The sequence below is a fragment of the Nycticebus coucang genome, chromosome 12, assembly GCF_027406575.1.
Source record: "Nycticebus coucang isolate mNycCou1 chromosome 12, mNycCou1.pri, whole genome shotgun sequence".
Lineage (NCBI taxonomy): Eukaryota > Metazoa > Chordata > Mammalia > Primates > Lorisidae > Nycticebus > Nycticebus coucang.
Window position 1 is genome coordinate 89,081,260 of NC_069791.1, and position 103,088 is coordinate 89,184,347.

General features: G+C 42.8%; 1 protein-coding gene across 1 annotated transcript; it reads right to left on the bottom strand.

Annotated features, from left to right (window-relative positions):
* Positions 1 to 8,654: 8,654 nt before the first annotated feature.
* Positions 8,655 to 87,596, bottom strand: OTOA (otoancorin). The gene is made up of 28 exons (XM_053555835.1): positions 87,502 to 87,596; positions 87,144 to 87,172; positions 87,021 to 87,051; positions 86,881 to 86,908; positions 85,566 to 85,653; positions 83,272 to 83,403; positions 78,640 to 78,875; positions 73,885 to 73,988; positions 69,636 to 69,736; positions 66,140 to 66,279; positions 63,135 to 63,258; positions 60,510 to 60,725; positions 57,494 to 57,661; positions 56,701 to 56,841; positions 55,127 to 55,185; positions 54,819 to 54,936; positions 52,739 to 52,812; positions 49,883 to 50,018; positions 48,748 to 48,938; positions 46,219 to 46,312; positions 43,609 to 43,738; positions 32,444 to 32,631; positions 22,364 to 22,519; positions 16,693 to 16,835; positions 16,355 to 16,491; positions 15,730 to 15,827; positions 12,562 to 12,757; positions 8,655 to 9,829 (listed from the first exon to the last, which is right to left on the bottom strand). Exons 1-28 carry the CDS (start codon positions 87,590 to 87,592, stop codon positions 9,756 to 9,758), a joined length of 3,423 nt encoding a protein of 1,140 aa, XP_053411810.1. The 5' UTR covers positions 87,593 to 87,596; the 3' UTR covers positions 8,655 to 9,755.
* Between the last annotated feature and the right edge of the window lie 15,492 nt (positions 87,597 to 103,088).

A 103,088-nucleotide genomic window follows, 5' to 3' on the forward strand; every position in this document is an offset into this window, starting at 1 on the left:
GCGTGAGCAAACTCAGACAATGCAAGAGAAGTAAAGCCCCCTCCCTTACAGCCCAGAATTCTTGCCCTGACTTAGGCTAAATTAGGAGGAATAAAAGCAGAAGATAATATTGGCTGCCCTCAGGGGACAGGAAGCATCGCCCAGTTGAACAAGCAGACCTGCTTCCAAACTTGGGCACCTCCAGTCAGTGGGGTATGACTCAGCCCCCTGAGGCCAAATTCCCAATAAGGAAATACCCAGGGGAATGGGAGGAGCAAATTTCCCTCCTCAGATTAGAGTCATCTCCAGAACAAGCTCAGGGCTGAAGGCAAAAGTCTCACACACTGTTTTGCTATGTTGTCATCCATGTAAAGAAAGTTTTCAAAAACAGAGTCTCTGTAACCCACCAGGCACTCAGTTGCATTGGGGCCAAATTCAGGGTGAAGATTGGTGCTGTTAAGGATCTTGAAGCTCAGATGCCCATGCCCTGTCTGTTCTGGTTATAGAGAACATGGGCACTTCGTGATCAACTGCACCTGCAATCAAAAACAATTTGTGGGCATTCCATAATTAAGGAAAATAAACAAGAAAAAAAGCCAACTCAATCAGAATTCCATCCTAAATTTGTTCATGTAACTGAACAAGGGAAGACCTGCAGGTTGGGTTTGAGCCAAGCTCCAAAAACTTGTACCAGGACCCAGTTTTTCTCACTCCATTTCTTAACTCCGTTCTTCTCACTCCATTTCTTAATTCTGTTCTTTCATACAACTTTGCTCTCTATTTCAAGACAGCCAGCCAGTTCCTGTTCAGCAGGAAAAGAAAAGGTCTCTCCTTTTACTGTAGTAGTTGAATACAAATCCAAGGCCTGACTATCATTGGCTCATCCCTGGATCAATCACTGTGACCTGTGGAATGGGATGTGTTGATTGGCTTAAGTGAACCAAGGCTCACCCCTGGAATGAAAGTGGGGTTAATTCCACTTCATCCACTGGAGGGAGAGTCCCAGAAGGGAAGGAGTAATTGAAGCTAAGTCATTGAAAAATGACAGATGCAAAAGATAAACACAAACAGACTCCCATTCCTTGCAAGAAGCAAAAGATCTTAGCAGGAAGGGCTGAAATAGAGCAGGATGTCTCCCCAAGGAAACTTCTTCCCAGGTCGGAGTTAAGAGACAGTCATACTTTTCAGGCCAAGGTTACATTTCACAGCTAGTATATTTCAGGCAAATATTGCTGCCTGTCTCTCCACTCCCCAGATATATCAGATACCTTTGCCTATCCATTGTTCGTTTCCCCCATCATTCTGTGTATTCGTAACAAATTAAGAAGTGCAGCAGTTAAAACAACACAGTTCCGGGCGGCGCCTGTAGCTCAGTCGGTAAGGCGCCGGCCCCATATACCAAGGGTGGCGGGTTCAAACCCGGCCCCGGCCAAACTGCAACCAAAAAATAGCCGGGCGTTGTGGCGGGCGCCTGTAGTCTCAGCTACTCGGGAGGCTGAGGCAAGAGAATCGCTTAAGCCCAGGAGTTGGAGGTTGCTGTGAGCTGTGTGAGGCCACGGCACTCTACCGAGGGCAATAAAGTGAGACTCTGTCTCTACAAAAAAAAAAAAAAACACAGTTCTATAGGTCAGAAGTCCAAGCATAGCTCACTCAGATTTTTTGCTGAGGGTTTCACTGGGCTGAAATCAAGGTGTCAGGTGAGGCTGCAGTCTCATCTAAAGCTCTTCCAAGATCACTGAGGCTTTCAGCCTCGGTTTCTTCTTGCTGGCTATCAGCAGGGCTCTCTTACCTCCTAAATATTTCCCTAGGTCCTTGTCCCATAAATCCTCCATGGCTCTCACACTGAATATGTCTGACTTCAGGAAGGGCCTAGTCTCTCTTAAAGATGCACCTGACTAGGTCAGGCTCACTCAGATGCTCTCCCTTTAGATTAAGTCAAAGTCAACTACCCTGTTTCCCCGAAAATAAGACATCCTCCTAAAATAAGACCTACTTACAGGAAAGATAAGATGTCCCCTGAAAATAAGACCTAGCGCATCTTTGGGTGCACACCTGAAAATAAGACACTGTCTTATTTTTGGGGAAACAGGGTAGTTAGTAACCTGGCCATGGGAGGAATATTGCATCACATCCCCCAGTTCCACCAACACTGAGAAGAGATTAGCAGAGCGTACACACCAGCGAGCAGGGATCACGGGGCCATCTCATAATTCCACCTACTACGTTTCTGCAACTTAACGCTTCTGAAATCATTCCTTTCCTGTTTAGTCAATGTTATTTGGGGTACAATTTGGGGTCATCTGATCCAGCCTTGGTCAGTTGGTGTATCCATCGTCTGGGCCTCAGGGGTCAGATCAGAAATGGGTACCTGCATTCAATAAGCCAAATCAGCTCTGATCCAGGGACTTTTGCTGAAGTGACTAGGAGAGATCGACCTCACTCTTTCTTTCTTGATATTGCTGACGAGTTAGGCGATAAGCCTAAAGTGATAATGGACACCATGTGCTAAGGTTTCAGTGTCTCCTCCCAAACTTGTATTGAAACTTTACCCCTAATGTGGCAGTATTGAGAGGTGAGGCTTGTAAGAGGTGATTGGATCCCTCTTGAGGCTGGAGCCCTCATGAATGGATTAACGCATTCTCAGATTAATGAGCTAAAGGGCTAATGAATTAATGGGCTACCGTGGGAGTGTACCCGAAAGATTTAAGAGGAAGACAGACCAGAGGGCAGCACATTAGCCTGCTCAGCCCTGTCACCAAGTGATGCCCTGTTTTACCTCAGAAGTCTGTAGAGAGTCCCCACCAGCAACAAGGCTCTCACCAGATGCCCTCAACCTAAGACTCCCCAGCCTCCAGAACTACAAGACATAAGCTTCATTTCTTATAAGTTACTCAGAACACGTTCTGTTTTCTAATATGAGCAAGAGAAAACAGACGGAAACACCATGAATGGAGATAAAAAGCCAGTGCTGAAGAACGCAGAAGTCAAGAGACAGTGGGAAGGAGACGGAATCCTGGTGACACTGTGAGAGACCCTGGATCCAGCCGGGTCTGAATCTCAGATCGAAGCCCACTCTTGCCAATTATATGCCAAGAAAGCTCTGGATACACCTACTTTGGGATCTGTTGCCAGCAATTAGCAGCATATTGGTAAGGACAAAGTCTCTCCTCATATCTAGGATACAGGGAAGAACCAGGAAATACATGCCAGATCTAATCTGCAAAGACAACTTTTGTCAACCAAAGGACCCCTTTTCAAGAAGGATGGAAACCACAGGAAAGCAGGCAATACGCAGAGAACATAAGACAGAACCAAGCCACAGGTGTTTTCCTAAATTGCCTCAGTGACACGGGAAGAGAGCTGCAAAGGGTTCCGCTTCCTCCCACTTTCATTTCATTCAGAGTCACAAAACAAAGCCCAGCGTTGTCCACAGGCCCAGCAGCTCTGGCCCCTGTCACCTCTGCAACCTCACCTCCACCTTGTCCACACTCCCACTCCTTAGTTTCAGCCACGTGGGCCACTGGCTGGTTCTGCAACACCCCACTCTTCAGTCCTGCCACTGGGACTTTGCACATGCTCTGCCTGGATTCTTCTGCCTCCTTCAAGTCTCTGCTTCATCCTCATCTTTTCAACGAGGCCTTTGTTGACCACCTGATTTGTAGTTAAAGCTTGTTCTCCACCACCCTTACCCTCCACCCCCCAGAGATCTCAATTCTTCCTTCCGTTTTTCTCCAGCTTCTTAGTATTTATCACCATCTGATACATGCAGATATGCATTTGGGGTCTGCCTTCCCCAGGCCCCAGCAGAGCATAAGCCCCATGAGAGCAGGGCTTCATGTGCTGCTGTTTCTGTAGCACCCAGCACAGGGCCTTTATAAACGTAGATTCTCCATACATTTTTGTTAAATCCTATGCTCCCCTCTCCTGGAGTAGAGCTAAAGTTTCCCAATCCTTGCCTGATTGAAGGCCCTTCTGAGTTCAGTTTTGGGTGAAGAGGGAAGTGGGTTCATTCATACATTCCCCAAATATGTAATGAACACCGATTGTGACACCTATAGGGGCTGTCAGGCAGGGGGGACATGGCAGTGAACACAACAGGTAAGGGTCCCACCCACAGAAGGTTACACTCAGGTGGCACTCATGCTCCCATGGGCCTCGTGCTGGGAGCTGTCACATCCATCTCTCTATCCCCAGACCCTGCCCATTGTAACAGGTCCTGGAGCTGGACAAGGTGCCAGTGAGCATCCGCCAGGTTGCCCACCAGCATCTCAGGTTCCCTGTCTCAAGATGCCAGAGAGGGTCATAGAACGAGAATGAGGAGTGGGGTCTTGGTGGGACTGGCATGGCAGGGTGTAGATGAAGATGGGCAGGGCCCCAGAGGGAGGGTAGCTCAAGACTGGACTTGTTGGTCTAAGGCACTTCAAAGGGTCTTCCAGCTTCCAGCATGAGCAGAGCAGATGACCACACCCCTGGGGAAGACCCAGACAGCTTCTCCAACTGCAATGTTCTTCCCTAAAGATGAGCCAATGCATCCAGTCCAGATGCTATTACTTGACCTGAAAATCCTTCTGGAAGACTCCAGGTAAAGTGTCCTTGATTGCACCAAAGAGTGCGGCTAAGCTGTGGAGTTAAAGGGAATAATTTTTGGAGCAGGGAATGCTCCAGGTGAAATAGTTCAGTAAGTCACGAGATCTAAAGTCTGCATGCAAAGTAGGTTGGGGTTGTTACCACATTATGAGCATAAACTCTAAACCAAAATTTCCTCTAGCACCTGTTTTTTTTTAGGCAGAGTCTCACCATGTTGCCCTCGGTAGAGTGCCATGGCATCACAGCTCACCGCAACCTCCAACTCTTAGGCTCAAGCAATTCTCTTGCCTCAGGGTCCCAAGTAGTACAGGCACCCGCCACAATGCCCAGCTATTTTTGGTTGCAGATGTCATTGCTGTTTAGCTGGCCCAGGAGGGGTTCAAACCCGCCATCCTCAGTGTGTGTGGCTGGTGCTGTAACCACTGTGCTACAGGCGCCCAGCAGACACCTTGTCTTTGATATTACAAATTAGTGGGTGCAGGATAGAAGTTAGAGGTCATTATTAGGGATCAAGTAACATAGCACTTTTTAGAGGCAGAAGAGTTTGACAAATAGGCATAGTGTGCAGAATAAATAACGGAATGGGCGAAACAAGAGGAAAATGTAGTGGCTCCTGCCTGTAATCCTAGCACTCCAGGGAGGCGGAGATGGGAGGACTACTTGAGCTTAAGAGTTCAAGACCAGCCTGAGCAGCATCTGCCAAAAATAGAAAAATTAGCTGGGCATGTTGGTTCACAACTGCAGTCCCAGCTACTTGGGAGGCTGAGGCAGGAGAATTGCTTGAGCTCAGGAGTTTGAGGCTGCAGTGAAGTATGATGATGCCACTGCGAGACAGCTATGACAACACAGCAAGAATCTGTCTCAAAGAAACTCACACATATATAAAAATAAAATTTTTAATATTAAAAATAAAAGAAAGGGTATCATCTTGCTATCAAGGGAATGGGACCAGGCTTGAGCAAGGAGGAAACATGGAAGCAGGATAACAACCCCCAGATCTCAATAGCTCCCCATAACAAATATTTATTTCTTGATTCCGAGTCTTCAGGTGGCTCCTGTGGGGTGTGGCTGAGCTCATCAAAGTTCTACTGAGCTCGACTTAGCTCCAAGCTGTGGGTTGAGTTCAGCCCTGCTCCACGTGACACTTTACATGGGGAAGAAATTACTAAGAGGTCAAGCCAAGTCATGTGAGCACAGTTAAAACTTCTGCTGGTGGAATGCATTGTGTCTGCTCACATTGTGATGACCAAAATCCCCAGGGAGCAGGGTGGGAGAGTACACATTCAGATGCATTGCAAAGGCATAAGGCAAAAGGCTTGGGGGTATAACCCTAATAAAGGGAGTAAGGCACAGTGGTTGGAAAAGCCATCTTGTCCACCACACCTAGGTATGTGCCACAGGGTCTCAGAGACAGCAAGGCATCCCCCAGGGCCAGAGTTCTTCTGAAAAAAGGACAGCCCCCACCACAGCGACTCTCCAGATTTCATTAGCACCTAACTAGTCTGGCTCATAAAAGGCCAGGATGGAGCTGAACAAGTGCCAGGGAGAATTCGCCAGGTTGCGGCTGCGGAATGCAAATACTTTACCTACTGTGGGCTGCAGACATCCCCGTGGATCAGACAAGCCCACGGCCTTTCTATTTCATATTAATAAAATAGTCAGAGATAGTGAAGGCAAAGAAGCATAAAATGGACAGCCTGCAGTAGCTGAGGAATCCCAAGAATTGCTGGACATCCTGGACGGATTTGTCGAGAGGATGCACGATTCAAAACACACACTTTGTAGATGTCCCAACGAGACAGTTTTTTGGCCTAGAAATTCCATAATCCTTAAGTATTGTTCATGGGGGTGGGAAGGCAATATAGATGTTTTAAAGGCCCCTCAAGAGGCAAGGGTGGGCAAAGAACTTTTAAGGACAAAGAAATGCCTAACACAGTGGAACCTGTGTAAGTTGACCACCGAAGGGACTGTAACAAACTGGTCAACATACAGAGGTGGTCAACATAAGGAACGAGGTCAACTGTAGTGATACATACATGCGATGTAGGTCTGGTCTGTGAAAATTGGGTCAACTTAAGGGAACAAAAGGAGTATAGGGCAGTATAGGGAAGTGGTCAACTATGGAGGTTCTACTGTACTTAATATTAAGTTGTTTGCTGTGTTGCAACTCTCTTCCATGACAGAATTTCTCCAGTAAAGCCAAATAAACATACACACACAACATACACATGCACACACACACCTCTCTTGGCAGCACAGCCCATCACCAGAAGCTATGGCTGAACCCCTGGGTAGCAGAACTAGAGAGAATAACTTCATTCAAAGTCCCATTGGCCAGTAGGCCAAAGTCGCAGGATGAATTCCAATTGCCTTCAAGCCAAGCTTGGTGTCCAGAGTGGGCCTGAATGTCTGCAAAAGAGCTAACTGGGGTGATGTTGCACAAGTACAGACCAATCAGACCCAAGGCCAGCACCCTGTAACCTGCCTGCAAGTGATGGTGGTCACTGCCTCCAGCTGGCAAAAGCTGTGGAACATGGAAACTGGGAGTCCATGGGTAGGGATGACATTGAAAGGTGAACGGGAGCCAGCACCTGCCCACGTGACCTGCTGCTTTCCTGAGTCCAAAGGACCATGCATTTCAACCTGGGACCTTAGGGGGTCCTTCAGGGCATAAGCCAGATTTGTCTTCCTGCCTGAGGCGCTTACCAATTATACGTGCTGTGAGGCAAGCTGGCTTCCCGCCAGAGCAGGAGGTGAAAGGATTTACAGAATCTCTTTCTGATCTAACTTATTAGAGAAGAGAAGTTAAAGGATACCCATCCAGGAGACAGCCAGTGCAGAGATAAAGAAGTCAAGATTCAAATCCTTACTATCTGGGAGGCTTAGACAAGAGTTCCTTAAGCTCATCTGGAAATATGAGAACCCTTAGCAGTACTTACCTGCCAGGGTCAGGATCAAGATGAAATGCACTAACAACAAAATTAAAGTCCTTACTGGAGTCTGACCCAGAGTTGGCCCTTCATCCTGGGAACCATTATTATTCGTAGTGAGCAGAATGATCCAGAAAAGAGATGGGAAACAAATGATCAAAAGGGAAGGTGAGATGCGAGAACTTCATGGGGTTGGTGGTGTGAAATCTGACTCAGAGGAAAGTTGTTTTTGTTAGTGTTTGCCTTTAGTTGTCCAGGATAATCCAACTTGGGAAAACTGAGTGGGATCCGGGCCTTTCTGATGGGAATCTGCAGAGACACATTCTCACCCAGCATCCCTCTCCAAGGAGCTGGCCCACCTAAACTGGAGGCTGGTGTCGTTTGTAACAAGATAAGGGGTGACATTCGCTGCCACTTCCTGACAGAATGAAAGAAAACCAAATCAGACCCTAAATTACCCCTGTAGGGCCACACCTTTCACACTGAAGTCTCTGAAGGTTCTGTAATAACCACGTGACATCTGAAAATGCTCGCCAGTCTCTACAATGCCTACTGAGGCTGCTTGTGAAATCCACCCTCCTCTTAGGGAACAGCATAGATTTCTGGAAACTCACACAGGCTTTTCTCCTCATCTCCAGATGAGGTGTCTGCTGCAGGGATGGGGAACTATGAGGCACCCAGGAAACCTAACTTACCACCCAAGGAATGCGGCGCCAAGCAGTTTGGACTGCATCTCTGAGAGGGTGGTTTAACACCTGGCAGGTGACACACACACACACCTAGTGTCCTCTTTTTTAATCCCTGACTTCCTGAGCCTAAGTCCAAGGGTATCCTGGCAGAAGTAACTTCAACTTGCAGAGGTAACTTCACCCCCGAAGGATCTAGCTAGTGGGTGGAGTTTGCTCGGAGGTGCCAGTATCACCTCCTGACTTACCTAAGGTATTTTTATTTTTTTGTATAAAACCATCTTCCAAAGCCCAGAGCAACTTAAACCCTCAAGGCCCCCACCTCCACCAGAAAAAAAAAGAGGAGGGGATATTTTGAAAGCTTAACTGATAACTCCACAGCCATTCATTCAGCTGACTCCCAAGGAAATGGAAAGCATCTGGAAAATGTATTTTAAAATTGATTTAACGTTGAACCATGTTAAATGTTTTAATTTCCAAGCAATGCAGTGCCCACCAAAACATCAATTAGCCCCAGCAATCAGGCAGGAATATTGGCTTCTGTTGAGGGATTCATTTATTTCAGCTCTGCTAAATATTGAAGAAGGAAAAGTCCAATGCAACCTGTGGCCACCAGTAAATGAAACTAAGCCAGAGTAAAAACCAGATCAGGCTGTGGCTAAAATGATGCCTTTTCCTGCACCCGCCTTTCTTGGAAGGGAAGGCGATAACTTGTAGGTAAGTGTTAGGTCTAGGCTGAAGTAGAAAAATACCAGTTAACACCTGACAAATTCCTGGGCTGCAAACCCTCAATGAAATGGAGTGAGTCTGGTTCACTCCCAAGATAGATGGGAAAGTGCTCACTAACTTCTTGCTTGACTAACTCCTGGGAAATGAACTGACTATCCCTAGACTGACTTTTAAACAATGCCAGGTGGAGAGAATACTGAGACAAAGGAGGAAAAGTACTGGAACTAAAACGTATGGGAAAATATTAAAACAAAGAATGTATGACGTATGGCTAACTAACTGCAAAATTCTGCTTCTGTACAATGCTTACTTGCTGCCCCACCCCCACCCCCATGCACCTGGACAGCCTGCGTGCCAACCAGGGTGCAGACCAAGCCTTAAAAACCTGACTCCTTAAGCACTCGGGGTTGCTCTCAGAAACCCATGTTGGGATACTGAGGCAGTCGCCAGCTGGCTCTTCAATAAAAGGACTCTGCTGTCAATTTGGCTTGTTTGGCAGTATGGTCTTCGTGGAACTCCTGGGCACAAAATAAGGTCCTCACGTGGTTAACAGAAATCATCCTTCCTTCCCTGCAAGTTTTCTGTCTCTAAGCTGGGAAACAAAAACTGAAATGGAACAAAGAAGGGCTCCTTGCTAAGGAGACTGGCTGGCTTAAAGATTTGCAAGATCATTTTTTAATAATTGTTTTTCCTTTAGGGCCTTTTAAATGTCAGGGCCCCAGGGTTCCCTGCCCCGGTTGATGCTCTTGGTCCAGGCAAGTGTCTTCCACAGTCTGAAATGCCCTCTGTCTCCACATGCCTTGGCCAGTTGCTTGGAGGACCAGAGGGCAATGCACTCAGCCCCTCAGCACATTAGAGGCTTGGTCATTAGAACCAGCAGGAGGCATCCAAGTCCAAGGCCCCATGAGATGGGAGCTCCTGAAAGCAAACACAAGGCAAGAGCATAGAGGAGGTCTCAGTACCTGCAGAGGGTGGACGCATCACACCCAACTCCCTGAGTCTTTCTCTCTAGGACCACTCAACTGCAAACCTTGATTCGTTCTTCTTTTAAATGGCAATAATGACTCCAAAGGAGAAGGGAGGTGGGGGAATGATAATTAAACAAAATTGTGTGAATCAGCATGTATGAGATCTGTCTTAATCGTAATCATCCAAGCAGCTTGTTAAAAATGCAAATTCCAGGATCTTCCCCCTGGAGATTCTGATTCAGCAGGGGAGTCTGCAAGGAGGCCCAGGAATTTGTATTTTAAGCATCACTCCCAGGTAATTCTGATAAGTAAGCAAGACTAGGAAACATGAGATTAAGGGTCTAACCCATAGGAAGGGTTAGCCCAATGGCAACCCTCACTCAGGCTTACGGAGTGAGTAGACAAAGGGTATTTAGGATCTTACCTGACTCGGGACATGCAGGGAACATCTTTTTAAGGGGCCCTCATCACTTTCTGACACTGCTGTTTCAAGGGAAAACCAGACCTGCCTTTCTGCAAGGGATTTGACAACATTCATCAAAGTTACAAATGCACATACCTATGACCCAGCAACCCACTTGGAAGAGTTTACCCTACAGACAGGCTCTAACAAGTGCAAATTATATGTGTACAAGGTCTTTGGCTGCAGCATTGTTTGTAACAGCAAAAAGTTAGAAATAACTGGCGTGTTGATCTATAGAGATCTGGCTACATATAGTTATGGCATAGCCATAAGACCAACAATTACACAGCTTCTGTGTTCAGATATGGAACTGTCTCCAAGGTATATTGTTAGATGAAAAATGCAAGGTGTATAACAAGGTGTATAATAAATAAGCTGTTGTAAAAGTGTGGAAATAATCTATATTTGACTTGCTGTGTATGAACAGAATAGATCTGGGCAAATACACAGGAGCTGGTAACATTGGTTGCCTTTGGGAAAGGAAACTAGGGGACGGGGGACAAAAGTTTTCACTCATAACTTTTCAGACTTTATATGTTTTGAACCCAGCATATTATCTATTGTGTATATTATCTATTCATATAAAATACACTTAAAAATAATTTTAGGCTGGGTGCAGTGGCTCACACTTATAATCTGAACACTTTGGGAGACTGAGGCAGGAGGATCACATGAGCCCAGGAGTTCAAGGCTGCAAAGAGCTATGATTGCACTACTGCACTCCAGCCTGGAAAGAGTGAGAACTTGTTTCTAAAAAAAAATAATAATAATAATTTTAAGTGTATTTATATTTCAATGAAAAGATTTGTTAAAAAAAAATAATAATACATCAAAGGGCATGGCTTCTGTTTGCAAGTTCTACCTCAGGCCACTTCTGGCTACAGAAATGGGGAATATTCCAATTCACCCTCATCAAGGAAAAGCTGAAGAAGATGGAGGGAGACCTTCAAGCCAGGGAAAAGTGGAGTGGAGGTTTTAGTTAAGCACCAAATTCTCTTTCTTCTCTGGGTACTTGCACATGCTATTCCCTCTACATGGCTAAGCCCTTCTAATCCTATCCAGATGCCTCAGCCAAGACGTCACTGACTTGGGGAGGTTTCCATGACCTCTCTCCCCTCCGCCCCAAGCCTTCTGTGCATCCCCTATCTTGGCATCCAGCACACCACCTGAAGGTCACCTGTGTGTGTATGTATGTCTTCCCTCAGGCCCAGGCTAAACTGAGAGTTCAGTAAGGCCAGGGGCCCAATCTGGCTGATTGGAAGCTATCTCCCCAGAGCGTGTCCAAAGGTGGTGCTGAGGACAGGAGTCACAAAGAGGGAGGGTGAGGGGGGAAGGGGAGAGGCAGGGAGGAGACAGGGGGCTCTGCACCTGTAGCTCAGTGGCTAGGGCGCCAGCCACATACACCGGAAGCTGGCTGGTTCAAATCCAGCCTGGGCCTGCTAAACAACAACAATGACAACTATAACCAAAAAACTAGCCAGGTGTTCTGGCAAGTGCCTGTAGTCCCAACTACTTGGGAGGCTGAGGCAAGAGAATCACTTAAGCCCAAGAGTTTGAGGTTGCTGTGAGTTGTGATGCCATGGCACTCTACCCAGGGTGACAGCTTGAGACTCTGTCTCAAGAAAAAAATAAAAAAAGAAGAAGAAAAAGAAAGGGAAAGGGAGTCCACACCCTCAGAGTCAAATGCCACTCCCTGGGGACAGTGCCCTACTCCCCTATCTTAACTCAGCCCTTAGCCCCCACCACCTCCACCTGCGTATTTCCAGCCCTGGCCTTACCAGATTTGAAATCATCTTCTTCATTTATAAGAGGGCCTTACATGTCTTTCTCACCTTGGTACTCCCAGGCTCTACTGTACATTTGAAACAAATAGGTGCCCAAATACATCGGTTGGATTAATTAATACTGGATAGTGAGGAGAGAGGATGCAAAGGAGCTATGAAATGGATTTAATCCTGAGACATCCTGATTCAATTAATTTGGGGTGATACTCAAGAAACTAGAAGTTTTTTAAAGCTCCCCAGGTGACTTTAAAGTGCAGTCAAGAGTTGAGAATCATTTATGTGAAGCTTGGTAGGGACTTTGGGTTTTAGTGCAGAATCCCCAAGGACTGTCAGAGATCGCGCCCTGAATCTTAGGAAACTTCCTGCCCCACGCCTATGCAGGGGGGCCAGGGAAGGGTGTAGGGGTCAGGACACCTGGAGGACGGCTCAGCTCACCTGGGGAAGAGCGCGAGGCGGGGGTCCTAGTGGGGTCTGCACCGATGGGCGCGTCCTGCCAGAACTGAGCCTTGGCGCCATCTAGCGCCCGCTGGAGGCTCTGCAGCTGTGCTGGGCTGAGCCGCTGGCGCTGAGCGTGGGTCACCGCTGCGGCGTTCTCCGGACCCAGGCAGGCGATCTGCTCCTCGGACAGCTCCTGCGGGGAGGAAGAGAGTACAGAGCCCTCAGGGAGGCATCTGCCCGTATTGCCCGAACTCAGTTATCCTCCCAGGGTCCACACAACGTTGCCATCCCCATATGCCGTGCGTGCTCCTCTTTAAGATGTTTCCTTAAAATTAGATCATCATTCTTTCGCTACTAAAATAAATGCATTTAAAAATAGACAACTTTAAATGGAGATTTCCAAAAATGGAAAACCAGCGGGATTTGTCATAAGCAAGCATTAAATAGAAGCCAGAAGAAATAAAACAACATTGTTGAACACTAGCTAGATTTGTTGGCCAACAACATGTGAACCCCTGGCCCCTTGAGAAAGCGAAGGGGGAGGAGGGAGAGGGAGAGAGACAAAGAGAAAGATAAAAAGTGTTACAGAGGTGTTATTGCTCTAAACTAAGCCTTTCTCCTTGAAGTAATCAGAAGTATTCAAGTTGACAGGGTAGTCGTGATTTTCTCAGTGTAACTTAAAGTTGTTTGATGCAATACCAGGTACCTTCCAAACACCTCAAGTCCTCCACCTCAAGAAACACTGGTTTCAGGCCTAAAGCCCAAAACCCCAAAACTGAAAATCTGAGCCCCACCTCTGCTACATGCCAGCTGTGTCACCCCCAGCAAGTTTCATAACTTCTCTGGACTTTTGGACTAGATGTTGAGTTGACACAGAATTCTCATCTCCTGTGTGGACAGACTGCATTGCACCACTGCCTGAACACCACCTGGTGAATCCTGTCAGAGCTCAGTAGAGTTAGTGTGGCAATCTACTGATGATGTCTGCCATGGGCGACAGTAGTGGGAAATTGGGCCCTGTGTGCTATGTCTTTAAGGACGTGAATAAGATATTTTCTGAAGTCACTTCCAGCTCAAAGGACTTGGTGACTAGTTCCAGCGGGACTGCAATAAGATAAGATGGCAAGATTTTGCTTTTGTAGAGTGGTCTTTAAAGTCATCCTTCTTATTTTCTAATGGCCCCAAAGACCCTGAGAAAGTGTTTGTACTCCCTTATCCCTTTCTCTTCTCTCCTGTCCAGGTAGAAGCTTCCCTGGAATCATATTTGTCTGTTTAGAGCCCTCCCCTGTACCCCACTCCAAGACACAGTTCACATGCCTGAACATGATCAAGGCTCTGGGTCCCGCTGGCCTGTCCAGCCTCAGTGGCACTCCCCTCCAGGAGAATGAGCATCAATATTGACAGTTCTTAGGAGGCAGCACTTTTCTGGTATTTCCTTCTGCCTCTTCCTTCCTCTCCACCCAGCTGACCTGTCCTCCAAAGTGCAGCATTACCTCCTACCTTCTTACCTCCCCACACACACACAGCATAGGACTCTTCTGCTTTGTATCTACCATTAACGCAGAGTCTGTATTGAAGGAATTATCTATTATTCCAGTGTTGATGACTTGTAACCCACAGGCCAGCCAGATTGAATCTCAAAGCTTACTGCACTGTTTTCCAAAAATTAATTCAGATCAGCTGCCAACATTTAATTATCAAGAGATTCCACATAAAAATGAAGGTTGCAAAAAAAAAAAAAATGAAGGTTGCTGGCTTCTTCTACAAAATAAATAAATAAATAGGAAGATTCAGTAATACTGGGCCCACATGGTCACACTGCATTAAAGTGCTAGAGATGAGAAGCAGTTCCCCTTTAGACAGGGTGCTCTGGAGCTCACCTTGGTCCCTGCTCAGCCCATCTCACTTCTTTGTTACCATCCAGACCCCTGAAGGCAGTGTGTTATAACCCCTTGGTGTGTACCCTTGGTGTGCCTAGCCAAGAGCCTATCACAGAGTAGGTGGTCAAGCAAAGACAACTGCACTTCCAGACAAGACCAGAAGAAAGTGTTTAGCAAAATGCTGCCATGCAAGACCAAGCTGCCTGTCCCTCCCAGAGTGCCTCAAGGGGGAAGCAGGTCAATGACCTTGAGGACTGCCATTCTAGGGCTACTGCACCTGCTCTGTCTGGGAGCTGTTCAGAGTACTGAAGTGGTTCAAGGTTGGCTGTCTTGATGTAAGGGATATGGCCTCTTGGGAGCTTTCTAGGCTGGTTTGTGTGCCTTATCCACAAGTAGTGGGCAGGATATGTTCCCATATTGCCCACCAAGCAAAAACACCAGGGTAACTCGTTTCTCATCAGCACAAACTGCCCCCAACAACATGCTCCTCAGCTTGTACACAAACAGAAAGCAAGAATCTCTCACTGACTGCCCTTCTTTTCTTACTTCACTTCATCCAATTCCACCCTTTCCATTTTTTTCATAGCAGTTTATCACCTGCCCTATTGTGTTTTTTAATACTTTTCAATCAACTAAAATATTTTTGCTTGAATTTATAATAAAAGGAAATGTTATACACATTCACAACCCCTCATCTGCAATTCTGAAGTCCAAAAGAAGACTGAAAAATGGAAGATTTTCCTCAAAGTTTAAGACAAACTTATTTATCACCAAAACTTGACCTGAATTTCTGTGAGGCTATTTATTTATAGTGTCTATTTATTCTAATTAGTGTGACTTGTCAGAAATTTCTTTGCAGAAATGTTAATGTATTTGGTTCCATGGTGGGGGGTGTTAAGTTGCATACAGTATGAGCACAGGGTGATCTTTTTAAAATCTGAATTATTCTGTCTGCAATATATATCTGAAATATATCTGTCTGCAAAGGTTTTGCATAGAGTTTATAAACCTGTCACACCACCAAAAGTAGAATATCAGCAGCAACTTGCTACGATGATGACCATTAAAATAAATACAATTAAAATGATTTTTTTTAATTTAAGGAAAAAAATTTTTAGAAAAACTAAAATTATCTTGTTACCATCCATTCATTGTTGACACATAGGTCTTCTCTGGCCCTGTCAGCAGAGACTGTGTTGCAATCCCTTAAATTCCAAGGCCTGTCCCTGTGTGATTTGAAATAGGGTCAAGCCTCCCATTTCTCCTTGAAGAACTGAGCACCTACTTTGAATATCTCATCAGGAAGGCATTTTATTGCTGATGGCTGGAAATATGGCATCAAATCCTTGTCAAGCATCCGGAGCTCTGCCTTAGTTAATCCAGCTGGGGAGAAAAAGGAATCATGAGGGTTTAATTCAAGCCATTGGAACTGTGCTTGTTTTATTAATGGTGCTGCATAATGTACAGATCTGCATGTTCTGGGCAAGGATCATTCCTTAAAAAAGTCTCTGAAAATTACACTGGGGAATCAAGTTCCTTAATCAACTCAGAAAAAAAAAAAAAGTGGGTCACATTAGCCTTGATTGGCCACCTACAGTGAAATGTATGCCCAGAAGGAGCTTCGATTTACACACTTTCAAATTCTGTATAAACTTATTTAGGGGCCAATTAAATCACATTCTAAACTAGTATTTTTCAACCTTTAGTGTACACAAGAATTACCATGAATGCTTGTTTAAAAACAGATTCAGAGCCCCACCTTCTGCAACTTTAAATCATAAAATCGAGGTTTTACTTAACTCCATCGATGTTTGCTACACGTGGCCAAGAATTACCTTATTTTATTTTATTTTTATCCCCAGATGTAAGTTTGGAAAGAGAGAGAAAGAGATACTCAAGGTACCACTTACCTGCAATGGTCCCAAGCTCCTGCAAGACGGAGCTGGTCCACTCGGTGGGATCCCCAAACACGACTTCTGCCTTCCTCTTAAACTCAGCCAAGATATGGGTGCTACAGAGCAGGGTCCCAATTCTAGCCACTACCACCCTGGTTAAAGAGGGACAGGTGAGCTTGGAGAACTCTCCAGCAAAAAAAAAAAAAAAAAAAATGCAGATTCAGCAGTAAGAGAGGATCCAACTAATCCCACTCTCTGTTTTAGCCCAGAAATGTTCAAAGCATCAAGAAGTGGAGAACATCTGGATGGATGGATGGATAACTTGTCATTTTGCACATTAGTATTTTGATTACCTGAATTCTGAGATCTTTATAAGTGGGACTTCGGTGGTGTTCATAGTACACAGGGTTGCACCAAGGCCTACTAAATGGAAGCCCTTCAGATCCTGGATACGATAGCCTGAGTCATCCAGGAACCCTTGCAGAATGGATTTAGCCTATGAACAGTGAGAAAGGATAAAGGATGAGCTATCCGAGGATGATCAAGACCCCAAAGCCTGAGCGGGTGACATAGACTGCTGACTAATCCCCCACTCCATTCATCCTGGCCACTACATCTAGATTAATAATGTGTTTAAGATGCTTCAACTGAGTATACTACCTGATCTATGCAGGTGTCTTTAGGCAATTAATCTCTTATACGCTTCACCAATATTTAAAGCACTTGTGTCCTGTTTCTGGGTCCACTGCTTATTTCTGAAGGTCACTCTTAAGACCTTCGGACAATTTGAACATTCAATTTCTTCTGCATCAGGATCTGAAATTTTCTAGCTTCTGTTCTCAGAGCTTTCCAACAAAACCTTATATCCTGCCTCCCTGCCTTTGCACAAGCCAGTCCTTCTAAAACGACTTTCTGCATTTCCAACTGTTAGAATCTAGCCATCCTTTTATTTGTGGGGGTCGATTTAAATGTCACCTTCTTCAGGACATTTCAGCCAGAATGAATTTCCTTTGTTCTATGGTCTACAGAAATATATTTGCCCCTTGCTCTTTAATTACAGAGAAAGAGTAGCACATAAAATGCCTGGGTGCTAAAGCATTTCAAAATGAGGTTTTATTTAAGGGTACTGATGTGTAGGGTCTCTGCAATTCTGTCATAGTGGCTATTCGTTGTTCATTACTTCCTCTGCAGAACCACCCCTCCCACACTCTTACTTCATGTAGTTCAGGCAAAGCTAACTGCTCCCTGAGTTCTGGGAGTGATGATATAGCCCAGTCCTGGCCACTGGGTCATCTCTTTAGCCTGGATGCTGTGATTGGTTCTGGATTGAGCATGTGATCCAGCCAGAGCCAATCAGAACCTCAGCTGGAGCAATTAGAAGTAGTGCTTTCTTTAAGCGGGACTTGAACTTAGGAGGATATATGTGAGGATCTTCCAGAACTCACCACGTGGAGGAGAGACCCTGCTTCTTGATGAATCCAATCCAAAGAAAAGCAGAGTCCTAAAAACTAGTGAAAGACAGTCCCAGGAACAGTTTTGAAGCTCCTGGATGTTTCACTCTACCACTGAACTTTTTAGTTATGCGAGTCAATAAATTCTTTTCTTGGTCAAGCCAGTTTGTGTTGGGTTTTCTTCCACTCGTAACTAAACAAGCTCTGATTCATTTGATCTACCTGTATTGGACCTGAGGAAGCATCCAGGCCAATCTCTTGGAGATGAGCTATACAAAGCTTACAAGAGTTTACAAAGCAAATATAAGGAGGAGACATCCTAGGACAAACATCTCCTGAATGAGAGTGAAAGTCACTGAGACAGAGTCAATCTTCCCATCTCTGTTTAACATTAGTCATTCCCATCACATGATATGGATCATTATAGTGTTGAGAGAAAGTGTGGGGACAGATTGTGAAATGTTGCAATAGATTCCATTTTTCTTTTTTTGTAGAGACAGAGTCTCACTTTATGGCCCTCGGTAGAGTGCCGTGGCCTCACACAGCTCACAGCAACCTTCAACTCCTGGGCTTAAGCGATTCTCTTGCCTCAGCCTCCCGAGTAGCTGGGACTACAGGCGCCCGCCACGACGCCCAGATATTTTTTGGTTGCAGTTTGGCCGGGGCCGGGTTTGAACCCGCCACCCTCGGCACATGGGGCCCGCGCCCTACCGACTGAGCCACAGGCGCCACCCAGATTCCATTTTTCATGTGGCTGTTGCTTCCTGTCCCTCAGGTCTGTTTAAATGCTACCTCCTCAGGGAAGATCGCCCTTTGGATTCCCTTGTCTCAAACAGCCCTCCTCCCACTATCCCTATGAGCCTCTTGTCCATATTCTCCAACAATTATCACAACCTTTTTAAAAATTGTTTTCTTTGCTCAGTTTTTGTCTGTATCACCAAGTAAACTCCCCAAAGACAGGGACCATATCCAAGTAGTTCACCATTGTGCCTCCCAGCACCTAACATAAGGCCTGCCACACAGTAGGAGTTCAATAAGTGCCTTTGGGTAAATGAATGAATGAATGAACAACTAACTGAGTGAGTGACCTCTAGAAGTCATAGGCGATATACACCTTTGAAATGCTGCCTTCATGTGATTGCCTGGCTTCAGGGAGATTTCCCATGTTTCTGCAAATCAGACTGGTCAGTGTCTTCCAGAAGTTGCCGTCTGTGATTACAAAGCTCATAGGTACTACTGGGTGGGGGGATATTTCAGTAATAAATGTACCATGCTTAGACTTAAACGTCTTTGACTGAATTGTCATGTGCACCCAAAGTAATAATAGCTAACATTTATCAAATGCTTACTGTATGCTGGCTCTATTTTGACCACTTTATACATACTATCTAATCCTCCCAACAGCCCTATAGTAAGTATTAATATTATCCCTATTTCACAGATGAGCAAACTGAGGCAAGAGAGGTTAAGTAATGAGGCCAAGGTCATGCAGCTAAAAAATAATGGTTCTAGGCTCAAGACCCAGGCAGGCTGACTCCACAGCCTATTCTCGTAACTAGTGAAGATGTTTGGCCATGGAGAAAAGATGGACATTCAAGTTAGCCTTTAACTTTTTTCTTATGAATTTTTTACATTCAGGTTTCACTAGGTGACTCATAGCAATTTGTGCTCCCCAACAATCAAGCATGCTCATTTTAAAATGAAAGTGCAAAAACACAATTCAAATAAAATCACTTTGAAGATGTGGTAGTAAATTGTCCTTGCCAATGAAACCCCAAAAAATGCAAGCTCAGCCTACAAGGTGATAAGTCAAAATATAGTTCTTTGAATGACTAGACCAGAGTATATGTAATGATTCCAAGACAATTAATACCAACACTTTCAGGCAATAATAACTGCTGAAAAACGAATTTCAATCTTTTCCGTTCATCCCTCTGGCTTCTATAATAGTTTTTTCCCTCACATTGGTTTTTAAGCTGAACTATCTGTTAATGTAGTTCCATCAGGTCTGACTATTAATCTAGAAACATGCATTTAAGGGTTTGATTGGGAGCTAAAGTTGAGGAACTGACTGCAAATGATATATGCAAATGTTAGGTTTTCATATCTTCTTCAAACATATTGATAAATCTCACTGCCATCCATGGGAATTAAAATTGGTGCAAAGGAAAGAGATACCCTAGTTTCTAAGTTAGATATATTTTTCTGTTTCTCCCAGGCTGCAAATAGAATGATTTTAACAGCAGAAGTGTGATATGGCACTTTTCAAACTAGTCAAAACCAGTTTTAGAGTCACAGAACCATAGGATTATAAAATATCAGAGTGGAAGGAACCTCAAATTGTTGGGTCTAACCTTCTCATCTTGCAAATAAGGAAACTGGCCTAGAGAGAGGGAGTGTTTTGTTGATGAAGATGATGATGACCATGATGAAGATGACAATAATGACAACAGTGAAAACAGCTGATTTTTATTGACTACTATGTACCAGACGTTGTTGAAAATGTTTTCTGTGTATTAACTTATCGAATCCTCCTGTCCAGGACCGCCATGTTGCCCAACCCTGGGGGCACCATTCACTCTGTACTCTGTTTGAATGGCACTATTGACAGTTACAGGACGTGGCCACCTTGCTTACAAAAAGCTCATGAGAGTAGAGGATGTGTGTTGGTTTTGCAGGATTGGCATTCATTTTTCCTGCATTTACTAGTAACACCACACTTTGTCTATGGAGAATTATCCTATACTAGTTTCTTTCTGATGCTGTAACAAATTAACACAAAAATTAGTGGCTTAAAACATACAAATTTATTCTCTTACGCTTCTGGAGATTATACATTCTAAAATAGAGCAGCAGGGTGTGTGCCCTCTGGGAGTTCATTTCTTTGCTTTTTTATCCTAAGTCTTCAAAACCTGCAGCAAAACACCTTCCAATTTTGTTTTGCATCCCTTTGCTTCCATTATCACAGCATCATCTAGGTCTGTGGCTCTCCTGTCTCCTCTCTTAGGGCACTGGTGATTACATTGGGCCCACTCTAGTAATCCAGAATAATCGCCCCATCTCAAGATCCTTAAATTAATCACATCTGCAAAGTCCCTTTTGCCATATAAGGTAACATATTCACAGGTTCCAGGGATTGAGGCATGGACCTCTTTGGGTGTCCTTAATCAGCCTACCACGTAACCTTGCCCATTCTGAGCTCACATGATCATGGTGAGATGGACTCCACCCCCTGGATTGTTCAGGAGTAGGCAACTGCGTGACTGGAGTTAATGCTGGGACTTTTTCAAAAATTTTTAATAATAAATAAGGACATTTTCATCAGGTAGCTAATTAGGTAGTATACAAGCCTAGTGCTGAAAATGACCACCGAAAGAGAGCTGCCTGGGAAAGAAGATAACAGGGAGGAGCAAAGACTTTCCTTTCCAGCAGTTGAGTAGATTAGACACCCTGAAATTCTCTCCCAATTGAAAAAATTAAAATTCTGGGGAGACCTTCCTTATCCCATTGAAGGATTAACTGATGTAGGAATTGTCCCACCATCAACAGCTAGAAAACTGAACAAAATATATGAAACAACTGCATCCAGATATCATACCATAATCCAAAAAGAAGGAAAACAAACAAGGTGAGCCCTAAAATTGCCCTCGTTTACTGCCCAAAGGCAGTGTCCAGGCCATGGATCAGGAAGCAAACCCAATGACCCACTTGAGTTGAGGACATAGAGATCTGAGTTCAGAGGCCAGGGCACCTCTGCCATTCATGGGGCAAAGTACTAGAGAGGAGGAAATGGTGCAGAGTTCCAGAAATCTGAAAAGATGTCCTCTTGAGTAGTGAGAGCTGATTTTCACATGCAAAGAGTGAAATTCCACATAGGCAAGAAAAGAGTCATCAGGAAAGAGTAGGCTAAGCAATCCCCAAAGCTCATTCAAGATGCAAACAGTTTACATTCCCACCAGCCAGAATAGAGAGGTCTTTTAATACATGGAGTATTAGGCAGAGTCCTCAAACGAGGATGGGGCCACAAGTTAAGCAATGCAGATAGCCTCTCAAAGCTAGAAAAAGCAAAGAAATAAATTCTCCCTAGAACACCCCTCCCCAAGGGAATACACCCTGCTGCTCCATTTTAGGATGTATGATCTCCAGAAGCATAAGAGGGCAAATTAACCACAGAATAAAATCCACCCTGGAATTGCTCTAATGACACTCAAAAGGAAGCATAAAAAGGATCAAACTAACTTGAAAGTAACTTAAATGTATCCTAGAACAAAGCCCAATACTCTTTGGAGGAATACAACTAAATCAAATGATCAATAACGTAAAATTCACAATGCCCATCACTTCCAAAAACTTCCTAGGTTTACATACAAATAAGCAAGACCATATGACTCATAACTAACAAAAAAATTAGTCAATAAAAACAGACTCAGAAATGACAGTGACAATGAAATTAGCAGCAAGGATATGAAAGTAGCTAATATAAATACTATATGTTCAAAGATAAAAAGAAAAAACACTAAGCAAAATTATGAGAGAAATGGAATGTTTTAAAAATGCAACAACATCTACCAACCTGACCTGGCGTCCATTCTGTCAGCTCACTTAGGAAAGCCACAGTGTCTATGGAGCTGAGGTCCAGCTGCTCCAGCTCACTCTCATTAAGAGCCAGGGCAATGTGTCCCAGAGAGACAATATGGTGTTCTTTCCAGTAAGAAGGCATGTCCCAAACCTTGGTGAAAGAGAAAATAGATTAGACTGGAGATTAGTGGTGATATTTACTGTGCTCTGAGTGTTCATGTCTCTCCCAAATTGATACATTGAAACCTAATCCCCAATGTGATAGGGGAGATGATTAGATTGTGGGGGTGGAGCCATCATGAATGGGATTAGTGCCCTTATAAAAGAGACCCCAGTGAGCTAGCTAGCCCCCTTTCACCATGTGAGGACAGTGAGAATCCTCCGTCTATGAGAATCAAATCTCCACCAGACACTGACCCTGTCAGCACCTTGGTCTTAGAACTCCCAGTGCTTAGAAATATAAGAAATTTCTGTTTATAAGTTTCCCAGTCTAAGATCTTTGGTTAAAGCAGCCTGAATGGACAGAGAAATCTTTTAAAACAGACATAGGGAGATCTACTGCACAGCATAGTGACTATCGTTAATAATAGTATATTATGTACTTTATAATTACTAAGGGAATCAGTTTGGCACCTGTAGCTCAGCAGCTAGGACTCCAGCCACGTACACCAGAGCTGGAGGGTTCAAACCCAGCTCAGGCCTGCCAAACAATGACAACTACAACCAAAAAATAGCCGGGCATTGTGGCAGGCACCTGTAGTCCCAGCTACTTGGGAGGCTGAGGCAACAGAATTGCTTAAACCCAAGAGTTGAAGGTTTCTGTGAGCTGTGACACCACAGCACTCTACCAAGGGTGACATAGTGAGACTCTGTCTCAAAAAAATGAAAACAAAAATTACTAAGGGAATAGATCTTAAATAGTCTCACAACAAAAAATGATAAGTATGTGATGGATATGTTATTTAGCTTGATATAACCATTCCACAATGTATGCGTATAGCAAAACATCATGTCCAACACCATAATAGAGACGACTTTTATTTGTCAACTAGACCTTAATAAAAAATAAACAAAAAGGGGGGAAAAAGTCTTAGAATGAATCTCCTTAATGTGAAAAGTCCTCTTACAAATCAAAAAAGAATTACATTTTTTAAAAAAAGAGAGAAAAGACATCAACAGGTAATTCACAAAAGAAGTAAATGAGGAAAATTTATTCTCAGTCATAATCAAAGAAATGTATCCACCTCAAACAGGTTGAAGAAAAAATGTCTAATTAAAACTTCAAAATAGGCTCGGCACCTGTAACCCAGTGGTTATGGCACCAACCACATACACCCAGGCTGGCAGGTTTGAACCCAGCCCGGGCCAGCTAAACAACAACAACTGCAACCAAAAAATAGCTGCTTGGTTAATAAATAAATAAACAGCTACTTGGGAGGCTGAAGGAAGAGAATCACTTATACCCAAGAGTTTGAGGTTGCTGTGAGCTGTGACACCATGGCACTCTGCCAAGGGTGACAAAGTAAGACTCTGTCTCAAAAAAATAAATAAATATGGAGGAGAGCAAGATGGTGGCCGAGTAACAGCTTCCTTGCATCTGGACACTGTGAGTCTGGGGAGATAGGACTCCAGGCATCTCTGGCTGGTGGGATCTGCCTATCATCACCCCTGTGAGGATACAGAGAGTCAGTGAGAGACTTCTGGACCTCAAGAGGAGGACTAAACCAGTGGAAAACCGGCAAGTGGTTGCGTGTGTTCAATAGGTCTAAACCCGCCCACAACTGTAAGTGCAGTAGCAGCGAGACTGCAAACCGGAAAGGCCTTACCTGTGAACTGTTTTGGTGTCTTTGGATTTGCCACTCAGTTGAGCTGCCTTGGGGAGAGCCTGAGTGGGAATGCGGAGAACTTTGGCCGTTGTCTAGGGCCCCAGTCTGAGCCGCTGAGCCAGACAGAGCTAATAGTGTTTGGCTATGGGCCACAGGGAGCCATTGTGAGAGATCTGCCCCGGCAAGCTCCGCCCTCAGGGTCGCAGAGCTAGAATCGGGTGGGAGCTGGTAACCCAGCACCGAGTAGCCTAAGGGTGGGGTCTGAGTCGCCTTGCAGCCCTAACCCTCAGGGGCAGAGTGAGACAGGTTTTGGCACACTGGGTAAGTGGATAGCCACTTCAGCAGTGATTCCAGCGACAAGCACTTTCCTAGGAAGTCTTCTGCTCAGCAAGTTTACAAGTTCAAAGTGCCTTTTAAGTGGGCTGAAGAGAGATTTAGGGTGTCTACCTGCTGAGGTTTGAGAAATCAGCAGCTTCCAGTTGTATCAGAACTGTGATTAACATCTCATACCCCAGCAGACCACGTGTTGCCCAGACAATATTCAACAACATATACATACTGCTTTGTTTTGGGTTGTGTTTCGTTTTTTGTTTTTTTGTGTTTTTTTGTTGTTGTTTTTTTGTTTATTTTGATGTTGCTGATGTTGTTTTGTTTTTTAATTTCAACCTTTTCCATACAGATCTTTTTTCTTTCTCAATTTTTCTAGTTTAATTATAATTTCCCATTGCTGCCTTTTTTAATAACTAGAACTTCATTTTTGCTACTGTTTCTACCGGTATTATTTGGTTTTTCACCCAATTTTATCCCATAAAGTTTTCTGTTTGCTTGTTTTGGTTTGATTTATAGCATTTTTGTCTTTCCTCTCTACTTGGTGGAGGTGGACTACTGTGTCTGATCAGGTTAACAAAGAGCTGCTGGCCTCAAGGGAACCACCGAACTGGGCACACCCAGAAGGTGTTTTTTTTTTTTTAAGGTTGTGTCAAAGTACCCTACTGTACACCTATATTGCTCTGTCTCCCTATTTCTGTGCCTTTCCTCTTTTTGTCAATATTCCTTTTACCCATCCCCTCTCCTTTCTCTATTTTTTTTTTCTTTTCACTCGGTCCTCCTTTCTTTCATCTCTTCAACCTTCTCACCCTTCTGGTCCTGTACCAAAAGGACTCATCGAACCCTTAGTCCACAGGCACGATAACTTAAAGAGCAAGAGGAAGTGAAAGGAAAATTAGGGCAAGGAAACAGATAAAAGAAATCACTCATGAGGAAGAATCAGCAGAAAACTCCAGGCAACATGAAGAACCAGTCCAGAACAACCCCACCAAGGGACCATGAGGTAGCTACTGCAGAGGATTCCACCTGTACAGAAATGTTAGGAATGACAGAAAGGGAATTTAGAATACACATGATGAAAACAATGAAAGATATGATGGAAACAATGAAGGACACTACTAATAAAGTGGAAAATAACCAAAAGGAAATCCAAAAACAGAATCAAATCAGAGATGAACGATATGAAGAATATAAAAAGGATATAGCAGAGCTGAAGGAACTGAAACAGTCAATTAGGGAACTTAAAGATGCAATGGAAAGTATCAGCAACAGGTTAGACCATGCAGAAGAAAGAATTTCAGAGGTAGAAAACAAAGTTTTTGAGATAACTCAGATAGTAAAAGAGGCAGAAAAGAAGAGAGAGAAAGCAGAACGTTCACTGTCAGAATTATGGGACTTTATGAAGCGTTCCAACATACGAGTTATAGGAATTCCAGAAGGGGAAGAAGAATGCCCCAGAGGAATGGAAGCCATACTAGAGAATATTACAAAAGAAAATTTCCCAAATATCACCAAAGATTCTGACACACTGCTTTCAGAGGGATATCGGACCCCAGGTCGCCTCAACTCTAACCGAGCTTCTCCAAGACACATTGTGATGAACCTGTCCAAAGTCAAAACAAAAGAAAAGATTCTGCAAGCTGCCAGGAGTAAGCGCCAGTTGACCTACAGGGGCAAATCCATCAGAGTGACCGCAGACTTCACTAATGAAACTTTCCAAGCAAGAAGACAATGGTCATCTACCTTTAATCTACTTAAACAGAACAATTTCCAGCCCAGAATTCTGTACCCTTCTAAGCTAAGCTTAAAAATTGATGGAGAAATCAAATCATTTATGGATATACAAACATTGAGGAAATTCGCCACAACAAGACCAGCTCTACAGGAAATACTTCAACCTGTTCTGCACACTGACCACCACAATGGATCAGCAGCAAAGTAAGAACTCAGAAATTAAAGGACAGAACCTAACCTCCACACTGATGCAAAAGATAAAACTAAGCAATGGACTCTCATAAAATAAGATGAATAGAATACTACCACACTTATCAATTATCTCAATAAATGTTAATGGCTTGAATTCCCCACTGAAGTGACATAGATTGGCTGACTGGATTAAAAAACACAAGCCATCCATTTGCTGTCTGCAAGAAACACACCTGGCTTCAAAAGACAAATTAAAGCTCCAAGTCAAGGGTTGGAAGACAATTTTTCAGGCAAATGGCATTCAGAAGAAAAGAGGAGTTGCAATCTTATTTTCAGATACATGTGGATTTAGAGCAACTAAAGTCAAAAAAGACAAATATGGTCACTTTATATTGGTCAAGGGAAAACTACAACAAGAAGACATTTCAATTCTAAATATTTATGCACCCAATTTAAATGCTCCCAGATTCTTGAAACAGACCTTACTCAGTCTAAGCAATATGATATCTGATAATACCAAAATAACAGGGGACCTTAACACTCCTCTTACAGAGCTGGACAGATCCTCTAAACGCAAATTAAACAAGGATATAAGATATTTAAATGAGACCCTAGAACAACTGTGCTTGATAGACGCATATAGAACACTCCATCCCAAAGATGAAGAATATACATTCTTCTCATCACCCCATGGAACATTCTCCAAAATTGATCATATCCTAGGACACAAAACAAATATCAACAGAATCAAAAGAATTGAAATTTTACCTTGTATCTTCTCAGACCATAAGGCACTAAAGGTGGAACTCAACTCTAACAAAAACGCTCCACTCCACACAAAGGCATGGAAATTAAACAATCTCCTGTTGAATGGGTGCAGTAAGAAATAAAACAGGAAATAATTAACTTCCTTGAGCATAACAACAATAAAGACACAAGCTACCAAAACCTGTGGGATACTGCAAAAGCAGTTTTGAGAGTAAAATTCATCACTTTAGATGCCTACATTCGAAAAACAGAAAGAGAGTGCATCAACAATCTCACAAGCCATCTTCTGGATTTGGAAAAAGAAGAACAATCTAAGCCTAAACTCAGTAGAAGAAAAGAAATCTCCAAAATCAAATTAGAGATCAATGAAATTGAAAACAAAAGAATCATTCAGAAAATTAATGAAACCAGAAGTTGGTTTTTGAAAAAATAAATAAAATAGATAAACCATTGGCCAGACTAACGAGAAATAGAAAAGTAAAATCTCTAGTAACCTCAATCAGAAATGATAAAGGGGAAATAACAACTGATCCCACACAGATACAAGAGATCATCTCTGAATACTACCAGAAACTCTATGCCCAGAAATTTGACAATGTGAAGGAAATGGATCAATATTTGGAATCACACCCTCTCCCTAGATTTGGCCAGGAAGAAATAGAGTCCTGAACAGACCAATTTCAAGCACTGAGATCAAAGAAACAATAAAAAAATCTTCCAACCAAAAAATGCCCTGGTCCAGATGGCTTCACTCCAGAATTCTATCAAACCTTCAAGGAAGAGCTTATTCCTGTACTGCAGAAATTATTCCAAAAAATTGAGGAAGAAGGAATCTTCCCCAACACATTCTATGAAGCAAACATCACCCTGATACCAAAACCAGGAAAAGACCCAACCAAAAAGTAGAATTTCAGTCCAATCTCACTCATGAATATAGATGCAAAAATTCTCAACAAAATCCTAGCCAACAGATTACAGCTTATCATCAAAAAAGTCATTCATCATGATCAAGTAGACTTCATCCCAGGGATGCAAGGCTGGTTTAACATACGCAAGCCCATAAACGTTATCCACCATATTAACAGAGGCAAAAATAAAGATCATATGATCCTCTCAATAGATGCAGAAAAAGCATTTGATAAAATCCAGCATCCTTTTCTAATTAGAACACTGAAGAGTATAGGCATAGGTGGCACATTTCTAAAACTGATTGAAGCTATCTATGACAAACCCACAGCCAATATTTTACTGAATGGAGTAAAACTGAAAGCTTTTCCTCTTAGAACTGGAACCAGACAAGGTTGTCCTCTGTCACCTTTACTATTCAACATAGTGCTGGAAGTTCTAGCCAATACAATTAGGCAAGACAAGGAAATAAAGGGAATCCAAATGGGAGCAGAGGAGGTTAAACTCTACCTCTTTACTGACGACACGATCTTATACTTAGAGAATCCCAAAGACTCAACCACAAGACTCCAAGAAGTCATCAAAAAAATACAGTAATGTCTCAGGATATAAAATCAATGTCCACAAGTCAGTAGCCTTTGTATACGCCAATAACAGTCAAGATGAGAAGCTAATTAAGGACACAACTCCCTTCACCATAGTTTCGAAGAAAATGAAATACCTAGGCATATACCTAACGAAGGAGGTGAAGGACCTCTATAAAGAAAATTATGAAATCCTCAGAAAGGAAATAGCAGAGGATTTTAACAAATGGAAGAACACACCATGCTCATGGATGGGAAGAATCAACATTGTTAAAATGTCTATACTTCCCAAAGCAATCTACCTATTCAATGCCATTCCTATCAAAATACCAACATCGTACTTTCCAGATTTGGAAAAAATGATTCTGCATTTTGTATGGAACCAGAAAAAAACCTGTATAGCTAAGGCAGTTCTTAGATAAAAATAAAGCTGGGGGCATCAGCATACCAGATTTTAGTCTGTACTACAAAGCCATAGTGGTCAAGACAGCATGGTACTGGCACAAAAATAGAGACATAGACACTTGGAATCGAATAGAAAACCAAGAAATGAAACTAACATCTTATAACCACCTAATCTTCGATAAACCAAACAAGAACATACCTTGGGGGAAAGACTCCCTAGTCAATAAATGGTGTTGGGAGAACTGGATATCCACATGTAAAAGACTGAAACTGGACCCATACCTTTCCCCACTCACAAAAATTGATTCAAGATGGATAAAGGACTTAAATTTAAGGCATGAAACAATAAAAATCCTCAAAGAAAGCATAGGAAAAACACTGGAAGATATTGGCCTGGGGAAAGACTTCATGAAGAAGACTGCCAGGGCAATTGCAACAACAACAAAAATAAACAAATGGGACTTCATTAAACTGAAAAGCTTCTGTACAGCTAAGGAGACAATAACCAAAGCAAACAGACAACCTACACAATGGGAAAGGACATTTGCATATTTTCAATCAGACAAAAGCTTGATAACTAGGATCTATAGAGAATTCAAATTAATACACATGAAAAAAGGTAACAATCCCATATATCAATGGGCAAGAGACATGAATAGAACCTTCTCTAAAGACGACAGACGAATGGCTAACAAACACATGAAAAAATGTTCATCATCTCTATATAGTAGAGAAATGCAAATCAAAACAACCCTGAGATATCATCTAACCCCAGTGAGAATAGCCCCCATTACAAAATCTCAAAACTGCAGATGCTGGCATGGATGTGCAGAGAAGGGAACACTTTTACACTGCTAGTGGGACTGCAAACTAGTATAACCTTTCTGGAAGGAAGTATGGAGAAACCTCAAAGCACTCAAGCTAGACCTCCCATTTGATCCTGCAATCCCATTATTGGGCATCTACCCAGAAGGAAAAAGAATCCTTTTATCATAAGGACACTTGTTTATTGCAGCTCAATTTACAATCGCCAAAATGTGGAAACAGCCTAAATGCCCACCAACCCAGGAATGGATTAACAAGCTGTGGTATATGTATACCATGGAATACTATTCAGCTATTAAAAAAAATGGAGACTTTACATCCTTCGTATTAACCACTGTGATAAAAATGTGTCAAATGGCTTATGAAGCGAGTGTATGATGCCCCATGATCATATCAATGTATACAGTTATGATTTAATAAAAAAAAATTAAAAAAAAAAGACATTATTCTTAGTAAAGCATCACAAGAATGGAGAAGCATGAATCCTATGTACTCAATTTTGATATGAGGACAATTAATGACAATTAAGGTTATGGGGGGAGGAAAAGCAGAAAGAGGGTTCGAGGGAGGGGGGTGGGGCTTTTTTGTGTGTCACACTTTATGGGGGCAAGACATGATTGCAAGAGGGACTTTGCCTAACAATTGCAATCAATGTAACCTGGCTTATTGCACCCTCAATGAATCCCCAACAATAAAAAATAAATAAATAAATATATAAAAATTCAAAATAAAAAATAAATGTACATTGAAAATAATAAAAGACCAAGTTGGTTCATTAGAGTAAAATGATCATCATTTATGATGCTAGAAAGATATGAGGCAAAGGAAAGCCTCATTTGCTGTGGTTAAGAATATAAATTGGGGGCGGCGCCTGTGGCTCAAGGGGTAGGGCGCCGGTCCCATATGCCGGAGGTGGCGGGTTCAAACCCAGCCCCGGCCAAAAAAAACAAAAAAAAACAAAAAAAAAAAAAGAATATAAATTGGTACATGTTTTTGAGGGGGCAATTTATCTAACAGTATCAAAAGATTTTTTTTTTTTTTTTTTTTTGTAGAGACAGAGTCTCACTGTACCGCCCTTGGTAGAGTGCCATGGCATCGCACGGCTCACAGCAACCTCTAACTCCTGGGCTTACACGATTCTCTTCCTTCAGCCTCCCGAGCAGCTGGGACTACAGGCGCCTGCCACAACGCCCGGCTATTTTTTTTTTTTTAAAGAGAATTGCTTGAGCCCAGGAGTTGGAGGTTTCTGTGAGCTGTGATGCCACAGCACTCTACCCAGGGTGACATCTTGAGGCTCTGTCTCAAAATAAAATAAAAGTCTAGATTTTAAGTGAGAGCGCTGGGCATGGTGGTTCACACCAGTAATACTAGCACTCTGGGAGGCCAAGGCAGGTGGATTGCTTGAGCTCAGGAGTTCAAGACTAGCCTGGGGCAAGCACCAAGACCACATCTGTAAAAATAGCCAGGCACTGTCGTAGGCGCCTGGAGTCCCAGCTACTCGGGAGGCTGAAGCAAGAGAATCACTCCAGCCCAAGAGTTTGCGGTTTCTGTGAGCTGTGATGCCATGGCACTCTACTGAGGGTGACAAAGTGAGACTCTGTCTCAAAAAAAATAGTGGAAGTTTTTTTTATAAGAAAAACTGAAAAAGAATATCTGCTATAACCTAACAAAGCATATGATGACTGTTTTTCTTTATAACTTTCTAACTTCTATAATAAAATTGAATTATTTATATAAAAAAAGCTATAAATATAATATTAAAAAATTTAATTTTTTAACCCCATGAAGGTAACTAGATACGCCACAACTATCTGAACAGTTAAAATAAGCCACTCAAAGGGACCTTTTTAATGATGGCAAAGCACTTCTCTTTACCCCTTTCTGCTATGTTTTCAGATGAATTTGCAACAAATCTAAGAAAAGCTACTGCAAGCAGCCTTTGGAGCTCTCCAAGTGAAGGAAGAAAAGCTCAAACCATCTTGGTCAGAGCCATCAGAACATCCACAGAACCTGATTTACTGAGCTCTCACTAGATGCCAAGACACACCTCGTTCTGTTCTCTGCCACAGCTCTGAGAGAGAGGGACTAGTAATCTCCTTGTTTCTCAGAGGAGAAATCACTACAACACTGAGCTGATGCAGTAAAATTTCAACAGGATAAAGTATGTAGGCTCGGCACCTGTAGCCCAGCGGCTAGGGCGCCAGCCACATACACTGGAGCTGGCAGGTTCGAATCTAGCCCAGGCCTGCCAAACAACAATGACAACTACAACCAAAAAATAGCCGGGCGTTGTGGCGGGCGCCTGTGGTTCCAGCTACTCGGGAGGCTGAGGCAAGAGAATTGCTTAAGTCCAAGAGTTTGAGATGCCATGGCACTCTACCCAGGGCGACAGCTTAAGACTCTGTCTCAAAAAAAAAGATAAAGTGAGGAATTGCTGCTCTGCTTTTTGGTGGTGGGGGAGGGCTTTCCTCTCTCTATGTAATGCTTCCTCCCTGAGGTGGGCCATACCTGTATTGCCTTCTCCTTCAGGGCCATCCGCTGGTGCTGGCTGAAACCCTGGACAGCCCCCAGCAGCTCCACGTTCCTGATGAAAGTGTCTTCCTCCATGCAGAGCAGGTCCTCGGGGGCCCACCAGACGTTGGCTTCAGACAACTTAAAGATGTCATCTGAAGAAGGAGCCGGGACTCCATGGCAACCTAAAGAAAGGGGAGGTGCAGGGAAGGAACAGAAGAAAGAATTTCAGGAAATGTTCATCTGTTTCTTTATTGAAATGAATGATGGTCTTTGCCAGTCAGATTTGTTCACAAGAGGCAGTGTAGCACAGAAGTTAAAAGCAGACACCAGGGACCAGGGTAAATCCAACTTCTGCCATTCCTTGCTAATTACCTGGTAACAAAATCATGGAAATACCAGCTTTTTGCACATACGCATACACAATGTAGGAGCCTTGCAATATTACAAATGGACTACAAATGCCTTGAGGCCAGTATGACCTGGTGGTAAACAGCCCTGGCTTGAGATTCAAATTCAGAACTACAGAGAGTGCCAAAAAGACGTATACACATTTTAAGAAGGAAAAAATGTATTAAAATTGTAATACTCCAGTCATGTTTGACTTCTGCAGTTACAAGAGATACAAGATAACACATGCTGATGGTATATACCGAGTATCATATTTTTAATACAGTTTTTCCTTTCTTAAAATATGTATATATTTTTGGCATCCTATGTATTTAGCCCCTCTGTACTCAGTTTCTTTGCCTATAAAATGAGGATAAAATCACCCCCTAGGATGGTTGTGAAGGCTAAATGTGTTATATATAAAGCACTTAGAACGGTGCCAGGCATACGGTAAGTACTCAATACATATTAGTCATTGTCACTGTTTCTGTTACCTGCTTACCCCCCATGCATTTGAATTTGTGATCCAGTATGGGGGTTCAAAATTATGAAGAAGGAGCCCTCCCATCAAAATAAGATCACAGCTGTAATCTTAGCACTTTGGAAGGCCCAGGTAATAGAATTGCTTGAGGTCAGGAGTTCAAGACCAGTCTGAGCAAGTATAAGATCCCCATCATCCCCCTAAAATAAAATAGAAAAATTAGCAGGTATGGTGGTGCACACCTATAGTCCCAGCTACTTGGGAGGTTGAAGCAGGAGGGTTGTTTGATCCCTGGATTTGAGCTTGCAATGAGCTATGATCATGCCACTGTTCTCTAGCCCAGGCAACAGAGTGAAAATTTGCCTGAAAAAAGTAAACTAATGTAAAAATAATTTCCTGTCCATAAAAATCACAGCAGAATAGTGGGGGTTGTGGCCTTCCCACTACAGGAGAGAAATAAACCTGTTGCATTTTTCTTGGCAATAGGAGAAACCCATCCATTTTGGCCTATGAGTAAATTGAACCTTATCTGGTCAAACCAGTTATCCACCAACATGACATTTGGTGGCCCCCAATGTGCCCAATATGGGAGAAAACCCAAAGGTTCATTAAGAGCAATCCTGGAGGGTGGCGCCTGTGGCTCAGTGAGTAGGGCGCCAGCCCCATATGCCAAGGGTGGTGGGTTCAAACCCAGACCCGGCCAAACTGCAACAACAAAAAAATAGCCAGGCGTTGTGGCGGGCACCTGCAGTCCCAGCTGCTGGGGAGGCTGAGGCAAGAGAATCACATAAGCCCAAGAGCTGGAGGTTGCTGTGAGCCGTGTGACGCCACGGCACTCTACCGAGGGCAGTAAAGTGAGACTCTGTCTCTACAAAAAAAAAAGCAATCCTGGAATTCTTGTCTTAGCAGATGACCATCATTAACACTGACACACTTCCTGGCACCACCCAGGACCAGCTCATTTCCCAAGCCCTGTGGCCAATCCCTTCTCACTGCGTCATCTTCGATGGAAATTCACTAAACACCAATCAGTAGAGAAAACTGGACCAGATCAAGGGTACTAACTAGTTCTCAAACATCTTAACCACAACCCACTTGGAGGGAACTAAAACTTCATCCCTACTAGACCCACCCTCCTCATCCCACTTTACAATGAAAACAGGCTCAGTGAGGAACAAAACGTTCAAATAGTTCAGCAGTGACTTAGTCTTATCACTGCTGAATGTTCAGGGCTTAGCCTGGAACCTGGCACATAGTAAATGTTCAGCAAGTATCTGTAGAATGAATAAATATACACACAAAGTTAACCAAAGTAAAACCAAGTAGTACTTCTGCTAACTCCTTAATCATTAAAAGCACACTGACAATGAATACCCAAAACCAGCCAAAGAAAACTCTGGCTCTGCACTGGGAACACAGCTCCTGATCATGGCAAGTCTTCCATTGCATACAACACGCACACAGCAGAAGGGTCACAATGTGACAACTGGACCACTAGACCTACAGGGCTGTGGGAGCGAGTAGTGAATCCCACAAGCTTTGGGTACAAATCCATTCACTAGTTCTGTGACTTTGGCCAAGTCCTTTAATCTCTCTAATCCAGTTTCTTCATTTAAGAAAAATGGGAAAAATCATAGTGCCCACCTCAGAGGACAGAGGTGAGGATGGGACACTGTGTGGAGATGGTCACCCAAGGTAGACACAACTCTGATCATGATGCTTCTTTGCTCAATGCTTCACGATGTCTCTGCCCAGAGCAAAACCCAAAATCCTCAAGGTTTCCTTTCTCAGGCCCCACATGACTGGCCTTGTCTGTCTCCAGCCTCACCAGCCTCTTCTTACTTCTCTCTCAGCTCGGAAGACTCTAATTCCAAGTATTCACCTAGCCCACTCCACACTCCCTGGGGTCTTCATTCAAACGTCACTTTCTCCATGACACCCTTCTTTTTTTTTTTTTTTTATTGTTGGGGATTCATTGAGGGTACAATAACCTAGGTTACACTGATTGCATTTGTTAGGTAAAGTCCCTCTTGCCATCGTGTCTTGCCCCCAAAAGGTGTGGCACACACTAAGACCCCACCCCATCCCTCCCTCCCTCTCTCTGCTCTTCCTTTCCCCACCCCTCTCCCTCCTTCTTTCTCTCTCTGCTCTCCCCTTCCCCCACCCCCACTGTGACATTAATTGTCATTAATTGTCTTCATATCAAAATTGAGTACATAGGATTCATCCTTCTTCATTCTTGTGATGCTTTACTAAGAATAACGTCTTCTACTTCCATCCAGGTTAATACGAAGGATGTAAAGTCTCCATTTTTTTAAATAGCTGAATAGTATTCCATGGTATACATATACCACAGCTTGTTAATCCATTCCTGGATTGGTGGGCATTTAGGCTGTTTCCACATTTTGGCGATTGTAAATTGAGCTGCAATAAACAGTCTAGTACAAGTGTCCTTATGATAAAATGATTTTTTTTCCTTCTGGGTAGATGCCCAGTAATGGGATTGCAGGATCAAATGGGAGGTCTAGCTTGAGTGCTTTGAGGTTTCTCCATATTTCCTTCCAGACAGGTTGTACTAGTTTGCAGTTCAACCAGCAGTGTAAAAGTGTTCCCTTCTCTCCACATCCACGCCAGCATCTGCAGTTTTGAGATTTTGTGATGTGGGCCATTCTCGCTGGGGTTAGATGGTATCTCAGGGTGGTTTTGATTTGCGTTTCTCTAATAGATAGGGATGATGAACATTTTTTCGTATGTTTGTTAGCCATTCATCTGTCATCTTTAGAGAAGGCTCTATTCATGTCTCTTGCCCATTGATATATGGGATTGTTGCCTTTTTTCATGTGTATTAATTTGAGTTCTCTATAGATCCTAGTTATCAAGCTTTTGTCTGATTCAAAATATGAAAATATAGAGAGGCGTTGTGGTGGGCCCCTGTAGTCCCAGCTGCTCGGGAGGCTGAGGCAAGAGAATCGCATAAGCCCAAGAGATAGAGGTTGCTGTGAGCTGTGTGACGTCATGGCACTCTACTTGAGGGTGGTACAGTGAGACTCTGTCTCTACAAAAAATATATATATATATGAAAATATCCTTTCCCATTGTGTAGGTTGTCTCTTTGCTTTGGTTGTTGTCTCCTTAGCTGTACAGAAGCTTTTCCAGTTTAATGAAGTCCCATTTGTTTATTTTTGTTGTTGCGATTGCCATGGCAGTCTTCTTCATAAAGTCTTTCCCCAGGCCAATATCTTTCAGTGTTTTTCCTATGTTTTCTTTGAGGACTTTTATTGTTTCATGCCTTAAATTTAAGTCCTTTATCCATCTTGAATCAATTTTTGTGAGTGGAGAAAGGTGTGGGTCCAGTTTCAGTCTTTTACATGTGGATATCCAGTTCTCCCAACACCATTTATTGACTAGGGAGTCTTTCCCCCAAGGTATGTTCTTATTTGGTTTATCGAAGATTAGGTGGTTGTAAGATGTTAGTTTCATTTCCTGGTTTTCTATTCGATTCCAAGTGTCTATGCTCTATTTTTGTGCCAGAAGTATAGCCTAAAATCTGGTATGGTGATGCCCCCAGCTTTATTTTTATTACTAAGAACTGCCTTAGCTATACGGGCTTTTTTCAGGTTCCATACAAAACGCAGAATCATTTTTTCCAAATCTGGAAAGTACGATGTTGGTATTTTAATAGAAATGGCATTGAATAGGTAGATTGCTTTGGGAAGTATAGACATGTTAACAATGTTGATTCTTCCCATCCATGAGCATGGTATGTTCTTCCATTTGTTAATATCCTCTGCTATTTCCTTTCTGAGGATTTCATAATTTTCTTTATAGAGGTCCTTCACCTCCTTCGTTAGGTATATTCCTAGGTATTTCATTTTCTTTGAAACTATGGTGAAGGGAATTGTGTCCTTAATTAGCTTCTCATCTTGACTATTATTGACATATACAAAGGCTACTGACTTGTGGATATTGATTTTATACCCTGAAACATTACTGTATTGATGACTTCTAGGAGTCTTGTGGTTGAGTCTTTGGGATTCTCTAAGCATAAGATCGTGTCGTCAGCAAAGACGGAGAGTTTGACCTCCTCTGCTCCCATTTGGATTCCCTTTATTTCCTTGTCTTGCCTAATTGTATTGGCTAGAACTTCCAGCACTATGTTGAATAGTAAAGGTGACAGAGGATAACCTTGTCTTGTTCCAGTTCTAAGGGGAAAAGCTTTCGGTTTTATTCCATTTAGTAAAATATTAGCTGTGGGTTTGTCATAGATAGCTTCAATCAGTTTTAGAAATGTGCCACCTATGCCTGTACTCTTCAGTGTTCTAATTAGAAAAGGATGCTGGATTTTATCGAATGCTTTTTCTGCATCTCTTGAGAGGATCATATGATCTTTATTTTTGCCTCTGTTAATATGGTGAATAACGTTTATGGACTTGCGTATATTAAACCAGCCTTGCATCCCTAGAATGAAGCCTACTTGATCATGATGAATGACTTTTTTGATGATAAGCTGTAATCTGTTGGCTAGGATTTTGTTGAGAATTTTTGTATCTATATTCATGAGTGAGATTGGTCTGAAATTCTCCTTTTTGGTTGGATCTTTTCCTAGTTTTGGTATCAGGGTGATGTTTGCTTCATAGAATGTGTTGGGGAAGATTCCTTCCTCCTCAATTTTTTGAAATAATTTCTGCAATACAGAAATAAGCTCTTCCTTGAAAGTTTGATAGAATTCTGGTATGAAGCCATCTGGACCAGGGCATTTTTTGGTTGGAAGGTTTTTTATTGTTTCCTTAATCTCAGTGCTTGAAATTGGTCTGTTCAGAAGCTCTATTTCTTCCTGGCTAAGTCTAGGAAGAGGGTGTGAATCCAAATATTGATCCATTTCCTTCACATTGTCAAATTTCTGGGCATACAGTTTCTGGTAGTATTCAGAGATGATCTCTTATATCTCTGTAGGATCAGTTGTTATTTCCCCTTTATCATTTCTGATTGATGTTACTAGAGATTTTACTAGTCTATTTCTCGTTAGTCTGACCAATGGTTTACCTAATTTATTTTTTCAAAAAACCAACTCCTTGTTTCATTAATTTTCTGAATGATTCTTTTGTTTTCAATTTCATTGATCTCTGATTTGATTTTGGATATTTCTTTTCTTCTACTGGGTTTAGGCTTAGATTGTTCTTCTTTTACCAGTTCCATAAGGTGGCTTGTGAGTTTGTTGATGCACTGTCTTTCTGTTTTTCGAATGTAGGCATCTAAAGCAATAAATTTTACTCTCAAAACTGCTTTTGCAGTATCCCACAGGTTTTGGTAGCTTGTGTCTTTATTGTTGTTATGCTCAAGGAAGTTAATGACTTCCTGTTTTATTTCTTCCTGCACCCATCTGTTATTCAACAGAAGGTTGTTTAATTTCCATGCCTTTGTGTGGGGTCGAACGTTTTTGTTAGAGTTGAGTTCCACCCTTAGTGACTTATGGTCTGAGAAGATACAAGGTAAAATTTCAATTCTTTTGATTCTGTTGATATTTGTTTTGTGTCCCAGGATATGATCAGTTTTGGAGAATGTTCCATGGGGTGATGAGAAGAATGTATATTCTTTATCTTTGAGATGGAGTATTTTATATGCATCTATCAAGCACAGTTGTTCTAGGGTCTCATTTAAATCTCTTATATCCTTGTTTAATTTCTGTTTAGAGGATCTGTCCAGCTCTGTAAGAGGAGTGTTAAAGTCCCCTGTTATTATGGTATTATCGGATATCATATTGCTCAGACTGAGTAAGGTCTGTTTCAAGAATCTGGGAGCATTTATGTTGGGTGCATAAATATTTAGAATTGAAACGTCTTCTTGTTGTATTTTTCCCTTGACCAATATAAAGTGACCATCTTTGTCTTTTTTGACTTTAGTTGCTTTAAATCCACATGTATCTGAAAATAACATTGCAACTCTTCTTTTCTTCTGAATTCCATTTGCCTGAAAAATTGTCTTCCAATCCTTGACTCGGAGTTTTAATTTGTCTTTTGAAGCCAGGTGTGTTTCTTGCAGGCTTGTGGGTTTGTGTTTTTTGTTGTTGTGGTTTTTTTTTTTTTTTTTTTAGTCAGCCAAACTATGTCTCTTCAATGGGGAATTCAAGCCATTAACATTTATTGAGATAATTGATAAGTGTGGTAGTATTCTATTCATCTTATTTTGTGAGAGTCCATTGCTTAGTTTTATCTTTTGCATCAGTGTGGAAGTTAGGTTCTGCCCTTTAATTGCTGAGTTCTTACTTTGCTGCTGATCCATTGTGATGGTCAGTGTGTAGAACAGGTTGAAGTATTTCCTGTAGAGCTGGTCTTGTTGTGGCGAGTTTCCTCAATGTTTGTATGTCCGTAAATGATTTGATTTCTCCATCAATTTTAAAGCTTAGCTTAGCAGAGTATAGAATTCTGGGCTGGAAATTGTTCTGATTAAGTAGATTAAAGGTAGATAACCACTGTCTTCTTGCTTGGAAAGTTTCATTAGAGAAGGCTGCAGTCACTCTGATGGATTTGCCCCTGTAGGTCAACTGGTATTTATTCCTGGCAGCTTGCAGAATCTTTTCTTTGGTCTTGACTTTGGACCCGTTCATCACAATGTGTCTTGGAGAATCTCGGTTAGAATTGAGGCGACCTGGCGTCCAATATCCCTCTGAAAGCAGTGTGTCAGAATCTTTGGTGATATTTGGGAAATTTTCCTTTATAATATTCTCTAGTATGGCTTCCATTCCTCTGGGGCATTCTTCTTCCCCTTCTGGGATTCCTTTAACTCATATGTTGGAACTCTTCATAAAATCCCATAATTCTGACAGTAACATTCTGCTTTCTCTCTCTTCTTTTCTGCCTCTTTAACTATCTGAGTTATCTCAAGAACTTTGTCCTCTACCTCTGAAATTCTTTCTTCTGCATGGTCTAACCTGTTGCTGATACTTTCCATTGCATCTTTAAGTTCCCTAATTGAGTGCTTCAGTTCCTTCAGCTCCCCTATATCCTTTCTATATTCTTCATATCATTCATCTCTTATTTGATTCTGTTTTTGGATTTCCTTTTGGTTATTTTTCACTTTATTAGCAGTTTCTTTCATTGTTTTCATCATGTGTGTATTCTAAATTCCCTTTCTGTCATTCCTAACATTTCTTTATAGGTGGAATCCTCTGCAGTAGCTACCTCATGGTCCCTTGGAGGGGTTGCTCTGGACTGGTTCTTCATATTGCCTGGAGTTTTCTGCTGATTCTTCCTCATGAGTGATTTCTTTTATCTGTATCCTTGCCATAATTTTCTTTTCACTTCCTCTTGTTCTTTAAGTTCCCATGCCTATGGACTAAGGTTTCGATGAGTCCTTTTGGTACAGGACCAGAAGGATGAGAAGGTTGAAGAGCAAAAAGGGATAAAAGAAAGAAAAAGAAAGAAAGAAAGAAAAAGGAAAGAAAAGAGAGAAAGGAGAGGGGGTGGGTAAAAGGGAATATTGACAAAAAGAAGAAAGGCACAGAAAGAGGGAGACAAAGCAATATAGGTGTACAGTAGGGTACTTTGACACAACCTTAAAAAAAAAACAACCTCTGCGGGTGCCCAGTTGGGTGCTTCCCTTGAGGTCAGCAGCTCTTTGCTAACCTGATCGGACCCAGTACCCAACCTCCACCAAGTAGAGAGGAAAGACAAAAATGCTATAAATCAAACCAAAACAAGCAAACAGAAAACTTTACGGGATAAAATAGGGTTAAAAACCAAAAAATAGGGGTAGAAACACTAGCAAAAATGAAATTCTAATTATTGAAAAAGGCAGCAATGGGAAATTGTATTTAAACTAGAAAAATGGAGAAATAAAGGAAAGAAAAAAAAAGAAAAGAAAAAATCTGTACAGAAAAGGTTGAAATTAAAAAACAAAACAAAACAACGACAAAATAAAAAACAATCAAACTAACAGCAACAAAACAACCAAAAACAAAGCAGTATATATATCTTGTTGAATATTGTCTGGGCAACAGGTGGTCTTCTGGGGTGTGAGATGTTAATCACAATGCTGATACGACTAGAGGCCTCTGTTGATTTCTCAAACCCCACAGGGTGGAGACCCTAAATCTCTCTTCAGCCCTCTTAAAAGGCACTTTAAACTTTTTTTTTTTTTTTTTTTTTTATTGCTGGGGATTCATTGAGGGTACAATAAGCCAGGTTACACTGATTGCAATTGTTAGGTAAAGTCCCTCTTGCAATCATGTCTTGCCCCCATAAAGTGTGACACACACCAAGGCCCCACCCACCTCCCTCCTTCCCTCTTTCTGTTTCCCCCCCCCATAACCATAATTGTCATTAATTGTCCTCATATCAAAATTGAGTACATAGGATTCATGCTTCTCCATTCTTGTGATGCTTTACTAAGAATAATGTCTTCCACGTCCATCCAGGTTAATACGAAGGATGTAAAGTCTCCATTTTTTTTAATGGCTGAATAGTATTCCATGGTATACATATACCACAGCTTGTTAATCCATTCCTGGGTTGGTGGGCATTTAGGCTGTTTCCACATTTTGGCGATTGTAAATTGAGCTGCAATAAACAGTCTAGTACAAGTGTCCTTATGATAAAAGGATTTCTTTCCTTCTGGGTAGATGCCCAGTAATGGGATTGCAGGATCAAATGGGAGGTCTAGCTTGAGTGCTTTGAGGTTTCTCCATACTTCCTTCCAGACAGGTTGTACTAGTTTGCAGTCCCACCAGCAGTGTAAAAGCGTTCCCTTCTCTCCACATAAAAGGCACTTTAAACTTTTAAACGTGGCTAAGCAGAAGCGTTCCCAGGAAAGTGCTTGTCACTGGGATCACTGCTGAAGTGGCTATTCACTTACCCAGTATGCCAAAACTGGTCTCACTCTGCCCCTGAGGGTTAAGGCTGTAAGGCGGCTCAGTCCCCCCCTTTAGGCTGCTCAGTCACTAGTTACTAGCTCCCTCCTGATCCCTGCTCTGCGACCCTGAGGGCAGAGCTTCCAGGGCAGTTCTCTCACAATGGCTCCCTGAGGCCCAGAGCCGAACACTATTAGCTCCGTCGGGATCAGCGGCTCAGTCTGGGACCCTAGACAACACCCAAAGTTCTCTGCACTCCTGCTCAAGCTCTCCCCAAGGCAATTCAACTGAGTGCCAAGTCCAAAAACACCAAAACAGTTCACAGGTAAGGCCTTTCTGGTTTGCAGTCTCGCCGCTACTGTACTTACAGCTGACCGCGGGATTAGACCGACCGAATGCACATAACCATTTGCCAGTTTTACACTGTTTTTGTCCTCCTCTTGGAGCCCAGAAGTCTCTCGCTGACTCCCTGTATCCTCAAAGGGATGATTATAGGCAGATACCACCAGCCAGAGATGCCTGGAGTCTCATCTCCTTGGACTCACGGTGCCCAGTTGCATGAAAGCTGTCACTCAGCCGCCATCTTGCTCTCCATTTATGACACCCTTCTTAATGGTTCTCTTTTCACATGACAATCTCCCTCCCAATACTCCCAACATTCCCTACCTCCTTCCTTAGCTTTATTTTCCTTCTTGGCTTTTATCATACAACATACTATTCGCATATATTTTACTTGTGTGTGGAATTTATTGTCTGGATACTCCCCATTTGAAAGTAAGCTTTGTGAGGGCAGGGTTTTCTGTCTGTTTTGTTCACATAGTCAGTGCTCAATAAATATTCGTTGGATGAATGAAAAAGCAAGCACTGTCAACTATTATTATATTGATTAATTTTGTCTTCTCATGCCTGCCACAAGTGCACACTTAGGGCTTACACAGTAATGATAATAAAAAATACCTGCCACTTACTGAGGCTTTCTCGTGTGCAAGGCACTGTTGTCAACACATTTGCAGGTTTAAACCCATTATTCCTCATAATAATCCACTGAGGATTATTACCATTTTGCAGAGGATGAAAACTGAGGCAAAGAGAGGTTAAAGAGCTTACCCAAAGTCATGCAGCCACTAAGTGACAGGCTTAGGAGTTGAATCTCTGCATTGTGTAGCACTAATCCATGCTGGTCCTTTAAGCCAATCCTATTGAAATTTTTGTTACAAATATTCACTCATTACACCTAGTAGGCTGGGTAAGGCATGTGGGACATGATTCTAACTCACTTTACAAAGATGTAATTCTTTTGCCTGTGGATTTTTGCCATTCTATCGCTTTGCAAACATTTCATCCAGTCCACTGGACAAGGAGGTCTCTTAATTTCAGAGACTCAGCCTAAAATACGATCACCCTGGCGCTCAGGTTTCTGGTTTAGATACCCCCAGAAACACTCACCAGGAATGGAATCAGCACTGGGACTCTCATGGCTGCTGTTCCGAACAGATTCAAAGACAGCCCAGAGGAATTCTTTAGGAGGCAGGGTCCCAGCCAACTTGGAAGCTGTTTGTTGAAGGATATCAGGAAACTGTGTGGGTTAGAAAAGATGAAAGAAGAGAAAAAGAATGGGAAAAGATATTTGCATGTTATGAATCTGACAAGGAGTTGAAAACTAGAATCTACAGAAAACTCAAATTAATCAACAACAACAATAAAAAGAGCAAACAATCCCATCTATCGGTGGGCAAGAGACATGAATAGAGCCTTCTCTGAAGAACAAACATACATGAAAAAGTGCTCATCATCCCTAATCATCAGAGAAATGCAAATCAAAACCACCCTGAGATACTACCTAACCCCAGTGAGAATGGCCCACATCATAAAATCCCAAAGCTGAAGATGCTGGCACGGATGTAGGGAGAAATCAACACTTTTACACTGTTGGTGGGACCATGAACTAATACAGCCTCTTAGGAAAAAAGTATGGAAAATCCTCAAAGAACTCAAAATAGACCTTCCATTTGATCCCTCAATCCCATTACTAGGCATCTACCCAGAAGAAAAAAAATTATTTTATCATAAGGACATTTGCACTAGATTGTTTACTGCACCTCAATAAACACTTTACAATCACCAAGATGTGGAAGCAACCTAAATGCCCATCAACCCAGGAATGGATTAATAAAGTGTGGTATATGTGTACCATGGAATACTATTCAGCCATAAAAATAAATGGAGACTTTACATCTTTTGTATTAACCTGGATGGAGTTGAAACACATTCTTCTTAGTAAAGTATCACAAGACTGGAAACGCAAGGATCCAATGTACTCAATACTAATATGAAGCCAGGAGACAATCTAATACATGCCCACACAAGAGAAAAACTCAATTCAATTCAAGATGAGGGGAAGGGGAAGACGGAAGGTGGAAAGCGGATAGGTGTGCTCCCACTTAATGGGCACAATGTAAAGGTCTATGACACTCCTCCTGGGAGTGGGACACAACTACAACAGGGACTCTACCTAACAAATGCAAACATTATAACCTAATTGTACCCTCACATTAGTCTGAAAAAAAAAGAAAAGAATAGAATAGAAACAAATAATAATTAAAGCACATTAAATACGGATCTAGATCAGAGTTTAAACTATAACACTCCTTACTGCCTTAATTTTTTAAAGCAGCTTCTTATATAAATTTAATCCTTAGTCCAATAAATATGATCTCTATAAAACATCCCATAAAAGGATTTCAAACTCAATAATAATGCAATAAATGCTAAATAACATGAATATATATCACTTTTCACCCATCATATTGTCAAAAATAAATTAAAAGTGGTAATATTTCATACTGGCCAAGATGTTAGAGAAGTGCACTCATCTGTCCATGGGACTGTTAAAAAGGGCATCATTAACCAGGGCAATCTGATAACAGTCACAAAAAACGTCAAGTGCACCTACCCCGTTTTTGGTTTGGTGCCATTTTAAAAATGTTTAGATTTACATTTATCACAAAAAGGAGGTAAAGAAGGGTTACCTCTGGATTCTGGGTAGAGACCAGCAATGGGGCAGGGGGGGTGGAGGGGTTCCCCGTGAGAAGGTGCCATTTCTCAATTTCTCATCTAGAACTTACACACTTTGTCAAGACTTGGGATATTATTCGGAGACCTGCCCATGAGCCCAGGGAATTCATCAAACTCTGAATACCGCTATGAGCACTTGGCCAAAGAGTAAGCACCTCCGTTTATGTAGTTCTTTGTTCTATGCTCATCTTCAGAATGAGAGTCAAGCCGACATTACTGGCCTACTTCCTTGCATACTACTTCCCTTCCCTGTGAGGCTTCATTCTGTGACTTGCTTTGGCCATTGGAGTGTGGCAAAAGTGATAGCCTGACATTTTCCTGCCTTGCCCATAAGGAAAATTGTACTTATCCACTCCCTTTTTCTGGAATTTCAGGCCTTCACAGTGAGAAGCAGCGCCAGGTAACCTAGCACCAGAGATGGCCTTATGGAGCAGGGCTGCCTCAGGGACCCACAGATCAGTTAGCAAGAAATAGATCCTTATTGTTATATGCCAGCGAGATTGGGTGGTTTTCTTATGCTGCAAAAAAATGACTTGTGCTTGTCCTGCATGTCTCGCTTAGAGGACTGTCTAAATCTTAGAGAGTTACTTCAAATAGAGTTCTGTGCCCAAAGGAGACGTACAAGAAAGACTAGCTTTTGTGTGAAGCATGTTTGCGCTTGTACACAGGGCACCGGTGGGTGTAAGAGTGGCCACATGTGTGAGATGTACACAAATAGCAGAGTGGAAGCTAAAGGACAGCTCCCAGGCTGCACCCCTCTTCCCAGAACACCATGCAAAAGGCCCAGGGTTCATTTAGCGCTGCCTCAAATTCCCTCTAAAACATGCACATCCTGGAATGGAGCTGGAAACATCTGAACACTTTGTGGTGAAGAAGGTGGTTCTAGAATCACAGTCTGGCTGAAAATTGAATGGTGTGTAACTGACCATGCTTCCTCTCCCCTTTTAACTCCAGCCTTCTTAACATGGGACACAGAAGTACCTTTGTGGCAACAGAGCTTAATTCATCTCCTGAGAAAAGCACTAGAAAGGGTCCCACATCCTTCATAGTCTCAGCTGTCCAGTTCTGAGGGAATCTAAAAAGAGAAAATAAACAGAAAAATGAAAAACCACGCTATGGTGGATATCTGTTGCCCTTTCCCCCTTCACCTTTCTTTCAGAAACAGACCATCTTCGTACTTGAGGAGGCTGTCAATAACATGGTCCCACTTCCCTGACCAAGAATATTATGTGACATAGGCTGACCAATCAGACTTATCCCTGGGAATTTTGATGGAAGCTGTCATTTTTTCTAGTATTTTTCACAGTAAAGAGAATGTTTGAAGACATTCTTGTCACCAAGTGGAGAAAATAAAGCCACACAAAGGAACACAAAGCTTAGGGATAGGAGAAACATATTCCTAATGACATCATTTGAGACCCTGGATCCAGCAATGCCTGAAATCCACCCTGCAGTTGTCCATTACATTCCATTTCTTATTGAATTTCTGTCATTTACAACACATTTTTTTCTTCCTTCCTCAATAGAAGAATGATTATACATTTGTTTCTTTTAAATAATCACAAGTCTTATCTTACACAAAGAAAAATAAAATTCTCTTGAACTTGGCAGGATAACAGCACTGACCCAGAATCCACTGTTACTTTTATACATACTATAAATATCTTCCGCCACACTATCTTTGGTGACATCCCTATGAAAGGTGTTCCCAATTACTAGTGAGAGCCCCTCTCTAAGACCAAGGCAAACCCCCCTAGTCAAACAGCCCCCACTCTTATTTCTTTGAAAAAAAAATCCCATAGACTAAAAGTTCCATGAGGGCAGGAACCATGTGCCTGCCTTAATAACCACTGTACCTTCAGTCTTAGTAGTGAAACCATTGTCACATACTCAGCACTATGTGCCAGACCCTCTTGTCAGGCTTCTACCTGCATTAACTCATTTACCTGCCTTTTCTTTTTTCTTTTTTTTTTTTTCTGGGGCTGGGTTTGAACCAGCCACCTCCAGCATATGGGGCTGGCACCCTATCCACTTGACCACAGGTGCCACCCTGCATTAACTCATTTAATCATTACAATTGCCCAGTAGGGACGGTTACTATCCCTATTCTACAGATGTGAAAATTAAACTTCAAAAAGATTAAGTCATTTTCCCATGCCACACAGACAGTAAATGATAGAAGAAAATTTTTAGCCCAAGGAGTCTGGCTCCTGAGTCCAGTTCTGTGCCTGGGACACAAATGTTACTCAGAAACTGTTGTCTAAATATTGACTCATATATCTGATCTAACCTCAGAGAACTCCACACGGGAAAGAACAGTTGGTTCTTTTTTCCCTCCCAGGAGCTCTCAATCCCTCATAAGTTACAGTACCTTTATTATTTACATTTTTGTTATTCCATAACCAAAATAATGATATTGTGGAGCAAGAGGAACTCCCATTCGTTGCTGGTGGAACCACAAAATCATATAGCCACTTTGGAAGACATTTTGACAGTTTCTTACAAAAGTAAACACACTTTCATCATACAATCCAGTGATCACATGCTTCGGTATTTACCCAAAGTAATTGAAAATATATGTCTACACAAAAACCTGCATATGAATGTTTATAGCAGCTTTATCCATAATTATCAAAACTTAGCAGCAACAAAAATATCCTTCAGAAGGTGAATAGACAAACTGTGGTACACACAGAAAATGGAATACTATTCAGCACTAAAAATAAATGGACCATTGAGGCAAGAAAAGACACGGAGAACACTTAAACGCAAGTTACTAAGTGAAAGGCTATCTGAAAAGGCTACACTCTGTATGATTCCAGCTATCTGATACTCTGGAAAAGGCAAAACGATCTGTGGTTGCCAGGGGTTAGAGGTGAAGAAGGGATGAAGAGGCAGAGCGCGGGGGATTTTTAGGGCAGTGAAACTCCTCTCTGTGATATCACCATCTGGGTGTATGTGTCTGAACCCATAGAACATACAATGCCAAACTGAACCCTAATGAAAACTATGGACTTTGGGTAATAAAGACAAGGTAATGACAATCATGCCAAAGTAGATTCTTCAATTGTAATAAATGTACAGTTCTGGTGTCAGATGTTGACAATGAAGAAGAAAGGCATATATGGGACAAGGGAACATGGGAAATCTCTGCACTATTCTCTCAATTTTGCTGTGAAGCTACAACTATTCTAAAAAAAAAAAAAAAGTCTTTAAAATAATAATAATGCCACCACCTTGGATGTGCAAAGTGCCATCTTTTCAAAACTCTTTTCCTCCATATGCCAAGTTATAATGGTGACAACCCTGTGAGACTTGCAGGGCGGCTACTGGTGACCCCACTTCACAGGGAATCTGATGCCAAAAGAAGGAAGGTCACATTTCTAGAATAAGCATGTTTAATCACATCCTAAGCTAGATAACCCTGTTTGGAGGGAAGGAGGCCCAAGGTCGGGTGCCCCTTCATCCAGCATATCCCCCCCACCATGGTCACGCCCAGCCCCTCCTCACCCATACTGTTCCAAGAGCTTGCGTTTCACCACAGCCTTTTGGTCAGGGCTGAGGTCTGGGCAGTCTCTGAGGCCATGTAGGGCAGTGGGCCAGGCCTTGGGGGAGATGCTGTTGTCAAAGACGGTCCCTGGTAAGTGACACAGCAGGTTTCCCATGATGTCCACGGTGTATTCATCAGCAGTGGAGACATCCTGAAACCAACAAGTAGAGCTGATGGGCAGATCCTGCAGAGCTCAAGGTCATGATTGGTTAAAAACACTGCCCAACCTCAAACTTCTTAAAAGTTCTAGGATCTGACTCACCTACCCTGTCCAGACTACTAGAGATAGAGCAGGACCTGATCATTCCCCAGGGATGCAGGCCTCAGAGGTCAGGGAAACCCCAACTTGGCACATCATGACCCTCAGTAAATGAGGGCTGCTGTGGTTCTTATCATTGTTCTGAGGATACTCTGCAGTCCAAGAACCATTATAATGTTAATGTTAGTAAAATAGCAATAAAAGCACCACTTCAAAGTTTGCATGTCACTGGAAGGCCTTCAAAGCTCTTTCCCAAAATGACAAAAATAACTGACATGTACTATGTGCTTACTATGTGCCAGCCACTGTCCTGAATGTCTACGGGTCTCAGTCCATTCATCTTCAAAGTAGCTGTAAGAAGTAAACACTATTATTCACTTTTTAAAGATAAAGAAACTGCCAACTAGTGGCAAGGCTGGAATTTACATGGGCTTTTGAATTAAATAGTATATTCCTCATTCCATGCCCTCAATAACTCTACAAGGGTTGTGCTACTGTACCCACCTTGCAGATGAGGATACTGAGGTTCAGGGTGGGGAAGTGACTTGATCAAAGCCACATAACCGGGCATTGGCAGAGGCATGTCTAGAACCAGACTATGCTCTCTCCAGTCCTCTAGAGTGACCTCCCCTCCTTCAGGCCCTAGAATGAGAGTCTCCAGTATCAATAGCCAAGAGTGTTCCAACCAGTAGTTTCAGATCCAGCTCTGAGACCCACAAGTCAGACTTCCAGCCGTTATGGCATGCTCAAGATCCCAGCCAGATCCCCAGGATGTGTGTCCCCAGGATGGCCACAGGCACCCAGAGGGAAAGGTACATCAGGAGGGGTTTCCTTACCAGACACTGGTGCACTTTTCTGAGGACTAATGTCTTTTTGTGGGAATCTAAAACCAAGTAGTCCAGCTGTCTCTTCCCCAGGCTTATCAGAAAGGGCACACACTGTGAGGCCGGGAAGGAAGCCAGGTAGTGGGCCCTGGAGAGAGATGGGGAGAACAATAGGGAGAAAATAGTGGCTGCTCTGTATTTGTCCCTGAAATCATGGTCCACATACCCAAGAGCTCATCACAGGGATGCTCTTTAAATATGGGGGCAAGACGTGATTGCAAGAGGGACTTTACCTAACAATTGAAATCAGTGTAACCTGGCTTATTGTACCCTCAATGAATCCCCAACAATAAAAAAAAAAAATTTGTTCTCCCAGGGACATTGGTTGCAAGCCTCCCACCCATCATGCTCCTCTTCTATAGGCAGAAAACAAACTTCCCATCATGCTCCTCTTCTATGAGTAAGAAACAAGCTTCCCATCATGCTCCTCTTCTATGGATAGAAAAAAAATTTCCTCTCATGCTCCTTTTCTATGGGCCAGAAACAAGCTTCCCAACATGCTCCTCTTCTGTGCCCCAGCATTACTGATCAGAAAATGGGGTCTCCATAAACATGTTGACTGATCGATTGGTTGAATGGAGATGAAGAAAAAGAAAAGAAAAAAGAGAATAAAATAGAAAGTAAGGAAGAAAGACAAGGAAAAGAGAGCAGAAAGAGAAATGGCACTCCCCAACTCTGTTATCCCCAAGCTCTTGATCATGTATTCTCAACAAGAATAATGTCACCCTCAGGAGGGGAAACAGGTTTGAGTCGGGGTGGAAAATCTCAGTTATGCCAATGACTTCTGACTCACCAAAATTCGACTCTACTCAACAAAATATTTTTCCTTAATATGTAATTTTTCTCATTAGGAAGAAATTAAGATTTTTCTCCTTAGGAAGGCAATAATGAAATAAAAGTTGAGAAAAATGGCATGGGATCCATGTGGCCAATTCATCCTCATAGACTTGACTATTCCAAAGCGAGATTAAACATCTTCCCTCAGACATGTTCTTCCTCCTGTATGCTATCTCAGAATCCTTTTTTCCTTGATTCCAAAATCTTTCATTACTATCTCCTTAGTATTCCTCAAATCTGCTCTTGTCTCTCCAATTTCTGTGCCTTTGTCTTGTTTATTTCTTCATTCACTCCTCTAGCAAATATCTACATAGCATCTACTATATGTCAGGCAAAGTCATAGGCACCAAATACAGGAATGAATCAGTAGTCCCCGGCCTCATAGTGCTTGATTCTAATAGGAAGAATAAACACAGAGACCAATGAATAAAACAGGTCATTTCAGCTAATAAGAAATGTAAGAAAGAAAACAAAATGCCTCTATAATAGAGCATGATATGGCCTCTTGAAAAGAAGCACAATTTGGGCTGAGACTTAGCCGAGAGGATGTAGCTGGCCGTGCCAAGATCTGGGCTACTAAAATAATCTTCCACTGCCTCTCTCCTTCCAGCCAGGCCTCTGTATCCCATCCTCTACATGGGCAGTGGTGATGATCTTTCTGAAACATAAATCTAAAGGATGTACCCAGAATATAAGTGAAACATCTCAGGGAGTCACAAAATGCCCTCTATTATCTGGAGTCCTTGACTTCTCAGGCCTTCTCTCTCCCACCCACTCTGTAGATCCACACCCCATGTTCTCAGGGTGCTTGGCTTCCCTTCCACCTGCTGCTGGACAACCTTGTGCTTCTGCCTGGGGTATCCATCTGAAACTTTCTATCCCCAATTCATTCTCTAAGTGTTGGTTCCATCTCCTCTGACTCTCTAGTCTGAAGGTGATTCCCCCTCCTCTCTGCCCTGTGGCCATTATTCTTTTTGACACATGATTTCTTAGAAAAACCCTCTCACTCTAAGTGTTTGTGATTTTGAGTGGAACCAATTTCTCTCCCAGCACCAGAGGTACAATACAGACCTAAGCCAAAGTTACCCATCATCCCAACTTCACTGCTTAGTTCAAGGAGAGCAAATTTGCCCAAGTAAAGTCCATAAGAGTCAAACACAAGATTTTTATTGAGAACAATGAGAAGTTTGGTTTGTTTTTTTCTTTACCCTGAATATAAAGCTGGGAAAATGTAACCTTGGACTTGCCAAGGGTGCCACAAAGAAAGAAACTGCCTAACATTGAAGCTTGAAGAAGAAATAGACGACATCATTTGAGCCATGCCTGAAATGCCTCCCTGTACTTTTCATGCCTCAACCAAAAATTTCCTTTTATTGCCTAAGCCAAGTTGAGTTTAGGTTCCATCACTTTCAACCAAATATCAACTTGATTTTATAATTGGTTTGTCTATTCCTAACCCCCGATTGTGAGAAATTTTAACTATCTCTGATAACTAGCACACAGCAAGTATTCAAAAAACATCTTTTTGAATGAGTGAAGACAGAAATAGCAAAAGAAGGTAGATGGAAATTAAGAACATGAAAAGGACAGAAACAGTGTCCAGATCAAGTTTGAGAAGCAGGGATGCCCCACAGGCCTAAACGGCTGCACATAACAAAAGATATCACCTGGCATAGTTGTGGGGATAGCCTAGATGGGAGCTGCTTCACTGACACTGACTCAGCCTTGGGTTGCTTTGGCTTTAGTTGGTTTGCAAATAACAAAAAAGCAAGAAAATCTGTTTGAAATATCTACGTGAGGCTCAGAACTTAAGGGCTTAACTGTCTAAGACACACTCACTCTGCTTCTGGCTCCTCAAGAAAACTCAGGAGGAGAGAATCACCTTGACTTGGGTGATTCCCACCAATATGATGGCTGAGCCAGAAAGTGGGGTGGGGGGTAAGGGGAGCAGGGGGGCTGATGTTCACTTACGGGAGCACAGCCAAGAGGAAAGGCGGCATAGACGATCTGGAAACTTCCCAGTATTTCCATGCCAAACAATTAACCTGAAAGATTAAGCAGTCCTAGTTCTGGAAATTGAATCCAACAATAAGAACAAATGCAGATAGTGCTTTCCACATGCCAGGTACTTGTCTTTTTTTTTTTTTTTTTTTAATTTCAGATTATTATGGGGGTACATACAATTTGGTTACATAGTTTGCTTTTAAAAGGTTAAAACCCAAGTTGCAGTTGTGTCCTTACCTAACCTCACTTACACAATAGAGTACCCTATCATGTAGGTATCACTATTGTGCCCAGCTTATAGATAAGAAAACTGAGACAATAACAACATGAAAACAAAAATTAATGTATGAGTATGCTCATCACAATTTTTCCTACAACTGCAAGAAAGTGAGATACAACTTTAATGTCCCTCAGTAGGGGATTGGTTAAGTATGTTATGGTATATCCATACAATGGAATACTACGCAACTACTTTGTTCTATTAAGGTAGATTTATATATATATATATATAACATTAAGGTAGGAACACCTACTTTGTTCTATTAAGGTAGATTTATATATCTTAACATTAAATGATATCTATGCCATTATATATATATATAAATATGTTATATTGTATATATAAGTTAAACAGAACAGTGTGTATTGTATGAGCTCATATGTCTTTTTTATATCATATGTAAATATGTGTGTGTATATATATATATATATATAGGTATATATTTATATGTATACCAAAAAAAAATTCAAACTTCAATAGCAAATGTTTCCCTGTAGTTACGTCTGGAACAGGGCTGCTCAGTCTCTGCAGTATGAACATTTTAGACCATATAACTCTTTGGCATGGGGGCTGTCTTGTGCATTGTAGGATGTTAAGCAGAATCTCTGGCTTCTACCCACTAGATGCCCACACTGCCCCCCCAGTATGACAACCAAAAGCATCTCTAGACATGGCCAAAATTCCCCAAGAAAGCAAAATAGTACCCTGCTGAGAACAATTATTCTAGGGGAAAAAATACTGGGAAAATTTTACTTTCTCTGTATTTTTTATAACAATAATGTATTTTCATTAAAAATGTAAACAATAAAGGCAAATTGTCTAACAGGTATTTGAAGGTTCTGAGAACTGGAAGCTCCTATGTTCCTGTGTTGGGGCAACTCTCACTGCTCCAACATGTACCTCAGCTATTGGTGTCCCCTCCTGGGCAGGACTTTCAATACAGTTCAAAGGTTCTCTCTGCGAGCTGCAATCTTCAGCAAATGAAAATCCTCAGGCCTCACCCCTCACCTACTATGTGGGAAACTCTGGGACTGGAGCCCCCATTTGCGTTTCAGCAGCCTTCCAGGCAAGGCTGATGCAAGCTCAAGTTTGAGAGCCACTGCTAGAATAAACAATCCAAGTGAATGAAAATGCTTTCTAAAACTTTGCATATTCCTCCATCAAGCATCATGTTCCCTGGTGTTCAGGGGGAGAATCCACTCTTTGGAAACTTTTCATTCACGTCTCAGACACAACAAGGCCAGAGCTGAGATGCCTCGTACATCCATTTGCTCACCCACTCAGGACTCTATACGCCAACAGTTCACACTCAAAGTTCAAATGCTTCAAGGCCTGTCTTTACCAGCTCAGATCTGTGCAAAATCAGTTATTGCTTCTAGCTTCCTCAAAGGGCTAAAGAGACTCCAGAACCTTTTGGAAAATGAGGTTTCAAATGAAAAAGAAAATGAAAAGGGTAGGAATGTTCGAGGAGGGATTACCTTCAGTCTCAGGAGAACATAATTATGAACACGCAAAACAGTCCACCTTATGAATAAATTTTAAGGTTCAAATTTGAGTAGGGGAGAACCAATCTGTTGAAACTTTGACTGTAAAGAGATGGGTATTTGGATCTTTATGAAAAGAAACGGAAGAAAACCTGGCTCAGTGTTTGGCACCAAGGCATCCTTACATCTCAATAATTCTGGTGTAAATATCTTTAGATGCTATAGCCAACGCAGGCCCAGTAGGGGAGAGAGAATTAGGAGCAGGAAAACGCTCGAATGGTACCTGATATGGTGAAAGCAGGAAGAGGTTGTTCTCAAAATACCGGAAATGGGCCAGAAAAGAGTCGGCACTCATGGCATCAATGTGTGAGCACGTCACACCTTTGACCAGCTGCCCAGCACTAGAAAACAAAACAAAGCACTCAGGAGAAGACAGGGCCAAGAAGGAAAGAAGAAAGAGCAAGCGAAGGCAGATTTGATCTGCCGCAGGCTACAGACATGACTGTCCACCCTCCCTCCTGGGAAATTAGGTTCCTCTGACAGAAGGCGCCGAAGGGCCTCCTCTTTGGCTCCCCGTCCACATTCTCCTACCTCAGGAGCTCCTCCGGCCTCGTGGTGGTCTTTAACAGAAGCTCGTACAGGAACAAGGCCTGAGGGAAGAGAATAATTGGCAGCGCTGATGGACGCTCCCTGTGTGGGGAGGCCCTGTAGGGAAGGCACCCTGTGACCCCATTTTATAGATAGAGACATGGAGGCTCAACAGGCTAAGTTACTTACCTGGGACCACACAATAGCTAAGTGGCAGAGCTGGGATTTGAACCAGTGTCAGAGTAATTCCAGAGCCTTGGCTCTCACACTCCAGGTGACTATCTATACTCCAAGAGGAGAATGAGGAGCCAAGCGTTGGCAGGAGGAATAGAATTTACTTCCTGCCTGGTTAAGGACTCTCTGTGACCCCTATTTAAACACCCACCTGCCAGTTCCTGAACACTGGGCATCCCAGAAAGGGAAGCAGAAGGGAGGGATGAATGGGCCAGGAGGGCCTGGAAAACACCATCCGTAAAGTATGTGGGCTGGCAGCATGCACTCCCCTCCAGCCCTCCCAGATGAGCACTCCAGAAGAACAATGCATCGTAGGCTAGGGAGTCGTTTGTTTCAAGGAACGTAACTTCACAGAATCCCTAACTTGCAGATGCAATCAAGTACTGCATTTGTCTATTTTATAGACTCTGAAACTTTGAACATAATTCCCCAAACAGAATAAATTATGAGCTAGCGTTAGACATAGCAGCTGAGGCCCTGGAAGCAGCAGAAAAGCCCAGGTGAAAGGAGAAGCAGTGGAGGGAAGTTCTGGACATGGTGTGTGGCCTCAGAGATTTTCCTGGGCACAGGGTCAAGTTCTGGGACGCTCTAGTGTCTTCCCCATCTCAAAAAATGGCAATTTCATCAGCTCGGTTGATGGGGCAAAAAGTATCTTGAAGTCATCAGTAGCAAGATGTCTTTTCCAAAATAAAATGATTGCCACCGTCACTAAGCCCAGATCTTGGCACGGCCAGCTACATCCTCTCTGCTAAGTCTCAGCCCAATTGTGCTTCACAGCAAGTGATCCCTGGAACATCCTCCAACCTCAGGAGACACCTTGAGCAAGAGCCCCAGAGCAGACAGGGACCGTTGCTTGTTATGCTCACTTCTGCATTCTCAGCACTGGGATAAGCACCTGGCACGTGGTTGCTAAGATGCTCGGGAAACATTTGCTGAGTGAATATAATGAAGGCTGACTGAACGAGAAGGAAGCCAAGGACAGTTCTAACTAAGGCAGAGCATCCATCAACAACACCATTCTCAATGCTGGCAGCTTTTAATAATACACATAATAACAGCTAATATTTCTAGCACACTGTCCAGATGGCAGATATCCTCATGAGAAGTTATGCCCATTTTGCACATGAGAAAAATGAGGCCAGATAAAGAGAAATGCCTTCTCCAAAGTTAATTAAAAATGGGAGCCAGAATTCACTCTCCAGTCTTCTTAACACTATGCTGCTCTGCCTTCTAGGTTTAATTCCACAGAAATAAATTTCTTTTACCAAATTAACCTTAGAACAGACCATTTCCCACAAGACAGACAGAAATACAGGACCAATCTGTGAGCCTTCTGGGCACACCTGGCTCCTCCGAAGCTCCTTGTCCTTCAGGACTGCAGGATTGAATCCGGGTTCCCTCCGTAAGTCAAAGAGAGACACTTCTTTAAAGAAAGCCCCTGGTATCTCCACAATGCCCGAGGCAGCATCTCCTGCTTCAATCATCTGCCAAAAGTGAGAAGAAATAGAACAACAACCTTGTAAAAGGTGCATCAAGCTTTGTGTAAGAGCCGGACACTGATTCTTGGGCAATAAAATCCATCAGATCCACTCCACAGCCCTAGGAAGTAGAGACAATCATTCTCCCATTTTGTAGGTGAGAAAAGTGAGACCTGAAGGGCAATTGGTTGAAAGCCAGTGAGTGAGATTCAAGCCCAAAGAATGTCTTATGCAAAAACCCACATTCTCTACTTTAGCCTATAGGCTACTGCTTCCGACAAGGTGATGGTGCTTTAGGCCAAACTCCTTAGGTTTGATTTCTTAACAGATGTTTGCAATCAGACAGAGCAGGCCTGATAGAGCACGATGCCCAAAGACTCCCTGCTGAGGGAGAAAGGAATACAGGCACGACTTTGGATCATGGAAAGGGCTTTCAGGAGCATGCTAAGAGCTTCAGGGTTCACTGAAAAACTTTTAAAATCTTATTAGATTAAGAAACCTAATTTAAGAAGTCTTCCAGATTAGACTGGCAGGGCAGAACAAACCCAGACACCCATAGCTGAGATAACCCGGCCCTGAATCCATGGCCCAAAGTCACAGCCCGCCCACCACATCCCCTGGGAGCCATGTGCCTGAGATCAAGACGTCTTCCTCTCACCTTGCTCAGGATGCCTTGCTGCTGGGCAGGTGACAAATCAGACACATGCTGAGAGATGGTGCTTCTCAGGGCCTGGGGGAGGTCTTTGCAGTCCATGCTGCAGAAGGCCTGGGTGCTGACCCCAGCCAGCAGAGCACCCATCTGGCTGACGTTGTAGAAAGACAGCACCTGGGAGAGGGACAGCCACACTGTGAGGCTCTGCTCTGGCCTTTCACCTCTCAGACAGACAGCGAGCCTGCTACAGGTGACACTGAGGGACACCACAGTGAGCGAGACAGGTGTTGTCTCCTAGACCTCCCTTCCTTCCATCAGGAAGGAGTCAAATATCAAAATACAGGAAGCATTCGGGGGATGACTCCACCATCCAAGGCCACAGTACAAATATCAAAAACAGGCACCCCAAGACATGGCTAGCCTGGCAATGGGCTTTATGTGTTTAAGACTAATGGACAACATTTAAAATTTTTTTCTTTTCCTTTTTTTTTTTTTCTTTTTTTGAGACAGAGTCTCATGTCACCCTTGGTAGAGTGCTGTGGCATCACAGCTCACAGCAACCTCAAACACTTGGGCTTAAGCAATTTTCCTGGCTCAGCCTCCCAAGTAGCTGGGACTACAGGTACCCACCACAACACCCAGCCATTTTTTGTTGCAGTTGTCATTGTTGTTTAGGTGGCCTGGCCTGGGCTCGAACCCACCAGCCTCCATGTATGTGGCTGGCCCACAACCACTGTGCTACGGGCACCAAGCCTTTTCTCTTTTTCTTTTAAGAGACCAGATCTGTCTTTGTCACCCACGCAACAAAGTGCAAGGGCATGGTCATTGTTACCTATAACCTCCAACGGCTGGGCTAGCAATCCTCCCACCTCTGACTCTCAAGTAGTTGGCATGTGCCACCACACCTGACTAATCCTTATTTTTTCTTTTTTTTAGAGACAGGGTCTCACTATGTTGCCCAGGTTGGTCTTGAATTCTGGACTCAAGCAATCCTTCCGCCACCTCCCAAAGTGTTAGAATTACAAGCATGAGCCACCACACCTGGCCTATTTTTAATTTTTAAGTTAAATTATTTTGTGGGGAAAAACTCTCATAAAAATCCAGATTTAAGTTTTGGGAGTTTTGTTGTTGCTGTTTTAATCTGAACATCAGGCAATCCCGGGCCCAAATTTCCGCCTGGTAAAATGTGGCAGGAACAGAACAGCGACCACCTTTCTAGGTGGGCCATAGGCTTTTCCTCCCTTTTTCACCCCTCAGGAGGAAGATTTGGATATTAGAGAAGAGACAAACCACTTTGTCCAGGGCTGGAAGGGAATAAAACACTCTCCCTCAGCTCCCTGAAATCAAATTCACTGAGAACTGTCAAGTAGACCCATGGGGCCCCAGTTGAGATCTAGAAACAGGGACAGCCTCCAAAGGCTTCAAAAAAGTCACCATGAGGCTAGATGGGAAGAGAAGAATGGACTAGCCTTGCACTTGAGTCAGAAAGTGAGAATGGGGCGGCGCCTGTAGCTCAGTGAGTAGGGCGCCGGCCCCATATGCCGAGGGTGGCGGGTTCAGACCCAGCCCCGGCCAAACTGCAACAGAAAAATAGCCGGGCGTTGTGGCGGGTGCCTGTAGTCCCAGCTGCTCGGGAGGCTGAGGCAAGAGAATCGCGTAAGCCCAAGAGTTAGAGGTTGCTGTGAGCCGTGTGATGCCACGGCACTCTACCCGGGGGCGGTACAGTGAGACTCTGTCTCTACAAAAAAAAAAAAAAAAAAGAAAGTGAGAATGAGTGGGCAGCCCTCTAACAGCCATTCTGGAGACAGTGAGTCTGGCTTCAGCAAGCTCTGAAGCCAGACACCCTGCGCTCAATCCCAGTTGCATCCCCTTCATGTGGCCTTAGCAATTCCCTTATGTGTTCTGTACCTCACATTAGAACAGAGTATGGCAAGTGCTTAATAAATGCTTGTTATTGTTGTTTTATTGGAATTAGTCCCTATCTGATCCTAGTGAGCCAGTTTGCATCCTAGGAAGCGTCCATGAATCTGAATTGAAAAAGCAGGGCACCAAATGTTTAGGACTCAAGTCCTTTGAATGGAACCCAGCACAGGGGGACTAATTCCCCAAGAAAGAAGGTCCATTTTCCACTCCAGGACTAAGGATCCCCTCCAAATAGGACTTTCTTCCCTGACAGTTTCCTCTCTGCAGCCCAGGACTGGAATAAAATAGCATCACCCCTAATCCCAGGGGAGGGATATGCTTGCAGCTCAACAATAAGCAAGAAAAACCTGGGATGGGCCCCACACATTGATCAACAACTCGGTGACAGCTCACACTCCTAGAGCTCATCCTCTGTTATGTCACGTAACACCCCAGCTTCTCTATGTGCACCCACTCACATAATCTTTGCAGCAACACTATGGGGTAATCACTGTCATTAACCTCATTTTGCAAATAGGGAAACTGAATCAAAGTGAAGTCAATCAAATTGCTCAGTGTTACACAGTTAGTAAATGGCAGAGCGAGGATTAGAAGCCAGCTAGTGTCTCCCCCAGCACCGTCTTCTTACTAATTGGTTGTCCCTACAGGGTATGTACAACAGGCTGTCAAGAACTGAATGTTTGCATTCCCCAAAATTCATATGTTAAAGGCCCAGGCCCAAGTGTGATGGCATTGGGAGGTGAGGCCTTGCAGAGGTAACTAGGATTAGATGAGGTCATGAGGTAATTAGGGTTAGGTAGGGCCCTGATCTTGTGGGATTAGTGCCCTTGTAGGAAGAGACACCAGAGAGCTTGGTGTCACAGAGGTCACATGCACACAGCAAGGCAGTAGCTGCCTGCAAGCCCAGAGAAGAGGCCCCAGAATGAAACCTACCTTGCCAGCACCTTGACCTTGGACTGCCCAGCCTCCAGAACTGTGAGAAACAAATGTCTGTTGTTGGAGGCATCCCATCCACTGCATTTTGTAGTGGCAGCCTGGGGAGACTAATACACCCTTGGGGCATGAGGCTACTAAATAAAAATTAAAAGCCCCAACTGACCTTCTCATGGGCCAAGTATTTCGCAGACAAGATGATGACCTGGCTCTTGGCCCAACCTGAGACCTGGTTGAGGGTGGAGATGGCACCATGCACAGCCTCAGGGGAGAGGGATTCCAGCTGACTGTAGGTCAAACCCACAACCGCATCCGACAAGGAGCCCAGGGTCTCATTGAGGGTCTGGTTCTCTGTGGCAATGTCCAGGAGGTCTGCTTTGAGCTGGAGGAAGAGAAAACTGGAATGGACATTGACAGAAAGCAGAGTGGTGGCTCTGACTGCATCCTCTGGTATCAGGAATGGGCATCACCCCGACCCTGACCCACCAAATCCTCCAGGCCCAGAGATGAGGAAGGTGAGGGACTCCTGCTATGCCCAGAAAGTGAGTCACCCCATGGAGGGCACTTCCTCAGCCTTGGTCTTCGTATGCCACAAATTCACCTGTGTTTCATTTAAATATTAATTTCTTATTAAATCAACCTTAAAGCATGGCAGAAGGAAATCTTGTTCTCTTACAACTCCACCATGCTCCTTCCTGTAGCAGCTATATTCCTTTGGTGACTTTGAACTCTATATCTGTACATACGGCTGTTTTTACTTCATGGAATATCCAGGAGATTTTTCATGATAACTTAGAATCTGTGTAAAAATAATTTTCAACTGTACAGGAAAGTAAAATTCTCCTGAAAATCCTATCTCATAAAAATAACCGTAATTAGCAATCGGGTGTGTATGCTTCCAAGATTTCTTAGGTCTTTTTAAATATAGAGGCAGTATATAGTTTGCAGAAAGTTGTAATATGATTAGGAGCACGCTTTTCCTTCCTATATTTTTTCACTTAAAATCTTTTCTTGCATGTTGGCACTTTTCTATGATTATTGTAATAACCATTTTATCACAGTATGTCTTCCTCATTATAGTCAGATGTGTTGCCCAATTGATTCTGGTGAGGAAGACGATAAAATTACCTACTGGAAAACGACTTCTGTACCAAAAAATGAGAATGGCTCGTATTTTAACACCTGAATTTGTACAAACAATATATTCATTTCATAGGTGCACAAAACGACTCCAGGCGATATGGAAATGGCCACTAGGGGGCAGCAGGGTGAAGCAGAGGAAACCACTGTTACAGCACCTGGGTTCTCTAAATTCAGCAAGTCCCCTTTCTGAGGGCTGTTTCCACAGCTGTAAAAGGAAGGGGTGGACTAGAGTGATGGTTCCTTAACCACCAGCAGCAACATCAGCTGAGAACTTTTAGAAATGCTAATCATTTCTAACCTCCTGAATCACTTTGCATGGGGCCTGGCAATCTGTATTTTAACAGCAATTCTGATGCACCCTCCAGCCGGGGATGTGCTGAGCTAGATGACCGCAAAGGATTCACTCATATCTAATTGTACCTGACTTTCTTCTTGGCTCTCACAGCTATCGCTGTGGCCTTAAAATACATTTATTTTCCTATTTTTGCTTGCTTGCTTAGAAGAGATTCTTTTTTTTTTTTTTTTTTTTGCAATTTGGCTGGGGCTGGGTTTGAACCCGCCACCCTCGGCATATGGGGCCGGCGTCCTACTCACTGAGCCACAGGCGCCGCCTAGAAGAGATTCTTTTCCTTGAAAACAATATGCATTGACCAAGACAGATGACCATGATGTCAAATGTCATTGGGGACCTTATGGTTATGCATGGGAAACTTCTGTGCAATTATTGATGGCTTCATGAAATGTTCTTTTCAAATAAAAACATTTGAAAAGAATCACAAGAAGTGAAGAGAAGGGAGACAGAATGGACACTTGAATGGAAGAGAGAGACAGAGAGGGGGGAATACGAGAAACAGTCTGTGTTTGCTGACTTGTCAAGACCTGGTCTAAGAACTCACAACTACCCGCTGATCCAGTGTTCTTAATCCTGGCTGCATTGGAATCACCTGAGAAGCTTTAAAATCATGCCACAGCCCCAGGGGTAGGGAACCTGCAGGCTTGGGGCAACGTGTGGCTGGCCCTCTGGGTCCATGAGTGCAGACTTTTGACTAAATCCAAATTTTATAAGACAAATCCTTTTAAGAAGAAGACTTGTTCTGTGAAGCCTGGATTCAGTTGAGGGGCTGCACTTGAGGATCTGAGGGAGGGTCCATGTGGCCCAAGGCCGTAGGTTCTCCACACGGCCCTGACCAGTAACTTCTGAATCTCTGGGGGTGGTGCCTGGCAGGGCTGTCACTAATGTGGAGCCAGGTTTGAGAACCACAGGGTATGCCCAGCATGCTCTCCAGAGCAGTCCCTTTAGCACCACCTGGCAGCCTGTGACAAGTGTAGCTTCCAGGGTCCCACTCTGTACCTCCTGAAGTAGAATCTGCATTTTAGATCCCCAGGTGACCCATAGATATGTGTAAGTTTGAGACAGCTGCTCTGATTGAATTTTTATCTATCCAAGGTTTTTTTTTTCTGTGTTATTTTTGTCTTTTCTTCCCATGTTACGTTCATCCCAGCTTTTGAGACACCATCTTCTGTGTCTGAAGTTAGATCTTAATTAACGCAATGTATTTTCTCTCAAAGGCTGGGCAAGGGTGTTATCCCCATTTCTCTGGCTAGTGAAACTGAGGCCGAGGCCTCTGGCCTTGCTCCCCTGCTGCACCTTCTGCACACCAGACTGGAAGCCCCTCAGCTGACTGCACTTGATCATCTGGTGAAGCAAGACTTGAGCCACTGCGGCATCCAGCAGCTCCAGGTCATCGTAGAAACAAACAAGCAGCCCCAGCCTGTGTGAAAAGAGAAGGCATTGTGGTGGAGGGCTCAGAGCTGGGAAGCACACTGCATTCCCCACTAGTCCAAACCAACAGAGTCGTGTTCACATCACCTACCATATATCAGGTCTTGTCCTGAATTTACTTGGATTGTCACATCGCAACAACCCTATAAGGCCAATGCTCTCATTAGCCCCATTTCACAGATGGGCAAACTGAGGCTCAAAGAGATCAAGTGACTTGCCCAAGACAAGTAGTAGGCAAGTCTACTTAAATCTACATCTATTCACCTAGGCCATCTTTCTTCCTGAGACAGATAAAGGGCATAAGGAAAGAATGATGTTCTTAGCCACAGAAAAATCTGCATTTTCTACATGGAGATAAGGGGTTTCTCTACCTTTGGGGGAACTTTCTCTGGGGCAGAAGTCTATTTCCAGGATGCCTTCCAACCTACCCACCCAGATGACACAAAGATTTCAAAAGAGAAAAAAAGAACAATGTAGAAGCAAAGGTGAAATATGAACCCTGTTAATTAGACCAAGAGAGATACATCTAGTGGCTAATGGGATAGAGTTTGAAGCCCAATTGTAAGTTTGACCTCCAGCAAGTTACATACCTTCTCTGCAAGGTTGCTGCACACAATTGTGCAGTGCACACTCTGCACTACTGTACAGTGGCCCTACCTCTCTGAGCCTCTAATAAAAACAAGGTTTACTTTGTTCATGATAGCACATCACATGAAGGAATGAGGATGACTGTGGAAGTTAAATGAGAAAAAGCATACTCTTAGTTAGTATGAAGAGTATTCAACTTAGTATGGCTGGACCACCTGGTTGACCACAACTGGCCTGACTCCACCTTCTCAGAAAGATATTGATATATTCAGACACACCCATAGGAGGGAAGCCAGGTCCAGGAAAAGGATTTGAAAATGTGTCTAAGAGCAAGAGAGCTGCTTAACTGAGAAAGGAAGACTTGGGGAAAGTGACAGCCAAGATACAGAATCGAACTAAACATCCATCCACAAGTGATTTTTCAAAATATGGTATAGATGCACAATGAAATACTCTTCAGCCTTGAAAAAGAAGGAAATCCTATTCTATGTGACAACATGGATGAACTTGGAGGATAAGTGAAATAAACCAGGCAAAGGAGGACATGCTGCGTGATCTCACTTATATTAGGAATCTGAAAAAGTTCAACTCACAGAAGCAGGTAATAGAATGGAGCTTAAGAGGGGCTGGGGGCAGAAAGGGAGTTGGAGAGATGTTGGTCAAAGGATACAAAGTTTCAGTTAAAGAGGAGCAAGTTCTGAAAATCTATTATACTCCATGGTGACTATAGTTAATGACAATGTTTGTTATTCTTGAAAATTGCTAAGAGAGTGGATTTAAGTGCTCTCACCACACACACAAAAAAAGTACATTAGATATGTTAACTTGCTAATGGATAATTAACTTGTTAATTTAGCCATTCCACGATGTATACGTATGTCAACACATGCTGTTGCAGGCCATAAATATATGTCATTTTATTTGCCAATTTAAAAAATCAATTATAGAAGAAAAAGGAATAATATTCCTTTTTTTTTTTTTTTTTTGCAGTTTTTGGCTGGGGCTGGGTTTGAACCCATCACCTCCGGCATATGGGGCCAGCACCCTACTCTTGAGCCACAGGCACCGCCCACAATAATATTTCTTGAGCATTCACTATGTGTCCACTGTGCTTAATCTTCACAAAGACCTTAATGAGGCAGACAGATTTTTATCTCTCATTTTTTCAGGTGAGGAAACAGAAGCACAGAAAGATGATGTAAAAATGGGAGACCACATACCTTGTAAGCAGCAGAGCCAAGACTAAACCCAAGAAGTGCAGCTCCAGACCCCATGTTCTTAACCAGGAGTCTATTTATTTTATTCTAACCATAGAAAACTGGGACCTATGCTAATGAGTGAAAATTATTAGAGATGAGGGAAGGTGTAATACTTTTAGATGAGTGAGTACATTCTCTAAGAGTGACTCAATTTTAAAAACTTTAAGGGATGGCTCAGCGCCTGTGGCTCAAGCGGCTAAGGCGCCAGCCACATACAGCTGAGCTGGCAGGTTCGAATCCAGCCGGGGCCTGCCAAACAACAATGACGGCTGCAACCAAAAAATAGCCGGGCGTTGTGGCAGGCGCCTGTAGTCCCAGCTACTTGGAAGGCGGAGGCAGGAGAATCACTTGAGCCCAGGAGTTGGAGGTTGCTGTGATCTGTGATGCCATGGCACTCTAACCAGGGCGACAGCTTGAGGCTCTGTCTCAAAAAAGAAAAACTTTAAGGGACTATGACGATGAGAGAAGTGCGGCCATAAGACACTGAGAGATGGAGAGAAGAGGATTGAACAGTGCTCACCACCTTCTTCCTGACCTTCAACCCTGCCTGACACCCCTGGAGTTCAGGAGTGGGTGGTCATGTTACAATCATTAAATTCTAAAGCTTATCTATCTCATTCAGAGGTTCCCCAGCTAAGAGTCTGGTAACAAGGAGTTCTCAAACATGGAGAACCCCTCAACTTATTTCCAACACTTGGCTCAACCTAATAGAAATTATCCATTCCGCTGGGAATAGGACCAAGCCCAGTGTATTTAAAATGTTCCATTTCCACTATCAGAGCCAGGATTAGCTCTTTATAGGGTTGTATAAAATGCCTGGCACACAGGAGCTGTCAGACAGCTCCTTACCCCCTTCACGACCTCTTTAAGAGAGGGAAATGGTCTCCTTGGGGAACACGTCCCCTCACGATGCACAGAGACAGGAGGCCATATTCTCAGAAGGATCAGCCACGTCCCTTCCCCCATGCTGCTCATGGAAATCTGATGCTTATACTCGTAGCCTTGTGGGAAAGAGTCACTTGCCTGTGGATGGTAGAGGTGTTCCTCTTACTGAAGTTGGAGGAGCTGATCCTCTCCAGAAACGCCTGGGCCAGTTCAGGTGTGATGTCATACACTGTATCCAACTGCTTGGTGGCGTTGTCATAGCTGATAAATAGCCTTATCTAGGGGACAAGGGTGGGAAGATCAATGAGGGTAGAAGTGGCCTGCAGTGGCCCTACCCTGGTGGCCTATACTCCATCCTAGTCACTGGGATATACCACCTGGTTCTCATCACTGATTTCTTACTGGTCTGTGACTGCTGCTTTGGTTTCTCCTCTTCAATCCAACTGTTATTTAGGAAACATTATTTTTTAGGATCCAAGCAGTTGGACTTTTGTTTCTAGATTTGTTATACTGTGGTCAGAGAATGTGGTCCACAAATTCTCTACTTGGAATAATCAGAATTTTATTTTATTTTATTTTATTATTTTTTTTTTCCAGTTTTTGGCCGGGGCTGGGTTTGAACCCACCACCTCCGTTATATGGGGCCAGCGCCCTACTCATTTGAGCCACAGGTGCCGCCCAATAATCCGAATTTTTTTTTTATTAAATCATAGCTGTGTACATTGATATAATCATGGGGCATCATTCACTAGCTTCACAGACCGTTTACCAAGTTTCACATATACCCTTGTAAGATGCACCGGTGGTGTAATCCCACCAATCCCCTTCCCTCTACCCAACTCCCCCCACCCTCCCCTCCCTTTCCCCCTTCCCCCTATTCTTAGGTTGTAACTGGGTTATAGCTTTCATGTGAAAACCCTAAATTAGTTTCATAGTAGTGCTGAGTACATTGGGTACTTTTTCTTCCATTCTTGAGATACTTTACTAAGAAGAATATGTTCCAGCTCCATCCATGTAAACATGAAAGAGGTAAAGTCTCCATCTTTCTTTAAGGCTGCATAACATTCCATGGTGTACATATACCACAATTTATTAATCCATTCGTGGGTCGATGGGCACTTGGGCTTCTTCCATGACTTAGCAATTACGAATTGAGCTGCAATAAACATTCTGGTACAAATATCTTTGTTATGATGTGATTTTTGGTCTTCTGGGTATATGCCCAATAGAGGGATTACAGGATTGAATGGGAGATCTATTTTTAGATCTCTAAGTGTTCTCCATATCTCTTTCCAAAAGGAATGTATTAATTTGCATTCCCACCAGCAGTGCAAAAGTGTTCCCTTTTCTCCACATCCGCGCCAACATCTCTGGTCTTGGGATTTTGTGATATAGGCTAGACTCACTGGAGTTAGATGGTATCTCAAAGTAGTTTTGATTTTCATTTCTCTGATGATTAAAGATGATGAGCATTTTTTCATATGTCTGAAGGCCGTGCGCCTGTCTTCTTCAGAGAAGTTTCTCTTCAAATCCCTTGCCCAGCCTGCGATGGGATCCCTTGTTCTATTCTTGCTAATGCGTTTGAGTTCTCCGCGGATTCTGGTTATTAAACCTTTGTCGGAGACATAACCTGCAAATATCTTCTCCCATTCTGCGGGCTGTTTGCTTGCTTTATTTACTGTGTTCTTGGCTGTGCAGAAATCTGAATATTTTTAATGGATGAGTGAGTTTATAAATGGCCTTTGGGTGATGGAAAAGAGTATGTATTCTCTTTTTAAGATACAAAGTTTAGCATAGATATATTCAATTTTATGTTTTTTTATTTTTTGAGACAGAGTCTCACTTTATCACCCTTGGTAGAATGATATGACATCACAGCTCACAGCAACCTCCAACTCCTGGGTATAGGTGACTCTCTTGCCTCAGCCTCCTGAGTAGCTGGGACTACAGGTGCCTGCCACAACGCCTGGCTATTTTTTTTGTTGCAGTTTGGCCAGGGCTGGGTATGAACCCACCACCCTTGGTATATGGGGCCGGCGCCCCGCTCACTGAGCCACAGGCGCCACCCTATATTCAATGTTATTAAATATACTATTTGGAGTCTCTATATTCCTTGAGACAGAGTTTTACTCTGTCACCTTCAGTAGAGTGCCGTGGCCTCAGCCTAGCTCACAGTAACCTCAAATTCTTGAACTCAAGTGATCTTCCTGCCTCAGCCTCCTGGTAGCTGAGACTATAGGTGCCCACCACATCATCTGGCTAATTTTTCTATTTTTAGTAGAGACGGGGTCTTGAAGTCCTGAGCTTAAGGGACCCATCCTCCCACTTGAGCCTCTCAGAGTGCTAGGACTATAGGCATGAGTCACTGCACCTGACACAGATTCTCTGTATTATCATTTCCTTTTTTGCTTACATGTCCATTGGTAGCATGTTGAAGTCTCCTACTATAGGCTTCATATCCATTTTTCCTTGTATTTCTAACAGATTTTGCATTCCATATTTTGATCACTGTCATTCTGTATTTAAAGGGTTCATAAGGTTGTTGCTCCCTTGTGGACTGGACTCTTTATCTATATAAAACTCCCTCTTAGGCATCACTCTTAGCTTCCCCTCTTAATCTTAGCTTCTCCTCCCTTCTCTACATTTTTCAATTATGAAAAGTTGCAAATGGGTAATTGGTCTTAAAAATCTCCCCTCAGTCCCACCTTTCTAATAATTTAACCTGTATCTACTTCCTAAAAATCACTCAACATTGGAAAAATAAGGGGTTGTGGGGTTATTCCTAAGAAAGAGTTATAAAAATTGGAAGACATTTGAAATACTCCCAGCCTTTTAGGTAAAAGCAGTGACTCTCATTCCGCCTCTGGTTTTATACAGACATTGTTGGGTCGACTGGTCCTTGAACAAGCCAGTTATTTGATGCAAATGCTTCTCTCACTGACCAGGAGAAAGTCAGGAGGCATACAATTTTTTAAAAAATGGAAGCAAGCCCCAAACTCTCTATGAATGCCTCTGTGCTTGCAGCATTTTTTGGAGACTTCAGTCCAGACTCATGATGCCTAAGAGAATTTAGTGTCATTGGATCAACATCATTAGAAAGAGAGAAACCGGTGGACTGCGAGTTATGTAACCTTAGAACCTAAACATTTCTTCACTGTAAACTCTAGAGTTAAAATCCCACCATTGCTCAAGCTAAGGTAGCTATCAATAGAAGTAGCTATAAATAGAAGTAGCCATTTGCTAACCCAAGCTTTGGGTTCAGCTTCCAAGGACAGAAAACATTGTAACTATTGTCCTTGGCCTTTCTTGAGTACGAAAAAGTAAATGATTTTTGGTTCACAACCAACGTTCTCTTTATATTATGCTTGTTCACCTCAGAGCTATCCTAGTTGCCCACAACTCATTTCCTTTTCTTAACTCTTCAAAACACATTCCTATGACTGACCTTCTTCCTATGACTGACTTGTGACCTTGTTCCAAGAGTTTTCTTTAGAGGTTCAAGATATACTGGGCTGAGGCAGGTGGACAATTTCCAGGGCACCTTGACTGGCTGGCTGAATATTAGAGATTTAGAAGACATCTTACCCCAGGTATATTAATAATGGGGACATATAAATGCACTTTTCCAACTTACTTCTACAGGACTAATTTTTGTAATTTCTTCGAATGACAGGTGAACCATGTATCTGCCCAAAATCCATAAGTTTTCTGCACTGACCCATGAAACAGAGTCATCTACAAAAAAAAAAAAAAAAAGAGTAAGTAAAGGCCTTCACACTCGTGATGTGACCACCAACAGTATCTTTTATGTCAAGACCTCCTTTTGCAGTCATTAATTCATTCAACAACCATTTATTGAGCGCCTACCTGTGAGGCACCACGCTACACACAGGATGTAATCAGCAATGCCCACCACCTTCGAGACTTTGTTATCAATAGAGTGGTACCTAGAATCAGCAGCGTCAGCACCATCCTGGGAACTTGCTAGAAATGCAGATTATTTAACACTTAAATCCACAGTTTCATTGGTTACTAAATAATCCAGCAACTTGAAATGTGTTTGACTCTCTTTTTTTTTTTTTGCAGTTTTTGGCCGGAGCTAGGTTTGAACCTGCCACCTCCGGTATATGGGGCCAGCACTCCACTCCTTTGAGCCACAGGCGCTGCCCATCTGACTCTATTTTATTGCCACCACTAATAATGATTATCACCCTTATGAACTATCACCATGGTACTGTATTTGAAGTAAACCAAATTGCTTGTACTTCCCCACTCAAATGTTCTCCAATCTTGGCATATGTTGGGCTTTCTGAGCACCTAGAAAGCCTTTCCTCGACCCTCCTATGTCCAAATCCTACCTCCAAAATTGACCTCAAATTTTCCTCTCCCGTAAAATCTCATTTCCTTAGCCAGAAGTGCTTTCTCCCATCTCTAAATTCCCCAAAGGATGCCTATCCCGGCTTTTGAAATTCCCCATCATTGAGATGTCAGTGAAACTTTCAATAACAGTCATATCCAGGATTCATCTTCAAGTTTCACTGGGCTGGAGCCAGCCGCCATTTTCACTGGGCTGGAGCCAGCCGCCATTTCCTCCCGATTCTTTAGTGAGAGGCATGTATACACGATCCCATTGCATTGGTGGCATTTGAGGAAATAAGAGAGGGGGGTAACAGGTGCAGTGATGCTGTTGCAGAAGAGGTAAGCAATGACAGACACCCAAAAGAGATAGAGAAGTCAGCTGGTGCATGGTCTGATTCTCAAGAAAATGCAGGGTGCCGTGCCACCCCCATTCCAGGAATCAGAAATGTTGGGATGATCACAGGCAGACTCCCTATGATGTCTTAACTGGGGACTCCAGACAGTTGCCTTAACTCCTGGAGGAAAGGCTGACCCCAGAGGGCTAGAAGATTTTAAGGTAGAACCACAAAATCCACTGAGAACCAAGCAGAGTTGTTCATGTCTTAATTGTTAAGCATGAACTGTATTTCTAAAGAATCCTGATCCCTAAGCCTGGGATATTTTTAACAGCCAAAGCATTTCCAGTTACTTCAAGGACCTTCATGAAAAAAAAAAATTAAGGTCTAGATAGAATTAATTTTAATTCACTGTAGTTTGATAATGAAACATACCATGTAGGAATTTTAGAAGGAAAGTCTGTGCCTAATTAAACTCTGGTAATAAAGACTCAAGGAAGTCTAGAGGTTGAGTGACTTTCTTATGGTTACACAGTGTGAGACTCATATTCCTAGAGGCCATAATTATGCACCAGGCAGAGGGAATTCTGCTACGCATCAAAGACATCGATTATGATGTTGTTTAATGTTCGTTATACCCAAATCTCAGAGCTTAATTCCAGGAAAAGGATTGATTGGCATTCCCTATACTCCAACCCCACGAGGTTTTTTTTTTTTTTTGAGACAGAGTCTCACTATGTCGCCCTCAGTAAAGTGCTGTGGCATCACAGCTCACAGCAACCTCAAACTCTTGAGCTTAAGCAATTCTCTTGCCTCAGCCTCCCAAGAAGCTGGGACTACAGGCACCAGCCACAACACCTGGCTATCTTTTTGTTGCTGTTGCAGTTGTCATTGCTGTTTTCCCTCACCCGGTCTGGGTTCTAACCTGCCAGCCTCGATGTATGTGGCCAGCGCCCTAACCACTGAGGGCACCACCCCCCACTAGCTTTCTTTGTCTTCCTCGCACCAAGCTCATCCACCTCAGGGCCTTTGTATTTGCTGGTCCCTCTCACTGAAATGCCCTTCCTCCAGCACCTCACAATCAGATGACTGATTTCATCTTCTCATTCTGGTCTTAATTCAAATGTCAACTGCTCAAGAATCTTCCCTGCTTCCTCACTCCAGCCCACGGGCCAAACCCAGCCTACCACCTGTTTTTATACAACTGTGAGCCAAAAATGGTTTTACATTTTTAAACAGTTGAAATGAATTTCAAAAGAACAATAATATTTGATGACACGTGAAAATTATATGAATTTCAAATTTCAGTGTCCATCGATAAAGTTTTATTGGGACACAGCCACTCCCATTCATCTATTGTCTATGGCCTTTTTCAAGCTGCAAGATCAAAACTGAATAGCTGAGACAAAGACAGTTAAGTTCACAGAAAATTTGGTAGGTCCCTACCAAAGGTCCCTTCTGGTAGAAAGTACCTGCAGTAACTCTTTCCATGGCATTTAGCCTTTTTATTTTCTTCATAGTAGCTACCAGTATGTAAATTCTCTCTCTCTCTTTCTTTCTTTTTAATTAACTTATGTGTTTAAAAGTTTTCTCCACAGGGCGGCGCCTGTGGCTCAGTGAGTAGGGCGCCGGCCCCATATGCCGAGGGTGGCGGGTTCAAACCCAGCCCCAGCCAAACTGCCACAAAAAAATAGCTGGGTGTTGTGGCGGGCGCCTGTAGTCCCAGCTGCTCGGGAGGCTGAGGCAAGAGAATCGCTTAAGCCCAGGAGCTGGAGGTTACTGTGAGCTGTATGATGCCACGGCACTCTACCAAGGGCCATAAAGTGAGACTCTGTCTCTACAAAAAAAAAAAAAAAAGTTTTTTCCACCTAACCCTCCACAAGAAAATAATAAAGGACAGTGCCTATGGCTCAAGGAGTAGGGCACTGGCCCCATATACCAGAGGTAGCGGGTTCAAGCCCAGCCCCAGCCAAAAACTGCAACAACAACAACAAAAAAAGGAAAGAAAAAAAAAGAAAACAATAGAGCCATGAGAGCAGAAATTTTGTCTTATTTTATTTCCATCCTCAGCTACTGACACATAGTGGCTTTCAAAAGAAATGCTTAAAAGTTTATAGTATTTACATTACTGGCATTAAATATTTGACAAGTTGAAGCTATCTGAGAAATTGTCTGCATTATTAATCTATATAGTTATTCTTTTCTTTCTCTCTTTTTAAAATTATAGTAATGTACATATAACATAAAATTTACCATATTAACTTTTTTTTTTTTTTTTTTTGAGACAGAGTGTCACTCTTTTGCCCTGGGTAGAGTGCTGTGGTGTCATAATAGCTCCCTGGAACCTCAAACTCCTGGGCCCAAGACATCCTCCTGCCTCAGCCTCCCAAGTAGCTAGAACTACAGGTACCCACCACAATGCCTGGCTAATTTTTCTATTTTTAGAAAATAGACGGGGTCTCACTCTTGCTCAGGCTGGCCTTGAACTTTTGAGCTCAGAGGATCCACCCACCTCAGCCTTCCAGAGTTCTAGGATTACAGGCATGAGCCACCGGACATCTTAACCATTTTTAAGTGTGTACCTGAGGGGTAATAAGAACATCCACACTGCAACCACCACCACCATCCATAACCGAAACTTATTACATCTTGCAAAATCAAAACTCTACCACCATTCTAATCCCTGTCTCTATAAATACGACTACTCTAGGACATAAGTAGGCTTTATGGCAAATAAACAAAGCCTGACCTATTTCTGACTTTGTTGCCAGGAAGTTCAGAGTTAAATTTCTGTGCTTTATTGCCTAGACTTTCTAATAAAATTATCTTGTGCTATTTTAATACAGATTTTTGTACACAGATGTTGGACTCATAACTGCCTATTCTAAAGGTTCTCATCTAATCTAAGATGCCATCATTATTTACACTCCACTAAAAAACTAGGACACACCATTGATTGTCAGATGCAGAGACATCATTATTTCAGATACTTCAACATGGGAAGAGCGTGTTGATGAAGTGGGGTTTGTGTCTTATTCCATAAGGCACATCAAATTCTTTTTGGAGGTGGGGAGGGCAGTGAAAATCATAAGAGACAATGAAATCAAACCCATGTTTGCAGAGACAAGGCATCTCTTTGAGAATGTATTTCTCCCCCAGAAGTGACCCCACCTCAAAGCACAGGCTCACCAGTGGCATTGGAGGATGTCCTCAAAATTCCAGTCATCCAGGAGTAGAGAGCTCTCTGGGAATGAGCTGAGGTTTGGTCGTAGAGATCTTTGAACACCGCAGATCTAAATGCCACAAACACAGCATCAATTAATAGCAAACAATGAGAGTCAAAATAGCAAACGTGCCCAAAGCTGTCCTGTGTTAAAAAAGAAAACCTCTTGCCGGGTCAGCGCCTGTAGTACAGTGGTTACAGCGCCAGCCACATACACCTGGCAGGTTCGAACCCAGCCCAGGCCAGCTAAACAACAATGACAACCGCAACAAAAAATAGCCATGTGTTGTGGCGGGCACCTGTAGTCCCAGCTACTTGGGAGGCTGAGGCAAGAGACTCACTGAGCCCAAGAGTTTGAGGTTGCTGTGACACTCTGCTGAGGGCAACATAGTGAAACTCTGTCTCAAAAAAAAAACTTTCCATTCCTTTTCCATATGTAGCTATTTTTCCCATTTTTCTTCTTTCCCCTCTCAGCTAAATACCTTTCATACCGTGTTCTACACATACTATCTCCATTTCCTCACTCTTGGTCCTTTTAGTGGCAGGGAAGGGAGGAAAGCTTTATGCATATGCCAATTTGCCATTAAAAGTGCACAATTCAAAAAAGTAAACACAAAAAATAAAAAAGTGTACAATTCAATAGTTTTCATTGTAGTCTCAGAGTTGTGCAACCATTATTGCGACTAATTTAGAACATTTTAAGCACCTCAAAAAGAAACCTCATACCCTTATTGTCACCTCTCAACATCCAGTTTCCCCAGCTCTAGAAACCACTAATTTATTTCCGGTCTGTATAGATTTGTTCTGGACATTTCGTGTAAATGACATCAGATGATATGCAGGCCTTGCGCCTGGCCTCTCTCACTTGGCATGGTGTCCCCGGGTTCATTACTTCATTCCTAATAGTGGCCAAATAAGACCCTGTTATACGAATATAACATACAGTAGACCCTCCAGACTTGATCCCTCCCTACATTGACCACCTCCTAAAGTTGACCTGCTTTACATAGACCAGACATGCGCCACGTGTATTCAGTGAAAGCTCCTTATGTTGGCCAGCTCTGTATGTTGACCAATTTGTTATTGTCCCTGGGGTGGTCAACTTACAGAGGTTCTACTGTATTTTGTTTAGCCACTCATCAGTTGATAGATATTTTGGTATAATATCTATAGATAATGCTCCTATAAACATTCATGTGCATGTTTGTGTGGACACGTATTAGGTGTTCTTGCCTCTTGGGTATATACCCAGGGCAGAACTGCTGGATTAAATGACAACTCTGCTGAACTTCTTGAGGAACAGCCAGACTATTTCCAAAGCGGCTACTCCGTGTACATTCCCACAGCAGGGTAGGAGGCTTCTGATTTCTCCTATCCCCTTCAAAGCCTGTTATTCTCTGGCTTTTGGTTTATAGACCTCCTGCTGGAGATGAAATGCCTGGGTCATTTTTTAAGCCACTCCAATCTGATTTGCCTGCCCCCATGTCACTCCCTGTGGTCCAAGTTACCGCCTCTAGCCCTACTCAGAGGTCCTATTTGGTCCAAATAGGACTCACCTTTTCACAGTGTTTGCACTGATCACCCCTCCTGCTCAACCAGCAAATCAGCTGAATGTGACTCTCCTGGAAACTTTCCCTCACCCTCCACCCCCCACTACTGAACATCACCAAACAGCCCATTCGCGGACCTTTTCTAAGCTTAGATTTTATCCCTGTCACTCCCCCAGGCATTTTTAATGTGAATGAGCAAATTTCCCTTAAGCCAAATTTAATGTCTTCTCTATTTTTCTTTTTCTTTTCTTTAATTTTCATTTTACTTTAAGAGCAAGAGTTGGTGGAAAAGCAAGGGTAGGAGAAAGATATGATTCTTTTTAAAAAAAATAAAAATAAAAAACGGTAAACATCATTAAAGGGAAAGCTTGCCTATCTGCAAACATGCTAGCTCTCTCATTCCCTAACAGACTGACCTAGGACAAGTTATTTAGTCTCTCTGTACCTCGATGTCCTCATGTGAAAAATGAGGATGGGGTTAATGGCATCATTCTCACAGGGAGAAGAGGGATGGCAGGGTAGAAATGGAACAGGACGAAATCAGGATTCAAGAGACCTGGGTAAAGATTAATGCAAATCCCATGGGGTCACCACAGGGACACCATCTCCTCTCTAGTTCTCAGGGTTTTTCTTTTTTTGTTTGTTTGTTTTTTTATCTAGGACAGAAGAGGCTGAATCAGATGATGCCCATAAGCATACGGTCAGTGGAAGCAGGGGCATGTTCTAGACTCTGCTCCAGAACTGGGCATCTGGACTCAGGCCACCTTATGTCTGTATTGTTCTGTTGTCTTTCTGTCTACAAGGTGTGTAAACTTCCCTCCAGCTCTTATTTAGAGCCTATATAAAGTTGGGTTTCTCAGTGAACATCTGCAGGTTCTGAGTGACCAGCAGCCATCCCCCCTTTTCTTATAACAGTACCTTAATTCTTCCCGAGAATACCACATTTCTCCCACTCTTGGTCTAAGTTGTTTGGGTTGGGATCTGCCCACATCTAAACCATTCAGCATATTAAATGCCTTTGGTCACATGATTGGTTTAGGATGTGCACCTAACCCAAGTCTGAACCAGTGGGAATCAGGTCCAGTGCTTTGCTCAGAACTGTTAGAAAGAGAGACTAAATTAAGTTTCCTCTGTCCACGGTACTCTGAGGAAGTAGGCAGGATCTGCCAGGGCCACCTGCAGAGAGAGCCTGACTGACAGTGAGGCCAACCACAGGAGCGCAAAGCAGAGAGAGAAAAAAAACACGGATGTTCCTGGTGGCATAATTTGAGCCTTTGGATCCAGCTGTGCCTGAAGCCAGACCTACATTATTCAAGAACATGATCCAATAATTTCCTTTTTGGCTCGAGACCGTTTGAGTGGACTTTCTATCACTTGCAATCAGATAAGCGATAATCAACAAACTCCCTCTCCCAGCTGGGCTCACACCTGTAATCCTAATGCTCTGGGAGGCCAAGGCAGGAGGATCCCTTGAGGAGTTTCAGACCAGCCTGAGCAAGAGCGAGAGCCCATCTCTACTAAAAATAGAAAAATTAGCCAGACATTGTGGCAGGCACCTATAGTCCCAGCTACGCAGGAGGCTGAAGCAGGAAGATTGCTTGAGCCCAGAGGTTTGAGGTTGCTATGAGCTGGGCTGCGGCCATGGCACTCAAAAAAAACAAATGAACAAACAACAAATTCCCTCTCTTGGTGATGTTTTCTCCACCTCCACGCCCACCTACATACAACTGGAGTGAGTGGAGGAGAGGGGAGATGCTGAATTTGAAAGGGATTGTGTATGGCATGCAGAGCAAAAGGGATTCATGTGACAGGTGTCTTAGCCAAAAAAGCAGACATCCTGGAGATAAAAAGGTCAGTATAATGTCCGTTTTCCCTATATTCCTTTGGCTGCAAAAAAATAAAAAAGAATAGAGCATGTGGTCATCATTTTGGGTTTTTTCCATCTTCTTATTCATCTTTAGATTTAGAAAAAGCTTTGTGGGGCCATATAGAGCTCTGTAATTAGTAAAAGAAGTAGATTGGTGGTAGTAAGAACACCTATGGCCTTCAAGTCCCAGATATCGTTCTCTGATTTGGTGTCCCTCTAAGCATTTTTTCATACAGGGCTGGGTGATAACAAGCATGAGCTGGCAGAGCATTCAAATGGGAGAAAAGTCTTCTTTTTGCAGTTCTCTGCCACTCCTGCTGCTGTCCCTCAAGGAGAAAATCTCAGTTTACTGCCAGTGAGTCTTTAACATACACTCAGCTCCTTTTTTAATTAGGAGAACAGGCCCAAGATGCAGAGCCTTCATACTCTGGACTGAATGTGACTCCCCAAATTCACATGTTGAAATCCTACCCCCCAAGGTGATGGTGTTAAGAAGTGGGTTGTGAGAGGTGATTAGGTCATGAGGGTTAAGCCCTCATGAATAGAATTAGAGCCCTTATAAAAGAGAACCCAGAGAATGTCCTCACCCCTTCCACTATGTGAGGGCACTTTCTTTCTTTTTTTTTTTTTTTTTTTTTGGCCGGGGCCGGGTTTGAACCCACCACTTCCAGTATATGGGACTGGCGCCCTGCTCCTTGAGCCACAGGTGCCACCCTGCGAGAGCACTTTCTATAACCAAAAAGCAGGCTTTCATCCAACACCAAACCTGTCAGCATCTTGGTCTTGAACTTCCCAGCCTCCAGAACTGTGAGAAGCAAATGTTTGTTGTTTAAGCCACCCAGTCTGTGGTAATTTTGTTATGGAAATTCAAACTAAGACACTTAGGTAAGCAACATATCTAGGATTCAGTGACATTTTTTCATTAAATTTATTTTTACTTAAGACAAAGGATACTAGTTTCCCATTTATAGTCATGATATCAAATTTACTTTCAAAATAAATACTATTAGGTAAAAAGAATGAATCCTGACAGAGAAAAACACAAAGAAAATAATATAGAGTGGGTACAGGTGGCACATAGGTGTGGCAAAAATTGTCAGGATGGCACCAGAGCTGCTGAAATTTGGGAGACACTATTTCAATCAAACCATCTCTCAACTTTACAGACTTTAAGCACTGGCTCCAGAATTTGCACATAGCAACCTGTCTCCACCTGTCTTCTTCCTACTAACAGCTATCCTCAAACTCTCACATAGCCCCTGATGGACAGTGTGTGAGGTTGGTGGGTGAGAGGATGCACTTACAGGTTCTTAAAGGCATCCTCACGCAGGTCCCGGGGGAGCCGCTCTGTGATGTCTGGCTGGAGAAAGCTGCCCGAGGACCCCCTGAGCAACCTGCCCAGAATCTCCACACACTCCAGGGAGTTCAACACCTGGAAACACCTCTCCAGTGTGATGAGAAACAGGCTGCGGTTCACGCCAGGGCTCTGCAAGGCTTGTTCCCGAATCTCTCCCAAGTCAATGACAGTGTCCTGCAGGTCCTGAAGCAATGAGAGAAGCAAAGGTCACCTTCAGAGCTCCCTCTCCATTTGGAAGTCCTGAGATTGAGCACACAATGCAGCAGTGAAGAAAATCAGGATCACTGATTAATACCATACTGCTAGGTCAAAACTTCTAGAACTTTCCATCACCTACCCAAAAAAGTCAAGGCTTTTCACCCACTGCACTCACTCTGGAGCCTTCCCACTCTCCAGATACATCATGCCTGTCACACCTGCCCTGCTCCTTCTCCTGGCAATATCCAGCTTACCCTTTAAGGCTGAGTTCACTGGCCACCTCCCAGGGGAAGTCCTCTCTGATCCTCTTCAACTTCCTACTTCAGGTCAGATCTCCCTCCACTATGTGCTCTCAGAGGATCCTGAGCCAAACTCTATGATGCAGCAAAAATGCTCAGGTACCGGGGCGGCGCCTGTGGCTCAGTGAGTAGGGCGCCGGCCCCATGTGCCGAGAGTGGCGGGTTCAAACCCAGCCCCGGGCAAACTGCAACAAAAAAATAGCCGGGCGTTGTGGCGGGCGCCTGTAGTCCCAGCTCCTCGGGAGGCTGAGGCAAGAGAATCGCGTAAGCCCAAGAGTAGAGGTTGCTGTGAGCCGTGTGACGCCACGGCACTCTACCCTCGGGCGGTACAGTGAGACTCTGTCTCTACAAAAAAAAAAAAAAAAATGCTCAGGTACCTGACTGCCACGCTCATGGTTCTCAACGCTGGCCACTCATCAGAATCACATGGGGAACTCTGAAAAATTACAGATCTCTGGCTTTACTACCTAGAGTTTGATTAAATTGGTCTAGGATGGAGCCCAGGCATTGATTCCAGTGCTTATCTAGGGGTGAGCTAGAAAAGTCCTTGGGGCCTAAACCATGTGCACAGTGGAAGTGCCTGGGGCCCAGAAGACCTAAAAATAGCCTATTAGAATAAATGAAGGAAGGAAAGAAGGAAGTAATCCTTTGATCCACAGAACCCAGGAATGCTAACCTGGTTTAGTCACCACCTGACTGATGTCTCTGTCCTTCACCCCACACACCCTTCAAAAACAGCAGCACTTTACTGAACGCTGACTACACATCAGGCAACAGCGCCAAGCATGGAGGAAACCAGCATCCTCTCACGTAATTCTCATGGACAGTCCTATAGGTTAAGCCCCATGGGTCCCAGGGTTAGGTCAAATCCCAGGGCCTCCCTTATTACCTGTGTGTCCTTGAGCAAAGGATTTATCTTTTCCAAGCTACAGCTTTCTCCTCTATAAGATGGAGATAAAATCAGTACCCACTTCTTTTGCTTGCATAAGAATTCAATGAGATGATTGTAAAATGCCTGGTGCCTGGTCAACACTCAACAAAACGTTACATGCTTCTTTAAAGCTCAACGTCATAGGTGACGGAAACAAAACAGAATATGTAACTAGCCCAAACATACAAGGGGTTGGGGTCTGAAACAAGTGTATCTGGGCACAAACCCACACTTTAACCATTATCAAGTGTTTCCTAACTTCAGCCATTCACTGTAAGTGGCTAAACAGTGTAGTGGTTGACAGTATGCACTTAGGTGTTCTTAAGCAAAAGACTGGGGAAAATTAGGGCATCTATAAACATTGGGGGGAAATTGCATCCTCATTTTTACTAGCATAGAGCTGACATATATTTAACATTTCCTTCAGGGATGGATGTGTGCAATGAGGTTTGGCAGTGGTATAGGATCTTTGGTAGCAACTTTTTTTTTTTTTTTTTTTGCAGTTTTTGGCCAGGGCTGAGTTTGAACCTGCCACCTCCAGCATATGGGGCCGGCGCCCTACCCCTTTGAGCCACAGGTGCCACCCGGTATAGGATCTTTGACTTTGTCATTGCTTGAAATCACGGACACATTCTTTTTTTTGAGACAGAGCCTCAAGCTGTCGTCCTGGGTAGAGTGCTGTGGCATCACAGCTCACAGCAACCTCCAACTCCTGGGCTTAAGTGATTCTCCTGCCTCCGCCTCCCAAGTAGCTGGGATTACAGGCACCCACCACAATGCTCAGCTATTTTTTGGTTGCAATCGTCATTGTTGTTTGGCGGGCCCTGGCTGGATTCGAACCCGCCAGCTCAGTTGTATGTGGCTGGTGCCTTAGCTGCTTGAGCCACAGGTGCCGAGCCAAAATCATGGATACTTTCATGACATATCCCGGTTGTTGCAGATATCTTGACCTTTTATTTGCACTCGACGACTTCCTCAAAATTACGGAAGTTCTTAGGCCTGCTGCTAAATCTTGTGATTGTGTTAAAGAAGCACATCAATTACTGTACCCCAAATGTGTCTGATTACAGAATTGGCTTCCTTTGTAATCCTTGGTATTTTGTTTTATAGGTTTTAAAACATTATTCTGAGATGGAGCCTATGAATTTCACCAGATGCCAAAAAGGCTCAGAGTTGGACTCAGAAGCCCAGGTTTTAACTTCAGATTTGCCACTTCTGAGCTGTGTAACCAGCGGTTACCTACTAAACCTCTCCAAGCCCCAGTTTCCTCATATGAATACTAGAATGATAAGTTGTTTGTTTTTGAGACAGAACTCACTCTGTCACCCTGGGTAGAATGTCATGGCATCATAGCTCACAGCAACCTCAAACTCTTGGGCTTAAGCAATCCTCTTTCCTCAGCCTCCCAAGCAGCTGGGACTCCAGACACCTGCCACAATGCCCGGCTAATTTTTCTATTTTTAGCAGGGATGGGGTCTCGCTCTTCCTCAGTCTTGAACTCTCCGAGCTCAGGTGATCAGCCTGAGCCTCAGCCTCCCAGAGTGCTAAGATTAAAAGTGCGAGCCACCACACCCAGCCAGAATGGTAAGATCCTTATTAATTTCATTTCCAAAGGTCCTGGAGCATGTTCAACGAGTCCATGAATGTTAAACCCTTAGAACAGTGGTCATCAGGCTAAATATGGCCTATCACCTGTGTTATAAATAAAATTTTCTTGGGACACATCTGTACCCATTCATTAACTACATAGGCCTCTACAAAAGTTTTGAGACAGACTATGTTATGGTCCATTATTTCACTTACAAGAAACCCAGTTACCAGTATCCTTTCTGATTCACCCATGCAAGTTTCAACTCACCTTGCTGTTACCACCTCCTAGGTACTGCTGATAAGGCTTCATTTGTGTCTGTCCAGGAGGATTTCACTTTTCTTAGTTTTTGTGTATCTTGACCCATGTAATAACCTGTGGCTGCCTTCCCACAGATGGCAGAGCTGAATAATTGAGACACAGAATGTATGCCCTTCAAAGCCTAAAATACTATCTGGCCCTTTGCAGAAACAGTTTGCTGAATGTAACCTTAAGATAATAACTCACACACAGTAATCCTCAGTAAACATTAAGCAGTATCATTTTCCTAAACCACAGCCCCTTTTTGGCCATATTTTTGTACCGCCTTTCCTATTATTTACTTCATATTGTTCTTTGAACTGAGCCTTTTTTAAAAATTTATTTCAAAAGGAAACTTTATATACCTACCAAACTGGTTTGATATGCGTTATCATATTTTAATGACAGACATTAAAATAAGTATATGATTAAAATGTTTAAATAGTTCAACTCCTTTGGGGAGAAACTGTTCCATACTAAACTGTCTCTAAAAAGAAAACTCTAGACTGGGTACAGTGGCTCATGCCTATAATCCCAGCACTGTGGGAGGCCAAGGTGGGAAGATTGCTTTAGGCCAAGAGTTTGAGATCACCTTGGGCAATATACTGAGACTTCCATCTCTGCAAAAAGTTAAAAAAAAAAAAAATTAGCTGGGCATGGTGGCACGTGCCTATAGTCCCAGCTACTTGGGAGGCTGAGATAGGAGGGTGGCTTGAGCCCAGGAGTTCAAGGCTGCAGTGATTAGCCACTTCACTCCAGTCTGGGTAACAGAGTAAGACCCTACCTAAGAGAGGGAGAGAGAGAGACAGAGAGCGCTGTACACCTCGCCCTTCTGGATCCCAAGGGCTTTTCAGGGCTCAGAGGTCTAGCTTTCTGATGCTCCTGTATCATAGTCTCATTTGGTGAAAATTATCTGTTTCTGTTATTTTTTTCCCCTACAGACTATAAGCTCTTTGAAGGCAAGGGGAATCATTCATCTGTATCCTCCGGTGCATAGTAACCATTCATGAATGTTTATCGAGCCAAACTATTAGAAGATCCTCAGTACCCCTCATTTCTAAGTACCCACAAGACTATGAATTATAAGGCTCTTCATTTGAACTCTGGAGAAAGTGAGAAAGCCTAGATCCTAAAGCTCTAGGGGGTTGGGGAGTAAGAGATGGGGAGGAAGCCTGAGTCAGACTCCATTTGAATGCCTTTAACCAATCCCAATTGGCCCTGGACTTCCTCTACCCTACTCCAGGATGCCAAAAAACGCCTCACCAAGCGGCCTTTCTTTTCTTCTAAGAGGCATTTCATGGCAGTGTGGAATCGCTGAGCATCTGTTTCCCTCAGGTCCTCCAGCAGCTTCTGGGGCTGGTGCAAACGCTCCTGCAGGTGATTTTCCATGGCTGCCTGGGTGTGGGGTGTTAGGAGAGTCAGTGAGGACAGAAGGACAGGAGCATGTGGCCAGCACCACGGCAAGCAGCCTGGCCAGGCTACCTAATTCACTGTAGAAATCACAACTAGCAGCCTGGAAACGTGTTTGGCTTGGCCAGCTCCAAATTTTCTCATTAGCTGCCAATATTTAAAAGTCAAGGCATTCCTCACAAAATTCAGATTCCCAGCTTCTCTTGGAAAATTCAAAGACTTGGTAACACCAGGCACACACCCCCTTTATGCCAACCACAGGGCATGTGCTTTCTGAAATAACTCCACAGGCCCAGCCAACTTGATTTCCCCATCCCGTGGCCTGCCGGGTCCCGGAAACTGACCGCTGCTTCAGTTCTGGAGCAGCTGGCCTTTGCCCAGAAAGCTTAGCACCCCTAGATGGCGCTGCTGCTCAAACTTAAGCTATCAGACAGGAGCAAATTCAGGACAAATGAACAAACTCTGGAGCAAAAGCCACCAACCAGCCTCTTCTGAAACAGATTTCCTCTGCTATCTGGGAAATATTTTCTAAACCTCCCTTAAACAGAGGAGCTTTGAAAAACAAGACAACTCCAAAGCAAATCATCACCTTACTAGCTCTGTGGCTTTGGACAAGTTACAAATAATATTAATTAATATAACTATGTCCCAAGTGTTGCATGGGACACACTTATAGTAAAAAATTATTTCTTGTTTATCTGAAATTCAAACTTAACTGAGCATCTGTATTTTTATCCGCTAAATCAGCAACACTACTTCCGGGCCTCAGTCTTCCCATCTGAAAAATGGGATGAGAGTAGGGCTTACCATGTAGGATTGTGAACAGGGATTAAGTGAGTGGGTAAAGTGTTTTCAATAGTGCCTAGCATACAATAAGTGCTCAGTGGTACCATCTATTACTCTTTATCCTGAATGAGTGGAATAATGATTTACTTAATGTCTGTCCCCCAAGAATAAAAGGTCCCTGTGAGTAGTAACATGACTGTCTTGTTCTCCACTAAGTCCTCACTGTTTAGAACTATGGCAGAAAGTAGATTTGAATTCATATGGTGTGCACTAGGAAAAGAAGTCATATATCTGCTAATCAGGCTAAAATAGATACATCCCAGGGGACGCCTTACTACTGGACAGAAAAGAGGCAGGCGTTACTTTTCTTGAGGTTGTCACAACTGATGAACAGGAGAAGGAAAGCAGATGCCATGTGGGGCCAACAGTAGACAATCAGCTCTCTGAGTGTAGTCATGATGTGAATGTTGGTTGGCATTTTCATGTTTTGTTAAAATGTAAGTAAAAATTGAAACACAATCTGTCAGAACTGTATTCCTCAGTTAGTGATGTTGAGTGGCTTCTTTGCTAAGCCTGGTAATAGTTTTTGAATACTGAAAGAGTATTTCCTCAATGTGCTGTGCTATTCGCAATCTGGACGCAATGTGCCCCGCTAGGCTGATGGTCCTGCTGAAGAAGCATGTGCCGTCCAGTTTACCACAGTCCACACCCTGCCCCAGTACCCCGTAAGGCAAATAGTCTTTGTCACCTATCAACATGCTTGTGCAGTTCTTTTCTCTGTAGTAGAGTTAAAAGGAAGAAAAATATTTCTTGGACCCATGATTAAGAGACCGATAATTATACCCAAATATCCACTGTCTCTCTGTTCGTTTTATCAACAGAACTCCTCAAAGTTAGCTGTGTACACAGCTCTTTTGCAATACGAGGTGACTAAGGCATGTGAGCCAATGGAATTCGAGCAGACAAAATTGTGTGACTTGCCAGTCACATTATCAGAAAACGAGACGCCTACCCTTCACTTCCTCTCCTCACTCCCCTGGATTGGAGAACAAATATGGTTCATTTGAGATCTCTGATCTCCCACCAATACAATAAATTGCTTTGGTTTCTGTAATGTGGGGTCTCTTTGTTACAGTATCTCAGCCTATGCCCTAACACTCCTTGTCTCCATCAAAAGTTGGAAAGTAAAAGAAAGTCCAAAGAGTTTGTATTGTGTTTCTAGAAAAACTGGGCAAAACACTTTCCTTTGCAGAAGTAAAGAATTTCTCTACACTCAGCCAACTTCTCCAAGTGACCCAGCCCTTAAGTTTGCAATCCCTGAACATGAGAGGGGAACATATGGATAAGTCTCAGGTACACACCTGAAGGCTGGAGATGGTGAAGGGAACATTCCGTGAATTCAGGTAGGCCAGGACTTTATGGGGCAGATCTGCGGTCCACACATGGGAGCTTCAATCAAAGACAGAGGGGAGGAGGTCACAATGACAGGTTCCCCTACAAGTGGTTCTGTGCAGAGTGCCCAGGGGACAGGAGTTTAGAAAGGGGGTGCTAGGAATGAGTGCATAGAAGTGGAAGACTTCTTAACCAGGCACAGGGTTTCCAACTGTAGGAATCTGTCTGGATTCCATTCTCTCAAAGACAATTCTCGATTTCTGAGCTATACGCCACATTCTAATTCCCATAATAATCCCCTTAGGTTGACTACAATCCAAACTACTTGCTTTGGAAAGATGTCCTGACTATATTTAAGTTTCAAAAGCCGGCACCGTGTATGCCACAAGAGGCTGGAATAGCAAGGTTAAGAGTGTGGGCTCTGGCTCTAACACTTACTTGTGTGGCCTGAGGCAATTTGATAAATTTTCTTGCGCTCCAATTTCCCTTTCTATGAAATATGGCCAAAAATGGTGAAAATTAAATTTAGCCACACATAAATTGCTTAAGACAGTCTCCAACACATAGTAGATCCTCACTATAACAGCCTTTTATAATCCCCCATTTGTTATAAATAGAGGGATGGATGGATGGAAATTAATGAATAAGTAAAATATTTAGCCTAAAAGAATATATCCAAAACTATCAATCAGCATTATCTTTGAGAGAGAAGTAGTTACTGGGAATCTTTAACATAATTCACTGTCCCTGACAGGGGGGGTCCCAAGTTCCCACATCTCTTCTCCTTCATAGAATTCATCATGTTAGAATTATTTGTTAATAGCAGCCTTTCCACAATACTATCTGGCTCACAGGCGTGTGCAGCACATGGCCCGACAGTGAAGGGAGCGGGCGCTGGATCCAAGCTGCTGGTCCCCATTCCAGCTCTGGTCTTTTCATCCTGCTGTGTGGACCACAGCTGCCATGATGCTCCTTCCCTGGGCCTCAGTTTCACTATTCTGTCCAATGGGATAACAAGAAGACCTACCCTTCTACTTGTCAGGATCAAATGTGTTTCTATAAACCAGCCCTTAGCATAGTACTGACACTCAATAGCTTTTGGCTCTTATGCTGGAGCAGAGAAGGAATAAAGGTTTGTGGAACAAGGGCGTTGACTTTTTTAAAACTTCTGCATTGGTTGGCATTTGTAATGAGCATGTATGATTCTATAATTAAGCAATATCCGTTACAAATTTTTATTAAAAGTCTATCCCATCCCTTCCTCTTTCTTGGAGGGCAGGTTACCTGTGAAACTGTATGAGATCCAGTAATGCTACAATGGAATAAAATGAAAAGACAACTTAAAAATCACTCCACAGAGATCACAGCCGCATTCTGTTTGAAATTCTTAGAAGCAGCGAATGGAGACAGAGGGGGCACATTACCATTCAGATAGCTTCCATCTATTATTTCTTCCTAAAAGGCAGAGAGATAACATCAAGTATCACCTCCAAAAGTTGGCAGTTCCAGGAGAGGGAATTTTGATTAAAAGAAAATGGAATACTCACTGCCATTTTTTGCAACAACGGATGCAAATCTGTAAGAAAACCATTGAATATATAACTAGAATTGAATTGTGTGACCTTCAAAAATACAAATTTGCATTGCAAAAAAAGCCCCCCCCCAAAGAAAGCCACTCATAAAGGAAATTTTTAGTGAGTTCTAATTATATTTGTGTTCAATGTGAAAGAGCCTTGATTTGAAAAACTTTTTTAGAATAATCATTAAAAATGACCACACACACACACACACACACACACACACTCACTCAAACATCTTAAGACATCAAGTACCTAAATTGACCTATTCCACAATATACCCACAACATACCCAACATAAACCATGAAGGGTTCCCGCAATACTTACCCGCACTGGAATCTAGAACTCTCTGACTGGCCACTCCATGGCTCAGAAAAAGAAAAAGGAAGAGGGAGTATGTCATTGATTCCTGACACATTCTCCTGCAGTGAAGTCAAGCATAAAACTGGCTCAGGTTTGGTTTTTTACATATATTTAAGGACATTCAAAAGACAAAAGAGAAACACAAGTAAACCCAGATCCCCTGAACCTTGAGAAAACAATTTTAGAATTCCATCAACTTTGTTCCATTTAAATCTCTAGTCTAGTCTAAGACACATCATTCTCTCCGTGGTGACTGCAAATGGCCTATTTTTCATCTTACCACCATCTTCGGACCCCTCGATCCAGCAAAGAGGAGTGTTCACAGGATTATGAACCTTTGCCTACAGGTCTTTATGTGAACAGTAGTTTTCACTTTTCTGGGATAAATGCCTAAGATTTTAATTGCTGGGATGTATGTGAAGTCAATACTTAATTTTATAAGAAACTATAAAACTAGAACCAATCCAAATGTCCTTCACTGGGTGAAGTTAAACTAACTGTGGCATATCCAGGCCATAGAACACTACTCCGCAATAAAAAGGAACAAAAAAATTGATAGATGTAACAATATGAATGGACCTAAAGGGAATTACATTGAGTTGAAAAAGTCAATCAACCAAGGTTATATAGGCTAAGCGCCCGTAGTTCAGTGGTTAGGGCGCCAAACACACACATGGGGGCTGGCGAGTTCAAACCTGGCCCAGGCTTGCTAAACAACGACAATTGCAACAAAAAGTAGCTGGGCACGTGGTACCAGCTACTTGGGAGGCTGAGGCAAGAGAATCGCTTAAGCCCAAGAGTTTGAGGTTGCTGTGAGCTGTGACACCACAGCACTCTACCAAAAAAAAAAAAGGCTATATACATGTGCTGATGACATTTATAAACGTTAAGGTTAACATTCTTGAAATAAAATTATAGAAATGGAGAACAGATTAGTGTCTGGGAAGAAGGAGATGTGGCTATTAAGAGAAGCATGAAGAACACTTGTGATCATGGGACAGTTCAGGTGTTGATGGGGGTGGTTGTTACAGGCATCTGCACGCATGATGAAATTGAAGAAAACTATACAAAAATATCGACAAGGAAGTACATGTAAAACTGATGAATCTGAATAAGCCCTGAGAATCGTACCATGAATTCCTGAATTTGATATTGTACTATTGTTATAATATTGGGGGAAACTGAGTACACGGGGATATTACTTTTGTAACTTCCTGTGAATGTATAGAGCTTTCAAAATTTAAGAACAAAAGTTAGTTCCAGTGTTCTATACCACTGTAGGATAAATACAGTTAACAATTAAAGATTGTAAGGGGTGGCGCCTGTGGCTCAGTGGGTAGGGTGCCAGCCCCATATACCGAGGGTGGCAGGTTCAAACCCGCCCAGGCCCAAATGCAACAACAACAACAATTAAAGATTGTATAGTTCCAAGCAGCTAGAAGGAAGATATTGAATGCTCCCCAACATAAAGAAACGACCAAGTTTGAGATGATGGCTATGCTATTACCCTGATCTGATCACTATACACTGTATGTGTCAAAACCTCAGTATGTACTCCATAAGTATATGCAATTATTATATGTTAATTAAAAATAAAATAAAAAATACATTTTAAAACACATTCATCATTTGCGTAAGAAAAGGGATAAACCGCATATATATGCAATAACATGAATGAACCTCAGAAACATGTTGGTCAAAACAAGCCAGTCACTGGCTTGGCGCCCGTAGTACAGTGGTTATAGCGCCGGCCACATATACTGGGGATGGTGGGTTTGAACCTGGCCTGGGCCAGCTAAACAACTGCAACAAAAAAATAGCTGGGCATTGTGGCGGGCACCTGTAGTCCCAACTACTAGGGAGGCTGAGGCAGGAGAATCGCTTAAGCCCAAGAGTTTGAGGTTGCTGTGAGCTATGACGCCACAGCACTCTACCGAGGGTGACATAGTGAGACTCTGTCTCAAAAAAAAAAAAAAGAAAAGAAAAAGAAAAACCAAGTCAGTCACAAAAAAGTACATAATGCATGATCCATTTCTATGAAACTCTAGATTTACAGAATAATCCACAGTGACAGAAAACAGATCAGGAGTTGCCTGAGGCATTACTAGGGTATAATAGGAGGAATTTATTGCAAAAGGGCATGAGGGAACCTTTGGGGTGATGGAAATTTCCACATCTTGAACTATTTTCATATCAGATACATACATTTATCAAATCTCATTGAATGGTATATTTTAAATCTATGTATTTTACCATGTGTAAATTATACCTCACAAAAATTAATCTCAAACAAGAAAGGGAAAAGCATGGACTGTGGAGCCAGACTACCAGGTTTGAATCTGAAATCCCATCGCCACCATTTACTAGCTGAAGGCAGACAAGTTGCTTAACCTATTTGTGCTTCAATTTGCTCATCTATAAAATGGGGTTTATAATGGTACCCACATCATGGTGTCATACGAGGAAATCACTTTTAGAACAGGGCTCTATATATGGGTTTATTAAATAAGCAAAGAAGCCGGATTGCTGTGTTCAAAATTTAAATCTACCCTCCTTTCATCACCCTTGGGATAAAGCCCAAAACATTTTCAATGGCCTTATCACCCTCCTTTTTGCCCCTCTCTCCCCAAGGCACTTACTCAGGCTGTCTGTCCATTCCCTTAGTGTGACACTCCTCCCCAAATCAACACCCTCTCACAGATGTTCCTCTACCCAGTAGGCTTCCCCTTCCCTCTTTGCCTGCCTAACATCAACTCATTGTAAATCTCAAGTCTTCAATGAAGCTTGGCCAGAAAAAAGGCCAATACTTCTCTTACAGCACCAAGCACAATTATAATACATATTTATCCTTGTGCAATTATTTCATGCATTCATTTGCCAAATGTTTATTGAGCACCAATACGTGCCAGGCATTTCTATGCTCTCGAGATACAGCAATTTACAAAACTAAGTCCCTGCTGATATACTGGGGTGAGCCAGGCAGAAAATAAATCAATAATCAAATAAGTATATTATGTCAGGCAAGGATGTGTGCTAGAGAGAAAATTAAATAGGGCAAGAGAAGGACAGTGACGGAGTAGGTCCTATGCTAGACCGTGTGCTTAGGGAGACCTGAGAAGATGGTATTAAGTGGCGATCTGGGGAAGGAAAGTTCCGGAAAGAAAAAATTATAATGCAAAAGCCTTGATGTTAGGAGCACAATTTGCATATTCTTCAATAAATTGCATGAAGGGGGTGAGAGCAGTAGGAGATGTAGTTGGAGAGGTCAGGGCCAGAGCAAGTAGGACCTTGAAGGACATTGTAGTAGAAGTAATGACTTCTACTTGGAGGGGGAGGAAGCTACTGAAAGGATATCAGCCTAGAAATGTATGCTCTGGTTTTTATTTTAACTAGATCAAGCACACTGAGTGGTCTGTCAAGAATATTCTGGAGAGAGGCAATGGCCATAGCAGGGAGAACAACCTAGGAAAGAGATGACAGCGACATAGTCACAGACAGCAGTGAGAGTGGTGAGAAGCGGTTGGATTCTGGAGGTATTTGGAAGGTAGGGCCAACATGTTATATGTAGAGAATAAAAGAAATAGAGAAGGCATAGACAGCTTACCTCCAAGATTTGGGCCTATGCCTATAGAAGGGGAAACGGGAAACCCACAAAGTTGCAAATTTGAGGAAGGATCCCTAGACCTCAGTCTTGGACACTTGAACCTTGAAATGCCTATTAAATATTAATAGATGATCGGCCATAGCAAGTAAGTAGTTTGATGTTTGAGTCTACAGTTTAGGAGAGAGGTCCACACTAAACCTATTAGGCAGAGAAGTTCAGCATATATGTAAATCTGTAAAATGGATCAGATCACCAAGAAAGTAAACACAGGGAGAAACCACGTAAGTTTTAAAGGCTGAGACCCAGGGAACCTCATTGTCAAGATGTTGGGTACACTAGAAACAACCCACAAAATCAAGACTGTGGAAAACTCTCCAAAACAACCAACCTACTTTCTTCAGCCAATATATTACAGAGAGAAAGAGGGAGAAAAAAGAGGTGGGGGGGAAGCACAAGTATAGTCTTTTAAAAAAAATTCTTATTAAGAGATACATGAATCACTTGTATAGACTTTATTTAAATTCAAACACATCATAATAAAAAATATGAAACAACTGGGAAAATATGAGCCCTGCTGGAATACCTGAAGATTTTAAAGAATTATTGTTAAGTTTTAAGTTTGATACTAGAACCATGGTTATATTTTTAAAGGAATCCTCATCTTTTAAAGGTGGGGGTGGTCAGCAAACTACAACCAACAGGCCAACTTCAAACAGCTGCCCGATTTTGTGTAATTTATAAGCTAAAACTGGTTTTTACATTGTTTAAATGGGTTTCAAAAATCAAAATCATATTTCTTGACACATGAAGTTTTCATGGATGAAATGTAATTTTAGTGTGTATAAATAAAGTTTTATTAGAACACACCCATGCTGTTCATTTAAGTAGTATTGATGGCAAAGTTGAGTACTTAAGGTCAGAGATTGGAAGATCTTGAAAGCCAAAAATATTTATTCCCTGTTTCTTTACAGGAAAAGTTTGCCAGCCCCTCCATTAGAGCTACGGGAGAAATGAGGGGATGTTTGGGGTTGCCTCCAAAATAATGCTGGAGGAGGGAGATAGGTGGGAAGGGGCCACAGATGAAGCAAGATTGGGCTGACCATTGTTGAAGCCAGATGCTAGGGGAAGGGGATTCATTATATTCTTTTTTTTCTTTTGTAGAGACAGCGTCTCACTTTATGGCCCTTGGTAGAGTGCCATGGCCTCACACGGCTCACAGCAACCTCCAACTCCTGGGCTTAAGCGATTCTCTTGCCTCAGCCTCCCAAGCAGCTGGGACTACAGGGGCCTGCCACAACACCCGGCTATTTTTTGGTTGCAGTTTGGCGGGGGCCGGGTTTGAACCCGCCACCCTCGGTATATGGGGCCGGCACCTTACCGACTGAGCCACAGGCGCCGCCCTATATTCTTTTATGTCTACTTAAATTTTCCACATGACATTGCTTAGAAAGGAAGAGCAAAACAAATAAGTGTGTTTTTAACAAAAGAGGTTAGGTAGATAAGGAGGAAGCTTAAAAGGGAGCTGAGAGCAGTGGGAAGGTGGGGTTGGTGTCCTTGAGGTTAGGTGGAGAAAGGGAAGTGTCAGAAGCTGCAGGAAGGTCAAGTCAGATGAGGACTGAGAATTGCACTTTGCTTCACCAGACTCCCCGATGGCTGGTACCCCAATTACTTGATACCAGCGTCTTCCGATAATAATAGAAAATTTCCCTGTGAAAGGGAACCCCATAATGCCCGCCCATGGTCTCCTGAAATTATTTTATAGGCATCCCAGCATTCTTTACTACAGACCTCCCTGGTATTGTCTCATTTGTTATGAACATGGGTCATTTTTCCTCCACAGAAAATTTACCTCTACAACTTGCTTTAAAAACAATGACGCTCATCTTACTGCCGGGGGCAAAAAGGGACAGTGCAACTTTTGAAATCTCCGAGACCCCAAGCCCGTGCATTCTAACAGGTTTTGAGCAAATTGTATCCCACAGCCCTTTGTGTATGCTTCTCGCCCACTGTCGCCACCAGGGAGCTGCTATGCTCAACTCTAATAATTAAAGTCTTCCTGGGTTTGGGTCTTTTTTGGCTTTGGGGAACCTTTGGCCCTTTTTTCTCCCTTCCCTTTGGGGAGCTGCCCTGGGGCATTGGCCTCATTCACAATTCTCCATTTCCCCAGACAATGAGGCTTCTTGTGCTTATTGCTATGGTCCCTCCATTAACTCTAGGGAGAGTGTACGGTTACCGAAACAGATGCCCCTCTCTCTGCTGCACATAATGTCTCCGTTCCAAGGAAACTCCAGCCCATCACCAGTTCAGGATTTGGTTTTAATTAAAAGCCCTTTGGGTCACTCTCTTTTAGCAGATTGGCCAAAAACACTAAAAGGACTGGGCAGGGTAATGGCGATTCGGGGGTGGATCGCTTTCTCTATGGGCCCCACCCCTGCCTCACCAAAAGGCTCCCCTGTTGTAGAAGGGTAGAAATCAGGCAGGCAAGGATTCCTTTGGTGAAAGCTAAATGAAAACAATAACCACAAACTTGAAATGAAAACAGCGTCCTGAGAAGCTGAGAGAGTCAGGACAAACATCTGAACCGTGAGAGTTTGTTACTTCCCAGCTGCCTGAGAACTCGGGACTTTACATTTTAAAGTCCAGAAAAGTTTTGGGCAAACCAAGACTAGTCAGTCAGGCTGGGGTTCAGAGACAGGTTGTCTCTTATGAAACTTGAAAAGATGCTAGAAGCTTCCCCCTCCTAGCATCCCAGACACAGCCCAGTAATTCGCATTACAGGGAGTTCCACTGTCTACAGAGAAGCCCCACTTAAGGTCTGTATCACGAGGACACACACATGATCCTGCAGAACTAATGGGAAGATTATTCACACACACACACACACACACAAAATGCCATTTTATGACTATTAATGCAAAATAGGCAAATATGTCTGGCTTGTAGAAGACTATCCAGACTTAACTAGATGTGTGTTTAATTTCAAACACTTGGTGTGGGGATGGCCCAGTTCACAAGATTTCAGATGTCAAGGGCATGGGTACTTGGTGAGGTGAGGGTACTGGAGGTGAGGAGGTCTAGCTCTTGCCCCACCTCTGCCCCGAATGGTAAGTCTTTAGGCACAGCATTCCCCTCCTCCTCTCTCAGCCTTAGGAGAGCAAACGGAAAGCTTTGGATTCATTGAGGAAGGGAAGGAAAAGATAAGAAGAAACTCATCTTCCATGTGCTAGGCAACATGCCAAGCCCTCCCTGTCATTTCCTCTTTCAGTCAGCCCTGGAGCTTTACTTTACTTAGTCTTATAGATGAGCTCAGTGGGCATGAAAGGTCACACAGCGAGCAAATGGCAGATAGGGGCTCTGATGCCAGCTTGGCTCCTTAATTACTAGAATCCTACCTATATTTCATTAAACCTATATTTAATGAAAGAACTAAATATATGCCCCTCTAATATGCATCGTCTTGCTTAATTCCTGTAGAATCTTGAAGGCAAATATCACTACGCCCATGTCATGGATGGGGATATGATGGGATGGAGATATTCTAAATCAAATGATCTGCCCAAGGTCATGCAGCTACACAGTGGCAGAACTTGCTGGCACACCCAGTTCTAGGTGATTCTAGCACTTTCTAGCTATGTCAGCCAGCCTCCCTGTGCAGCAGCCCTGACCCTAAAACTCCAGATGGCTGATGACACCCCAGGGATAGGAGCCCCAGCTTTCATCTGGACCACCCATTACTACCTGTTTGCTATTGGGCAAATTCCCTGACCTCTCTGGGCTTGCATCTTCTCCTCTGTGCAGTAGGGGGTAGCACCAGCACCTCCCTATCAAAGACTAAACATTTTCTAAGTTCAGAAATTTATCCAAAGCATAGTCGGTACTATTTTCTTTTTCTTTTTCTTTCTTTTTTTGGGGGGAGGAGGGGGGACAGAGTCTCACTGTGTTGCCCTGGGTAGAATGCCGTGGTGTCACTGCTCACAGCACCCTCAAACTCTCTAGCTTAAGTGATTCTCTTGCCTCAGCCTTCCAAGTAGCTGCAACTACAGGCGCCCACCACAACACCCGGCTATTTCTTTGTTGTTTTTGTCATTGTTGTTTAGCAGGCCCAGGCCAGGTTCGAACCGCCAGCCTGTGTGTATGTGGCCGGCGCCCTACCCACTGAACCACAGGCGCCGACCCTCTGTCTATTTTCTTTATCTGCATTTTCCCATTTCTTTCTCACAACAGCTATGAGGGAGGGAGGTATTACTTTTCCTTATACGTAAAATATGTAAAGCTAAGCTTTCAATGCGTAGTAGCTATTATTAGTATTGATGCTATTGTTTTTGCTGTTGCTAATACTCTACCGTCACAAAGTTGCTGCCTTCTCTGTTATTATATTACTAAGTAGGTTTGGGATCCTTTCCTCCAAGTTTCGTCACCACCACCCCCACCATGGACGCCCGCCTTTGCCCACCCTCCACCTCCTTCCCCTCCCCCTCCCCCACCGCAAGCACACCTGTGCCCCCTCCTTGGGGAGTCCCGCGTGCCCAGCGCTCGGCCCCTCGCGTCCTCCCTGGCCCTCGGTGCGCGCCTCACCTGCGGTGACCGGCTCGGCTGCACTGAGCCCGGCGGGGCGGGGCGGGGCGGGGCGGGGCCGGGACACTCCCAGGGCGCCCCTACCTAGGCTGGGTCTGCCCGGGCGCGCACTGGGAGAGGCGGGCATGGCAGTCCCTGCCTGGAGCTTCACGTCTAGACCCTAACTAACACCCTCTTCGCCACCCTTTGGGATAGCAGCGAGGCAGGGAGAATCTGGAGCTCTAAAGGCATTATCAGCAGATTGCAGTGTGGAGCCTTTATTTGGATGCAGATTCAAACCGTTGAAATAAGACAATTAGAGCAGCGTGCTGGCTGGATGATGGTTAGGTTTGTCAACGGTGTGATAATTGTAATGCGGCTCTTCTCAAGAGTCCTTATCTTTTGCGGATAACAAAACTGATATGATACCATGCCTAGAGTTTGCTTGGAAATAGTGAGAATTTAGGAATTGTGGGGTATGGATGAAACAAGATGGGCTATGTGTTGACAACTGCTGAAACTGAGTGGGGAGGGTTCATTCATTACCTTTCCTCTTTTTTATGTGATTGGAATTTTCCATAATAAAAAAAATTGTTTTAATAGTAAGACCTACAATAGATGAATACACACACGGAGTGGTAGGAAAAGACCCATCTTAAGTGTCCACCAGTAAGGAAATGGTTACATAAACATTGGTACATCAACTCTAGGGATTATGCGATCATTAAAATGGTCATTAACAAAGACCATATAATTAGAACAAGAAAATAATTTTTTTTTTTTTTTTTTTTTTTTTTTTTGTAGAGACAGAGTCTCACTGTACCGCCCTCAGGTAGAGTGCCATGGCGTCACACGGCTCACAGCAACCTCTAACTCTTGGGCTTACGCGATTCTCTTGCCTCAGCCTCCCAAGCAGCTGGGACTACAGGCGCGCGCCACAACGCCTGGCTATTTTTGTTGCAGTTTGGCCGCGGCTGGGTCCGAACCCGCCACCTTCGGCATATGGGGCCGGCGCCCTACTCACTGAGCCACAGGCGCCGCCAGAACAAGAAAATAATTTTATATCAAAACAAAAAAGCCAACTATTAAGTAAAATATGTGCGTGTGAACTTTTATTACATCTGGAAGGTAATGCATTATACTACTAAGTTTGCATGATGGGATTATGCATAACTATTTTGCATCTTTCCTAATAAAAATATAATTGTAGCCTCTAAGGATTCCTTGCAATCCTTCACATTTAATGAAACATCTCAATAGTAAGCTTTTAAGTAATTATTGAAATGCCTAATGCTGACATTAGTTTTTCAGTGCAAAAATTAAAACATTCTCTTCAGAGATGGCCAACTGTAGTGTTCTGTTGCCCCCATCTGATAGTAATTTATATAATACTAGTGTGCAGCATCTTTAAAAACATCCTTTTATCCCCAAGGTCTTGGTTTAATCTTTTAAACAAAAAGCTTATGTTCAACCTCTAAATGATGGGAAATGTCTTCCATTCCTTGTCAGCTTTTGATTTAGAAAATAGATGTCTATGAGTCTCATATGATTCGTCATGAAAAAATAAAAGTGTCTTTTCATGTTAATGTTTAAAAGCTTACAAATATATGTATATACATACAGGCATAGAAAAAAAGCCTGGAAGGGCATAAACCAAAATGTCAATAGTGGTATTCAGAGGGCTATGGGGTAGGTAAATTTTATTTTCTTCTTTTTTGCCTGTATTTTCTACGATGAAAAAGTAGAAAATATGTTTCCTTGTAATGCAGAAACCAGTAAGGCTTTATAATCATCTTATAAATAATAATAACAAGGCATTAAAATCTAGTGCTATTCTCAGTCACGGCAGCGCAGCCATTTGAAAAAGTTTTGAGGGTTCAGGGCCATTTAAAACTAATAATTTGTGTCAAATCCCAAACAGGATATAAGAAAACAGCTTTTGGGCATTCTTTCTGCTCTTTATTTTTTAGAACTTAAGAAATGCAGGCTTGGTGCCTGTAGCACAGTGGTTATGGTGACAAACACATACAGCGTGGGCCAACTAAACAACAATGACAACTGCAACAAAAAATAGCTAGGCGCTGCGGTGGAGCCTGTGGTACCAGCTACTTGGGAGGCTGAGGCAAGAGAATCACTTAAGCCCAAGAGTTTGAGGTTGCTGTGAGCTGTGATGCCATGAGGGCAACACAGTGAGACTGTCTCAAAAAAAAAAAAAAAAGGAAAGAAAAGAAAAGAAAAAGAAATGCAAATATATAAGATATTCCAATTTTGCATGTTGATTTTTGTGGAGGGGAACATCATCTATACTTTTCATTTTACATGTAAGCGACTTTGTTAACAAAAGCCTATTTAATTCGTGTGAATGTGGCATACTGACTCTAAAATCCAAAGGGAAATCTCAAGTTCTAGTTATATAATAATGTTCTCCCAATGCTGCAGAAATATAAAATTTCACAGTGAAAAATAAGTATTTTATTATCAACAAATACTGATTCCAATTCCATGATACTATTATAGATAGCAAGATACAAAGCACAATTTTACTAATAAATGAAGCCAAATGCCATCTAAGTTGTACTACAAAAACAATAATGTTGCTAGCTAGTCTACTGGTATGAAAAACAAAAACAAAAAAACAATAATGAACTAATGCAAATCAAATCAAAACCATAAGAAACCAATTTATACCTATTAGGATGCTACTCTTAAAAACAACCTGAGGCTCAGCACCTGTTGCACAGTGGTTACAGCGCCAGCCACATACACCAAGGGTGGTGGGTTTGAACCCAGCCTGGGCCAGCTAAACGACAACTGCAACAAAAAGATAGCCAGGCGTTGTGGCGGGCGCCTGTAGTCCCAGCTACTTGGGAGGCTGAGGCAAGAGAATTGCTTAAGCCCAAGAGTTTGAGGTTGCTGTGAGCTGGGACACTACAGCACTCTACAGGGGGCAACATACTAAGATTCTGTCTCAAAAATAAGGGTGACAGCTTGAAACTCAGTCTCAAAACAAAAAACCTGGAAGTAAACATTGGCAAAAAATTGGATTCTCCTGTTGATGGGAATGTAAAATGGTGCAGTCACTGTGCAAAACAACATGGTAGTTTCTCAAAAAATTAAAAACAGAATTACTGTGTGATCCAGCAATTCATCTTCTGGGTATAGACCCAAAAGTACTAAAAGCAAGATCTCAAATTTGTACCCCTATGTCCATAGTAGCATTATTTAGGACAGCTGAAAGGTAGAAGCAACCCAAGGATCCATCAATGGATGAACAGATAAGCAAAAGACGGTGTATCCATACAATAGATTATGCAAAGTGCAATAAGCCAGTCCAGGCTCTCCTACAACTTAACCTTTACCTTGGAAGTGAGAACAATGTAACCTAAAAATGTGTTCCCTCATATTAATTTGAAAAAAAAAAGAAGAAATAAGCCACTCACAAAAAGGCAAATACTGTACAACTCCACTTATGGGAGATACCTACAGTAGTCAGAGACAGAAAGTAGAAAAGTGGTTGCCAGGGTATAGGGGTAGGGGAAGGGAGAGTTACTGTTAATGGATACAGTTTCACAAGATAAAAAGTACTAGAGATGGACTGTGGTAATGACTGCACAACATGAATGTACTTAATACCACTGACCCTGCACATAAAAATGGTTAAGATGCTTAATTTTATGTTGTGTTTTACTACAATGAAAAAATTGGAAGAAAATAACAACAGATGATAGCACTCTATTTCATTGAACACTAATAACTTAAAAAACAACTGGTGGGGCAGTGCCTGTGGCTCAAAGGAGTAGGGCGCCAGCCCCATAAGCCAGAAGTGGCGGGTTCAAACCCAGCCCCGGGCCAAAAACTGCAAAAAAATAAATAAATAAATAAAAGAAGTAGGACCAGGTACAGTGGCTCCCGTCTATAAACCCAGTACTTTGGGAGGCCAGGGCAGGACTGCTTGAGCCTAGGAGTTAAAGACCAGCTTGGGCAACACAGTGAGACCCTATCTCTTCAAAGAAGTTCTAAAGAATTAGCCAGGTATGGTAATGTGCACTTGTAGGCTCAGCTACTTAAAAGGTTGAGGCTGCAGTGAGCCATGATCTTGCCATTTACCTACAGCCTAGGCAACAGAGCAAGACCCTGTCTCTAACAATAAAAATAAAATTAATTTTTTTAAAAAGCAACTAAATTGAAAGTGGTATCCTGAATTGGGTCCCTGAACAGAAAAAGATCATTAGTAAAAATAAAACAAACAACAACAACAACAAAAACCCTGGTTGGCTTGGCGCCTGTGGCTCAAGCGGCTAAGTTGCCAGCCACATACACCTGAGCTGGCGGGTTTGAATCTAGTCTGGGCCCTAGCCAAACAACGGCTGCAACCAAAAAATAGCCAGGCGTTCTAGCAGACGCCTGTAGTCCCAGCTACTTGGGAGGTGGAGGCAGGAGAATCGCTTGAGCCCAGGAGTTGGAGATTGCTGTGAGCTGTGATCCACAGTACTCTACCCAGGGCAACAGCTTGAGGCTCCGTCTCAAAAAAAAAAGAAAAAGAAATCCCTGGCAAAATTCCCAGTAGCCTAGAGCTTAATTAATAATTATATACCAATTTTAATTTTTTAATTTGAGAAATGTACCATGATTACATAATACATTAGAGAAAACTAGTTAAAGGGTATACAGGAACTCTCAACACTATCTTTGCAAGATGACTATAAATCTAAAACTATCTCAAAATAAGTTTACTTTAAAAATAAACTGTTGGCCATAATGCCTATAATCTCAGAACTGTCGGAGGTTGGTTGAGGCAGGATGATTGCTTGAGGCCAGAAGTGTGAGTCCAGCCTAGCAACCTGGTGAGACCATGTCTTGACAAAAAAATTTAAAAATTAGCCAAGTGTGGTGGCACATGCTCATTTCCAGGCAAGAGGATCACCTCACCCCAGGATTTCAAGGCTGCAGTGAGCAATGGTTGGATGACTGTACAACTATACTGCAACCTGTATGACAGAGTGAAACTCTGTCTCAAAAAAAAAAAAAGGAAGAAAGAAAAAGAAAAGCAAAAAGAAAAAAAAGGCTACAACTAAAAAAAAGTTAGGATCAATTCCTACATAGAAGACAAAGACAACACAAATATATTAGAAAAACTGATAAAAGCAATTGACAAAATTATGAATGCCCATATAGTATTTTTTGGATACAAGGTCTCATTCTGTCACAAAGGCTGGAGTGCAGTGGTGTTGATGATAGCTCACTGCAACCATAAACTCCCAGGCCCAAGCCATCTTCCTGCCTCAGCCTCTCAAGTAGCTGGGATGTGGGGTGGGCACCATTACACTCAACTAATTTATTTTTTGTAGGTATGGGGTCTTGCTGTTACCCAGGTTGGTCTCAAACTCCTACCGCAAACATCCTCCCACCTCGGTCTCCCAAAGTGCTGGGATTATGGGCATGAGCCACCACACGTGGCCACCAGTTTATTTTTAAAGTAAACTTATTTGGGGATAGTTTTAGATTTATAGAAATCTTGGCCATGAAACCTATTTTTAATCAAGTCTGTTCACTGTTACCCAGCTATTGTCTCATTATCCACTACTTACAAAAAACCAGACTATGGATTTAATACTACAGACTTAATGATTCTGGGTGCATTTTTTAATACAGTGGGAATTTCCTTCTGGTGATCCATTATTTTATATCTTTCATAAGTTGGTTGTAAGTTTATGAGCATCCTGATTGCTTTAATTATTAGCCCATCTTTGTGCTCAGTGAACTCCTAGACAATCCAACTCAGGCCAGATTGCCCTGATTTCATGTTTTCAAGATATAATATGGAGACATTGAATATAAGGTAATTTGGGGGTACTAAAGCATCTGGTGGGTCACTGTAGCTACTGGAAGCTCGTGATAAATGTACTATCATTGTTAAAGAAAAAGGATCCTAAAACAGCTCTATCAGTAAGTAAGTTGGGAAGCAATTGATAAAGGCATCTTCCTTCATTACAAGTCCCTAAATACTCATAAGCAGATGGAAACAAAGCTTTACTCAGAAGATAATTTCAAATATGTTTTACATTACTTTCCAACTAAGATTTTTTGCTGTTAAAAGTCAACTATGTAAAAACTGAGGACAGGTCTTAAAATACCACATGGCTTTTAATTACTCTGGACAAGGAGAAATATGACTAAGGGCATTGTACATTCTTCCCTCCCCTTCTCTGAGATCAGAGGCCTGAACACTCGACACGCTTATAACGCAGGTGCCTGGAATTACGGGAGCAGCTTGCATTTCCTTTCTCCATTGACCTTTAAGATCACCTGGTTAGCATGCTTTGACCACAAACAGAGCTCTTCTAAATTTCTCTAGCACAACCTTAACTTGATATGAAGCACTTACACAAGGAATGGTGCAGACAAGAAGGTAGATTTATTGTACTTCGGGGGAAAAAAACAGGATTCCATTGGGGGGGAGGGGAGGAAGCCATTGACACTAAGTAACACTGCCATCTAGTGGAATGATGACACACCACCAAGACTTTCAAGACCAGATAAGAAATGTTAAGTGCATGTGCTGGTTTCAATTTTTACCATAAAACGGCGCTTTTGATAAATAAGCTGGTCTTCAGAGAACCTCAGATCTTCTTAAGAAACTATTTTATCTTTAAGATGCATAAATGTATGTGCTTTCTGATTTGGCTTGGTTTTGTTTTGGTAAAGAATGAGTTATATATATTTTTAAAAGACCATCAAATTTATCCTCAACCTGAAAGTTATGTTTAACAGTTTGGGGCAATCTGCCTCTTTGAACATCCATCATTCTGTTCCACAGTCTAAACAGCAACCCCTGATTATGACAGACAGTTTATAAAGAAGCAAAACTCAACTGTACAAGAACTACATTAAGTTTACTCATTTCCTCTTTCTATTTTTATGATCTAGGGTGCTAAGTATTTGAATTCCTGAAAAAAATCATTAGAACACACCAATAACAATTTTGCATAAATCACATAACCCAACTCTTATTATGACTAGACAATAACAGTGGAAGATATTGGTGTGAGGATGTGGGAATGCTGTTCTTAATGAATAATAAAGTAATTCTTCTCAAGGCTTTAATTCTCTTTTATACCCAGGTATTGCAGTTAATGTGTTGATTTGATGAATTCTATGAGCATATAAATGAGAATACTTAATGAAACACCTGGATGAGAAAAAGAAATAAAATTGTACGAATAACATATTGTTAATAACCACAATCTCATATTGGCATCTCTGTCATTACTAAGATTTTAGATTCTGGGTTAAGTGCTCTGCTCCTTGGAATATCCACCATGATTATTGATCTTGCTAATGAGTTTCTCTATTGCAACATTTCTGGGTTTAGGTATGCTTGGAGGCATGCACA

What these genes read in the sequence shown, in the direction of transcription:
- OTOA (XM_053555835.1), bottom strand. Translation starts at nt 87,592, where the DNA reads ATGTGTCAGGAATCAATGACATACTCCCTCTTCCTTTTTCTTTTTCTG. An exon ending in GATCTCATACAGTTTCACAG is followed by an intron (nt 85,654 to 86,880) that starts GTAACCTGCCCT and finishes CTTTGATTGAAG; the next exon opens with CTCCCATGTGTGGACCGCAG. An exon ending in CGCCTCGCGCTCTTCCCCAG is followed by an intron (nt 9,830 to 12,561) that starts GTGAGCTGAGCC and finishes GTTTGCTTTCAG; the next exon opens with GAGCTCCCATCTCATGGGGC.